The 136,216-nt window shown below is 36.0% G+C and overlaps 1 protein-coding gene across 1 annotated transcript; it reads right to left on the bottom strand.

The window, feature by feature from the left end:
• Nucleotides 1-41,892: 41,892 nt before the first annotated feature.
• Nucleotides 41,893-119,274, bottom strand: SLCO4C1 (solute carrier organic anion transporter family member 4C1). Its single transcript, XM_055312864.1, has 13 exons — nt 118,921-119,274; nt 115,141-115,404; nt 74,075-74,257; nt 69,265-69,361; nt 67,044-67,165; nt 65,579-65,697; nt 63,391-63,535; nt 62,793-62,988; nt 57,802-57,955; nt 55,366-55,556; nt 53,830-53,894; nt 51,826-51,963; nt 41,893-43,647 (listed from the first exon to the last, which is right to left on the bottom strand). Exons 1-13 carry the CDS (start codon nt 119,237-119,239, stop codon nt 43,487-43,489), a joined length of 2,154 nt encoding a protein of 717 aa, XP_055168839.1. The 5' UTR covers nt 119,240-119,274; the 3' UTR covers nt 41,893-43,486.
• Between the last annotated feature and the right edge of the window lie 16,942 nt (nt 119,275-136,216).

Raw genomic sequence — 136,216 nt, forward strand, 5'->3', positions numbered from 1 at the left:
TGTGCAGGATGGATAAAGTTCCTTAAAAGTCCCATGAGGACTCGGGCCTTTCACTTTTTCTATGTATAGGCTATCACACTTGACGTGAAGTCTTATGATCCATCCCTGTTTGACACTTGCAGAAGCATGCGATACAACCTACTTTTGGACTGTCTGTGACCCAGCAGGTTACCATCTATGGCTTTTAAAGGACTAGCTTTGCCAGAAAGGTTAAGGACAAGGCAGTCCTTTTCCATTATGCCACTCAATTCATGTGGCTTCCTGGTTTTTAAGCTTCATGGTAGGTCTTGAATAAATTTGTTTATTAAAGATTCTCTTATGTGAATCTGGTTATTAAAGATTCTCTTATGTTGGGTGCCTGGGTGGCTCAGTTAGTTAAGCATCTGCCTTCAGCTCAGGTCATGTTCCCAGGGCCCTGGGATGAGTGCAGCATCAGATTCCCTGCTCAGAGGGAGTCTGCTTCTCCCTTTCCCTTCCCCTGCTCGTGTTCTCCCTCTCTTTCTCTCACCTTCTCTCTCAGAAATCTTTGGAAAAAAAAAAAGATTTGCTCATGTATAATGATAAAGGATTGATACTGGCATATTCTAAAGACGCAAAAATTGGTTATTCTCAAATATACCACTGTAGTAAATAAATGCATCATGGAACAGAGTGCACCGCCTTTTCTTTGAAAGTATTTTATTAATGTTTATCTGTAAAACATCTAGAAAGATTGAAGTCTTCAGCTCTTTACAATCTAGATCTATCCTTCCAGGATACTGAAAACACTACCAATGTCAAAGAGTCTTCTTTGACATTATTAAATGTAAATACACAATCACAAATTCCCCTTACCTAAATTTACCCTCCTTGTAATTTTTATATATTTTACTTTGTAACTTACCAGCCGAGACCTTGAATGTCAGTTGTATTCAGAATAATGAATTTGAAATTGCCAGTGACAAAAGTTCCCACTGTCAACTTCTATTTACATACCAAAAAAATAGAGGGTGGTAGATTTTACAAACCTGACATGGAAGCTTTTTTATATTGCAGACTCACAGCATCGTACAAAGCAAAAATGCCAAATAATTCACACATGGGCAAATATACGCCGCAATAAGAGGAAACAAAATCTATTCATGCAACCATTTTCTACTTAAATGCTTCTTTGCACATGCTGGAGTTTGCCTGAAGTGCCAGACTCCACAACACCAGGTAAATATATAAATGCAATTTGTATACTAGATTGAATACAGTTAACAAATATTTAGCTTTGTGTTATTCTATTTGTTTGTAAAATGCTTACTTCAAAGAGAAGTTCTTAAAAAAAAAAAAAAAAGAGGATGTGGTCCAGGGCTGCTTCTAAGGCAGAAATGACAAAGGGTGGAAAAACAAAATCCCAGTATAGTAATCCTTCTCCCTACCCACACTACCCAAGTTGAAACAAACACTAAATACGTTTTGGAAAGGATAAACACACGCACACACATACAGAGAAGTGCCTGGGGTTTCCTGGCATTCTCTATACCTCTTGTATGCTCCTGCCAGTTAACTCTCCAAACTTCTGTACTAGGTCTTTTTGGTCCAGGATGAGCATCTGAATAGAGAGCATTATAAACACTGCCCCCCCATGCCTTTTGCCCTTTTGTTTGGTTGGGCTGAGAACCCAGTGGGATACTGAAGGGAAGGATAGAGCAGAGAGGTGGAAGGGTAGTCAGGATATTTATTCTTCAGATCACTCTCTGAGAAATCACCACAGATTGGCAAGATCTTCCACCCCCCACTGAAGGTCACAGCTTCACTCAAGGTGGCTCCCCTCCACAAGGTGGTCTTCTTCCAGGTTGTAGAAACCATTCCCTTTCCTTGTTTCTCTAAGTCAAGAGTGACAACATCTGTTACTCACTCCAGGATACAACCTTCAACCACTTTTAAAATATTTCTTTTACTAAGCCATTATTGAATCATCCATTTTGGATGTGTCATGGTTTCCTGCTGGAACCCTGGCTGCCAGACATGCGGGTAGTCATTATAGCTGCTTCATTCTCCATCATACACTAAGTTGTAGGAACAATGCATGACAAGGGCACATAGGAATTGTCTAAATCAAGAAAGGAAAGAAGGAAGAAAAGGAACTAGAGAGGGAAGAAAGAAGAAATCAGGATTTACATTTACATTTAAGATTAACAATGGAAAGGCTTACCTGCTTTTATGTTCCCTCTTTTAGTTATTACCTGGGAAGAGCATCCAGACTAATTTAGTGAGTCTCTGTCTTAAATCTTTCCTCCAATATCTCACCTGGACTCTTAAGATGGCTTTGACTGCTTTCTCCTTTTTGACTTTAGATCTACAATTCATTCTCTGTATAGCAATTGGGTTGGTTTCCCTAAAAATGCATTCTTTACCCCTGCAGCTTTCAAGCTACTCCCAGGCTTGTAGGTCAAGTCTAAACTCTTGAATGTGCCACATAAAATTTGCTATCTCTAGTTCCTACCATCCACCTTAGATTTATCAAATTATTGTCAACCCTCAAACCTTGTTCCAGGATACAAAAGATACTACATGAAACAGCAAATATCCACTGAAATTATATTTAGTCATTTTTCTTAAACAGGATGTCCAAACAAACAAAAGGTACATATACCAGTAAGAAAGATTAGGGACTTTAAATTGTGGGCCATAGAAATAAGCTGAGGTTGAAGAAGGACTAAAAGAATGATTTAAAAATGTCTTTTGAATCACAAAAATCCATTCCAGATACAAGTCACTATACCAAAACTGAAATTTCCTTGCATGCTTAAATTTTTAGTTTATAATATAAAATACAGTTCCAATTTAAGGGGATTATTTTTTCATTTAAATATTTTAAAATTACTTTTCTTCTTCCCCCTCTGTAGTTACCTATTTCAGTGGAGGAACCCAGCTAATCCAAGGGGAAGCCCAATGGAATGAATTTGATATACCAAAAAAAAAAAGTTATTAAAGGAACTGTTTAGAAAAGCAATTAATCAGCAGAGTAGGACACCTTATTGTGTTGTTCTTATCATGATGTTCAAGCTAAACACCGTGCTTTTTGTTGCTATTTCACATATCTTGCAGAACATAATTATAGAATTATATACTATCTACCCAGGATGGATGTCTAATCTCCAACAGATCGCATACATCTAATCTCCAACAGATCGCATACATCTTGTCCCATTTGTTTTGCTCCCCTTTCATATCCATTACAATGACTGTCAGTTTGACACAATTTTAGAACAAAGATTATAAGATTATACCTGGTTATCTATCACCCACAGAAGGAAAATGCAATGTTTCTCATTTCTATTATACTAGCCTTTTTCCATCCACCTTCAACATTTATAGCTAAGGAAAGGAGGTGCCAAATTGATAAGGTCCTGTCAGTGAATACAACAATAAGACAGCTGCACACTTCCATGTATAAGCTCCTCATCTATTGGTTGTACTTAGGATCTTCTTGACTATAAGCCAATTCACACAATCTCAAGTCAAAAGGCAATTGTTCACTGTAAGAATGTTGAGCATGACTTTGCATTTTGCCATCAAATCATTGACTAGGACCCCAAATGAAAATCAGAGGCTTTAAACATTCCCCATTTTCCTACAGTTGATCCAATTATTCGTCAATGTTAGAGGTTCAGTTCTCCCAGAAAGTAGATTCTGAGACAGAGTTTAGCACACAAGGTATTTAGAAAAGATCACTGCCAGGATCTCCAACTGTGGAAGCCAGATGAAGAATCAGAATTGAGCAGAGGAAGAGATCAGATTGCCATATAGGTTTTAGAGGCTTACCAGACCCAAGAGTCAACTAGAGCTAAAGGGATTCTTCGGAGTAACCCTGCTTTGGGAACAAAACAAGCGAGCCTTTATACCTCTGTCTCCATCACTTACTGCATGTAAATGGACCCTGAAAGGACATGCCTTTGGGTGAGACACCTCTACAGCTGAGACTCAACCTATGCTAGATTCCCCTTCACAGCTCCTACCTCTGCTGGTCTCCAGGGCTTATCTGGTGACATGACCCAAACTCTCATTCCAAAGCAGATTAGGCCCCAAATTGGCATGCTGTTTTCAAACTAGAATTGCTTTAACTGTTCATTTACAGTTAAAACAAAAACAATAAACAACAACAAAAACACCACACAAGGCAAGGCAACAGGAATATATTAATCTGTTCAGGCCTTCCTAAAAGACTGTCACAGACCAGGTTTGAACAATAGATTTCATTTCCTATAGTTCTGGAGGCTGGAAACCTAAGATCAAAGTCCAGTAGGGTTGATTGATGGTGAGGCCTTTCTTCCTGGCTTGCAGACAGCCGCCTCCTCACCAGGGCTTCACATGGCCTTTCCTCTTTACATGTACAGAGAGAATACATACTCTGGTAGCACAGCTCATCCTCTTCTAAGGATACCAGTCTTGTTGGGTCAGGGCTCTTCTTAGGGGCTTACTTAACCTTAATTACCTCTGAGTACTCTATCTCCAAGTGTAGTCATATTGAGCATTAGGGCTTCAACATAAGCCTCGGGGGAAGGAATACAATTCAATCCATAAGGAGGAAGACCCAAGAGGTACCTAAAGACTTTACATTGCCCAGCCCAATTGTGTATCAAAAGCCCTACTTCCTTCTGATGGTCAGGATTATTCCTGCCAAGATGTTATCTCCACCTCTCATCTATTAGTCTCTGGACATACAAGTCCAAAGTGCCCAGCTGCCTGATGTAGATTGCAATCCATTTGGAACCAGGCAATTACTGTTCACAAGGGGGACAAGGATATCCAGCCCTGAAGTCTAGAGTTGCACGGATAGGAAGCATCCAGCCCCACTCAGGTAATTATGAGTAACAGTCACTGAGATCACTCCTGCTTCTGCTCTTTGTTTCTGTCAAAAATAAACATAGCTAAGCAATGGTTAAAGTGGTGAAAACAGATTGTACTCAGTAACAAGTGACAGGAGGATAAAGGGTTGAGCACAATTCTGATTTGTGCAAAGGTACTTTGGGCATCCTAAGTGAGAATGAGGGAGGGAGAAGACATTATGCATATAAAACACATTTTAAAATTTTAGTCATGGGGCACCTGGGTGGCTCAGTGGTTGAGTGTCTACCTTTGGCTTAGGTCATGATCCAGAGTCCCAGAATCGAGTCCCAAATCAGGCTCCTCACAGGGATCCTGCTTCTCTCTCTGCCTAGGTCTCTGCTTCTGTGTCTTTCATGAATAAATCAATAAAATTTTTCAAAAAATAAAAAACATATACCTGCATATCTCCAACTGCATGGTCCTAAATATATTCAATATTTCTCTGTAATGAATCCCACATTCTACAATGCAGATTCAAGCACCTAAAAAATAAATTTTTCATAAAGTAAAGCTCACCATGTATTCTCTGAGAAAAACAATGAGCTTTTGATGAATCGTTAAATGACTTAGCTATAAAAGAACAAGATTTATTGCCCTACAAAAGCTAACTCCTTGATGGAATTTACTCTGTCTTCATTTCACAAAAGAAAAATAAAATCAAAGTGTCTGCTATTGTCCTTCAGTACCTGTCAATGTCATTTGAAACTTCCTCATTATTGTGTAAAGGCCAAACGCATGGGGTTGCATCAACCATTACACTAAAGTATGTCAGAGGAGAAGAGACAAAATGTGTGGTTACAGCATCCTATATTGCCCTAGCTTTCATCACTCTGGTCGGAAGTCATCCATCTCCTGAACCATGGCACAAATATTAATATGTTGAGGGATATAGTTTCTAGTTCAACTTAAGCATTTGCTTAAAGTGGATTCTGGGATCTCTAAAATCCTCTGAACTCAGTAAAACAAAGCTCAATAATTTTTTAGTTTAAATTGTTGCATTGCCATCTTGTGCCTGCAGAAGAAGAAATTGATGATCCCTGGGGGCCTCTCCCTCTGCTTGGAACTTGGGTTATAACCACCCCCCTGACTTATGGGAGGATGAAAGGGCTCTGTTGCTCTGACTGGCAGCCATCGGACCTGATAGAGGACAGAAATATAAACTGGGGATGTGACTGCTGAACAGGAAAAAAAAAAAGCATCTCCTAAATTAAGGGTAAAAGTAGAAACCAAGTGAAAATCTGAAAGGGTCTTGGTATGAAGGATCATGCAGTGCTCCATAGAAGACAGGGAAGTCACATTTGCTCAGGAGCCTCTACTGTTTTCTCTAACTTGAGCAACTTCAGAATGAATGCTTTCAATAGCGTAACAGATTGAACATCCAATTCATGCAGTTAGATATCAACTTTAAGCAGAAATCACTGTGAGCAAAGGGTCCCTGTGTGGCTGATTTGAGAGCTCCACTAAGGCCCGCATCAAGGCAACTACTACCTATTAGCTGCTCCACATATATGGTATTTCTTTCCAAAATTCTGTTCATCATGGAAAAATGCTACTGATGAAATAGTTCTTGCTACCCTTCAGCTCGTTCCAACCAAACTGTGGAAAACACCTGAATTGCTTATTAGCTTCAAAGTACAATTTTCCACTTCCTTTAAATCCCTAAATGTCTATAAATCTTAAAAATGCTACATGTTTTCTTACTACAATCTCCCACGGGCTTGAGATATGTGGATTTTTATAAACAGCCGAAATGTAGGTCTAGCTCCTCTTCAATAAAAGATATCTACCCCCCTGTATTTATTTTATTGCCTGTTAACGGGTAGGTATTCAAGATTACTATTTGGGGAAAATGCACTGTCCTTATACACATGGATGCTCACTTTAGATGCTAGCAGAGCCATCACTCCATCTCAGTGATGGTCTACATTTGAATCATCTGTAATTGCAGAGTGGTCAGCAGCTCTCTACGGACATTTGGAAATGCACTTACAAAATTGCCTTGCTCTTGAAATAGAAGGAAACAATAAAGAGAAATCATTTTCATAGAAATCAAGATTGTACTCAATTATCAATCCTCTGAATACTGATTTTAAGGAATCCTTGTAGAGACAAATGTCATTTCAGGAATTTTTAACTCAAGGAAATAGAAAATAATTTATAAAGAAGAGCTATGTGGCAAGTCAAAACCCTGGTTTCAATTTTAATTGACACCTTTACTTAGGTGCAAGGATTGATGAAAGCAACAAACTCTGGTGAGACTACTGGGTCATTGTAAAACTTGCAGTATAAAAAATCTACAAAATGCCAGCTTGGGTCAAAGTTTAAGAAGCATTTGTGCACATTTCTGTTATTGTGTTGCAGAGGACCCAGCTTGAGTCTTTTGCTAGAAATCAGAGTTAGCCAGGCCTGATAGATGTTTCCCGAAGGAGGTGTGCAAGCAGGTTAACTTTTGTGCCCTGCACTAATCTTTAAGAGACACAGATGCATGAAGTCTTAGTCTATTCTCAGACTGGAAACTGGGCCAAATGGTAGGCGGGGCTGCAGGCATGTGTAATTGAGCTATTGTCACGACATACTAGACTTGGTGCTAGTCCTAAGAAAACAGAAGCTTGAATCAGAAGATGAACATTCTCGGCCACTCTGCTAAATACTCATCAAAGCTCTACAGGCTGTAGCACCTGCCACCTGGGTCCCATTTTTGAAAGGATCAGAATCCAGGCTCTGGCATAGACACTGGCATTGTCAAGGGGGGGCATCAGCTCTAGTGATAGATACATACCCATGCTTTTCACAACAGCCACCACAGAAAGGGCCAGAGCTGCTGAGGAAGAATACAGCAGATCTTCACAAGGTAATTGGAGAGAGATGAGCCCGCTACCTTTTCTGCCCTCTCTTCCTCTTCTGAAGGGTTGGCATGAGCACCATAATGAAAAGCAAGGCTTCTAACATATAGCAGTAGCCTTTGGTTATTTGGTAAGGTAAAAATCCAGGCCAGAGAAATCCCCTTACTACTAACCCATAGTCTGTTCCCTTCTAACTGCCTTATAAAGGTAAGCAGTTGGGTGCAAGTTGTTCACCTCAAGTCTTTACCGAGAGAAGATGGAGTATCGCCAAGCCAGACTATCCCTTTGTGTTCTAATCTTTATGTATCAGCATAATTGAAAACTTATTCAGATTTCAGGATTTTTTATTGTTGGTGATATGTATTAATTTGAAAGCATGCAGCTTAATTTTGTGATAATCAGTTGATCTCAAAGTACAGGCTCCGAAAAAAAGAATATGCACTTAATGTGACAGCACAATTGATGTGAAAATTATAATTGGTTAATGAATACAGAACACTTGGATATTATTCATTTTTCTGACTACCTTCATGGGTTTCCTTCAATTATGTTTACTATCACATACTCCTTTTCATTTTTAACTTCCATTTACCACAATAGGAAAAATATGCACATTAACTGGAACAAACCTCAGAACAACAGGAGAATATACACCCACAAGTGTCCTGGACAACAATGAGCATGGGGGATATTGTTCCTCAAGGCCAACATTCTTGAAGCCTTAAGAGAACCAGATCTGAAATAAGGTCACTCTGACAGCTCTGAGAGCTCTCAGAAAATCCTAAAGCCTCATCAATTTCTAGCTCTAACTCTAGCATCTTGCTTGTACTCTCATGTTGCCTTTCCTTCAGCAGCATCCTGAATTGGCCTGGCACGTGAAACAGTAAGTACAGGAAGAATAATGAAGACAAGATTTGTCAGGAAGACAACAGAGTCAAAGAAATTTGACCTTTACTTCAGGGAACCACTAAACTAACATGCAAAGGCATGTGTGATTGAAGATTAAGAGTGATTCGCCTATCCCAGGAAAGCTACAGAAACCTATGAAACTCTCAATCTCTCCACTCTGGTCTGAAAGAACAGTCTCTTCCCCTCTATCCTCTCCACAAGGCTTAGTAGGCCACCTCATGCTTTCCAAATTCCACATGAGCTAGTCCAACACTTTTTTTTTTCTCCAAATTTCACTCAAGATATACTGTATTTCAGTAAGAACCATCCAACCAAATAGTTCAAGGAAGTAGGGGGGGGGGATCTAAGCCTGGAAATCATCTCAGACTGTCTAAACATATAGACTGAAAGAAATATAAACTGAATTACAACAAAAAAGCCGATTTGGTTTCCATGATTACAACAAAAAAAGCAGAAACACTTTCTCATTTACATCTAATATAAAGAATATACTTTTCTTTTTTCCCCAATTAGATTTTCCTCTTTTTGGTAATACATTTCCCCTGGTTATTAAGAATAACGAGTTTTGAAGACATCTGTAGCTCCTGAACATAATTAAAACTATCATTTCACAATGATTCTTATTGCATTTTGTTATCCATGCTTTATTTTATATCCATGCTTTTATTTTAATTGAATTCAGTTAACTACATCTGTCATTGTTACCCACTATTTTTTCAAAATCTCTTGATGGCAAATGCCATGTGGTTGAGCCACACTGGTTTCATATAATCAAATCTGGAACTCTTCATCATTAAGCACAAATATTTAGACTACTTTTATCTCCATGATTATATTAGAATTGATGTCAGTTTCCTATTTATTACTTTCTATTTCACATACTCAAGACAGTGTCACACTTTGTCCTGAATGATGCACTAGAACATATTTCTATTTTTATCATTATTTAAAAAGAAAATATCCTAGATTGCTTTGCTAAGATTTTAAAACATAGTTCACAAATATTTTAATAAGTGGTGCATTTTTATAGTCTAAGAAAAGTTACTTGTAATTTACTTTTATTAATGGCTACTATCAAGAATTAAACTTGTAATGAACACTGGGTGTTCTATGCAACTGATAAATTATTGAACACTACATCTGAAGCTAATAATGTACTATATGTTGGCTAATTGAATCTAAATTAAAAAGAAACTGCTCTGGCACATGTTATAATAGATCAACAGAAAAAAAAAGATCAACAGAAATAATGTGTTGAAGTCAGGCTAGCTAAATTTAAGACTGATTTGCCTTATTGTTGATCTTCATCCTTGGAAAATAATTTCATATTCATAGAAAAAGCCATTAGCATTAGTATGATACAGAACTCTACCTTCTGTCTTTCCTGGTGTTTACCATAGTTTTTTAAATATAAATTCATCTATCTAGTCATGCTATTGGAAATAGATCATTTTATCTTCATTCCCCAATTATATCCTATTTCTCTCATACAACAATGATTGCCATGTTCACTTTACTGCTCCGTTTCTATTTGATTAGGCAGCTGTTGCTAAATTATCCTAATTCCCACATTCATCCCACACAAAGGAAATCAAAAGTCTTTTGAACTTCATTTCAAATGGCTGATACCATGTATAGTCCTATGGTTTAGGAGTCTATCTTTTCCAAAAGTGCAAATAATCTTTCCAATATTAAAATTTTAAAAATGATGATCAGCCTTACAAAGTCCCTGAGCAGACAAAACCAATTTAGTCACACAAAGCTTTATTTAGCTTATTTTACAAGGTCAACTTTGACCTACATCATTGCTTGTTTATGCCTCTAGAAATTATAAGCAAAACTCAAACTGTTTCCCAAGACTGAAACGAGGTAACCACGAACCAATTTTCTATCATTTAAGAAAATTCTAATATTAGATCCAATCACTGGAGAATCACTGCTGCTTTCTCACTATATAACCTGCTTTATAACAATATACACCTGAGCCTTGTTCCATGTTTTGGTTTCAGGTCTTCTGGTTGTGAACTGTTTTCTTGTCATCTGCACAATAAATTCTTACGATTATGACTTCACCTATTTTTTTTTATTCTTGAACTTTTGATACCACCTCCTTCAAAAATTCAGGTTTTAAAAATATCACTGTAGGATATCCACATCTAAAGAAGGATAATTGGATTGTACCAAACCAACCTTCCTAATAAAAACAAGTCCAAAATATGATGAAAAAATTTTAGTCTATTTGACGACATGAAGGACCTACAAAAGCTTTAAGGTATTTGTGGTAGATGAATTTCCAACATGTCCTCAGTTCTCCACTCCTCCCTCCCTTTGGCACCTACCCTTTTTGCAATTTGAGTTAATAGATCAAAGATGGAATCTCTTCCAAAGATGGTGTCCCCGCATACAGGTGGATCTGTGACTTGCTTTTAGCCAACAGAATGTACATGATAGGTTGTTCCAGGCTTCAACTTTTTCTCTTTTCCCTCATGGATCCCTACCAATGCCATGTGAACAGGGCTAGTGAGTGAGACACCCAGACTTAGAGCCAACCAACCTTCAGGAAGAGAACCATTTAGTTACTTGTACTTGGTTTAAGATAAATGAAGAAACCCAACTGAAACAAAAGAAGTCCTCAGCAGCATCCAGACTAATGTACAAATCTACAAAATCAAAGTTACATAAACGTTTGTTATTCGATGCTGCTCATTTGCAGAGTGGCTTGCTTTACACAAGGGGCTAAAATATCCCAAGAAAGAAAAGTACCACAAACTCAGATCCAGTGACTCCATCCCTCAACAAATAAAGGAGGAGTAAAACATTCTCAAACAAAGGAAGATCAAAAGAATTTGTCGCTAGACTTACCGTTGAAGAATGGCTAGGTGCACCTGTCCTATGCTTGCACCCCAGCTGCCACCGCACGCCCACCCCGGGCCCCCTGCATCAAGAGCCTGGGTTACCTGTGCACCACGACCTCCCCTGTCAAGGTGACCAGAGTTGCCTCTCGCCTGTCCTCCCTGATGCCAGCGGGTAGCTTCTGCTCGCAGGCCCTGTCCCCCCGCAATGTGCCTCTGTGGCCCCCCTGCAGTTTGGTCCTCTGCCTGGGCCTGGCCTGCACTGCGAGCCGCCCCCGGTTTAAGATCATCTGCATCGGGGATCCCTGGGTGGCGCAGCAGTTTGGCGCCTGCCTTTGGCCCGGGGCGCGATCCTGGAGACCCGGGATCGAATCCCACATCGGGCTCCCGGTGCATGGAGCCTGCTTCTCCCTCTGCCTGTGTCTCTGCCTCTCTCTCTCTGTGTGTGTGACTATCATAAATAAATAAAAATTAAAAAAAAAAGATCATCTGCATCAACGAGGGGCAGCTGCAGGGGCTCGAGGACCTCTATGCCCCGTGGACCTCAAGAAGTTGTACCAGCTGGAGATGCAGAGCATTGCAGTTGGCCTCTAAGGAAAACTCTGAGAAAGGGGAAAGTTTTGAAGAAATATTGGAGATAGCAACATCTACTGAGGAAACAGGAATCAAACATAAATGAAAAAAAAATTTTCAAGCCAAAAAATATAGAATTCTGTTGCCAAATAATAATAATAATAATAATAATAATAATAATAATAATAATGCCTAAGAGGGAATAATATGCATTGGGCTTAGTAAACAGACTACTCCTGAACCAAAACACCTGTCACCACTGTAAAATGGCTTCAAGGCTTCAGTCCCATATTTCACACTGAATACTTCACTTTCTCTAATGAGAAAATATACCGTAGGTTGGCGCTAACTGCAGTCCTAGAGCAACCTCAGAGAAGATATCTAAGGATGTTGCTTTCTCACCTAAAGCTCAGGTCTCAGAGCCGTAGATGAATCAAGTACTGGGGAAGTACAAAGTAAGTTGCTAAATTGTGATCATGGTCATTTGCTGTGAATCGAAATTAAAACCTGATTTTTACCCATGACCCATAACCCAGCTAAAGAATCCCACTCTAGACACATCAAACATAAGATCACTGCCAAAGAGAAATCAAAGGTCCACAGGTGAAGCTAGAACTGCTTCACAAATGATAGGTGTCTATTTAATGGACACTTTCCCTCCCATTATCCTCAATTCCATTATCCTCTTCTTCCACTCAGGAAAATAAACAAGCAATTAGTGTAGTTTTCTTCCTCTTTAAACACATTTAATTTCTTCTCAAAAGAACTTGCCCCCCTTTATCTCTTTTTGCTTAATAAATATAATTAGATACATGTTGACCATTTCTATGACCACACTATTAACTTCCTCCTGCCCATTTCATATCCTTCTAATTCTGTAGGCTTAAAAAAAAAGGCAGCTATAAATTTTAAAGGTTACTTCCAACAAATAAAATCATGAAAAGAGTTTCTAGATTTTAGGCTTTCGATTTATTCAAATCCATTTAATTAGGAAAAAAACTACTTTTTTTACAATGTAACATTCATTTTTGCCTTAGCCATAGAAGCTCAAGAGTAGTTATCCCATATTATGATTTAGCTGACCTTAGGTTGAGTAGCGTAAACTAGACATGAGTATTTGTATGAATGGAAAATGGCGTAACTTAGAATCCAATCAAAAATATCAAATATCTATAAATTAAACAATGAAAGATCTATAAGGCCTCTATGCATAAAGTCACAAACCATCACTGAGTAGAATTAAGACATAAATAAGTGGAGAGATAAAACACTTGTGAATCAGAAGACTCAATGCTGTGAATATATTATGTCTCTGTTCGTTGATTTGTAGATTCAATGTCATACCAATCAGAATCCAGGCAGGTCTTTTTATGGAAATCGTACAGAAGTATTTCATTGTCAATATGTCAATAAAGCCAAATGACACACATATTCTCAGTCTCCCTTCTATGAGACAACTCATTTTTAGTTATGGAAACTGAATTCACATTAAGCACTAAATAAGCACGTATCTACTAGCTTTTTAAGAAACCCATTGACAGAAAGAAATGAAGTCAATGAAGAGATTCCCGATCTCAACCCCTTCGGATGGCTTTGTTGATTTTATAATTGTTTTAAATTTAGAGGAATAATTAGTTTGTATGTTGTTGTGTTTCTGCGTGGCCTTAGGCAAAAGATTAGAATCTGCAGGCCATTTATCCCTCTTTTGTGTGTGTGGTTTTAAAGCCAAGAGTATAAAATATACTTGGTATTTTGCTTTTCATAATGAAGAGAGGTGCAATCTGTGCTGAAAGGGTTAAGTTCGGGGCACATTTCACTACACATTATAAAGCACTTATAGGATAATAACCATTTCAATTATATCAAGTCAGGGAATAATACTCAAAAATTATTTTGAGTAAAATCTCATTTCTATTCTTTCAAATAAGCAACTCTTTCCTTCTAAAGCCATGTTTTTCAAAGTGGAGTCAAAACTGTCCGTGAACATAGGAGCTTTTGCCAAGGCACAGAACTCTGAGGCAGGCCTGTATCCTCAATTTATCAACAATTTGTATTCTTTCTGTCTTCTCATTTTGCATTGCTCTCATAGATATCCTTGTTGCTTTGCTTTTTTTTTTTTTTTTTTTTTTTTTTTTAGTTTCTCCTTCTCTCTTCTTTTATTGGTATTGCCTTACTATCTTTTCTCTCTGCCTTCCTTCTTGGCCTTCTCTCTACTCCCTCTCTTCTTCACATATAGCCACAAGTGTTATTTCCCTCATTTCTCTTCCCCAGAGCCATTCTTCAGGATGGTTGTTCCACTGATACAGTGAGATGTTGGGAGCAAAAGGAAGCTACTCACGAACAAATAATGATAATTTTGCAGCAACAGCAGTTCTTATTATCCAGATAATTTGTGGTGAGCAGATATGGGCTAATATGCACATGGCTGACCCCATAAGAACGTCTCACTCTGCAGTTCAAACAGGGCCAAGTGTTGGACAAGGTACGTGGACCAGACTATATGGAATCTGGTGATTTTTATGTTGCTGTTAATGGAAAAGACCTTATACCTCTCTCAGGATGTTCACTAGACAAAACTCCAGAGATACTCAGGACCATGAAGTCTTGAGGCTCTTAAAGTCTTCACCTGATTGGATGAGGCTCATCTACATGATGATGAGTGTTCTGCTTTCATTAAAGCCTACTGGTTGTAAATATTAATCATATTTTAAAAATACTTTCCTGGCAACATCTGGACTAAGGTATAACCACAAAATTGGGCATCTTTGCATTGTCCAGTTGACATATAATATTAACCAATGAAAAGTATGTGAACAACTAAGTATTTACAGATGATTTTAGTTAAGACATTGATAAACTGAAATAGCTATTTGTATCATGTTTTAATGTGACTTAAAGAAGCATAACTGAAATACTAAATCCATGATATTAAACAGATTATCACAAAGAATAATTCCAAGGTTATTTAAAGTAAAAATAAATGTATTAATTAAGTAATAGTACAAGTTGCATGCATCAAAAATTTGAAGGTAGGACTAAAATGACTGAAGTTTGGAAAATCCTGGCCTAAGAAGACCTGATACCATTACAGATGAAAATATCCTTTAATGTTAATAAAACTTGGGAAGCCTGAGTGGCTCAGTGATTGAGCGTCTGCCTTTGGCTCAAGTTGTGATATCAGGGTCCTAGGATCAAGTCCCTCATCAGGCTCCCTGTGGGGAGCCTGCTTTTCCCTCTGCCTATGCCTCTGCCTCTCTCTCTCTCTCTCTCTCTCTCTCTCATGAATAACTAAATAAAATCTTTAAAAAATAATGTTAATAAAACTAGTAGATATTTTCCAAAGAGTAAATTTTGATCAATGAAAGCCATATGCTAAAGATAACATAGGAGATACATTCTTTGCAGTTAGAAATGACCATGAGGTAAAAGCAGAGATTGGGTATGGTTTCTGGGAAATATTTTGCCCTTGGCCCTTCCTCTTTTCTATATCTTAGAAAAAGGCTACAACTTCAACAGCCATACTGTTCTACAAGTCAAGCATAGGATGAAAGCTACATGTTAAGGGTGGCAAAATAGAAAGACAGAAGTAGCCAGGGGCCCTGTTGTTCTTGACACCAACATACTATTCTGTGGCTGCCCACCTCTAATTTCTTATACATAAAGAAAGAAATAAACCTTCCCCTTATTGAAGCCACTTTAAATGGATTGCTGCTCTGGCTGCTGAGTGCATCCTAACTGCTACAGGAAGGTCTTTCAGGAAATTGAAGAAGGAAAAACGCTTAACCAGCTGGAAAGTTAGAATGAGATGTTAGAAACAGGACATGAAAACAACTGCTAAAATCAGTTCTAAAACTGACAATAGCTCAGGTAAGAAACTGACAATTTTTGAAGTATTTAAGACTAGTTGACAATGTTATCGTGGTATTTGGTATTTTTTTTCCATTTTAAGATTTAATCCTTCTTGAGTCTTGTTTTAGTTGAAATGTGGTATAGAAATGTGAGTATGGCCCCCTCACAAACAATAAGCTTCAATGTTGCACAGTTCTGGGTAGGAACAAGCCAAGACTGACAAACTGCAAAAGGAAACATCAGAGGGTCTAGATGAGCTAAAGATTTAAAATGCAAATTATGAGGACACAGTAAAAAAACTAAAGAAAAAGATCACTAAAGAAAAATGAACACTATTCTTCCAGTTTATGGATAATTTAATGATTGTTAACCTTTCATGGTCTTTACCGTTATGTTAAATTCAGAATAATAAAATCTGAATCCGGGCAGCCTGGGTGGCTCAGTGGTTTAGCGCCACCTTCAGCCCAGGGTCTGTTCCTGGTGACCCAGGATTGAGTCCCACATCCGGCTCCCTGAATGGAGCTTGCTTCTCCCTCTGCCTGTGTCTCTGTCTCTGTCTCTGTCTTTCTCTCTCTCTCTCCCCCCCTGTCTCTCATGAATAAATATTTAAAAAAATAAATAAAATCTGAATTCACCAAATAGGCTTATTTATATTTTCCTAATGACTTCTTCACTTTCCATAATAAATTATTATGAATACTTTAATAATGAAATTTTCTTGTGTATGGAATATCAAACAAAATAAGTAAAATGAAATAATTTTTAAATAAGTACCCACTGGACAATTGAAGAGTACAATACTTTACTACACACAGAGTGATTATAAGCAGTTTCTTAATCGGAAATAAGATATGAGGTTAAGATAACGACTCTATAAATGGTAACAGCCATGAGGACAAGCTATTTCAATACTAGAACTTCCTCCTCTTTAGTTTTTAAAGCAAAATATGTCCTCCTTTTTAAAGAGATTTTATTTATTTTTTGAGAGAGAGAGAAAGCATGAGCAGGGGGCAGGGGTAGAGGGAGAGGAAGAAGCAGACTCCCTGCTGAGCAGGGAGCCCTATGCAGGGCTCTATCCCAGAACTCTTGGATTGTGATCTGAGCTGAAGGCAGGCACTTAACCAACCAAACTACCCAGGCACCCTTCTCCTCGTTTTCTATAATGTTTGAGATACTATCTTGCTGCCCGGGATTCAGTGCTTATCCTATACTTTGTTTCTCAGTTTTCTTTCTTTCCTGTCTGGTTGCTTCTCAGGTTCTAACCTAAGGAGGTCAAGGAGAAATACGTGAGAAATGAAGGAGTTTTGAGTGAGATGTATCATTTAAAATTATAGGAATAAAGAAAGTCAAAGTTCTTAGTACAGAGCTCTCAAAGAGGACCATATGCCTGGAAGGAATTGAGAGTAGTGGAGACATCTTCAGAAGCTCTCTTTCATGGATTTCTTCACCACTGCCTGGGGCCAGATATCAGGATGATTCACCTCAATGATTCAAAACCTCATCAGAGATGGATTATCCTAACTTGTTTCTAGTGGAAAAACAGATCATTCAGGATAAATTGGAATGTGTGAAAGTACAAGAAAGTACAAGAATGTGTGAAAGTACAAGAAAATACTTATCCAAAGTAAGTAGATTGGATCAGAATCATTATTGCCATCAGACGGGAGCCTGGTGTATCAGAGCTTTTCATGAAATGTAGACACAGCATCCTGGGAGTAATTGCGTGAAGCATTAGTCCTTATAGTGGGAAAGTTATCCTAGAGAAGTAAAAATGTATAAAACATTATAATTGCTCACATTTCACATAAACTTTAAAGTGATGCCCCACCTTCACATCTTACTTGTCATATTTAAGTCCAGAAACCCTTTCTTCCTAAATGTAGCATAAACAATGTAGTATTTTTCCCCTCAACTCTATAACTTAAATCACTTGGAACACTGAAAATTATTATTGAATGGAATTTCTGTCTTAAATCCTACTAGGGTTTGTAGTAGGGTGTGTAATACCCCGAGTGTTCAATCTAAAGTTATTCAAGTCATAAAAAATAATCTTTCATCCTGAGTTCTCATATATGTAACATCAGAAGTTAATAAGTATCGTCACAAATGACCCTGTCCCCTCCATGTTTATTTTTCCACTTTGCCTTACTCATACATCTTCTCCTAGTTAGCTGAATTACTTAAAGTTCTTGTGGCACATTAACTGACTTTGGCTGAAGCTGCTACAGTACTCAGGTGAGAGGCTATGTGGCCTAGGCCAACATGGCAGCAGTGGAAGAAAAATTGGCAGTTAATCAAGTTCAGGGTATCATTTTGAAGATTGAGATGACTTCATTGCTCATGGTTTGGTTGTGAAATACAAGGTATCATTGATGGTGACTGAGGGATTCTCAGGTTTGTGGTGGGGGGAAAGGGTTAGAATAATGGAATTTAATAAAGAGATCTATTACACATTCAAGTATAAAAGTCAAGCAAGCATTTGATTACTGAAATCTGAGTTCAGGAACACAATCAGTATTTGAGATACAAAGTGGGGGGATTACAGGTATAGCTCTGAGATTAGATCAAATCACCCAGGATGTGAGTCTGAATAGAAAAAGAAAAAGAAAGTTGTGCAGAGAAGCACCAGGTGCTCCAAGATTTAGTGATTCAAAAGAGAAGAAGAAAGTGTATGCAGTATGCTACACGAGTGGCAAGTCTTTCAAATCACCATGGGTCTCTGGCCTGATGAGTAGAGTTTTACAGTAGTACTTGCTACAAGTTTAAAAAAAAAAAAGGAGAAGAAACCAGAGAAGTCTGAAAAGGAGCAATCCATGAAGTAAGAGGAAAAGTGTGCAGGGTTCTGAAGAGTTGTACTCCAGAAGTCAAGTACAGAAAGTATTTCAAAAAGGTAAGATAAATCAATTGTGTTAAACACTAGCTCTAGAAGAGCACTCTGTGGATTGTCCGTTGGGCTTTGGAGATAGATATCATAAACCTTTATACAAGAATAATTTCAGTGAAGCAGTAGAAATGAAGCTGATTAGAGTGGGTTGAAGAGAGACTAGGAAATGAGTAAACAGAGAGAATGAGTATAAAAAAAGAGACTCAGTATCTGTAGATAGTGGTTTTGATCCTCACTATAGCATAAAATTATAAATTACAGTGGAAAATAAGTACATATTGTGGCTACTGGAAAAACCTCATTCAGATCTTTCCTAAATGATCTGAGTCACAAACAGGCATGAATAAAGATATTTACTACCCTCTCAGCACTGAAGTCTGTTATAGTATTCTATATAAATCACCCGAAATGTAATTGAATGTCTACTCCCAAATTGTGTGGTACTATACAATTTAGAGTTGAGAGATAGAAATAGAGATAAAATAGATATATATCCGAAAGTGTGAAGAATGGAAAGAGAAGAGCTGAAGGAACTCCATGTGTGGCAGACTCACAGTTTGAGCATTCCACATGGTTGCCCATATCACAGTGTTAATTCTTAAAGAGTCTTTCTTGTTTTTCACTTATCTAGATCATTCAGACTCATGATGTTTTACTTAATTTATTTGAGAAAGGGAGAAAGAATATTCATGTGAATATTTTAGCATTACTAGGAAAAACAAAATGGCAATCTACTCTTTTTTCAAGAGCCTGTTTATTGGCATTTATTTATACAAGTAGGAAAATAAAAGCAGGCCATGTGTAACAAGTACCACATTTATTGAATATCTCCTGATTTCTATTCTTCTCTTCATAAGCTTTCTTCTTCTCCCAATCCCTACCTACCCCCTTAAGAAAAGAAGCAGGGCAAATATCATTACAGAAAGGAAACGCTGACTTGATTTCTCTAAGCTTAGATGATTAGAATATTGTGTAAAATGAAAAGAAAGGATCCCTGGATCCCCAAAGTTATGGGTAACTAATAGTGTATGAAAGAATAGGGACAAATAGTCAAAACAAAGAATGAATGCCATATTATTATTATTATTACGATAATTATTATTATTACAAAGAATATCATATGATTATGGTAATTAATACCATATTTAATAACATAAATCCATATTTTTTTCACAATTTCTAATTGAAGGGAAGGCAAACGGCGTGCAAGCATCCAGGTTCTCATCTGCAAATACTCTTAACAAATCCTTTAAATCTCACCATTAAATAAAGGATGATAACTACACTTAAGAGCTCCTTTTATTTATGGACATAGTTAATAAAAAATAAAAGGGTGCATTAATTGAGGGTTCCATTTCCTAACATTTATTCCTACCTAATTCCACAGAGCATAATGTGTCTAATCATGAGGGGAAAAAAGAGAAATCAGCAGAACTTTATTTTTCAGTTTGAATTTGTATTTTCAAGCCACTTTGCTCTCATACATAAGGAAACACAGGTGAGAATATTTGTGTTGTCTATAGTTTACCCTTTTCATTTTCAAGGCTTTACCCAGCTCTTCAGTATTTTCTCACTAAAAGAGTTTTGCACGGTAGGAAAACGAAATCTTCTTGAAGCCAAGTCTTTGTTCTGTCCTTTGAAGATCATTAGTCTAGTAGAAAGATTATTTTAAGTGTGATGGGGTTGGGGGGTGGGTTGGAAGAGCCAAATCTTCCAGAGGTTACAACCCTCCATACAGGGAAGTAAAACAAAGGAAAAAGGAATCAAAATAATGCAATTTTCTTCCTCCTGAGAGGACAGAAATCCTGAAGAGTATTTTAAGCATTTTTCAACATTTCCCACCTCTTCATATTTGCCAGTAGTGATAAAAGCCAAGAGAATGGATTGAGAGGGTGGTAAGAAGGTCAATTGGAGATTAGAGGAAGATAAAGAGGCATCTAGGGGGGAAAGGAGCATTTCTATTTCCATTCGAAATTCCTTGCCAGTGGCAGCCCTGGCCTGGTAATCCTTGATGTGATATAACTTCGTTTCTGATTTATTTTGTGAAGAGAAGTAAAAGTCATAAAAGGTAAATAGTGATTACAATTGATTTATTTATACAACTGTTTCTTTCATTTGATTTATCAGGGGCAAAAAAGTCAAATGTCAAACGAGCTAGATGATTTCCTATGGTCCTCCACTTACCCAGGGTTTCTGTTAGCATTCAGAAAAATTTAAGATTCATTCTATTATTTCTAAGTAGTGAAACTCATTTCCTGGACCATGTTTACTTACAGGCTGTTCAGAACAATTATTTACTGGATCCAAGGCTGCCTCATAAAGATACTTTCTGCATCTGCTTTGTGCAGGGAAGAGAGGGTGTGCTTTCATGTTACTGTCCCTAAAGTGTATCCCTCATCATTTTTTAGTGGTTAATTTGAATAACAAACAGTCACTTAATCTTCTCAAATCTCCATTTCCTCATCTATTAAACCCACCTGAAAAGGTTATGTGGCCTCAAGAATTTAACATATGTGAAGACATTTGGACTGGTTTTAGGAACATAGCGGGTTCTGAATACATCTGAAATGTATTGATTTCATTAAGTGCCAACTAGGAGATTAAGTGATTTGAATTCGTGCCTGTCCTGGACTCTAAATTTCTGAGGCACATTGAAGCTTGGGTCAGTAGCAGACCAATACAGCACAACCAATAAGCTTTTTACATATTAGGATTCTGTCCCTGACAATGACTTAGGAGAGGTCCCTTACATTCTTGTTCTTCCTGTCTGGGCCATCGGGAGCCTTTCTACCAGGAGCACGGAATTCTTTCAGCACTTTCTGGTCAGCACACCAGCACTGTTGGCAATACAGGAGGGACCGGGGGTCACTGGGCTAGAAGTCTGCGTCGGCACCATGGATCCAATCCCCCATGCTCTCTTCTCCCCAGCCATGGTGCTCTGTCATCACTTAGTCATGACCTTGCTCTGTTGCTTAGGGAAAAATTAGTAACAGGTCACACATAAGCCTCAGGGAAAATAGCGGGCTCATAATAAATACATCATGGAGCAAAATGACTGGCATATAATGCCCTGGTATGGGAACTAGGTGGATAGGGGACACATTCACTAGATTTGTGTGACAAGGAATGCAATTTTTATGATTTGTTTAAGGCAGAGATTTCCACATCTTCTTTAAAAGAATAGGCAATATGATAAAAGAAATGTAGGTTTTATGCTAGCGCTATGAGGACACGTTGACATTTCTTTCCATTTTCTGACAGCTGTTTTTGCAAGTTTCTCTATAATACTTCCATAAATCAGTAGCCAAGTATATAAAATTATGCAGTCTCCATAAAACCACAGAAAACCTTCTTTAGGCGACTAACTTCAATATTTTCAAAGTCTTTGTTTTATACATTTTAAATGTTAGTTTAAAATGTTGGTTTAAATTATGAGCAGTCAAAAAAAATTATGAGCAGTCAACTTCCTGGTACTTTCAGCCTGTTCCATATATGGACCAAACCTGCTCCCATGATCAGAGACTTCCCTCATGATGCCAGCAAGTAGGGCAAAAGTCTGTGAATCAGAAACCTAGAATATGCTGAGGGGATGTAGCTAGGCATCAGCGTAGCTTCGCACAGTAAGAAATGCTAGAGTCCAGAAGACTTAAGATGATTTGAACTTGTGTGATTTACAGGCAAGGAACAGAATAAGTATAGTCAACAAGAAGAGCAATGTGTAGGCTGTAAATCCAGTTTTGGTAGCGCTGAGTATGTGATTTTAGTAGGAGAATCAGAAATGTGTTTCTGGGACTTGAGAACTGATTCAGGCAACTTGTATGCAACAAGTTCTTCTTGTTTATAGAAGACAGGTTGGGGACAGAGAAGTGACATCCAGGAATCAAGAAGAAAAGCCAAAAAATAAAATAATAATAATAATAATAATAATAATAAATTTAAAAGTTTGAGGAAGAACCAGATGTTTAATGGAATGTTATTTTTATTGGCATTGTGCTAGCTTTGCAATATTAGAATTTTTTTATCCAAGATAATTTTCCTCTCACATTAATTTGCCAAAAGTTTATGGAATATTTGGTTTTCCAATATTAAGTTTCATCCATCAATGCTTTAGGGGTGGCTGTATGAGGAAATTTACAAACTAATATTCAGAAAAATAGATATATATTCCAAGACCTTAGTTTTCAAATATTGCTGAATAAATTCTTTGGCTTTCAGACAAAATACCCCCAGGAAAGCCTGAGAACAAATGTCAGAAAGCATCAGTCAAAACTAGGTTTTATTTTAGTTAATTCCTAGTGATTGAAAACGAGATTTCATTGAAAACTAGTTTGTAACCTTAGTTATTTGTATCCACTATCATATACCCCACTCTAGTCCTTTGGTCCAAATGACTTTCCCTTGCCTTCGTTTAATAGAAAAGCTGTTTCAATAGTCACTAATTCAGAAGTAACCCGAAATAACACTGCCACTACGAAGTTTGCCATTGTTGGGATTGCAAGTGTTGCTCTTCTAAGCAGTGTCATACTTCAGGTCCGGGAGCCTTGTATTTTGTGAGTAAAGAAAATATGATGTAGTAAAGGCATGTCAGAAATGTCCTAGCAGGAGGAAAGAAAAAAAAAAAAAGACTGTGAGGTCTTTTTTGGGAGATTCTTCAGGCTTGTCATCTCTCCTGGTTGTTCCTTAGCAACAAAATGAACCATTTTTCTTTCAGTTGAATGTTAAAGCTTTGATATCTAGATATTAAATGAATTCAGCAGGTGATTTCTCATTTTCTCCATCTTAAAGCTTAAGACTTGATAAAATGAAGGAGATTTTCAACTTTTAATGTGTGTGGGCCCTGACTATGGGGTCCCAGAGAAATCACACTTTTACATTTACCAGAGTCCACAAAACCTCACAACATGGGCTCAATTTCTGCCCAGAGCACACATTGTACATCTGCCTCAGTAACAAATAACCTAAAAAGAGACATTCTGAATAAAGATCAGAGTAAAAACTCCGTAGTTCCCCTAAGATTGGAATCAAACCGTTGGGTACCTGCTACAAGCTTAAGATAAGGTCTGTAACTTTCTGCAAGGTCTTTTGTCATGATGATTTGTAACTCTTCATGTAAAAAGGGTGTGTGACCCTGCCCTAAATGGTCCTTCCCTGAAATACTTTGCGAAGACTGTATACCCTGGGCAACTGTCCTAACTTGGGCTTGAATTAAAGTCTTTTCCTTTTTCTTTAAAGTTTTTGAAAAAGGTGCTCATTTGCATAACGCTTAAGACACACATTAACCTGAGATGTGTTCCACGTGAACAAATCATAGAGTCTTGCCTTTCTGACCTAGTCTAATTGCTTGTATGACAGCAGCTGCCAATATTAACTTTTCAACAAGAATACTTCTATTGCTGTGGTCAAAAAATTTTTCTTAAAACTCAAGATTTGATGTTTCCTAGAAAAAACAAAAGAATGCCTTTGTGTGCAACCACACAAAAACTTGGAGTTATATATAACCATTCCATAGCAAATGTATCTAAAATACTTTTCTATAAACTCTGGAAACCACTGAGTTTGTATCTACACAAGATGAGAAAAACTTGGCAATGAATCAAAAAAGACTTTTTGCATTGCCCTGACTGCCTTCTTCACTTTTTAGCTAATTATTCTGGCAATATGTGCAGACATAGAGTCAGTATATATTCCATATTTACAGACAAATTCCCAATCTCAGAGGTCAGGACTTTGAACAAAGTTCTCCAGCAGTGTGCTTCCTCTTGAGATGTATCAATTCCTGGGCATCTTTTTCATAAGCACATGGTTGGAGTTGCGTGAAACAGGATATGCTATCAAAGGTGTTTCAAAATTTAAGAAATTGTAACTGAAGGAGAATTTTAGGCATTCCACTAAAATACCCACAAAACCTTTTGTAAGTCAGTGTTTTTTTTTCCTGAAAGTAAAAAGTTTCCCTGCATAAATCAAGAAGGTTTTAACTTTAACTGAACCACACACACACACACACACACAAACACACACAGTTTGAAATGTCAAATAGTTCTGAGAGCTTAATAAACACACTAGTTTCTGCTAACACTGACCTCCTCCCCCTACTCCCCAGACCCGTATGCCAATCTACTGACCAGAGGTAACTATCTTCAAGTCTGTTTTCTGTTCTTCTTATTTATTTAACTTCTTTGTTACTAAATCATACTATTTGTTGTAAATCCGTTGTCAATTTTAGATGGTATCGATTAACTTCTTATGTAGGCAGATGGAAATATCACATGACTTTTGTTGCAGTGACATTGAAACCAGGGTTACATTGGTTTCAGGTGTACAACATAGTGATTCCACAAATCTATATGTTGTGCCGTGCTCCCCACAGTGTGGCTACCACCTGTCACCACAGTGTGACAACACCATTGCCTATGTTCTCTATGCTGTGCCTTTCACCTTCATGACTTAATTCATTCCATAACTGTGTACCTCCCACTCCCCCTCACTCATTTTGCCCACCCCCACCCCAAAGTATTATATTTCTTATAATGTGTCTTGCCCTACACTCATTACCCGCTGTAATAAATTTTGTTCAGCTTCTATTCAGTCATTTATTATTTGTATTATCACATGTTTCTAAATCAAGTTTTATAATTATGTTTCTATCTATATCAATATTTGTGATGGTGGTATTTTTCTGGCAGTTATCTCCTCTCCTTTCCTTTTCTTTTTATTTGTATGTTGCTTATTTTTCAATCTTGGGCTGTTTTATCCATCACTGTGTCCATCAGGGTCTAAAACACATTATTAGATTTTATATGCCAGGCTCATATTTTTCAGTTCCAGTCTCACAAGTTAACTACACTGAATTTTGTATGTTTGTTTCCTTATCTTCAGCTCAGCTCCTCATCTCTGCCTTCCTCTTTGACTAGTTAGGATCTTCTCTGGTTAAATTTCTCTGGAGAATATACCTCCCTTATTCTGATTATTTTTAAAATACCTAGTTGAGGCTATTAGAACCTACTGTAACAGAATTTTGAAACAAGTCAGGAAATGTAAACAATTCAGTTAATCAATTTAGAGGAGTCAATTTCTCAAAAGCCTGCTTGATATTCTGTGGGAGAGAATAGAAGGAATTTGTTGGACATGCTCAGCCGTATAAATAATAACAATGATAGTATCTTTCTCTTTAGTTCTAAAATGTACTACCAAACACCATGGTAAGCACTTTTCATGAAGTAGAATTGGGTTAAAAAGCCATCTGTTCTGAATAAACATTAGGGTCCTCATTTAAATTAACAGGTCTAGGAATAAATCTCAGACACAGCATTTTATATATCATCAGGAAAATCTAATGTACGAACCAGGTATGGAATTTGAGACCACAAGAACCTGGATGTGGATATCAGTTCCAAGACTTAATTGCTGTATGACGTGCTTAAATTGTTTTAGTTCTTTCATCCATTAGAAAATTATATTAATTACATCTTTGAGTAATTTAAGAATCATATCTGAAATACAAAATAATGATTACTATTTATTGAGGATAAACATGTGCCAGGCACTGAACTAAGTAGTTTTACATTTAGCTTTTAATATACATCCCAACAGTAAATGGCAGATATCTATCTGATTTAAATTTAAAAAAATAGAAGTTTAGAGATGTTGAAGGTGTGACCCAAGATCACACAAATAGTATTTTGAGAAATAGTCTCCAAACACTGCTCTTATCACTGTAGAACTTAAATTCTTAGATACTACATTGGCGGTAATAGGCACTAAATAAGTACTGGCTATTTTTATTTTATTTAAAGAAGTTAATTGGATTATTGGGATCTTTGGCTAATTTGTCACTCTCCTAGAAAGAGAACTCCCTGGAAACACCCTCTATTCCAAAAAAGTAAAGGGACCTCCTGTCACACTAGCAGTGTGTCTCCCAGAGGACTCCCCTGCCAACCATTGAAGCTTCTGGCTAAGATTGGATTATCCTTACTGTTAAGCTTCAGAATGACCAGTTCCTCCCTCAGACAAGTTCTTAAATGTGAAGCACTAGAAATGATCTGAATCACTCCTAATGGAGCAAGTCATCTAAACTCTTTGAGCCTGAATTTAAAAGAAAATTTAAAAATAAGGTTTGCCTAAACAATCTTAGTTACACAAAATCTCCATCAAGTTGCATGATTTTCTATCATTTGTATATTTTCTTTTGTCTTACTTAAAAAAAAATGTATGCCTCATAGAAAGTGTAGAAGTTGTATCAGAGATCCCTTGCGCCTACGTGTTGGCGTTCAATTGATGCATTGGGGCATAACATTGACTTATCTACCCTCAGGTTGATGCACTTCGTGATAGACTGAGTCATACACTTATATTATTTCACTGTTCTTCAGTGCAATTTAAAAATATCTTTAACTTTTATACTGCACGAAATAATTTGTCATAGAAAAGTGATTGAAAGAAGAAAGTTATAAATGAAAAACAATTTCATAACTAATTTTTTTCATAGCTAAAAATTTAAATCACACCTGCAAAATAAAACCACCTATAATACTTCCAAGTGATGATAAACAATTTGACATTATTTTTAATTCTAGAATCAATTGGGATGTAAGACATCTGAGGTTAAAAAATACATTATTTGGGATCCGTGGGTGGCGCAGCGGTTTGGCGCCTGCCTTTGGCCCAGAGCCTGATCCTGGAGACCCGGGATCAAATCCCACGTCGGGCTCCCAGTGCATGGAGCCTGCTTCTCCCTCTGCCTATGTCTCTGCCTCTCTCTCTGTATGACTATTGTAAATAAATTTAAAAAATTAAAAAAAAAAATACATTATTTTGGAGTAGTTCAAGAGTAACCCAAAATGAAAAAACCCACAAAATTTTGTGTTCTGATTACTATGCCATACCTGCTTATAACTGAATATAACTTTATTGTATTTCAATAAAAATGGAATATGGAAATGAATTGGTTATTCTTCCTAAGGATCTATTACAATATTTATTCAATAAGAAAATTTAATAGTATCGCTTTGTTCCAGAACCTACCTTGTAAATGAATTCCTGCATATTACAGACTTTAAAAACCCAAAAGTTTTTTTTCTCACATAACTTTTAAAAGACATGAAAATCATGTGCCCTTTTTTAAAAATTTAAAATTTTCTGTGTCATATTTGGATGTAGTTTAACATTTCAAACAATTTGTTTTATTTTCAGTTTTGTAAAGATACACGATTCAAGTTATACAATTTCTTTCAAAATTATACAATTTTGAAAGTTATACAATTATACAATTATTTTATACAATTTCTTTTGAAATTATACAATTTCTTTCAAAATTTGTCTAAGAGATCTTTTCCTGTTTACTGACTACCTTAAACTCATGTGTTTCTTGGTATTCTATCTATGTTATTTTTTATTATTTATTTTTCAAGTTATTATTTAAATTCTAGTTAGTTATATATAATATAATACTGGTTTTGGGAATAGAATTTGGAGACTGATCTAATGCTCATCACGAGTACTCTTCTTAATGTTCATCACTCATTTAGCCCATCCCCCATCCACCTTCCTCCGTCAATGCTGTTTCTTCTCTATAGTTAAGAATCTGTTATAGTTTGCTTCCTCTTTTTTCCTTTCCCCTATGTTCATTTGTTTTGCTTCTTAAATTCCACAAATGAGTGAAATCATATGGTATTTGTCTTTCTCTGACTTATTTCACTTAGCATTATATATTCTAGTTTCATCCATGGCATTGCAAATGGCAAGATTTCATTTTGATGACTAATATTCCAATATATATATATATATATATATATATGAACATTTTGAACTCTTCCCATAATTTGACTCTTTCCATATAGTTGATAATGTTGCTATAAACATCAAGGTGCATGTAGCCCTTCAAATCTGTATTTTTCTATCCTTTGTATAAATACCTATCAGTGTAATTGCTGGATCATAGGGTATAGGTCTATTTTTAATGTTTTGAGGAACCTCCATACTGTTTTCCAGAGTGGCTGCACCAGTTTGCATTCCCACCAGCGATATAAGAGGGTTCCCCTTTATCCACACCCTTGCCAACATCTTTGTTTCCTGTATTGTTAATTTTAGCCATTCTGACAGGTTGTGAGGCAGTTTCTCACCATGGTTTGATCTATATTTCCTTGATGATGAGTAATGTTGAACAACTTTTCTTGTGTCTGTTAGCCATCTGAATGTCTTTTTTGGAAATTTGTCTATTTAAGTCCTCTGCCCATGTCTTAACTGTATTATATGTTTTTTAGGTGTTGAGTTTTGTAAGTTTTTTAATCTTTTATTTATTCATTCATGAGAGACACAGAGAGAGAGAGGCAGAGACACAGACAGAGGGAGAAGCAGGCTCCATGCAGGGAGCCCGATGTGGGACTCCATCCTGGGACTCCAGGATCACACCCCAAGCTGAAGGCAGACACTGAACTGCTGAGACACCCAGGTGTCCTGGGTTTTTTAAGTTCTTTATCAGATATGTCATTTGCAAGTATCTTCTTCCATTCCATAGGTTGCCTTTTAGTCTTGTTGATGGTTTCCTTTACTGTGCAGAAGATTTTATCTTGACAAGGTTCCAATAGTTCATTTTTGCTTTTGTTTCTGTTCCCTCAGGAGACATGTCTAATAAGAAGTTGCTATGCCCTATGTCAAAGAGGTTACTGCCTTTACAATTTTGATGATTTCCTGTCTCACATTTAGCTCTTTCATCCATTTTGAATTTATTTTTTTTGTGTGTGTATGGTGTAAGAAAGTGGTCCAGTTTTTCCAACACCATTTGTTGAAGAGACTGTCTTTTTTCCAGCGGATATTCTTTCCTCCTTTGTTGAAGATGAGTTGACCCTATAGCTGTGCGTCCATTTCAGGGTTTTCTGTTCTGTTCCATTGATCTATGTGTCTGTTTCTGTGCCAGTGTCATACTGTCTGGATGATCACAGCTTTGTAATACAGCTTGAAGTCTGGAATTGTGACACCTTCAGCTTTGTTTTTCTTTTTCAAAATTGCTTTGGTTATTCGGGAGCTTTTGTGGTTCCATACACATTTTAGGATAGTTTGTTCTAGTTTCGTGGAAAGTGCTGGTGGTGTTTTGATAGGGATTGCATTAAATGTGTAGATTCCTTTGGGTATTATAGACATTTTAATAATATTTTTTCTTCCAATCCATGAGCGTGGAATGTATTCCCATTTCTTTGGGTCCTCTTCAATTTCTGTCATAACCATCTTATAGCTTTCAGAGTATAGATCTTTTACCTCCTTTGTTAGATTTATCCCTAGGTATATTGTGGGTTTGGGTAAAGTCATCAATGGGATTGAGTTTTTATTTCTCTTTCTTCTACTTCATTATTGGTGTATAGAAATGCAGCAGATTTTTGTATGTTGATTTTGCATCCTGCAACTTTGCTGAATTCGTTCATCAGTTCCAGCAATTTTTTGGGGAGAGTCTTTGGGTTTTCTCCATAGAGTATCATGTTGTCTGCATTTAGTGAAAGCTTTACTTCTTTGTCAATTTGGATGCCTTTTATTTCTTTTTGTTGTCTGGTCACTGAGGCTAGGACTTCTAGTACTATATTAAGTAGCAATGGTGAGAGTAAACATCCCTGTCTTGTTCCTGACCTTAGAGGAACAACTCTCAGTTTTTCCCCACTGAAGCTGATATTGGTTCTGAGTCTTGTATATATGGTCTTTATAATGTTGAGGTATCTCCCTCTATCCCTAGTTTGTTTAGGATTTTATCAAGAACGGATGCTGGACTTCGTCAAATACTTTTTTTTTTAATCTATCGAGAGGATCATATGATTTTTATCATTTCTTGTACTAATGTGGTGTATTTTGTTGACACAGACAGGGTGAAGGCAGGGATCTGATAAACACCTGGGACACATGAGGGGAGATTGTTCGCTCTTCTACAAGGGATTTCCGGACAGGGGCCGGCATGAACTCCCCTCTCCAGGGATGAGGGAGGGGCTGGCACCATTTTCTCCACCACAGCAGCACAAACTGAGTTCAGAGAGCAGAACAGCACCAACAGTGGAGGCCTCACCTGCTTACACCAAGTCCCACCCTCTGTGCTCCACAGGTGCTTCTTCACTAGGGTAAGCATGCCAAGAGTCAGTGGGGTCTTTGGTTTTTATCTGCAATCAGGATAATCCTGGCCTCGTAGAATGAATTTGGAAGTTTTCCTTCAATTTCTATTTCTCGGAACAGTTTGAAAAGACTAGGTATTAACTCTTTAAATGTTTGGCAGGATCCCCCTGGGAAGCCATCTGGCCCTGGACTTTGTTGAGAGATTTTTGATTCCTGATTCCATTTCTTTACTGGTTATGAGTCTGTTTAAATTATCTGTTTCTTTCTGTTTCTGTTTTGGTAGTTTGCATGTTTCTAGGAATTTGCCCATTCCTTTCAGATTGCCCAATTTGTTGGTATATAAATTTTTGTAATATTCTTCTATCATTGTATTTCTGTGGTGTTGGTCATGATCTCTCTTCTTTCATTCCTAATTTTATTTTGGGGATCCCTTCTTTTTTCTTTTTTGATAAAACTGGCTAGGAGTTTATCAATTTTGTTAATTTTCTCAAAGAACCCACTCCTATTTTTATTGATCTGTTCTACTGTTGTTGTTTTTTCTGACCATATAAACACAATCTTATTCTCTTCGTGTTATGCTCAAAATGCGTTATTCCTTTGACATTTTTCTAAGACACCAATCTCAGATCTATGAAGGTGAATGACATGGTTTCAAAAATATTGAAAAAAAAACTGTTTATCTATTCTTTCAATTTCCTTCTAAAATCACTTTATGTCCTAAAGTATCAAATCTATCAGGAAGATCATGTTATATACCACCGTGTAAAATTGTTTAGTCTTCAGGTAACTGATAGACTCATCAAATTCATATCCTATATGACTAGAACTACATTCAAACCTAATTAAAGGTATTGGCCTGTCATAAGGAATGGTAAATCAATCATCATATTCATACATTGGAAATCTATGAGGATGTCTAAACGCTGGGTTAGATATACCTAGAGAGACATTGACTATGCCCATGACATAATAAATGAAAGGGGGGAAAAAGAAGTAGTATAAAATTCTTTGTAACACAATTGTGTTTCCTAGTTTTAGAAAATGAAATAAGCAGAGATTGAGAAAGGACTAAAGGGATGGTAGGATTATTTTATTTGTTTCAAAAGTCATATAACAATGTTATACTTTTAACTAATAGGAAAAAATATCAATAAACTATAATCTCCTAAAAGAAAACTTCCAGAACATTACTTGAACATAATTTTTTAAGTCTTACAACTTTTAACACTTAATTATGAGTTTTTTCTCATAATTTAACCATATTTCTTTTTTATCAATCATTTAAATTTTTTTTCTTCTTTTGTAAGGCTATGGAAAGTAGAATGAGATATTGAAATTTAGGTGCTGAATTTGACTCTCTGGGAAATCACATACTCTATGTTTGTTAAGTAATGTAAAAAAAAAAGTATCATACCTACCCTAGGTACTAACATTGGCATTTTCCTGGCATGCCACATAATCCCTGTTAGATTGTTCTTCATCTCTAAAATCAATTTTTAAAAATGAGTGTGATACCTGCAGTCTGACTTTTAGAAGGTTGTGGTAATGTTATGGAATACAAATCATTTATTCAACTATAAAAAGAGTGAAAATGTCTTTAAGTGTAAATCTATAATGATCATAATTTATAATATTTGAATAGGTCAAAATTTGGAGGAAACTTGTGTCTGGGATCATACTCTAAAACAAAGGCCAAAGCTTCCGGAAATATAATTAAAAACAGAATCTCCTCTCAATAGGAGGAGACAGAAAGAAACTACAATTACAAGTTTTCTAAAGTAACTGCTCAAAGAAAACAGAGAAAAGAAATTCTTTCCCTTGTTTTCCACAGGAAGCATTAAGCCTTTTATTTTCAACTTGTATTTGCCTTTATATATATATCCCAGTAGGCCATAACAAATTCACAAGGGTCCTGTGGAATATTTAAAATTTTTTTAAGTTTGTTTATCTTTTAATAATCTCTACAATGTGGGCCTCGAACTCGCATCCCCAAGATCAAGAGTCAAACATAGCAATACTCAGTATCGTATTCTATATAAACTGCTAACTTGACAAACTCAAAATCTTAACATTTGACTACACTATATTCCTTGAGATGATGTCATATATTTGCAATGGTAAGTTTTCAGCAATCACTACAATAAAAAGTAAATACCTATGAAAATCATTTTGAGATGAGAAAAAAAAGGATGACAGTGTCCAATCTGATTCAAAGGTTTGAGAAGTTGTGCAGTGTCCAAAAGGTGCATAATTATGTTAATAAATGTGATTAACAATGAAATAAAAATAAAAGTTTTCCTTCAATATATGTGCTGTTTCTTTCAAGTAACTATTAAACTTTTCAGGAATAAATATTTATTAAATTTTTGGGCCATTTAACTAACATTGCTGGCCACTTCTTTGAGTCTAGATGTGCCATGAAAAAATTACTGAGACACTAAGTCCATTGTGAACTAAGAAAGTTTGGGAACCCCTCCCCTGGACTAATACTTAATTTCTGCAAAACTACTGTGCAATATAGGAATGCAGTAAACTCACTTGAGCCTGTGCCTCTTATCTTCATTACCTTAATGATAGAAAGATATTTGCTCCCTCCCACCACTTAAGTGGATACTCATTAGAATGAGAATGATTCTAATACTTTTTATCTGGGACAGATCTGGGATTGCACCAGATTTAGGTTTTCTTTCCTCTACCTATCCTCAGAATCCAATGTCTTGTCATAGGAATGATAGGAATCATTATTATAATGGGAATAAGCATTTTGTTCAGTTATGAGAGCATGAGAATGAATTTGCCACCAAAATGGAAGCATCTGCTCCATAAAGGGCCAGACTTCCTGGACTTTGAATTCACAGAAAATTGGGAAAATGCTGGCAATACCTCCTTCCCTTAAACAATTATTAATGTATAAGTCCAAGCAGGTGTGTGACTGGCAAAGAAGATGACATTGGAAAAGCCTTGTCTTCAACTAGATGAGCACAGCCTATTGCATCTCCATTCTTTTAGGTTCCATAAGTATAGATTGTGTATTTGCAGTGTAGCTCATTATCTAGGCATTAAAGAGAAAAGGAGAAAAAGGCCAAAAGGAGTTAACCTGTATGCCATTGTATGCGTCTGTGTTCTCTTATAAATACTGGATTCATGAACCATTGCCAATGAAGGTCATTCACTTTAACTGGAATGAAACACAATAGCAATGTAATTTCCTTAATCTCCCGTATGACTTTCTTTCCATGCATTACATTTCCATCCCTCATTTCTTTTGCCTCATTTCATGTCTTCTATTATAGTGGCTTTAATATGCTTACTCCCCAGTCTCTTATTGGCCCACATTCAAACCATTTACTGTAGGTAATTAGCTTTAGTGTGTCTGAGCCTGTGTTATCTCTGCCTGTTCCGTTCACAGCAGCCTTTTATGAGTATTCTTCTTATATCAGAATTTAAAAGAGTCAAAATAAGATCAATGTGTATTGAGGACACTGTGGCTTACTTTTTCACAGTTTCTAACAACTAATTGTTCTGTTATACTCTTTTGAGTAGGAACACAAATCATTGACAGATGCACTGTTTAATTAAAAAATAATAATAGGATATGTCAGATCAAATTTAAGAAGGGCTACTTTATTACAAAGTCTCTAAATCCAAAATCAAATACCAAGTAACCACAAAGATATGCTATATAATAAATGTGCTCAGAGAGGCTCCAGGGCAAATTGAAATGAAATCAAAGAATTTGCATCCCCTTGACCACGACAGCCTTAACATTTTTCTCAGCTTAACTAAACATTAGGAAATCTTCCTGACTCTGGGCCCCTGCCTTTACGTTACTGAGAACATTGAGAATACTGGTCATTAAACTTTCTCCTGGCCCCTATGAAATGTAAATAATTTTAGAAGCTTGCCTATTTTACAACCTAAGAGTGTCTTTCTCAAGACTTGGGAGCCATCCCTTTGAAATATAGTTATCTAGAAAGATAGCACCCCTATCCCCATCATTTCTGTGGAAGAAGTAGGCTCCTTGATCTGAGTTGTAAAACTTCCTCCTGTCGTGAACATATGATTTCACTTATATGTGGAATCTAAAAAACAAAACAAATGAACAAACAACAAAAACCTAGAAACAGAGTCATAAATACAGAGGATAAACCCGTGGTTGCCAGAGGTGAGGGTAGGGGAGCATGGCAAAAAGGTTGAAGGGGATTAAGAGTACAAATTTTGAGTTATAAAGTAAATAAATTACAGGGATGAAAAGTAGAGCACAGGGAATATAGTGAATAATACTGTAATAACATTGTGTGGTGACAGATGATGACTACTTATCCTAGTGAATATAACTTAATATATAGAACTGTCCAATCACTATGTTGTAACTAGTCTGACACTGTCAACTATACTTCAACTTAAAAAAAGAGAGAGAAAGTTTACTTTTCCTTTGGTGAAAACCAGGTGGCAAACACAGATGGCCTATGATCTTTCTCTCCCCCGACCTTTTAAAAACCATACTGTCTTTTGTTTCTACAGAGTTGAGTTCAGACTGAGCTCTGGTCTCTCTTCCTTATTAGAACAACCTCAACAAAGTCTTCCTTTTCTGTGAAACTTTGCCCAGTGCAATTTTTGCTTTGCCACACTAATGCTTGATAGAATTATTTTTTAAAATATACAAAACCAGGCAGCCCAGGTGGCTCAGCAGTTTAGCGCCGCCTTCAGCCCAGGGCCTGATCCTGGAGACCTGGATTTGAGTTCCACGCAGGGCTTCCTGCATGGAGCCTGCTTCTCCCTCTGCCTGTGTCTCTGCCTCTCTCTCTCTCTCTCTCTCTCTCTCTCTCTCTCTCTGTGTGTGTGTGTGTCTCATAGATAAATAAATAAAAAATCTTAAAAAAAATAAAATATACAAAACCATCAATCTAATCTCACAGGTTTTCCTAGGGCTTGTTCTGGTCAATGAATTGGTATTCTAAAACTGGAAAAGAAGAATTCAAGAAAATAAGCATTTTCCTTTTCCAGTTTGTATCAGCAAGTTACTCACCTCGGATTATTAAATTACCATAGACTCATGAAAGAATGTTTGAAAATAAAAATTAAGCCAGGAAATGAAATGTAATATTTTATCACTCTTGATTTTTTTCCTCAATTCAATTGCTTCTTGACAATAAACAAAGGTAATGGAGAAATAAAAAGGTCATCTAGATCTGGACATGACGTGTTGATTCTGCTCTCATGTAATACAACCCAATACATATTTATTGAAGAAATTTAAAACTGTGCTTACATGTTACCTTTTTGTTGAAATTATAGCCATTGTATATAATATTTGTTGCTGGTTTATAGTCAATCATCAACAAGGGGATTGTTCATGGGTTTGGAGTAGGATAGCTGATGGGCTTGGAACACAAAGGCAGGGGAGGCTGGTCAGCTGGGTACAGACATTCATCAAAATGGAGAAACAAGAGTGGGAAGAAAAGAAGAGGAGGAGGGCTGGGGCAGAAGGGTACGTGGTGAGTTCAGTTACTGACAAATTGAGTTTTGATGCCTGTGATTTAGCCCAAGAAAGATGTCCACCGTGAACCTGAATATGGCGAGGCCAATCAGGGCTGGTGCTGGGCATTTGGAAGGCATGAGGGAACAGAAAGAATTTTCTACAGAAGGAAGAACCGTAAACTCTTTAGATGTGAAAGGCATGAAAGAGAGCAGAGATTAATATATTCTACAGAACAGAGGGAAATTGATTGAGCAAGATCCTGAGAAAGATCAGGGGGGTTGGGAATGGATGAAGGAACCAGGTTGGTAGTTCACCTTGAAGAATGAAGATGTCTTTCCCACTGAGTTGAGATGAAAGACAGACACGAGTTAATTTGTAAGCAGGATGTAAAGAGATGTGAATAGAAGCTGAGAATAGTCTTATTCAATAATCTCCCTCTTCTCTGTAAAGTATGAAAGCAGCATTACCTGTGGAAAATGAGGCTAGGTGCATAATCAGGGCTTCTAAACGTCTGTTCCATTACAGAGGGAGCTCTGACTAAACCAGTTTGAGCGTGAGCTGTGCAAGTCGTTTGTGATCCAGCATTGCTTTGTAACATCACGTCAATTCATCACTTTCTGAACCACTAACACAGCTGTCACCCTCCTGCAGTAAAATCCCAGATAGAGTTGTTGAGTCATTTCCATTGTGTGTTCTGGAAACAATTTGAACCCTCCATATTATATTTCTTTGTAGATTTACTAACTGTAAGCACTGGTCTGAGAAGTGGACAGGAGGGGAGGGACTATATTTCCATAATAATGATCAATGCTATGCTTGATGCCAGCTCCTCTACGAAAGAAAAATAAAATGCCTGAGGATAAAATCAAACTGTATTTTAATAAAACTGATTAAATACAGTTCTTTTATGTACTGTATGTACATGTACATGTACATGTAAATGAGACTCATTTACAAAAGTCCATGAGTCTCTGAAGAATACAGAGTACCGCACACTGTGTCCTCTGTGTCTCCCTATCTCTTTTGTCTCCTCATTGTCACCCAATTTTTGGACCTCAAACGCCTGGCATTAAGTAAAGGATCAATACATGTCTCTGAAGGCTGAATGTTTTGACATTTTGTTTAAATATTGAATTGCTTTACTCATTAACTTTTCATATACTTAGGCTCTACTTTGTCAATTAGATACTAAGTTTTTGAGGAGAGTAATTCTAGTCACAACAGGTACAACAGGGCCCCAAATGACTTAAAAAGAAAACTCTAAGAAAGGCAGTTTCATAAGAAAACTAGCAAATGGGTTTGGGAATTATACAGTTGAGGTCTCCTTTTAATAGATTTTAATTAATTCTATTTTGGTCTTAGGGAGACGGATGGGAGGAAACTGTAGTATAAGAGTGAACAAGGTTAATCGTTTTAATATGCAAAAAATTCATGCTTAACAATGGAAAGAGAAACCTGGTCAAAATTTTGAAATTTATTTTTTCACATTTCTTTTCTTTTTGAAGGATCAATACTTTTTTGAAAGGTAACTTTAACAGCTGCTTACTCTTTAAAAATAAAATATAGGTTAATATGAAAAATCCACTCTTGGTCAATATCTAGAGAGGAAACCCATGGAATCAGAAATATGCATCACCCTGTTTCTAAACGAGAAAAGACATCAAAATAGCAAAAGCTGAATCCACCAAATGATTCTCATTAGTTACCAGTTTATCTTCTAACAGGAGATCTTTCCAATGATCTGCAATGAGAAAATAATTCTGGAAAAATTACGCAAAGGATATGAAAAACGATAATGAAAAAAATGCAAATGAAATTTTTACCAAAGAGCCAGAAATCCTCCTCCAACAAAAAAAGTGAAAAGGCTCCTAAAGCAACACTTTCACTGTTGGTAGTAAAGCCAATACCGCCACCTGCTGGTAGAAATATAAATTGTAACCCTGGAAAGAATTTAATTGTAACACTTTTTCTTAACATTTTTGTGTAGTGCGCCTCGAATTTACTACCCATTAGCTATAACTCCAGAAAAGATAATTTTTAGAATTGAAAGATATAGTATAATTCCCATAAACAAAAATTGTGTTTTGGGTTTAAAAAATATACCTATATAGTTAAACTCAGCAAATTCCAGTAAGAACAAGAATAAGCGTGAGCTTTGGAGCCACGGACACCCAGATTCAAGTTCCAGTTCTGACACTACTCTCCTTCTGGCCTTGAAAACTTATTTCCCTTGGCTTTAGTCGTCTCACGTAAGAAACAACTGGTAGGATTGTAATGAGCATGAACATGTAATATCATCTAGCACATTTCCTCATACCAAGCAGATTAGCAAAAAGCAGTATTTTCACTAGAATTACCTGGTCTTTGCTTTTTTTTTTTTTTTTTTTTTTATTCTGAAGCGTTTTGCAAGCAGGATTACCCAACTGGTTTTGCTGTTTATGATTTTCAGACTTCCAAATTGCCTGTCAAAGACATATGGTACTGTCTTCACAGCATTTACTCATGTAAAAGGAAAGCCAACAATAGATTGATCTAATCTAACCAATGGAGAAGCAGGATGATTTTATAAGACAGAAAAAGAGAGAGAAGGGGAAAAAAGAGCAGACATGTTTGATACAGTAATTCATTCGTTCCTTTCCTTCCACAAGCTTCTGCTTTGCTGACAATTAGCAAAGAGACAAGCTATTCTATCATTGGGAAGCCAGATGGGTGAGCTGTTTCCACGTTCATTCAGAAGACCTCAAGAACGTGGCTGAGGAGCATGTACCAGGATGTCTTTGTTTTATGTCTGTGTCTTCAGCATCTCCACTAAGCTATGTCAATTCTGCTCTATTTTCCTTATTAGAATTTCTCACGTTACAGTAACACAAGATGCCGTGCATTCAGCGCAACTACTGTTGGCTCTCTCCATGTAATAATTACAGGCTCATTGGTATTACAGGACATCATTACTGACACAGCTGACCCATGCAGGAAAAGAATCTAGGAGTGTTCTCCGATGTTTTGTATCTGAAATTAAGAGCTGTACGAAAAATTTAAGAACAAGTAAATTTCTTACCATTGCTTTCTGCCCCCCCCACTCCCCCAACTCACTTTACTCCATCCAGAGACATACTTCTAGAAGAAGTCCCAGTAGTATCTCAACCTTCAAAATTACCCCATTATTCGTTTTCAAGCCAAAATTTCCTTCTCTAAGAGATCAAAATTGGAAATCAGGAAACATAACTAAATCACTGACAACAAAATGTGATTTCACATCCTTCACCCACCTTCTTCAATGTGTTAGTTTATATCAGCAGTTTCCAGCCCTGATTTAACTTTAGAAAAACCTAGGAAATTTTTAACAAAGCCAATTTCAATGGTCCTGGATGGGGTTGAACATTGTTGATTTTTAGAGATCCACAGGCAACTGTCATTTTAGTCATTGCCAACCACTTGGGTCCAAGCACTAGTTAACAGATTTCAAAAAGTTAAGGAATACGTTCAAGCGTTAGAGAAGAAGAAATATAGTAAAATCATGTTTATTTCCTCTAAATAAGTAAAAGGATACAAAAATAGTAAAATAATGCAAATGAGGTGAAGAAAAACCTGTTATTTATTCTTATCCCATTGCTACCTTTAAATATATTCTGTTGGAACTACTAGCTCTACCCCTTTGACAACATTCTTGGATAAATTCCATAGCTCTGTGGTCATTTTTACGTATCACAAAGGTCTCATTTCTCATGCTCCCACGTGTGCCCATGGAGTAAAGGAAGAGGAAGACAGGTAAAAACCCTTCACCACCTGGACCTACATATATTTTTCTTGACTGATACTGACCTCCATGCCATCCATTACAGCAGGACTCCAAAAGCTGGCTTAATCATGGGGTGCAATTGTGGGTTCATATTGGCTTCTTAACTGATCAATTCCCAGAAAGATTGATGCTCCCTTGAGTTGGTTTATTACTGACCTACCCACCTTGGTTGCTGACACTATACTATCTAGCAGGACCTGACAGAAGGCAGATGCATGGACAGAGTCCCACCAACACTGCTCTAGAATGTCACGTTTTGTGGCACAGAAATTCTCATCTTCAGATGTTATGATTGAAGCTATTCCTCGGAGGAGTCCTCGCTCTGTATTTTGGACCCTGGGCTTAAGCCAGAAATCTAATTCTGGTTCCTTTCCCCCCTCACCGTAATGGGGGTACATACTCCATTCTGTTGGGACGGAACTAAGAAAACATTCAATTAGGGAGGAAACACCAGCCTATTTTCTTAGCAACATCCTCAACACTAGCAAGATCCTCTTAGGGCATTCTCATTAGACTTGGAAGGACCCAGCAACAGTTGCCTTCAAATGCTGTTTCTAATACCATTTCTTTTTACAAATCAACTATCCCAGGGCCTAAGTTACATTTAGTAAAATGCACCATTTTAAAATACACAATTCAACAATTAAAACAAAGATAGGCTGACATCACAGAAAATGTGATGCCCTTTTGCAGAGGTGGTATTAACTATTTCTTTAATGCTAATTTGCCGGTTTAGATCATTTTTCTATGGATGTTTGATATGTTAACATTAGAGAAGTGAGTAAAGCTTACAGAAGTATTGTGTGTACTATTCTTACAACTTTTTATTAAGTCTAAAATCATTATAGAGTTTTAAAAAGAAAGTCAAACTAAAGCTAGAAAGAAAAAATTAATATGCCATTTCTTTGAGGATGATTTTTATAAGCTGTGAATTTCAGTAAAAAACACTGAAATGTTTTGGTCCAATTTACCCATGCAGTTTTTAAAAACAGATTGTCTTTTATTTATTTCTGGTCACTTACATATAATGTGTAAGTTAATGTTTATTGTTTTGGGTACAGAAACAGCTGAAGAAGCTTAAAATATGTTGTACTGGGGGTAAGGGGCATTGCCTCTAATGTACAAACTGATTTCCTTAAAAATATTGTCATAAGTGTTTTGATAACCCGAGGACTTAAATATAACCTTTCCAAAACACATTACTTTCACAGTATCATATTTTTGACAACCAACTATCTATAACTGTATCCTACTCATATAAATCTTGTCTATCCTTCAGTCATACATGAAAACTATTGTATGGAACAATTTTAGTATATATTTCATAGTGAAGGTGGTTTATATTGAATTAAACACATATGTTGAGATACCAGAAATCACTGAATTAAATTACATTCACCAAGTTCAAAAGTACACTGAATTTTCCCTTTCCCAACCACCAAGTGTGTGTGTATTCATAAACAGATACAAATCCTATTGAAAATCTGTGCCATTTAATAAGGTTAAACATTTAACAATCTAGTACAAATATTCTCATTTTTAAAAAGATACACATATGCATTTTATACAATTGTTTAAATTAAATACTAAAGGACAATAGAGCTAAAATTGTCCTTATATTTTTCAATTTACAGAGTTAAATCAATTGTATACAGTTCTTTCCATGTATAAGAATTTTACATTTGTATGTCCTACAATTAAGAAAATCTAAATCTTAAAAATAAGTTTTAAGACATATATCCAATTATGTATAAAAATCACTGCAAGTCAATTTATAGATTCACGCTTACTTTTAAAATCATATAAATCGTGAAAAAATATACTATGAAAAATTTTGTTCTTTATTAAAGTAGGATATCAATACATATAACCTAGTTGATCCAAAAGTATAAATAATGTTTATAAATTATAGTAGTGTCTACACTGCCCTGTCATGAAAGGAGGTATTCTTTGTAAATATGTATGAGTCTGACTTCCTTCAAGTGGTGAAATTATTTTCACTTTACCTATTTTCATTAAGTTTGTAAAAATGTATCATCTTATAAAATTGAGTACACTGACTACAATGAAACTCTTCATAACTAAAAAAATTATGAAATGAATGCCAATTATTAAGCAACTTGCTCATTAAACTATTTGTATATATAGGGTGATTTTTTTTCTTCCCTCTAAATTAAATATGAACTTAACACTTCCCTTATTCAGTAAAATTCTTGACCAAGTAGAAGCTTTTTGTTTTTTTGTTGTTGTTCACTGATCTATTTCTTCCACATTCTGGGTCAACATTGGCTTAAATCTGAGCTAAAGAAATGGGAGTGTTATGTTATTCAATATGAGAAATACTTTATCTTTCAAATAAATGATCAATTAAAGAGTTCCGTAACACTAATACATGCCTACCATGAGCAAAGCACTCTTTTAGATACTATTAATAACATACTAGACGGCAAATTTTTAAAATGAGAAAAACTAAATTACTGAGTATGTGAACACTGATCAACAGTTCATTAAGAAATCTTTCAAAGAAAACCAATAAAATGCACCTAAGCCATTAAAAAAAAATCTTTTCATATGTAATTGGCACTTTACTGAATCTGGTACTTTGTCCTGGAGGACGTATAATTGAATAATACTGTCTTGGAATCATTAAAAGAAAGTTAAAAATAAGCAAGATCAGCAAATTACCTCCTGGAATTCTTGAGTAAAGTGAAAATATGCATATACAACACTATTTCTGAATTCACTATAGATTGGGACACAAAGAAGATGATTATATTTTAATCGTTCTGTAAACCTTTGTAATAAAGGACAGACTAGGTGCATATAAATTTAAAAACAAAATGTCTAGTTTTAAAGTCATGAGTTTTCAGTAATAGTTCTCAAAAATCATCACATAAATTTAATTAGTTTACATTTTTATACCATATATTTTCTAAATAAGCTCAAACTACTGGCAATGATAAGTAAAATAAAACAAGTTGCAAGAAGAATAGAAATTATTATTTTTAAAATGTAAACTTTTAACTAATAATTGGCTTTTTTTCTAATTTAGTTTATTAATTTGTTATTTCATACTTGGACAATGGGAAACGTGTGTGTATGTGTGCACATGCATGCACATGCATGAATGTGTGTGTATTCTGAGGTTTTTGGTGGGCTCTGAAGGCACAAGTCTGTTTCTTACATTAAAACAAAACAAGTCCATAAATGTACAGAAAACACATTTAATTATAAAATGCCAACTTTTAAAATATGATTGTCCATATTGGGTAGATAATGCTGCAATGGCAATGTGCACTCTTGGAAATGATGGCCAATTTTCCAGCTGTAAAACAGTCTCCTTTTTCTATTTCATCCTTCATTTCCTGCATTGTTGAGATCACATTCTACTGAAACAGTACTCACAACTGTATTCTGATTTTGAAATGATACATCTGTGTCTAATGGTGGAGGCTTATACAAAAAGACTGCAAACCCATTGAAGAAAATGGTGATAGTTTTACAAGTAACACCTAAATATAAAAACAAAAATTAATCATGCATTTAGGCCTTTAAGTATCACAAAAAATTAATTCTGAGAAATTCTTCACAGAAACCCACTTTAAAGAGCAGTAGTAGATAGGCATTATAGATCTATGTTTTAAATTTTTAAAATTTTAGAAAGGTGGTATTCTTCAGTAAAACATTTCTATACAACCCAATGAAGCAGGCTTTAATTTTCTTTCCAAACATTAAAAATGTACAATAATTACTCTTTTCTTGGTTATGATTGTACATTCTAATAAAGTAAGTATTGCATACAATTAAATAAATCTATGTTCCACTTCTAATTTTATTAACACATCATATGTATAAAAGTTGTAAGAAATGAAGTCAATGACAAAATAAAATAGCTTATAATATCCTTGAACCTAAAAAATGAGTTGTGGAATGATCAAGTCCATGATGGAAAATAATTCTAAAAATAAAAAGGCTTTGGGGTTCTTAGGAGAAAGCCTCCACAAAATGTATCACATTGAATACTCAACCAAATTTAAATATTGACTAAAAATGTGAACCAATGAGATTCACTTCACAAGCTTTGTTTTCAAAGGACTGTGATTTTGAGCTTGGCTTTATGAAAAGAAACTATTTCTTGCCAGAGTATAAGCATTTAAGTGACAGCTGAATAAACTAAATGGCCTTGCAGTATAGTTTCTGCAGTACCTAATTTGTGTTACCATTAGTATTTTACTCAAAATGTGTATTTGAAAAAAACAGGAATTCTCATTGAACTAAGCATCTATAGACTTACAGGAAAATTAATTACATAGGTACTATCATGACAATGTTTTTAGAAAATTTAAAGACATATATGATTTAGGGGAAAAAAATCTCACATTCATCACAGAGTAGGAAAAGGAACAATTCATTATCTCCGTCTTTTGGTCAAAAAGTATACACAAAACCAATTAAATAATTTTTAAATGCAAAAACACAGTGAATAAAGAGTGTTTCATAAGTAAAAGCATTGGAAAGATTAATTTTGCCTATTCTTGTCAATTTTTTCCCTCCAATTATATTTTTGGATTTACATATTTATTTCTTCAGTGGGTATTTCATTATTCTATCATCAAAAATTCCGACATCATTCTCTGGGTTGAAACACATTAAGATTAATAAGCTATCTTGATACATATGCCAAAATACAATCATAATCACCATGAAAATCACACATTATGTAATAATACATACATGTATGTTTGTGTGTATGTTTATTTAGAACATCTGTTTTTTTCTTAAATTATAATTGGTGTATAATTTATATTAGTTTCAGATGTACAAGAGTATTTTGATATTTTTAAACATTATGAAATGATCACCATAATAGGTCTAGTGACCACCTGTCTCCATTCAAAGTCCTTACAATATTACCATTTTTCATCTAAATTTTATCTTATTTTTTTAAAGAGAGAGCATGGGGGCGGGACTGAGAGAGAGGGAGAGAGAGAAACTTCAGCAAGTTTCAGGATCAGTGCAGAGCCCAACAGGGGGTTCGATTTCATAACCTTGAGATCATGACTTGAGCCAAAATCAAGAGTTAGATGCTTAACTGACGGAGGCACCCCTACAATTTTACTGACTATACATCTTATGCTATAGGTTACATCACTGTGACCTATTTTATGACTGGAAATTTGCACCTTTTGTTCCCTTTCATCTATTTTGCCCGTCGGCTCAATCATGCCCCTCTGTCAACCACCAGGTTGTTCTCTGTATCCATCAGTCTGTTTTGTTTTGTTTCATTTCTTTGGCTTTTTTAAATTCCATTTATAAATGAAATCATTTATGACTTGTCTTTCTCTACTTGACTTATGTCACTTAGCATAATACCATCTAGGTCCACTTATGGAATCACAAATAGTAAGATTTCATTCTTTTTATTGCCGAGTAATGTTCCACTGTATATATAAACCACATTTTCTTTATTCATCCATCTACCAGTGGACACTTAAATTACTTTCAGATATTATTATAAAAAATGCAGCAGTGAACACAGGGGTACATACATATATTTTTGGATTAGTGTTACTGTTTTTATCAGATAAATTCCCAGAAACATCCAGATGTAGAATTACTAGATCATATGGTAGTTCTATTTTTAATTTTCTGAGGAACTTCCACACTGTTTTCCATTCCTATAGACAGTGCATGAGAAAGATCCTTTTTCTCCAAATCTTTGCCAATACCCATTTGTTCTTTTTGATAATAGCCATTCTGACTGGTGTGAGGTGGCACCTCATTGTGGTTTTGATTTGCATCTCCCTGATGATGAAGGGTGGGAAGCATCTTTTTGTTTTATTTATTTATTTTTTATTTTTTTTAATAAATTAATTTTTATTGGTGTTCAATTTACCAACATACAGAATAACACCCAGTGCTCATTCCGTCAAGTGTCCCCCTCAGTGCCCGTCTTTTCATGCCACTGTTGGCCTTCTGGAGGTCTTCTTTGGAAAAATGTCTATCAGATCCTCTGCCCAGCTTTTAATCAGGTTGTTCACTTTTGTTGTTGTTGTTATTGAGTTGTGTAAGTTCTTAATAGAGTGTGGATATTAACCCTTTATTGGCCATCTCATTTCCAAGTTTGCCTTTTCATTTGTTGATGATTTCCTTCACTGTACAAAAAAGCTTTTTAGTTTGATGTGGACCCTTTGTCTATTTTTGCTTTGGTTTCCCTTGCCTGAAGAGACATATCCAAAGAAATATTGTTAAGGTCACTGTCAAAGAGCTTACTGTCTATGTTTTCTTCTAGTTTTATGGTTTCAGGTCTTGCAGTTAAGTTTTTAACATATGTCAAGTTTATTGTTGTGTATGGTGTAAGAAAGTGGTCCAATTTCATTCTTTTGTATGTAGCTGCCCAGTTTTCCCAGCACCCCATTTATTGAAGAGACTGTCTTTGCTCCATTGAATGTTCTTGCCTCCTTTATTGTGGATTAACTGAGCATATAAATGTGGGTTTACTACTGGGCTCTCTTTGGTGCAATTGTAAAAGGAATTGTCTTTTTTTTTTTTAAAGGAATTGTCTTAATCTCTCTTTCTCATATTGTGCTGTTAGTGTAGAGAAATGCAAACATTTCTGCATATTAATTTTGTATCCTGCAACCTTACTGAATTAATTTATTAGTTGCAACATTTTTTTTGGTGGATTTCCAACATTATGTTGAATAAAAGTAGCGAGAGGAAACATCCCTGTCATGTTCCTAATCTTGGAAGAAAAGCTTTTAGATTTTTATTGTTGAGTATTATGTTAGCTATAGGTTTGTCATATATGGTCTTTATTATGTTGAGGTATATTCCCTCTATACCTACTTCAGTAAGAGTTTTTATTACAAATGGATGTTGACTTTTTAACAATGTTTTTCCTTCAATTTCTAAGATTGAATTCTTTAAAATGTTGAGTTTTTAAAGATGTTTTTCCTTTGAATTCTGAGAAAAAATATATGTACTTTTTATCCTTCATTTTGTTAATGTCATGTGTCACGTTGACTGGTTTGTAAGTATTGAACAAACCTTGCATCCCTGGAATGAATCCCACTTAGTCACATTGTAAGATCCTTATAATACGTTGCTGAATTAATTTTGATATTTTGTTGAGGACTTTTGCATCTGCATTCATTGGGATACTGGCCTCTATTTTCTCTTTTGTAGTATCTTTGTCTGGTTTTAATATAAGGGTAATGCTGGGCTCACCAAATAAGTTTGGAAGTGTTCCTTCCTCTTCAATTTCCTTGGAATAATTTGATAAGGATCCACATTAATTATTTAAATCCTTGGTAAAATTCACCTGTGAAGCCATCTGGAACTGGATCTTTGTTTGGCAGTTTTTTGATTATTGATTTAATTTCATCACCAGCAACTGGCCTATTTTCTATTCAGATTTTCTACTTCTTCAAGATTTAGCCTTGAAGATTATATGTTTCTAGGAATTTATCCATTACTTCTGGGTTGACTAATTTGATAGTGTATAATCATTCATAATATTCTCTTATGATCCTTTGTATTTCTGTGGTGTCCATTGTAATTTTTCTTCCATCATTTCTGATTTTCTCTGTTAGGCTCTCTCTCTTTTTTCTGATGAGTCTAGTTAAAAGCCTGTTGATTTTGTTGATTTTTTCTAAGAACCAGCTCTTAGTTTCACTGATCATTTATATTGCTTTTTTAGTCTTTATTTCATTTATTTTTGTCTTGATCTTTATTATTTTCTTCCTTCTAGGAAGAAAGCTAAACTTTGGGCTTTGTTTTTTCTTCTTTTTCTAATTCCCTTAAATGTAAAATTAGATTGTTTGAGATTTTTATTGTTTTTTAATGTAGGCCTGTATCTGTATGACTACAAACTTCCCTTTTATAACTGTGCTGCATTCCAAATATTCTGGAACATTGTATTTCCATTTTTATTTTTCTCCAGCTATTTTTTAAATTTTTCTTTTGATTTTTTTTCTTTGATCCACTGGGTTGTTCAGTAGCACGTTTTTAAATCTTCACATATTAGTGTATTTTCTAGTTTTCTTCTTGTAACTGATTTCTAGTTTTATATTTTTTGTCAGAAAATATGCCTGATATAATTTGAATCTTCTCAAATTTATTAAGACTAATTTGTGACCTTGCATATGATCTATTCTGGAGACTGTCCCATGTGCACTTGAAAAGAATGTGTATTGTGCTGTTTTGGAATGGAATATTCTCTATATATTTATTAGGTCCATCTGATCCAGATAAGGCTACAGTTATCTTATTGATTTTTTTATTTGGATGATCTATCTATTGATAAGTGAGGTATTAAAGGCCCTACTATTATTGTATTACTGCCTAGATCTCCGCTTACTACTGTTTTGCTTTATGTATTTATGTGTTACTATGTTGGGTTTACAAATGCTGTTACATTGATTCCTTTATCATTATGTAATGCCCTTTTTTTGTCTTTTCTTACCATCTTTGTTTTAAAGTCTATTTTATCTGAATAAGTATTACTATTCCAGCTTTGTTTTCATTTTCATGGAATGTCTTTTTCTATCCCTTCACTTTCAGTCTTTCACCAGCTTTAGACTGCGAGTCTCTTACAGGAAGCATATACAAGGGTCTTGTTTTTTAATCCATTTAGCCACTCTGTCTTCTGATTACAGAATTTAGTTCATTTATATTTAAAGCAATTATTGATAGGTATGTACTTACTGCCATTTTGTTAACTGTTTTCTGGCTGTTTTGTAGTTCCTCTATGATCCTTTACTTATTCTCTTTCTCTCTTCTCCTGTGGTTTATTTTCTTTATTGTTATGTTTACATTTCCTTCTTGAATTTACTATAATTATTTTATGTGTGTGGTTATCATGAAGTTCACATACAATATGTATTTAACAATCTCTTTTAAGCTGATAACTTAATTTTGAACACAAAAGTCTGATACTTTTACTTGTACCCCTCATGTTTTAGATTTTTAATGACACATTTTATATATTTTTTAAGTTCCCTTAACTAATAATTGTATTTTAAACTAACTTTACTAATTTTGTCTTTTACCCTTATAATTTGCTTTATTAGAGGCTGATCTACTACCTTTATTATTTATTTACCTTAACTGCTGAGATTTTTATTTTCATGTGTTATTAGATGCCTTTCTTTTTTAGCTTAGAGAAGTCCCTTCAGCATTTCTTATAAGGTCAGGGGTGATAAACTTCCTCCTTAGCTTTTGCTTACATGGAAGACTCTTCATCTCTCTTTCAATTCTGAATGATAACCTTGCTGGGTAGAGTATTCTTGTTAATTTTTTTTTTTTTCCTTTCAGTGTTCTGAATATGCTATTCCACTTCTTTCTGGCCTATGCAGTTTCTGCTGAAAAATCTTCCGATAACCTTATTGGGTTTCCCATATATGTAATTTTTTCTGCTTGCTGCTTTTTAGATTCTCTCTTTATCTTTATCATTTTAATTATGATTGGTTTTGGTATATTTCTCTTTGGGTTCATCTTATTTAGAACTCTCTGGGATTTCTGGACCTGGATGTCTGTTTCCTTCTCAATTAGGGAAGTTTTCAGTCATTATTTTTTCAAATAATTTTTGTAGCCTTTTTCTCCCACTTCTCCTTATGGGGCCCTTAAAATGCAAATGTTATTCCACCTGATGCTGTTCCAGAAGTTCCTTAAGGTATCTCATCTTTTAATTCTATTTTCATTTTGCTGTTGTTTTTCATTGCTGTCTTATAGCTCACTAATTCATGCCTCTAATTCATCTATTCTACCATTGAACCCCCTAGATTATTTTTTAGTTCAGTTATAACTTATGTTTTGTACTTTCTTATATTTTCTACCCTTTTTTTTAAGTTCTCACTGTGTTCATCCATTCTTTTCCCAAAATTGGTAAGCATATTTATGACCATTGTTGAACTCTTTATCAAGTAGATTGCTTATCACCCTTTCCTTAAGGGTTTTTTTTTTTTTTTTCTGAGATTTGCTTTGTTCTTTGGTTTGGAATCTGCCTTCTCATTTTGCCTGTCCTCTCTGTCTATTAGGTATAATGACTACCTCTTTCAATCTTGAGATAGTGGACTTGTGTAAGACCCAACCATTTCATGTTGCCCAAAACCACAATATCCCCTGGTTACAGAGCTAGGCTCTCTATGGATGATATCCCTCATGTAGTCTGCATGTCCTAGCTACCTATAATAGAGACACAGCTGCTGTATGGGGTAGGTGGGGCTCAGGGTGCTCAGCCAGCCCCCAGGGTGCTCAGTTTCAGCTTGGTGGGGTTGGGGTGTTCACCTGACCCAGTTGCAGCTTGTCTGCTACATTGGGAGGGTGGAGCTCAGGGAACCTACCCATCTGTTTGCATCTTGGCTGCTGAATGAGGATGGGGCTCAGGAAGCTTCCCCATACTAGTTGTGAGGTAGATGAGCTAAAGATTATTTTCCCAGTCTACTTATAGTATAGGGTGGACAGAGGATGCCCTCTGGTGCTATCAGGTAAAAGAAGTGCATGGAAAATGGCAGTCATTGATTCTGACACCATAAGTTAGGATGAGACTGTAAAAGTGGTGCCAATCAGGGCTTCTGTCTCTGGATAGAGTCCCTGTAGGCTCCTGCCTCTCTAGTAGTCACTTTAAAATTAGTAAATGGGTCTTCTGTCTCATAATCTGGATGTTTTTCATTCTATTACTTTTGTGCTGGATCTCAGGATAAGTGGGTTTGCACATGAACCCTTTAAGAGTGGGACCTCTGTTCCCTATAGTTCTGTGTTTCTCTTGGTATTAATTCCTATTGATTTTCAAACCCAGATGTTTGGAGATCTTGTATTTCTAGTGTCAGTCCTTTGGGTCAGGGTGCCTGTTGTGGGACTCAAACCTTTCATTCACTGAGGAAGTGCTCTTTATTTTTGGGATCCCTCTCAATTGTGGAGTTATGTCTGGGGCAAGATCGTACACAAAGCCATGTCTCTGCCTTTCCTACTTCAGTGTGGGGTTTTTTTGTCCTTGGTTATGGGGTGCTGTGTCCAATGTTGAGATCCTTTTCTTTAGAAATTATTCTCTATATAGTTATAAATATGTTGCCCATGAGAGGAGATGAGTTCTGGGTTCTCCTGTGCCACTGTCTTGAAACCTCTACTTCTATTTCAATTTAAATATATTAATTCTTTAGGTTGTTTTAAATTTTTAGATATTAACTCTTACAAAATAGATACATTGGTCTACTTCCTCAATCTTCATTGTCATTTATTGCTTAACCAAGACTATCCAAGACAGACCACGAAGGCAAAAAGGGTTAAACATCACAGCTAACCTGTTAAGCTATAAAATAATTTCTTACAACACACTTTAGAGCCAAAAGATACTTTTCTACCTCAGCTCTAAGTGCTTTCCAAACCCCAGGTAACTAGAAGACAATCATTCCAGAGAGTTTCTCAGAATTGTCTTTTAACTTTTTGTAGAAGTTCAAAAAAACTTTTGAAAGAGGTTGTTAAAAAAAGTGTATGTGATTTAATGAAAGCTAAAATGTTATTCTCTTCTACTTTAGACTGAGCCTTATAACTCATTAAAGCCTTTCATAACTTGTTGTGATAACTGATTTCTGCTTCATAATTATAGGATAGCATGGACTCAACATTACAAAACTTAAAAGTACTTAATTATTTCATCAATCTAAATTTATCAAGAAATCACCACTTACTTATAGCTACTAGCATATGGGCCATCTTGATGTTATTATAAATCCAGCAAGCTCCTTTAGCTCCACATTCATTAATATCCCACAGAATACATGTGCTGTCTATTGTGACACCAAATATAATTGGTCCAGGTATTGTGCCTAGAAGAATTATATGTGACATAAACAATCAGTAAATATTATAGTCTATAGTTAACAGGTTGTTATATACATAGTTATACATATATCTCATAAAAGTAAGACTAGGAATTAATCTGCCCATATACAAATCAATCAGGTTATATACAAATAAAAGAGATAAGAAGAAATACAGATAAAACACTAAATAATTATATAATTACTATATACTTCTAATCAATTCAAAGTTATTTTAATAAAAAAATGGCATATATTGGGTTAACACTTAGCTAAGTAAATATTTTAATCCAGTTTTTCTAATTTAATGAATGTGCCTTTGAAATTAGCTATTCTTTTTTTTGAGATTTATTTTAAAAAGAGAAAGAGAGTGAATGCAGGGATGGGGAGAGGGAGAGAGAAACTTTAGCAGACTCTTCATTGAGCTCAGAGCCTGACATGGTGCTTGACCTCATGACCCTGAGATTAGGACCTGAGCCAAAAACAAGAGTTGGATGCTTAGCTGACTGAGCCACTCAGGGGCACTAACTATTCTACTTTTAAAATATCAAAAGTATTGATGTATAATATAAGTGCTGAACTACAGCATATGTGTTATGTGTATGTGCATGTGAATACATGAGAGTGTACATGTGTATGCACACATGTACACACAATCGTACTAACATACCTGGGAATATATCTTAAATCACACACCCTTTCCCTCACATGAAGTCATGAGGCACTAAACTTTCACATATTTAAAGAGTTTCCAACTGTTACAAGTCAAATATATTTCTTAGACAAAGATTTTAACTACTGGAGCACTTGGGTAGCTCAGTTTATTAAGCGTCTGCCTTTGGCTCAGGTCATGATGCCAGGATCCTGGGAACTAGCCCCATATCTGGCTCCCTGCTCAGTGGAGAGCCTGTTTCTCCCTCTCCCCTTGTTATCCCCTCTGCTTGTGTACTTGCTCTCATGCTCTCTGTCAAATAAATAAAGAAAATCTTAAAAAAAAAAAAGTTTCAACTACCTCCAGCATGACCTGCAGCATGATAGTGTCAAAAGAGCACTGGCGAGAGTAAGGATATCACTTCCCAGTCTCATTTTCACCAAGAATTGTGTACCTACGGGGAAATCTCTAAATCTCTCAGAGCCTTAATTTATTCATCTGAAAATGGAGAAATTGGTCCAGATGATCTCTAATGCTCCTGCTTTTGGTTTTCGTTTTTATAAATGATCTCAATATTATGTGTATAATATTGTAGGTATAATTATATAATTTTATGTATAATACAGTATTTCTGTCCTTCTATTTCTTCCTACATCTGGAACCTTATAATTTTTTCCATAAAATCTTCCATCAATTCTCAACTAGCCATAATATCTATGCCAAATTTTCATTAAAATATTTCAACTCACTAATTTTCATTGTTAATACAATATAATTATGTCCCAAATGGAGATAAATGCTGGGAGAAAAGGAATTACCATAGTTATAAATAAGATTTCATCATAATTTATGTTGGTACTAGGTTTTACATGAATAGAAAAAATGTATGTATTTTACTATGCTCTATTAAACAAGTGTTCATGATCTTATGTTGTATTTTAAATAAATATGATATACTCTTTAAAGTTATATTTGTAACATAATTGAAAGCAACAGTTAACCAAACAGGTAGGTGAAAAGTAAAGTCATTATTTTCTTATGTGATACATAAATAATACGTCTTGAATATTAGAAAACAGCTTTCTTCAGTGACAATTATGTAGTTTTCCATGGCATTTAAATTAATTATTTTCTTGGCATACACCATAAACGAGTAAACCAATAACACTAATGGACAAAAATAACCAACAGTCACCAACGAATTAAGAAAAATGGCATACCTAATAGTCGAAGCAGCATAAACTGTATTCCCAATGCTAGGGACCGTTGCTTGTGATGAACACACCTGGAGATATCAAATACATATTAAACCAAAAGTGGCCGTATAGTATATTTGCTCTTTGAGCAAATTTATTTCTATGACTGCTTAGCATTTCTAGATTAAAGTAAATGTTATGTCCATTAAATAAACTATTTGTAACAGCTTATATACAGTTCAACCTTTCTGGAATTGTAAAAGAAGAAAAATGTTATGTGACCTAACACACTACAAATAATACCAAAAAATAGTCAGATAAAGTATAACAAATATATTGAACATGTATGAATTGTAATATGTAAAAAAGAAAATACATTTATTAATAAGACTTATTTTTTACTATCCTTTAAGTCACAAGCAAATAATTCCTATTCTAACTTACTGACTTTGAGACAGAGATCATACCTATGATATAAGGTACAAATTTGGGTCAGTGCAAAACAGTTGCTGAGGCTTAATCTGATTCAACAAGGATTCTTTTTTTTAATTTTTTTTTTATTTTTTATTTACTTAGGATAGTCAGAGAGAGAGAGAGGCAGAGACACAGGCAGAGGGAGAAGCAGGCTCCATGCACCGGGAGCCCGATGTGGGATTCGATCCCGGGTCTCCAGGATCGCGCCCTGGGCCAAAGGCAGGCGCCAAACCATTGCGCCACCCAGGGATCCCTCAACAAGGATTCTTTAAGTAATGATTATCAAAGATGAAAGCTACATGACGCTGGCACACAAGAGTTAGGAGATAAAAGAGATCAACATGCAGTTGAAAGGTGATGTAGATAATTTTTCAAAAACAAAGTTTTAAAAAAGCATTTTCTCAATTCTCTAAATAACTTGTATGTCCATGTAGGATAATATTAACAGACTATTTAATACTTTTGGACAGAATTTCTAAAATTTCTACTTGACAAAAAAGTATGTGAAAAAGTAGTATAAGGGAACGAAAACTGAAGAATAAAAAAGCTAGAGTTTGTTAGGAAAGACATAGATAGGCTGATGACCTTATGAAAAGGCAGAAAAAATATTTTTATCAAGTGACGTAGAAGGAGAAAGAGCAATTTGAAATCTTAAAACACTGCTCAGAGCCAGGTGGCAGTTAGCTTCTCATCTAGTAGAGCACTGTTTACAGGAAGGCTGAATAAAATTCTGTCATTCTGACTCTGACACATGTGGAATGCACTTTATTTTCATAATGCTTAAATACAGTCAAACAGCTTAAACTGAAGCCTCATGAAAGAGGCAGATAAACTAAAATCAGGTATATTCCATATAGGCAATATTAAGACATTTTTATATGATCATATTTAAACCTCATTCACCTATGGTTCAATGAAGTAGAACTTCATTAGGGTAGAGTCCAATGCCATAGAACTAGTGACCTTATAAGAACCAAATTACGATTGGAACCAATGGTCAGTATAAACCCCAAATGAATCCTTGAGTCCATTTTCTATTCACCCAACATGTCTTAGGAACGGCAAATTTCACAATATAATATATACCTTAGGATGGACACAGTTATAGGAGTACCAGCCATAAATGTAAAGACAATTGTAGCAAACAAAATGCCAAGGAATATAGGCAAGTTTGCACAGCGATTTTCACATTTTCCAGCTTTAGCTTCAAAATCAAAACTTGCCAAAGTAGGTGTTATTTCTACATTCCTCTCAATACAGGAACAGTTGTGATATACCTAGAAATAGTAGACAAGAAAATACTGAAAGTACTTATCTTGAAAATATATATTTTTAAAATATTTATGTTAGAGAAAAAGAGTGAGAAAGGGGGAAGGGAAAGAGTGAGAAGGAGAGAGAGAATCCTCAAGCAGACTCCCCACTGAGCACAAAGCCCAACATGGGGCTTAATCCCAGAACCCTGGGATCATGACCTGAGGTGAAATCCAGAGTCAGTAATTTAACAGATTGAGCCATCTAGGTGCCCCTCTTGAAAATATATTTTATCATTTTAAGTGATCTCTATACATGGCAAACACTTTACATAGTCTTGATCTATACATAATAAATAATGCTGGGAAGGAGTAATTAACACTTAAAAAATTAAGCAAAAATTAAGAAAATAAGGGGTCATATTTTATGGCCCATATTTGAGTTTTGTGTTCATTGTCTCAAGTTGTAACCTATTATTGACTCTTGACTTATGAAATAAATTGACAAGAATAAACAATTACCAGTTCTCACATTCTAAACTACTTTTAATGGATCATAATTGTTCAAATAGTTTTCCATTATAGAAGACAAAGAAGCAGGGAGAGTGACAATCTATCTACACTAGTTTCAAAAGACAAACACTGTAATTTTAACAAGTGCACAGTAAAATAGACTAATACATCATAATTCTCTGGGGGGGAAAAAGTCCTACTTTCAACTAAACCACTATAACTTTCTGAACTTTTTGTAACTGCTTTACTAAAAGTAAACTGTATATCTTCTAGGATGACACGACAATCAAAAACTTGAAGTTATTACTTCATTATCCAAAAGGTTATTTTATATATAAGCATAAAATATTAACTATTTAATATATACATATTTAATTAATAATATAAAGTGTTAGAAGGAAACATGTTAAAAGATCACAAGTATAACTTTCAAAGGAAAAGAACTGAGAGTTTAAGAAGTTCATTAGGCATAACTATTTTTTAAAGATTTTTTATATCTCAATTCTATCCTTACTATAAATCTTTTTACAAGTCTAACTCCTCAATAAAAGTCATATTAAAGCCAAAGAAGTCAAAGGAAATCATTCTTTTATTATTCTGAAGGGCAGAAATCTTTTTTTATTTTTTAGTGCTAAAGTCAGTCTAGTGCTAAAGTCCTGGGATCGAGTCCCGCGTCAGGCTCCCTGCGTGGAGCCTGCTTCTCCCTCTGCCTGTGTCTCGGCCCTCTTTCTCTCTCTGTGTCTCTCATGAATAAATAAATAAAATCTTTTAAAAACAATAAAAATAATAAAAATCTGTAAGTTAAATAATATGAAAAAATGTACATTGTTTCTCATATTCTCACACCTGCAGGAAGGAGTGACGAATATAGTAGGAGTACCTAACTGTATTTATTGCACATAAAATCATTAAAGATATATGTATATGTGTACACACAATACATAGATTTATGTGTGTATGTATGAACATGCAAACGTGCATAACCACACGTTATAACCAACAAATATATCCATGTTGGTTTTAGAAGAAATCTAAAGTAATTTTATGGATCATTCCAATTATCTATTTATACTTATTTACATAGAAATCTTTTCCTGCAATCTTAAACTTCTCTTTGTATGGGAAAAGGAATGCCATTTCATGATTCTACGTTTCAAATAGTCAAGATTGTGCTCTTTTGTCACGCATTTCTTATTTATCTTATTCATTGTGATCCCTTATTAATGTATAACATTATGTGCTACCAATAATTTGAATGTCATTTTTCCCCAAAATTCTTAAATTTAGCTAACATGAAATCTTTAGATTGTAGATGTAGTACAATAAAATTCTATTGGACTCTCTTAAACCATTTCATTTTTTAAAAAATCCTATGTAGGTAAACTAATATGCATTCTAATCTAGAATTAAAAGTAAATTTGTATTTGAGAATTAATTAATTTGGCTGAGAAAAAATAAAATATAAAAAGGTAAATAATATTTCACTCTTATTTCACTCCACTTTGCCTGAGCTCTACCCTTTTAACCAATTTAAAGCATTCAATACATTATTGTTGACAATAGGCACAATGTTGTACAGCAGATCTCTAGAGTTTATTCATCTAACTTGACTGAAACTTTATGTCTGGCTTCTGAATGGCCCCTCCTGGGCAGCAAGGAAGAACTAGAACCACTAAATTCCACTAGAGGGATAAAGATGGCCATCCATAAATATACAAAGACACTGCCTCATTAAAGTAAAGCAGAAGACACGAGTTACCTTTGGATGTCTTTTTGAAGTAGAATTTGCACAACCTGCAAAGCAGGGAGAAAAATACTGGATTCCATCTCCTCCGCAGATAGGATAATAATATGATCTCAAGCAGTGACAATTGCTATTACAAGGAGCGGTCAAGTTTCCCAGTTTTCCTGTCCTGTTAACAAGAAATTAAATGAGGGCAAATTATATGAATTGTAACTTTTAATGAACAGTTCAGAAGCCTTGCTATACCTTCCATTCAGTCATTTATTTACTCACTTAACACATATTTAATTACTGAATGAGTAAAACAAATAAAATGTCTGTCTTTTCACATAGAATTTAATTTCTTATGGGAGAGAGAGGAAGTACGAGCAATACTTGTATAACGCGTGCCAGTGATTAGAAAAACAGGCAGAGAAAGCAAATAAAGCAAGGTTTCTCATTTGGTACATTACTCTTTTTTTTTTTTTTTTTTTGTACATTACTCTTTCAAGGGGTGGTAAGGAGGAGAGTGCTGATTTTGTGGATTGTAGGATGCTTAGCAGCATCCCTGGTCTCTACCCACTAGATGCCAGTAACACTCCCTCAGTTATGACAACCAAAATTTCTACAGACATTGCCTAATTTCCCTGGGGTGTAGGCAAAAATTTAAGTCTAGAAGGATGAATAAAATAATGGTATTCAGCATACTCATATTATCAGTGGGAAAACTAGGGCCCAGAGAGATTAAATCACTTTTCCTGTCTTTGCCAAATATTCCTGGTTCCCAGGCTCAGTTGTGTTCCAGACTGCCTCTTAATAGGATGCAATATGTTTGTTAAGATAAAGGGTTACCCTAATCAAAGATATTTCTCGAGTCCCTATTTATTCATTCATTCAACCAATAAACTGAGCAAATGCTAGGCTGTATGCTAGGTATCAGGAATACAAAGCTGAGTAAGGTAGTTGCTGTCCTCAAAGATTTCACAGTCTAGGAGTAGAGATGGACACAGATAATTATACACTAATATGGTGAGTGGTTAAAAGTTTTTGCAAAATACACTTTAGAAGCATGGAAGAAAGAAAGGCAAAATTTGAGTGAGACTCTTTAGGAGCAAGGCACCTGGGTGGCTCACGGTTGAGCATCTGCCTTTGGCTCAGGGTGTGATCCCGGGGTCCAGGGATCGAGTCCTGCATCAGGCTCCCTGCAGGGGCTTGCTTCTCCCTCTGCCTGTGTCTCTGCTTTTCTCTGTGTCTCTCATGAATAAATAAATAAAATCTTTTAAAAAAGAAAAGAAATAAAGAGATAGAGACAAAGACACAGAGAAAGGGAGGGAGGGAAGGAGGGAAAGGGAGGAAGAAGAAAAGGTGGGGGCAGGGGGAGCAGAGCGAAAGGGATAATAAAACCCCTCCTCATAGTAACCATGAAGCTAACACTCCTGCACTGGGAGGTCAAAATCAGTAAATGAGTGATTTATCTAAAGATTAGAAGATAATAACCACTATGTTGGAAAATGATGATATTTAAGGGGTTGGTGGAGAATCAGGTGCTCATTCATGAAAGAAATAGACTGAAGGATAGAAAAAAAAATTGGAAACAAATCAGTCTAAGTTTGAAGGAAAGGTGCTCAGTGTGTAAAATCTAAGTAATTTGTCACTCTGCCTGGAGTCTCTTCTAATCTATTCCATAGGCTGCTGCTCATTTTTTTTTTTTACCAAGCACTGTTTTACTCTCAAAAGAAAGCATTCTGGACTACCTATACCTAGCTTACAATATAGATATAGGAGTACAGCAACTAGAAAAATACTACCCCTTCAATTCTAGAAACAGCTTCTACACAGTTTTTAATTTAAATTTCCCAATATATAATTCTCATTCTCTCAAGTGACTATTGAAAACATGAAAACAGTATGATACAAACTTCTCTTCAAGAAACAAAGAAATATAGCATATATCCCTTATTATCAAGCCTACATATGCCACTTAAGTCTATATATGTTATAAACCTTTACTGCAAGAGGTAAAGGAAACTATTTTTAGGAAAATAGCCAATGCTTGCAAAGTATATTAAATGGACTTAATATACATAGTATTTTTAAAATGAATAAGTATTTTAAATTTTAAAATTTTTGAATATTTAAAAAATAGATATATGCACACATCTGTCTATATGAGCAACGTGTATATGACAAATTGAATTTAAATGCTGATTTCTTATTTGAATCCAAACTACTCTACAATTATGCCTCTACCATAAGCAAAGATTTCCCTAAAAGTATTACAACATCCTAATAGGTATGCTTCTTTAAGGTGCTGTTTCAGATAAGAAAAGAAATTCTAGCTATAGACCAGATAGAGAAAAAATATTGTGTGTACTTGGTGCAGTATTTCATATTTTATGAGATTCTAAGTATAAAGTAAAACACAAATCACCATTATTAGCACTGATTAACAAAACAGACTCAAATTGCCTATATCGTCAAGGCAGTAAAAGAACCATAGGGATTTTTAATAACTAATAGACTTTTAGAAATGACAGTCTCCTTTCAATTGTTGTGCCCACATTAAACATTTAAGAATGAATTCATATAACATATTATAAATATTATTAATATCCACTAAAATAATCAGTATTGTTGATCTTAAGTTTTTTATGTATATCGTTTAACAGAGTTTTAATTAAACTTATCAATAAGCCTCACTAAATAATTCATAGTCAAAAAAGCTGTTTCTAACCACCTGTGATTACATGGCATGGGGAAAGCCTACAGCAATCTACTAAAAATGTTCCATTTTCATGACTTCTTTCACTAACAAGTTATTTCTTGAGCTTCTTTTTTTTTAAGATTTTATTTATTTATTCATGAGAGACACAGAGAGAGAGGCAGGGACACAGGGAGAGGGAGAAGCAGGATCCCCACAGGGAGCCCGATATGGGGCTTGATCCCAGAACCCTGGGATCATCATCTGAGCCGAAAGCAGATGCTCAATCACTGAGCCAGCCAGGAGCCCCATATTTCTTGAGCTTCTTAGTCTATTCTTTATTCCATATACTACTTTTTCTTATACACGTTTTTTTTTGTTTTTAAGATTTTATTTATTTATTCATGAGAGACACACAGAGAGAAGCAGAGACACAGGCAGAGGAAGAAGCAGACTCCATGCAGGGAGCCGGATGTGGGACTCGATCCCAGGACCCTGGGATCAGGCTCTGAGTCAAAGGCAGATGCTCAACCGCTGAGCCACCTAGGCATCCCAATACACATGTTTCTTGAATGAGGCTACCCATAATATGTACATTTTAATATGCAGCACACAGAGCTAAAACTGAAAATTTGGGGCCACATACCCCTCAAACTAACACCTTCTCACTTGTCTTCCTTCCTGTCCATAGACTAAGGACAATTTATCTGGTAGTAACTCTTGTTTAAGGTTAAAAAAAAAAAAAGCAAATAGATTCACATCTGCATCATTCATTTTTCACGAAGATTAACGAGTGTTAACCTATCCAGAACTTTCTGTTCTTCTAAAAGGAACATAAAAAAAAAAGTAGTTCCTCGGGATATGTTTGGGTGAAGTTTGTAGATATTAAAGTTAGGTCTGCAGAGTTTACCTCTACCTACCTTTCAGCATCTCCAGAAATTTTGATTTACAGTTACAAAACCTAAGTCTCATTCAAACTGGTTCCTGAACCTAGCCTTTACTTTCTAGCATTTATGGCTAACATATTCCCCCTCAGCCTTTCTCTCTTCCCAAAACTCTTCGTATCCTTAAAGGATATGTAAGCCCATACTCTTCCTGAATCTAATTAAAGGAAACTGAAAAGCCCTCCTTTTGAATTTCATAGCCTTTTCTATGTCTCTCATTACCTAATGCATTGTTCATTTACCATTTAGTTTCCCCCATCTCTCCTGCTACATTGTAAACTCCTTTAGAGCAGGGATTTTGTCATAAAAGTCAGCCAGAAGATGTAGTCAACAAATGTGAATAAATGTAATAAAAATGAACTTAGCATTGCTTCAGAATGCTCAGCAACTCATTAATGTAAAAGAATGGCAGAAATGAACAGCAATTGCAAATCATAATTGTTACTGGCAAACTCATGCAAACAAAGTACATTCTATTTAGGTTACCTGAATGTCATATTCTAAAAAACTGTGGAGTCCTTGACCTTATGGAGTACTAGCTCCCTCATCTGCCTCAAACACATGCAATGAAACAATGAAAGCAGCAATACAGGCTATAAATGCATCACAGTGCAATGCCAACCTGCCTGATCACCTAACTCACAGTTTGGGATTTCAAAACCAAACAAACAAGGCAAAGAAAGGTAAAAATGATCACATCAGTTACAGGTAAAAATATGTTTATGAGTCAGAACAACAAGTCATTTCTTTCTCTCCAATAAACATGAGCTTCTAAAATAGAAAAAAAAACAATAAACAAAAAATAGAGTAGAAACAATAATAATTAGTATAACCTAGGACTAGTTTCATTTAATTTCTCTCCTAGATTATTTTCAACCCACCTAATACATGAATTTCACCATAGGGAATCACCTCTATTTTTCAAGACTTTCAATAGCAACAGAAGATAAGAAATTACCCCCTAGGATGTGAATCCCTTCAGCACAAAGATTCCGTTATACTAATCTTCAGTTATTTAAACTACAAAACAAGGGACACCTGGGTGGCTCATTGGTTGAGCCTCTGTCTTCGGCTAAGGGTGTGATCCCGGGTCCTGGGATCAAGTCCTACGTCGGATTCCCTGTGGGAAGCCTGCTTCTCTCTCTGCCTATGTTTCCGCCTCTCTCTATGTGTCTCTCATAGATAAATAAAATCTTTAAAAATAAATAAACAAGCAAACAAACTAAAAAAAAAAAACCTATATATCCTTACATAGGAGAAAGCCTTCCAATTAAAAAAAAAAGCCAGTCTTTCATTAATTTACTCAAGAAAGCATGTACTCTGAAATATATACATAGTTTATTACCCTGACATTAATATCAAAAGCACTGAAATATATTTACCCATTATATGATTCAGACACACCAGCAAATGGCTCATTTTCACAGTTGGCATAAACAAATACAAAACTCAGAGCAAATGCAACTAAAGATGTAAGCAAAGCAAACTTCATTGTGTTTTTACATGTCATTTTGAGTTTTGAAACAAGGACACCACCTAAAATCTGACCAAGAGCAGCTCCAGGAATTAAAACAGCCCCTGATGAGAAAGAAGACACAGAGAGTGAGAAAACATACATGTGTACTCAGTTACTCAAATGAGAATTGAAAAACATCAAAAACAAGCACAGTATTAACATATGAATATTATTTAGCCATTTAGAAACACCTGAATGAATGATATAATGGTTATTGCAAGAGATTAATAAAATTAATGTTTTGAATATTAAGATTGACAAATATGCTCTTTAGCTCTACAGCTTCTGTACTTCTCATTCATAAAACAGACTGTCAAATGTCAGAAAATTAGAAACTTGTATCAAACTAATATAGTAAATTTTAAAAAGAGGGCTATCAAAAATGATACACTATTCTGATAAGCATTTAATGTGGTAAAGTAAAATTATTAGATTAAATTCGAACAAAGCAGAAAATGGTTTACCTGCAAGGGTGGCTGCAAAGCTGGAAGACAATCCAAACTGATTTTCTATAAATTTAGGTAAAAATGTAGCAAACCCAGTAGTAATTAAGGCTTCTGAAGAAGTTGAAAGAACTAAACACATAAAGACAGTATTCCCCATCAAATTCTAAAGAAAAAATATAGTTCACCAAATGAATAACTATGCTTATATTATAAAATGTAGCATTAGAATCAGCAGCATGATGAAATGGCAAATTTTTAATAAATACAATATAATTATAAATTTCAGCATTTTCTCCAGTACCAAAGCATAAGTACAGAATACTAATAGCTTTATATATACTACAACGAGAACATTTATACATGCAGTACCTAGAGAATTGATAGGTGATTCATCAAGAGGGTGACTGTGCCTTATCATATGCAGCGACTGGGTAAAGAAGGTAAAAGCCAGCTTGGAAAGGTTCCCTTTCCCAGTCGATTATAAATCTCCATACATTAAATCTATCCCTTGCCTGATTTGTTGTAGCATGCTCTGAATTTCCATGTCTAGTAAGCGAAGAACTCAATTACAAGTACAGATGAGAATGGTCTCTAAGTATAAAATCTGTAGTGTTCCATGAGTAAAGGACTCTATAGTTAAGAACCTTAGGTAGTAATAATTTTAAAGAGAGGTCCACATTGCTTGGTCTTTGAGAAAAGATTCTCAGAATCTTTTTTAATCTATTGGGGGAGAGAATAGAGATTAATTAGGTCAATTTAATCTAACCATAAAGTGAAAATCAAATTATAGTTCTGGAATATTAAATGCAAAAGAAATTTCATTAAATCAAACAAAATACACACATGCACAGACCCACATAGATGAGTCACAAAAGGGCAAGATAAGAGAGTTTTAAATCATATTCAGATGATCTAACATAAGAATAACAATAGTGACAAAAGGAGAAAAAGTACCCAAATGAAAACATTCAATACTTTTTAAAAAGGATAATAGCAGAAAGTATTTAAATCATCAGATTAAAAAAATAATGGATTCCTAGCAAGGATTAATGAAAAAAAATCACCTGACAAGGATTAATGAAAAAAACACATACATAGAGGCATAACCTAACAAATTGACTGAAATTGCAAATAAATGAAAAAAAGTTTATAAATTTGCCGATGGAGATGTAAAAGAATCACACTGACATGGAACTTCTTAACTACAATACAATTAACCAGAAAAGAGCAAGGTAACACCCACAGATTTCTGGGACTAAAAGAATGTGATCCGAAAGTGTCCATCCAGTCAGAAATATCATTCAGTATTCAAGGATACTTAGATGGCATCTTGTCTGAGGAAAACTAGCAATATAATACTCTACCCAGAGGGATCTGAATCGGAATCAAGACCATGAAGCATGAAACCTTAAAGCAGGAATTTTAAAAAGCAGTGGTGAGTTAACCCTTGATGGTAATACACACAAGAATTTATAAAAGAAAACAGAAGTTGGAATTAAAAATCATGAACAATCTCAGCAGAACACAAAATTTTGCCTACCAGGGAGAAAACAGAGAGTTGAAAAGTAGGATAAATGGAAATAAGAACATTTCAGGCTTTCATTTGAGGAGGAAAATGAAAATAATTGAAAGGTAAATAATTTTCAAATCTTGAAAAGGTAAAATTATGACTCCTGTATGTACAAAATTTTTATGATGCTATATGGGAAGAATATCTTTCTTAGGAGTACAACAGGATAGACCATACCATTTGTTTCTTTAACCTCAAATTCAAACCAAGTAACCACTAACTGCCACTTCTTTCACAAGGGAAAAATATCAGTTTGACATTCTCAAATAGGGTATTAACAATTCAGTGATAACCAATTGATCCACTACATTAGGGAAATGGCATAGAATAATGATTGGCTGCAGTCCTAAGGAGGAACCACTGAATATTGATATTGCCAAGAAGATAACTCATGTTCTTTCAACCATTTTACCCTGGAATAGCTCTTATTTACTCCAAGCATAATAAAATTAAATCTGAAGAGTTATTTATTTATAAAAGCTAGAACCATAGTAAATAGGCAAATGAAAATGAATTGTGAAATATTTGTCTGTGAATATGTATATATTTACTCATCTTTATGTAATACATACATATATCTACCTATTTAAATGTGGAGGGTGTGCATGTGTCTATGCATATACAGTGTTATTTTACCTTTAGAGCAGTTGGAAAATCTTTCAAACTTGTTCCAAAATTCTCCTCTGTGTCTTTTAAGGAACTACTCTTTTCCTTATGAGTCTGGCAAGTTCTTTCACTACGAAGTTTTGCTGTACCTAAAAAAAAAAAAAAAAAAAAAAAGGTAAAGGTAAAGGTAAATGTACTTGTTCTATCACTTCATTTTTCACTTTTTATTTTTTTTATTATCTTTTAAATTTTTTTCATTCTCATTTTTTAAATGCTTACTTTTTAACTGACATGTATTTCTACAAATATACAAATTCTGTAACGTAAGAAGCCAGTTTCTCTCTGTCAACAAAATTGCACAAATATCTATGTATGTAATTTGTCTGTCCTGAGAGCTAGTATTATTCCTATTGGCTAAGGAGGTTCCAGCAAGTCTAAATATTAAGATGAGACACTTTTGTTCCAATGACATATTCATTCCCTTTATTTAAAAATATCTCTTAAATTCTCTTCTTCCTCTAGAATGGATCTCTTTTTTTCATCCATTATATATGAAACAAAGTATGTTTGAGGCTCTTTCCCTTTACAGATGAAACATTTACCATGTATTACCATATCCCTTTGATTTTTAATAATGGCACCCTGAATAAATCTGAGAAAAAAGCCAATATATGGAATTATAAGTTGGATGGTCTAGTGTAGAAAAAAACAAAATCAATGAATTCACCTACATCTACTTCTACTCTGCTAACTTTTCTTTTGCCCATTCTGAAAAATTAATCATCTATCCTTCTGCATATGACAACAGAAAGAACTATTTAACCTTCTGCCTAGAGAAAAATATTTCAACAGATAATGTATTTGAACTATATGATTATATAGAAGCAAAATTTTACAAAGAAAGGAATGGATATTCTTTTCTATTAACCTTTTCTTTTTAGGAAACTAATATTGAAATATGGTGATAATGAGTATACTACAGTATTACTTTGATGACAAATGAAAAAAAAAAGGTACTGGTACTCTCATCAACAAATAATATCAATGATTTAAGGCAGATTGACTGTTGGTGAGTGAGGAACTGAACGCAAACTAATAGTTTGAAAGATCTTGTATCTTGCATATACATAAAGCAAGATTCCAGAAAACACACAGGAAACAAATTTATTAAGTATATTTATAATGATATATTATTACTCATATTACATATTATTATAGTATTATATATGTTATTACTATGTTATTAATATATATTATTAAGTATATAAACATAGTAAGAAAGTGAATACATATAGTTTTATTGCTTTTATTAATTGGAAATAAAGGAAAACCATGAGTATTTTGATAGCTACCCAGTATTTCCTAAAGACAAAAATATCCAAAAGTTTGCATAGGCAGACAAATGAAATTCTATAAAACAATGAATTTTCTAGGCATCTTACAAATTATAAGCAACCCTTGGCCTACCAATTGGTTTTAAAGAAGATATGTTTACCTGGTAAATGTTTTGGAAAACATAAAAAAGGTATTATCAAAGACCAAGCAAAGATCCAACACAGAAGAAATCCGATCCACCATGCCCCCAGCCATCGTGGATCATCTTCAGAGATACCTATGCTATGTAATAGAAAAACAAAATATATTAAAAAAAAGAAAAACAAAATATAAAAGTTAACTCTACCTTGTTCATTAAAATGCAGTTATGATAAGTATATACTTTGCAATTCAGCACATATATAGGGGAATAGTATTATAATATCCAACATTTAAACTGAGTCATTGCAATGAATCAGACAACAGACATTAGGCATAAATGAGAGTTATAATGGCTTACAAAGTATTTCAAATGGCAATGTGACATAGAAATGCAAAATATTTAATAGTAAATATAAGTATGCTAAATATCTGGAAGCATACATAGAATTTCTGAACATTCTTTACCTAACTTTGGCTAAGTTTTTCTTCTCTACTATACTGAGTACATCTTATAGCAAATCACTGATCTGTGTTAAAAGTCCGTACACTGTGCTTCAATTAAGGCATTCATTTAAGCGTAAAATTCCTCTATTTAATTAATGTATTTATTAAAGTATAACTGACATACAATATTATATTAGTCTCAGATATGTAATACAATGATGTATTATTTCTATATATCACATGTTATGTATTTCTATATATTACAAAATGACCAACACATTACCTGTCACTGTATTTATAGAACTGTTTTTCTTGTTTTGAGAATTTGTAAGATTCACTCTAAACAACTTTCAAAAATGCAGTCCGATATTACTAACTATAGTTTCCATGTTGTATATTATACCCCATGACTTAATTATTTTAAAATTAGAAATTCGTACCTTTTGACTCCCTTTACTCATTTCACCCATTCCCCCACCTAGGGTAACCACAAATTTATTCTCTGTATCTATGAGCTTGTTTTTTGTCGTTGTTCGCATGCTTTTTTAGATTCCACATACACATGAAATCATATAGTATTTGTCTTTCTCTGACTATAAAGTCCTTCTTAAAATAATTTATTAACAGTGTTGTACAATGATTCTCATAGTTGTATATCAACCGGTTTCTCCCCAAACACACCAACCCTAAAACTCATGTAATTCTCCACTGAAATTAAAAACTTTTCTTAAAAACCCAGCTCTCTGTTTCAAGGACTTCCTTCATACATCTTTTATATACTATCTAAAATAGTAAACTGGAACTAACAGCTCAAAGAACAAATCACATATCTATAAATACATTTTCAGGGTGCCTGGGTGGCTCAATAGGTTAAGCATCTGACTTGGTTCAGGTCATGATCCCACAGTCTCAAGACGGAGCCCCACAGGGGGCTCCCTGCTCCATGGGGAGTCTGTTTCTCCCTTTCCCTCTGTCCCCCTCACTCCTATGCTCTCTCTCTCAAATAAATAAAATATTTTTTTAAAAATAAAGTATAACCACATTTTCTTATTCATTATACCCAATCACATAGGAGTGTACAGTTTTAATTCCTAGTGGTAAAATGAAAAAATATGGTTTCACCAAAAGTTACTAACTTCTCTATATTCAGGAAAAAGAGAAGGTAACTTAGTGGTTAAAAGGAGGATTTTGGAGTCAAAAAGACCTACTTGAATTCATGTCTTAGGCGACTTACTAACCTCTGTGTATCAATTACCTTATTGGATTATTAAAAGGATTAAGTTAAGGGGTATGTAAAATACGTAACATACAAAACCTATGAAAATAGCATGGGATAAGTAAACACTACCTATTATCATCCTCTATGGCTACAGTTAAAACCACACACCTGTGATTCCTATGACCATATCGGAACTACTACAGAACTTAATCTGAGAATCATAGACTCTTGAGACTTTTCAGACTAGCCATACCCGGTTAATCTACTAAAAGCACAACTAATTTTAATTAAATTCTTCTTTCTGAAAAATGCATGGGGTCCTAGATGTGTATTTTGAAAAATTTCACAGGTGACTTTTAATCATTCTTATTTATGAATAAATGCATTATACTAGGGGGTGGTATGGCATTAATTCATGAAGTAGTGCAGCTGAAACATTATGTAAAAATTGTGTGTGTTCAGTTTTGTTTCCTGAAAAATCCTCATTCTATCTGAAGAAATACTTTGAAAATGTTCTATGATATTAACATTATTAAAATAAAATAAATTTAAATAAAAGAAAAAGATATTGCCTTGCCTTTTTCCCATATCCACATCAATATACAAGGTTAGCAGCTGTCCACCCAACACATAGCCAATAGCAGGGCCTAATATTGACATAGAATAGCCAATTCCTAGAAGAACAAAGACATTGAAAATGGTCAACTGTACAACTTCGTTATGAATGTCCTACAGTAGTGAAGAAATATTTTACTGTAAAAAAATTGAAATGATTAGAATTACAACAAAATTACACATATTTTCAATAAAAAATACAATTTGGTACCATTTGTTAAGTAAGGAGCTTAAAAATATTTTTAAAAATAAATATAACTATAAAATATATTTTAAATGTAAATATATATGTAATTCAATGTAAAAGCTGTTAGACTATAATAATAATTGCAATAAATCCAACAATTACATATTCATGGAAAGTTACATATGTTAAATAGCAACAGAAGTAGTACATCTGCTATTACCCTTCAGGGATGATGATAATAATTACTGTTTACAATTGTTATGTAAGAAAATAATGTGAAATGAGAAGTCTTTTCTACTCTGTACACATTCCAAATGCAGTATGTATTTTGCACTACAGCAGCTAATTTTAAAACCTGGATGTGATGATTAGCCTGTTTCATAAAAGTAAGCCATTAATTTAAAGTCCCATACTTAGTGAATCTTCCATTTCCACTTGCAGCAGAATTAAATTGACCTTATTTCTCTCAGATATTTAAATTTTTGCCATGCATTGTAACATTCAAATTTTTGCAAAAAATTATGCATATGTTAGTATCTTCATATATTACCACCTTCTGAATTTTTTATTAACTACTAAGATTTTGGGATCCCTGGGTGGCGCAGCGGTTTGGCGCCTGCCTTTGGCCCAGGGCGCGATCCTGGAGACCCGGGATCGAATCCCACATCGGGCTCCCGGTACATGGAGCCTGCTTCTCTCTCTGCCTCTCTCTCTCTGTGACTATCCTAAGTAAATAAAAAATTATAAAAAAAAAAACTACTAAGATTTTCATTCACATACACAAAAGAATGAATTTATCATATCCAAAGCTAAGCATATGTCAATGGCAGAAATGATTTATGTCCTTGACCAAGTCTCCAATGTAGATCTCATGCAAAATGATCTGAAAACATAAGAACTTTTGAAGGACCACTGAGTCAAAATTCTGAGGAGAAAGATCTAAAGAACTGGGACTTGTATTTTTCCTGAGTGTATTTGCTGATTCTACAAAATACATTGGGAAGGTTAGCAATCCTTGCTAGTCTCCAGGAAAGTAGGGAAACCAAAGTTACAGCCCAGTGTCTCTAACTTGGAAGTTATACCTTATAGACTTTGCCCACCCTACATTTTATGTTGGTACCAGGAGGCCATACTCTAAAAGTAACAGTGAGTTAGAAGTTAGACTTGCCCACAGAGTACGTACAGCTTTGCTTCAAATAAACTCAATATGTGAAGTTAGATAAAGGGAATCTCAGATTCCAGGGTTTCCCAAATACATCAGAGATAGGTAATTTATGAAAAAACAAAAAGGAGGGTTTGGAGAAATACTGTCAAATAAAACACCTTTGTCAAAGTTAAAATGAAAGAGATACATAGCAGATTACTCAGGACTAAACTGAGGATTACCAAACTGGAAAATCAATTAAGTCAGTATATATTTACAGAGAAGCACAAAAAAATAAAAACAAAGGATAAAAAAAAATACAGAAAAGAGTAATATATGAAGAATACATTTTTCACAAAAAGGCTTAGCATACATGCAATGGGAGTCCTAAGAGAGGAGATAATAGGAAGAGGTTATATTTGAATAAATAATCATAGGAAATATCCTAAAGCCAATAAAAATATCAAAAAATATATTTATGAAGTCATATAAAATCCACAGAAGGTTAAATAAAAGTAATTTTGCACCTATACACATGATACAAACAAAACTGATGAAAATCAAATGCAAAGAGAAAAATCTTAAAATGGCAAACATATAAGAAACAGTGGAAGTGAAAAGACAAAGGAAGAGTATTTTTAAAGTACTGAAAAAAAAAAATCACTGGCCAGCTAGTCATATTCCTAGTGAAAATATTCATCAGGGAAAAGGCTTAAAAAGAACATTTTTAGTTAAAGGATTCTAGAACATTTGTGGTGATCAAGTATGTGGTAAAAGTACTGATTAACATTAGAATTTCATAAAATCATGTTTACATATAAGGTCATTAGTAGATGAGAAGTAAAAGAGTATATACCCAGGAAGTTAATAGAGAGAAGAAATGAAATAATATTAAATTAGCCAAAAGAAAGAAAAAAAAGAGCAAGAAATAAGGACATAGAGTAAATAGAAAGCATAGGAAGCACATGTTAAGATGAAAGATTTAAACACAAAATTACATTAAATGAATTAAAAAGTTCAATGAAAGAAAAAAGATTGTTAACCCAAGGAAAGCATCAAAGAAGTAGAGGAATAAAGAGTGACTGCCTGGAAACATTTGTGAGGATAGAGATGTTGCATTAACCACTTTTTAAAATTTATTCTAAAAGGTAGCAAATTTTGACCTTTTTCATTTTGCCCATTTTTGCATTGTTATGAATACAGTGTGTCTCATAGAAGAATGTATGCCACCAGTAATAGACACTGTTTTAAAAGAAAGAAACAATGGAGGAAACATTTTGAAAGTGAGGGAAATAAAAATATATAAAAAGGAAGGATTTTGTGCAATAAAACCTAAATATCTGGTGAAAAACGGTAGTTATCTGAAAGTGAAAAAAATAAACGTATATAAGATACTATAACTGTTTGTATCTTCCTTAACAGAAAAATAAAATTAAGATAAGTTTCCCAATTTTGTTACTTTTTTTTGCCCTTTACTCTCAAAAACTACCATTTGATGAGTTCCTACAGGAAGGGAAAGAGTTAACACAGCAGGCCTGTGACTGCTAACTTCAGAAAGACCTGTTGGCAAGGTTGGCCCTTAGCTGGCATTTGGGATTTACTGAACTGCCCAGAGGGATGCCACCATTCCGTAACTAATAAGGTTAGTGTGCCTACACTGTAAATATGCTTTTGCTGACCCCTTGTATTCCTTTTGGGAATCTAGAACTTTGATATATGCAAGGCACAGGGTCCCTATATGATCAACCTCCAGTGAAATCCTTGGTCACTGAATCTCTAATGAACTTGTAGAAAATATTCCAAACTCATTGCTGGCAGGATCAATTGCTAGCTGTAATGGCTCCACTAGGAGGAGCTAAATCTTGGAAGCTTGCACCCAGTTTTTGGCTGTACTTTGCCTAATGCACCTTATCCCCTTGCTGATTTTGCTTGGTATCATTTTGCTATAATAAATCAAAGCTATGACCAAGATAATATCTAAGTCAGTCCTCCTACAGATTTATGGAATCTGGGATGGTCCTATAGGCCTCTACCCCACCAACTGTGTTTAAATAATTTTTGAGAAACTTACTATTTTTGTGCTACTAAAACTTAAAGATTAGAATTGTCTTAGAAGTACTGATCAGAAGAGGACTTCAGAAAGAAAATCTGTTGAACTGGAAGAGTGAAAAGCATCTTCACCAGCTAATTGGGAAAAAAAGCACTCTTAAATTAGTAAATACAAGAAAAATTGTACAGATTAGCTGTAACTTACAGGGAGAGGGAATCAGACCTTGCAGAGAGACTAAGGCAAAACGAGTAGAGAAAACAAGTAGAAGTGTAGTGGTTTTCACATTACAGAAGAGCCTAGGTAGCTCTAGTGGTCTCTATTAGGGCTACATTGAACATATTTGACTTCCAGAGACTATGGCAATAATCCTTACTACAGACTGAATGCTTGTGTCCTCCCAAAATTCCATTGTTGAAAACTAATCCCTAATGTGATGGTAGGAGGTGGGACCTTTGGAACTGATGACATCATGAGAGTGGAGACTTCATTAAATGAGATTAGTGCCCTTATAAGAAGATGCCCCAGAAAGTCCTCTCTTCCCATCTGTCATATGAGGACACAGGAAAAAAGATGAATGATTATGAAGTAGTAAGTGGGCCTCACCAGACAATGATCTGTGGGTAGATACCCTGATCTTGGCCTTCTCAGTCTCCAGAGCTGTGAGAAATAAATGTCTGTTGTTTATAAGCCAAGCGGTCTACAATATTCTGTTAGAGAAGACTGGAGGAACTAAGACAGTCCTCTACATTAGAATAATAAACTATTAAAATGAAAACTGATAAAATGAAATGTGAAACACATTGATTTAACAAAAGGCCATGCATAACCTAGTGAGCTCTACCTCGCAAGAGTATTAGAGAAGGAATTTAAGAGAAACTAGAAACTTAGGTTACCAAACATTAGATTCTCTCCCCCCCCACAAGAATTGAGCCATATATAAAAAGAATTCATCTGAAATGAAAAACTCCACAGAATTTCTGGGTGATTTATTTTGTTGACTCTAGTCAGGTCCATGTAGGATGTGGTAAATCAGGTGGAGTGGCACAGCTCCATCTCCCCACCCTGTGTAAATTAGCCTAGAATTCAAGTAATCTGGACAGCCTACTGCTTGGATGGCACTGCCAAGAAGGCTAGCATGTCCAGAACAGGAAACAGAGCAGGATGTCAACCAAACTCATAACCACATTCAACTGAAGGACATGTGTCAGTAAATAATGAAACAAAATGAAGAATATTGCTAGACCGAATATTTACTGGGAATCTAACGGAAATACCTAGGAAATTACAACTAACTTTTCAATAAGCATGCATTATGCTTTTACGTATAAATTAAAAAGCAATAAAATGAAATGATCCCGAAACATTGATACGTTAGGAAAGAGAAAACTTACCTATGTAGAGCGAAGACTTGTGTGTGGGCACAGAATCATCAATAAAAGCTGTTCCCAGAGTATAGAGAGGAGTTCCCCCAGTTCCCAGCAACAGTTGGCCCAAGATGAAGACATACAAGTAGTTAGAAAGCGAAGAATTTGAAGAGGTACAACTGCTTCTACTCCTTGTTGTTATGCAAGTATCTTTGGGGGGGGAAAAAAGTAAATTGTGAATTTACAGAAATTTAGCCAACAATTGAAATATCTATTTTTATGAATTATACTTGCCTAACCGAACCTTATATTTCCTTCAATCATTTCTCTTTGATTAAACTATTCTTAAAACATAGGCATTACTAAAGAAAATTTTAGAAATATTACCATGTTAAAATTTAGACAATGGAGAACAAAATTGAGAAACATTACTTTAACAATCAAAATTAACAAGCTTTGGGGATAAACTAACACAAACACGATTTGCTAGGGAAGGAGTTTTCAGATTAAGGGGAAAAAAATCCAAAAAGTAGCCTTTATTTTTCTTTCCAAGTCATAAATATAGCATGACTACCATACCAAATTTATCAACCAATACCTTGAACACATGTGAAAAGTTTACTTAGGTTATAGGATATTTTGGTTAAAACAGTAATTTTTTAATATTCACTACAAGCCATAATACTTGAAGTTATGTCCAGTTATTTTTTGAAGTCAAATTATTTTATTACATTTATTTTTGAAGCAACCTTTGACTCTATAGAATATTCTTCCGAATATCATCAAAAGAAAAATGGTAATTTTTAAGTTTTTATTAAAATCTTTTTAAGAACCACACCCGAAGGCTAAATATTATAGTAAACCCATATTGCCTAAATTCACCTGATAATATTAATGAATAAAGATGCTTGTTAAATATATATTCACAGACCTTTCCCTTTGAAGCTAGAGTTTCCAGGAAACTGAATTTTAACAATAGCTTTAGCTGATTCAATTTTCATTTCCTTAATATCAGATCAAGATTTATTACTTCCTGAATGATGAGACGAGTAAGACCCTCAAAGCACAAATCCTGAAGACTCTTAACTGGTCCATGGCCATGCAATTTTTAGATGCAAATTTTATGCATATTTATTTTATTTAAAAACTTAAAATATGCCCTCTAATTTTGTACATATTCATATTAAAAGAGGTTGATGAATATTTTAGCAGATAATTTGTATTTATAACTGGGCTAAGTCTGTATTATTTGTCTTACACACCCAGCCATGTCAGACATTTGAATTGCGATTTTTAGCTTCAATATTCACTTTTTTGGAGGTAGTAGATAAGATTAAGAATAATTTCTTATTATTTGAACGTTGCAAAATTAAACATACATGCATTTCTTTTTTTATTTCTTCTTTTTTTAATAAAAGATAAATATCTTTTGTAGTAATCCAGGAAATATCTTGACCATGTGAGTATTCTGAGGGGTTTTGATGTTTATTGTTTCCCAAGGGAAGTAATCCATGGAGTAAATTTTAAATAGCACAGAACAAGAGAAATATAAAATTCAACTTTCCTCCTTCTTGTCTTCTCTACATGTTCTCCATGTAACTCAGATGGGGGTAATGACCACTGTTAACACTTCCTTTTATTTTTTTTCAGACATGTCACACATTTACATGTTTTATATCCATTTACTTTTTTTTACACAAGCATGGTCATACTGATGTAGGAATGAGTTAGGGGTGGGCAGGGCTAGACAGGGAAAGATATGGGAAAGGCCCCAGAGTCAGGCTCCTACCCATCCCAGGAAAACAGAGATAAGACAATAAAAACAGAAAAAAACAAAAAAAAAAACAAAAACAAAAAAAACTGGCTCCCTAGCTCCAAAATGTTAGGGAGTATCCCCCTTTAGTGGCTCCTAAGTAATCACAGAAATCCCAGATACGGGAAATATTATGGAGGAGATATTAACTCAGAGAGAAGGGAGCACTTTGTTTGGGCTCATGATATGTAGAAGGACATCTTGTATGTTACTGTGAGAGTTACCAGTCCACCACGTTTGTTCTAAATATCTACCCTGATATTGACAGAAATTTACCAAGTTCCCCGAACAGTTTCCTATAAAAGACAGACCATAAAAGCCCTCAATGGCCACCCTGTCAGGACCCCCCTCACTCCTGAGACCTTTCTCTGTACCTCTGCTTAATAAACTTCTATCACTTTGCTCACTCTCTGTTGTCCATGAGATTCATTCTTCGACTCCATGAGACAAGAACCAAGCTCTCCAGTGTCATTTTGGTTCCCAAACCCGGGACCACTCCCATCAAAGGGTGAGTAATGGGGATTCTAGCCTTTCTTTCCTGGAAGACGTCTCTCCCCCTTGGATAAACTCTTCTAGTAACAAACAGCAAAACCCGACGACACCTGTCGGTCAGCTTAAAGGTGAATAGCAGGGCTGCAGTCTTAAGACTCAGGTGAGAGGCTTCTGGAGAAAGGTTTGGTCAATCCTCCTTCCCCAAAGGAAGGGAATGTTGGCCTAACCCTAATCAGTTCCACTTTTCATTTTCTGGCTTTCTGAATCGGCTTTTCCCCACCTCAAGGACTTTGCTTACTGTGGGGCCATGCTTACCAATGGGATGTCAGGTATTGGAACAGAAATGTAGCAAAGGTGAGACAAGGAAAACTGAAATTGGCTAATGATCAGCCTGACTGATGAGGCACCCTGGGGCTAGAGATGCAAAGGAATCTACATGACCTATGGATGAGGGCTCATGCAACAGAGGTCTGAAGAGTAAAGTCACTTATAGGATTCCCTGCTAGCCTGATGTTCATCCCAAAGGCACACATAAGGACTGGCAATCCAGCAAACTGAGCCTGCCCTTCGGTTACCACTGGTGGCCTTGGGTTCTCTGAGACACGTTAAAAGGATGGAGAAGCGGCCCTGGGGGGGGTCACACCCCGAGGGAAGCCTCATTCACAAGCAACACACGCCTCCCACTGACAGACTCTCAGTGTTTTGCTTGCTTCCTCAGCCTTCTAAAAGGAATATAACCAATCATCATATGGTTTCGCTCATATGGGGAATATAAGAAATAGTGAAAGGGATTATAAGGGAAAGGAGGGAAAGTGAGTGGGAAAAATTAGAGAGGAAGACAAACCATGAGAGACTCCTAACTCTGGGAAATGAACAAAGGGTTGCAGAGGGGAGGTGGGTGGGGAGATGGGATGACTGGGTGACGGGCACTGAGGAGGGTACTTGATGGGATGAGCACTGGGTGCTGTACTATATGTTGGCAAATCAAACTTCAATAAAAACAAATTTAAAAAATAAAAATATTTTAAAATTTCTAGTGAAAATATTTCAAATCCATATGATCCTGTTTTATATATATGTATATATGTACATATATATGTATAGAGGCCAGACACACACACATATATATATATATATATACACATATATATATAGTCATCCCTGCCCCTCTCAAAAGAATAAATAAATAAAATAAAAAGAATATCATCATTTAAATGATTTACCTCGCTAAGCTCTATGATTAGGTCAGGTTTTTTCCCAGAAGATCCAGAGAAGGCAGGAGGATTAGGTGGCAGGTGGGTAAAAGTGGCCACTCCTGCTGGCCTGATCCCTCCTTATCCCAAGCCATTAGGCCACTCTATCACCTTGGGTAGGCAGCAAACAAGGGACACCACGTTGGTTTAGGTAAGAGCTGACTTGTAGGGACGCCTTCAGTGGTCACCTCTCTGTAACAGATACAGGGTAAGAGATTCCAACCAGGATTCCAAGATGGGAAACAACCCATCCTCAGCAGAGACGCCTCTGGATTGTGCTCCGAAAAATCAGGAACAATTTGACCCACTGATGCTGAAAACTACAGGTATGGGGTAAAAGACTCCTGCCAGGATCACAAGATGGGAAACAAACCATCCTCCGCAGGAACTTCTGTAGATCGGTACTGCAAAATTGATTATTTTCCCCTTGTAAAAGTGTTCTAATGTTTTCCACAGGTTAAAGTCGGCGGGTTCTTCAACGCAAGCTAAAATAAGGTGTGACCTTCACAGCAAGGCATGGTCTCTTCTTCAGTTCCCAAGGACTCTCTCCCTTGGGTCCTTGCCTTTTAACTCACTAGAAACAATTTGGATTGCAAAATTTAAGGAAGGACTGATCTCCTGTTGCACTTGCATGGCCTCAGTGGTACCCATCAGCTAGATCTTCGAGCAGGCACCAGGACCCCCACCTAAGGGCCTCTAGCAGAATGTGTTTGCCTGGGCATGTGGCTAGCAAACTCCCTCCTGACATATTGGATAATTATCTAAATAGGTCCCCGAATAAACCCAGGCCGCTGGAGGAAACACAGGCCCTCCCTCCAGAGGGGATGCTGACTCCCTCACTGCTCCTCTTAGGGGTACATGGGGAGCTTCTCCCTCATACATTTCCCATGTTAATGGTGATAACAGGAGCCACCTGTGGTTAGTCTACCTCAGAACGGGGACTTTAAGGAATATTCCCAAGCAGATGCCAAAACTCTCTTTGTTTCGGGGAAATTCCCGGTCTTCTCTGGCTTCACATGCACCACCTCATTCCACTTGGCGGAAAATCATGGCGTTGGCGCATCTATCCAAATGGATGAGCTTTAGAACTGGGAATCCTTTTCCTCAGCTCAGCCTTCTAGCTGCACTTTGCCTCTTCTGTCCCCCCTCCCTCTGCTCCTGTTTCTATGCTCCTGGCCTGCATACACCACTCACTTCAGATTTCCCCACCAGTGTCACAGGTAAAAGCTGCCCATGGGGTCGCACTGACTTTAAGTGTGGGCCTAGGTGAAACATATTCAGTTTTTAAAGCTAAAGTTCGTTGGGTTTAAAATAGGCATCTTTAAAGTTATCAGCATTAAGTATGAAACTTTTATTCTATCAAGGTTTGATAAAGTTCACATAAGCTCGGGTTATGTGTTGCAATTTGTCAGCAAAAGATAACTTAAAATGATGGTTTTCATAGGTAATTGTTAAGATAGCTTTCAAAGGTTTTGGTAACCTACTACTTTAAAGTTTTGCTTTTATGGTAAATGAGTTGGATTCATTGGACATTTAGGTCTTTTCAAAATAGGATATAGTGCTAACACATTAGTTACTAAACACAGGTTTGTGCTTTTGACTTATTGCAGAGAAACTAAGGATATTTGAATCTGTTGGTAAATGTGCTTTGTGCTTGATAAGTTCATTAGTTTGTCTTAGTTTTGGTATAACAGTTCAAGTGGTTACTACTTAGTTTTCACTGGAAACTAAGGTTTCTGCTAAATGTAATTAAGACTGATGGAAAATAAAGGAAAATCTCTGTAGAAAGGTTGGAGAAATGTAAGAAACACATAAGAGATGGGAACGCGTTTTTGAGAAAGGTAAAGGAAGGTAATTTTGTCCTAAATAAGACTTGGTTATTTGAGAAGAAATAACTTGGGACAAAATCTGCATGCACAAGAAAGTTGTAGGTTTATGAGGGGTAATCTTTGGAAAGGAATTTTAAGTGTGGATAAGATTGAAATTTTAAGTGTGGATAATATTGAAATGAATGGTTTTAAAAGGACACAGGTATAAGATAAAGTGCTTTTTCTCTGTTAAAAAGACAAGTTTTCTTAAATTGTTCAGCTCTTGATAAGAAAATGCAAGCAGTTGTTTTCTCTTTGCCAACCCAGAAACACCAGTTTCTATGTTTTGCCTCTATCAGCTCTTTAACATCCCTAATCCTATTTAGGCATGTGCTTTAAAACTTTCTAAGGTTTTAACAAATGTCCCAAGATTTAAGTTGGAAATGGAATCTTTTACTCATTAGGCCTTTTATTTGGTATGTTAAGTTACTCTGAAAGTAACTGTTAAGCCAATCATAATCCTTAGGTTACATTTGGGCAAATGCTCTAACTATTCCAGAGATGCAATTCCTACAGTTTTAATATGTTTTAATATAAGGTCATCCCTTGATATTTAGATCATTGAAGTGTTATATGTTACAATTAACTTGAGTTTCCTTGTCAAGTGCATCATGATTATTAACTATGTCCATTTCTAAGTTTTTGTCATTTATCATTGTTCTCATGCTCTTGGAAAATGAATTTCATCTTCAAGGAGGTTCATATAAAGGATCTTTAGGATGAATATACATTTTAATACCTTTAAGATCAAAGCTGAAATGGCTAAGGATTTCCAGAACTAACTAAAATTGCACTCAAATTAAACAAGAATAGTAACATGGGACTAAATAAACCAAAAGGATGATTATAGTTTTGTGACTCTTGTTTGAAACACTACTGGTTCTCTAATGTTTGCTCTCCCAGTTTAAAACTTTCCCTTAAGATATCTGACTTACATAAATATGAGAAAGTATTTATTTGTAAACATTCAAGTGTTAACTTTTCTCTCTAGGTGAACCCTCTGAAATCCAAAAGGTCTCCGTAAGTATTCTTTCTTCCATGGCAATCATAGTCATTTTAAGTTCAATAAGAATCTGTTTTTGTAACAGGACACCTTTGGAAGTATTGGTTATTTTACGAAGGCTTTGACTGGAATGTCATATTTGAGAGACAAACATAGACTCAGATATGACTAAACAGCTCTAGGGAACTGAGGTTGACTTCATGAAACCTGGAGCCATAAAACTACTTGGAAATGTTGGCCGGGTACCTTGCTTACGGAGTTACCAGCAGCCTCACCAGGTGAGTAAAGATTGTCACTCCCTGGCAGGTGTAGGAACCTCAGGATACTTTGGGGACCTCGTGAAGAGGAATCTGCCCAAATCTACAGGTATTGTAGGTAGGTCTGATGGCAAGTACTTGGCTTGGCTTCTGGCCTTGAAGGGCTACTAAAAATTCAACCTAAAGATTCCTTATAAAAAATTCCAGCAAAGCAGATTCTAAAAGATCGGTACGATCAATCATTATTCTGCTGAGCTTATGTAAATAATTAGGCAAGTCTGTTAAAACTGCTCTTGTTTTGCAGACAGGTCAGTCCTGACATGGCTACTTCTGATTAAAAATGAGGGTTATTAGAGAGAGAAATTGTCTCAATAACACATCTCTGGATGTTCAATTATAATTCTCATCATTTTAAGTGAATGATGTTTGCCAAAGCTAGACTACTTGAGGTAAACTTCAGAGAAATAGCTTTTCTATTTCTGCACAATAGCTCAGGTGTAGATAATGTTTATGGCTTTTATTCTATGGGAATACTAGGATCCCATGGGTTTATGATTAGTTAAACAAAAATGGAATCCCTGGGGCAGCCCCGGTGGCGCAGCAATTTAGTGCCACCTGCAGCCCGGGGTGTGATCCTGGAGACCCAGGATCAAGTCCCACGCGGGGCTTCCTGCATGGAGCCTGCTTCTCCCTCTGCCTGTGTCTCTGCCTCTCTCTCTCTCTCTCTGTCGCTCATGAATAAATAAATAAAATCTTTAAAAAAATTGGAATGGAATGGAATCCCTCAGCAATTGTATATAGAGCTAGCGCTTTGACCAATTCTATATGGCTGGGATGACAAAATCGTTCCTTTAAAGCCAGAACATACTGCACTGCATGGGGTTAACTATGGACTTGTGAAGATAATGGATGATCTCACTTTATGATTGGATTGGATGATGTACTTGGGGATGCCTTTATTTCTTGACAAGTGTTCTCCTACTTGCAAGTGATTCCTTGTAATTATAATACTGTTCAGGCTAGACCTCAAATCAAGAGGGCTTTTTGATGGTTTTCTCCTTTAGTCATATTTATACTAGAAGCCACCTCTACTGAGATACAACTGCAAACAAGGGATATAGCCAAGCATACAATGGCCCTCCTGGTAAAAAGAACCTCAAAGCTCACTATGGGACTTGCAGGACTTTAAATAGGAGGACTGCAATATAAAATAAGCAAAACTTATTTTGCTTGCTAAGCAGGGCTCTAAATAATACTTGCCAGGCACTGGATACACTCAACCAAAAATTAAATGAAGTCAGTGAAGGACTTCTCAAGGACCACACTACTATTGACTGTCTATCGATACACCATTTGGGGTGTGAGGAGTTTCCTCACATGTTGTTTTAAAATTACAGATAACTCTTGCAAGGTGTTCCAATTAATTGGGGACATTTGTGATACATTAAAAGGATAAAAAGTATCCACTTTTTTGTTGATCTCTTCAACAAAATTGGTAATTGAAGATCTTAAGTAAGGTAATCATAACTTGTTTTATGTTATCCTTTTGCAAGTGCTGAATTGTTGGATTTTATCTTTTCCTCTGTGTTTATTGGCGCCTATGTAACTTCATGCCTTCTAACATCTCTCAAGAGCTATTCTGTGGACCTCTTGACCAACCCCTGAGAATAACTCCCGTCTATGCCACCCCTTTTCAGCCTGAAGCGGCCAGAGCGGTCATCATCCCATTCCCTAAGGGCAGTGAGGGTTACTGTTCCAGGGGGAGGAATAACGTAGGAAGGAGTTAGGGGTAGATGGGGCTAAGCAGGGAAAGATAAGGGAAAGGTCCCACAGTCAGGCTCCTACCCATCCCAGGAAAACAGAGATAAGACAGTAAAAACAGAAAAAATAAACCTGGCTCCCTAGCTCCAAAGTGTTGGGAAGTATCCCCCTTTAGTGGCTCCTAAGTAATCACAGAAATCCCAGATGTAGAGAAATATTATGGAGATGTTACCCAGAGAGAAGGGAGCACCTTATTTGGGCTCATGATACTTAGAAGGACATCTTGTTTGTTATTTGGAGAGTTACCAGTCCACCAAGTTTGTTCTAGATATCCATCCAGATATTAACAGAAATTTACCAAGTTCCTTGGTCAGTTTCCTACAAAAGACCATAAAAGCCTTCAGGGGCCACCCTGTCAGGACCCCTCTCACTTCTGAGAGCTTTCTCTGTATCTCTGCTTAATAAACTTCTATCGCTTTGCTCACTCTCTGTTGTCTACGAGATTCATTCTTCGCCTCCGTGAGACAAGAACCAAGCTCTCCCATATCAATACTAAACATACTATTCTTAAACCCAACAACTTCCAGTTTTCACTTATGTCCTGAACATCTTTGATGTTGGAATTTCACTGTATTTCAATTTCTTTCTTGGCACCGCCATACATTTCACAGCAAAAATGTCTTATGATTCACTTATTAATACACAACTTATATTTGATCATTAATATCATAAGGTTTATCATTATCATATGTACATATATTTAGGTCATTACAAACATGTTGTGATAAGAACTTTTAAAATTTCCTTAGCATATTTATGCAAGCTTATCTATGGTACAATTTCTAAAAAGTGGAACCAATGGGTCAGAGTGTATAAATATTTATATTTTGTTCCAGCCAGACTGCCTTATTAATAAGTTAAACAACTATGCAATCACACCAGGAACACAGAACTTTGCATAATTAAATTAAATTACTTCTAATCTCTCTGGTTCAAAATATAGGCACACTCGTGTGTACATTCATATGAGCATTTTTTTTAATTCAAGTTTTTAGGGTCATGAATACAATTAAGCATTTCTTATGTGTTTATTGCCACTTACATATACTTTGTTAATTTTTCAGATTTACTTCATAGGTTCTGATTTTGATATCTGACTTATAAAAGTCTTCCCTTCTCCAAGATTACATATAAATTAACATGATTTTATAAAAACATTTTTCTTACTTTACAAATGCTCCTAGAACAATGAAATAGTTGGGGTGCCAATCCCTGCACAGTCGAAAATACATGTATAACTTTTGTCTCCCCTAAAACTGAACTACTTATAACCTGCTTTTGACAAGAATCCTTACTGATAAACAGCTGGTTAACAGCTGTTTTTTTTGTATGTTACGTGTATTATATAATATATTTTTACAATAAAGTAAGCTAGAGAAAATAAAATGTTAAAGTCACAAAGAAAATATATTTACAGTACTGTACTATATTTATCGGGGAAAAAATCTGTATATATAAGTTGACCCACACAACTCAAACTCATGTTTTTGTTTTTCAACTGTATGTTTAATTCACATGTAATATAGTTTAGTGGGAAAACACTGGGATGCAGCCTTCTGTTGAATTAACCAAAGAGCATCTTTTATTAAATTTCTTGAGCATGAGTTTATTTTTGGGTATTCAGTCATATGTCATTGACCTTTATAGTCCTTCTCTGGCTCAAATCTCTTGTAATTACTTATAACAGTTAACACCATATCATTTTTCCCAAGTAAACAAGGCCTAAGATCTACTTATGAAAACTACTGTATCCAATGTATTACTCTGTGTATTATTTCTGAATAATTTCTTTCTATTGCTTTTCTTAGAATTGATCAAAAGAAATGACATATCAAGCCACAGAAAGGCTCGGGTGAACCTTAAATATATATTACTAAGTGAAAGAATCCAGCCTGGGGAGGTGGGGTTAAGACCACATAGTAGGAGGAGGACCCTATGCTTGCCTCCTCCCTGGGACACAGCTAAATAAATATCAATTCTGAACACCCAAGAAATCAATCTGAGGACTGAGAGAATAAACTGTACAACTAAAGGGAGAGAAGAGGCCACAAGGTGGAAGGTAGCAGGTTCAGAGATGAGACCTGAGCTGGGGATGAAAAGGATCACAGGTGTTGCACAGGGGAGGGAACCCTGATCATGGAGAATGAAGGGTGGGGGGAGAGACAGTGCAAGTGCACACAGCATTCAGGGTATCACACTTCCCCAAACACAATAACTGAGAAAATGAGAGGGGCTAATCATTGTGAGTTTTTACAACCAGTGGAACTCAAAAACTGGAATTTTAGAAATCCTTGCTATGGTCAGTGTAGACTGGGGCAGGCATAGTGGTGCTCCTGTGGGAGAGGGCAGGGGCCTGGGAGCAGACAGTGAAATGGGGATCCCCTGGGACACAGTGGACACAGTCCCCCTCTCAGGGGACAAAGGAGCTGGTGGGCACCATTGTGCTGGCCATTTCCTTAGCAAGGGGCAGAGACATGCCTGCTGAAAGCAGCTAACCTGAATACTAGCCTTTTGCTGTGCCTAACTCTGAACTCCAAGCTCCTGTGAATTGGTGCGATCGCCCTTCTGGGACAAACTGACACCAGCCACAGGATGGTAAGACCCACGTTCAGAAGCCCAGCATGGTCTGTGCTGAGTCAGGTCCCTAAAGTTTGGACTTTTGAAATGCAGCTGGCATGCCTGAGATAAAATTCAAGTGCACTGTGCTGCTGGGAGGGCAGACAGTCTGGACACAGGCAGGATGAAGGCAGGGATCTGAGGGATGCCTGGGACACATGAGGGGAGATTGTTCACTCTTTTGTGAGGACTTCCTGAACGCACCGGGCACAAACCCCCCCTCTGGAGACCAGGGAGGGGGCTGGCTCCATTCCCCTACCTAAACCCCACCCCTGTCAGCTCAGACTGACCTCAGTGAGCAGAACAGATCCAACAGTGAAGGTCTCAGCCCCTTACACCAAGCCCTACCCCCCTGTGCTCTGCAGGTGCTTCTTTACTAGAGCAAGTGTGCCTGAGAACCAGAGCCACATGAACCTAGCACCTCTCCCCAAGAAGACCACCAAGAACCTCCCATAGGCACCAAGCCTACAGATCAAAGAGTGCCACAAGGCCTCAGCTCTAGTGGAAATAAGATCTGGTCTCTTTCAGCAAGTGGGCCACAGCACACGTAGCTAAAACTTGCCACACTCTAGACAAAGTCCAAATACTCCCCCCTCTAGGCAAGGAGAAACTCTGCAGAGGATTGACCTGAGAGAAAAAACAGCCGAAATACAACAGCAGAGTGCACACAGCACACACCAGAAACACTGCCTGAAGCGCCAGGCCCTGGAGGTTACAGGACCTCTTCTTCATGACTCGATCACTCTCAGGAGCAGGAAACATAGCAGAATAGAGTGGTATGATAAATTCAACATTCTGAATGGGGAAAATATGCAGCCAAGATTACTTTACTCAGTAAGGTGCTCATTCAAAATACAAGGAGAGATAAAGAGTTTCCAGACAAACAAAAACTAAAGTTCATGATCACTAAACCACCCAGCAAGAAATATTAAAGGGGACTCTTTGAGTGGGAAAGAAAGACCAAAAGCAACAATGACTAGAAAGGAACCAAGAAAATCTCCAGAAACAATGACCTGGCAGGTATCACAATGGCACTAAATTGAAAGGTATCAATAATTACCCTCAACGTAAATGGACTAAATGTGCCAATCAAAAACACTGGATACCAAAATCAATAAAAAAAAATAAGACCCAGCTTTATGTTGTCATAAGAGACTCATTTTAGACCTAAAGATACCTGCAGATTGAAAGTAAGGGGATGGAGAGACATTTATCAGGCTAATGGACATCAAAAGAAAGCTGGAATAGCCATACTTATGTCTGACGAACTAGATTTTAAACCAAAGACTGTAACAATACATGAAAAAGGGCATTATATCATACTTAAGGGGTCTATCCAAAAAGATCTAACAAGTGTAAATATTTATGCCCCCAACTTGGGAGCACCAAAATATATAAAACAATAACAAACATAAAGAAATTCGTTGATAATAACACAATAACAGTAGGAGATTTTAACACCCCACTTACAGCAATGGAGAGATTGTCTCAGCAGAAAATCAATGAGGAAATAATAGCTTTGAATACACACTGGACCTGATGAACTTACCAGATATATTTAGAACATTTGATCCTACAACAGCAAAATACATTCTTTTCAAGCACACGTGGAACATTCTCAAGAATAGATCACATATTAGGTCACCAATCAGGCTTTGATCAGTACAAAAAGACTGATATCAAACCGTGTACATTTTCCAACCACAATGATATGAAACTTGAGTTCAATCACTAGGAAAAAATTTGGAAGGCCACAAATACACAGAGGTTAAAGAACATCCTAATAAAGAATGAATGGGTCAACCAGGAAATTAAAGAAGAAATTTTAAAAATACATGGAAACAAACAAAAATGAAAATATGATGGTTCAAAACCTTTGGGATGCAGCAAAAGCAGTCCTAAGAAGGAAGTGTACAGCAATACAGGCCTACCTCAGGAAGCCAGAAAAATCTCAAATACACAACCTAACCTTACATGTAAAGGAGCTACAAAGGGAACAGCAAATGAATCCAAAGCCAGAAGAAGGGAAATAATAAAGATTATAGCAGAAATAAATAATACAGAAACAAGCAAACAAAAAAGAATAGTAGATCAATGCAACTAGGAGCTGGCTCTTTGAAGGAATTAATAAAATTGATAAACCGCTAGCCAGACTTATCAAAAAGAAAAGAGAAAGAACCCAAGTAAATACAATCACAAATGAGAGAGGAGAGATCAAAACCAACACTACAGAAATACAAACAATAATAAGAGAATATCATGAAAAATAAATGCCAACTAATGGAGCAATCTGGAATAAATGGACCAATTCCAGAAACATAAACTACCAAAATCAAAACAGGAATAAATAAAACTTTTGAATAGATCTATAACCAGCAACAAAACTGAATTACTAATCAAAAATTTTTCCAACAAACAAAAGTCCAGGGCCAGATGTCTTCCCAGGGGAGTTCTACCAAACACTTAAAGAAGAAGAGTTAATACCTATCCTTCTGAAACTGCTAAAAAAAAAAAAAAAAAAAAAAAAAAAAAAAAAAAAAACAGAAATGGAAGGAAAACTTCCAAACTCATTCTATGAGGCCAGCATTACCTTGATTCCAAAACCAGACAAAGACCCCACTTTTTAAAAAGGGAATTACAGGCCAGTATCCCTGATGAACATGGATGCAAAAATTCTGAATAAGATCCCAGAAAACTGAATCCAACTTTTAACATAAAAATAACTATTCAACCATGATCAAGTGGGATTTATTCTTGGGCTGCAAGGGTGGATCAATATTCACAAATCGATCAACATGACATACCACATTAATAAAATGAAAGGATAAGAACCATATGATCCTCTCAATGGATGCAGAAAAAGCATTCGACAAAGTACAGCATCCATTGATAAAAAACGCTCCACAAATTAGGGATAGAAGGAACATACCTCAACATAATAAAGGCCATATATAAAAGACCCATAGCAAATATCACCCTCAATGGGGAAAAACTGAAAGCTTTTCCTCTAAGGTCAGGAACAAGACAGGGATGCCCACTCTCACCACTGTTAGTTAACATAGTATTAGAAGTCCTTGCCTTAGCAATCAGACAACAAAAAGAAATCAATTGACAAGGAAGGAGTAAAAATCAATTCAAATTGACAAGGAAGGAATAAAATGTTCACTCTTTGCAGATGACATGATATTCTATGTAGAAAACCCAGAGTTTCCACCAAAAAATTGCTAGAACTGATAAACAAATTTAGCAAAGTCACAGGATAGAAAATCAACATACAGAAATCTACTGCATTTCTAGACACCTATAATGAAGCAGAAGAAAAAGTAATCAAGGAATTGATCCCATTTACAACTATACCAAAAACCATAAGATATCTAGGAATAAACCTAACCAAAGAGGTAAAAGATCTATACTCTAAAAACTTTAGAACAGTTGTGAAAGAAATGTAAGAGGACACAAAGAAATGGAAAAACATTCCATGCCAATGAATTGGAAGAACAAACATTATTAAAACATCTATACTACTCAAGGCAATCTACAAATTTAATGCAATCCGTATCAAAATGCCAGCAGCATTTTTCACAGAGCTGGAACAACCCTAACATTTATATGGAACCACAAAAGACCCTGAATAGCCAAAGCAATCTTGAAAAAGAAAAGCAAAGCTGGTAGTATCACAATTCTGGATTTCAAACTCTATTACAAAGCTGTAGTCATCAAGACAGTATGACACTGGCACAGAAACAGACATGTAGATCAATGGAACAGAACAGAAAACCTGAAATGGACCCACAACTATAGCGTCAACTCATCTTCGATAAAGCAGGAAAGAATATTAAGTGGGAAAAAAAAAGTCTCTTCAACAAATACTGTTGGGAAAACTGGAGGACAACATGCAGAAGAATGAAACTGGACCATCTTCTTACATCATACACAAAAATATATTCAAATGGGTCAAAGATCTAAATGTGAGACAGGAAACCATCAAAATTCTAGAGAACATAGGGTGGCAACCTCTTTGACCTTGGCCACAGCAACTTCTTACTAAACACATCTCCAGAGGCAAGGGACACAAAAGTATCAATGAACTATTGGGGCTTCATCAAGATAAAAGCGTCAGCACAGCAAAGGAAACAATCAACGAAACTAAAAGTCTACAAAATGGGAGAAGATATTTGCAAATGACATATCTGATAAAGGGTTAGTATCCAAAATTTACAAAGAACTTATCAAAATCAACACCCCAAAAAACAAATAATCCAGCTAAGAAATGGGCAGAAGACATGAATAGACATTTTTCCAAAGAAGACATCTAGATGCCTGACAGACACATGAAAAGATGCTCAACATCAGTCATCATCAGAGAAATACAAATCAAAACTACAATGACCTCATACTTGGTCACCAGAAAAAAACAGATGTTGGCGAGTATGCAGAAAAGGGAACCCTCTTACACTGTTGGTGGGAATGCAAACTGGTGCAGTCACTCTGGGAAACCGTATGGAGGTTTCTCAAAAAGTTAAGAACAGAACTACCCTAAAATCTCACAATTGCTCTCCTAGGTATTTACCCAAAGGATGTGGAGAAACTGATTTGAAGGCACACATGCCCTCTGATATTTATAGCAGCAGTTTCAACTACAGCCAAATTATGGAAAGAACCCAAATGTCCATTGATTGACAAATGGAGAAAGAAGATGTTGTATACATATACAATGAGATATTACTCAGCCATCAAAAAGAATGAAATTTTATCATTTGCAGTGATGTGGGTGAAGCTACATGTATTATGCTAAGCAAAAGAGAAATGCTTAGCTTATGCTATGCTAAATCAGAGAAAGAAATATTGTGTGATTTCACTCATCTGTGAAATTTAAGAAACAAAACAGATGAACGTGGAGAAAAAATAGGCAAACCATAAGAAACTTGTAACTATAGAGAACAAACTGAGGGCTGCTGGAGGGGTGGTGGGTGGAGGGATGGGGTAAATGGGTGATGGGTATTAAGGAGGGCTCTTGTGATGAGCACTGGGTGTTTTATGATAAGTGATGAATCACTGATTTCTAGTACTGAAACTAAAATTACATCATACATTAAACAGAATTTAAATAAAAACTTGAAACATTAAAAAAAATCCTGCCTGAAAAGGATGCATACTTTATGATTTCAAGTATATGCGAATCTGGAAACGCAAAACCATACGCATAGTAAAGAGACAAGGGGTTCAGACGGAGGGGATGAAGCTGAATAGAAGAAGCACAGAGGATATTTTTAGGGTGGTGAAATTATTCTAGATGATAGTTTAATTGCTGATATATGACATGAAGCATTTGTCAAAATCCAATGAACTTTGCAGCACAAAGGTTGAATATATACAATTTTTTTAATAATTCAAGAAAATCAAAACTGTCCAGAATGAAATGGAGAGCATGACAAAAAGATCTGACTACAATACAAACGTATGAAACCACCTCACTAAAGAAGGCAGAGGGAAAGACGCTGACCTATGTACTATTGAAATGAGTGGAGACTGCAAGACTGAAGGCAATAGAAACTGAACATAATCACTGTATTCTAGATGATAAGGTTTTTTTTCCCCCATTTTCTAATGAAAGAAACCAAGGACCCTTGGAGAAATGGTTGATTCTAGAACTGGAGCAGGAAATATACAGAATAAGCCAGGAGCATTTCATAACGTCAGAAAGTATTAAAGTGCTCAAAACAAACAAACAAACAAAAAAAAACCCCACAATAATGGAAGTTTGTCAAAGGGATATAGGAGCCAAATGAAAGAACTCCAGGTAACAAAAGCTGGAATAATTTGAGCACCAAAATTAAGTAGCACTGGATTATAATCTCAACTATAAAATGCATGCTTATCCATTTGCACTGAAAAAAAATTATTGAGTAAGTAAGTAAATGTGGGAGAAGAGACAAGTTTCTATTGCAGAATTCCAAGAAATTTATATAGATAGTGCACCTTCAGAGGTGGGGCATCACAACCTCTTCTGAAGTGTGGGGTGCATCATGACCTTCTCCCAAAGAGTACAGGATGGAAAGTTGGAATAAAAAGAGTGAGTACACATTGGGTTAACCCGACAAACACTACCTCAAGGTGATCAAGGTCATCATCGCAAGTGGTACGTGATGTTGATAGTGTGTACCCTTGATATGATGTGATGAAAACGGCATTTTTCCTGTGTCATCTTCCCTCCCAAACACCCATAACCCCAGCCTAATCATAGGAAAAGCATTAGTTAAATTCAGTTGAGGCATATTCTACAAAATATTTCCCCAGTACCCCTCAAAACTTCCAGTCATAAAGAGAGAGAAAGAGAGAAGTCGAGAAATTGTCATAGCCAACAGGAGCCAAGGCAGCATGACAACTAAATGTAATGGGACATCCTGGATCAGATACTGGAACAGAAAAAGGGCATCAGAAAAAAGTTAAGGCATCTAAGTGAAGCATGCATTTCAACTACTAAGTATAAGAAAAAATAGATGATACACCAATATTAGTTCATTAATCATAAAAAATGTAGCATACAAAGTAAGATCTTAATAATAGGGGGATATGGTTGTAGTATATATGGAAACTCTCTATAATACCTTCACAGTTTTTCTGTAAATATAAAATTGTTCTAAATATCAGGTTTAGTAAAAAAAAAAAAAAACTTAACTACAGAATAAAACAAACTACAACTGAAGCCTTAAACTTTCATAAAAATTAAAAATAAATTAAAAATAAAAATGTATAGCAACAATTTTAATTAAGTGATACTACTCAAGACATAAGAACAGACAGAAAGGGGCACCTGGGTGGTTCAGTCGGTTGAGCATCCAACTCTTGATTTCAGCTCAAGATCATGCATGATCTTGGGGTCCTGGGATCAAGCTTCGAGTAGGTCCAGGTTCACCAGGGAGTCTGCTCAAGATTCTCCCTCTCCCTGTGCCCCTCCTTCTCCCTGTGTCCCTCCTTCTCCCTCCTCTATTTCTCTCTCTCTCTCTCCCTCTCTCAGAATGAATAAATAAATCTTAAAAAAATAAACAGAAAAACTTAGAACAAGAGACTTCAATTTTCATCTTTCTCACTCCAAAAGAGCAAATTATTAAAAGTAAACAAGGATAAATAAGACCTACACAGTATTATTAAAGAGATTTGTGTTTAGGAAAATATGTCAAATTTTAATCTCCAATTAAACTATGCCTTCCATTTTTAAGTACCAAGGAAATTTTTTTAAAAAAACTTGACCATATATTATGCTTCTAAAATATCTACAACATAGTCCAAAGACTAAATATTAATAACATTCTATGACCAAAATTAAATAAAACTGGAACTTAATAACACAACAGAAAATGAAAATGAACACAACACAACCTAGAAAAAAATGGAATTCAAAACACTGAAACTATTAAATCATTTTGGATCAAAAATTTTGGAATTATGAAAACTTTCAGAAATGATGACACTCGAAAGAATACGCATCAAAAGTCATAAGCTATAATTAAAGCAGTACTTATAGGAAAGTATCTCATTCAAACAGAAAGGAAATAAAAATTAAAAATATATAAAAATAAATCACGCATTAGTTACCCCAACACTCACACAACTGGAGTAAGATGAACTTAGGATAGAATATCTGTGTAGGAAATAACATGTAAAAAAATATCTAGAAAAAAACACTGAAGAGAGTAAACAATGAAGAGGCCTCTTTAATTATAACAATAAAGAATTAATGAATAGAAATCTGATTAATGAAATAAAAAATAATAAAGTGAATAAAACGTAAATACCTTGAAATAATCAGTAAAATAAACCACTAACATATTGAAAAAGTAGAAATCCCATCAGCATAAATAATAAATGAAAAAAAAAGGAAATGAACTATAAAGTGATGACTATTTTTAAAATTCACAAGAGACTAATTTAGGGCAGATTTCTAGCAAATAAATTTGAAAATCAAAAATGATTCATTCTCAAAACCAGATAATTTCAGAGATGAATTTTACCAAAACTTGAAATATTAAATAATTATAATAATGACAATAGCTATAATAATAATGTAGCTAATGCTACTTAAAATATTCCAGAATATAGAAAAATGATTAGAAATTATAATATTTCTATAAATTGAGTACAAATGGATACCACCACGAAACAAGCTCATAGACCAATCTCATATCTGAATATCAACGCAAAAAAATAATATAGTGACAAAATCCAGCAACATATTTATGAAATATAGGACAACTTTTTAAAGATGCATGGTAGGAAATCTATTCAGAAAATTTAACATATTTGATCTAACTAGAAAAGTCAAACAATCACTTTCACAGATTTTAAGTAGACATATGACAAATGTCAACAACAAATCATATAATCAACATAAGATAGTAATAGATATTTCTCTAACATGATCAAATATATGGGCATATGGCCATAAATATATGGGCATGTATGTATAAAGTGTACATATGTACAAATATGCACACAAACACACTGCTAAAGTCAGAAGTAAGATAAGGATGCTCACCATCTTTGCAACTTTTCAGCATTGTTTTAGAGAGGGGGAAAGAAACTTAAGGCCCACAAATCAGAATCAAGAGGTAAAACCATCTCTATATGCAGAAATCGTAACTGTCTCTCTGGGACAATGAAAAAAATCAATGGAAACACTATTAAAACGGTAAGAAAACAAGTAATATATTTATAAATATAAAATTAATAAATAAAAGATCAGTAGGCATCACATATACAAGTTAGATGATGAGATGGAAGGAAAGAAAACAATTTACAATAGGAAAAATAAATTGAAGACACTTAGATATAAATGTGAACATCCGATGGGAAGCTTACGGTCTACCTAGTATCACAGCGAAGCAAGTGCAGTGAGGCTGAACAAAAAATACAGCTTGTCACAGAGGTGAAGTGCCAGGGAAAGAGTCTACCTACATTTGAACAGCAAGCTCTGGGTGTGGGAAGAAATTAAAAACTACATCATGATGAACATCCATCTGCGCAGAGAGAATCCCAACTTGTCCAGAACAGGGTGCCAGTCCCTATGCTGCATTAATATTATATGAGAATTCCAAGGTGGTGTCCGAGATCCCCCATCCTAATTCACTTTTGATTCTGTTACTGTGGCGAAGAGTTTCCACAAGGAAAGTAATCAGGTAATCAGGTAATCAGGTAACTTAATCAGATCAGTAATCAGGTAACTTAATGAGAAGGTAGATTATCTGGTTGTGTTCAATCCAATCCTATGAGCCCCTTAAGGCGTGGAGGTTTTCTTGCTCTCTCAGGAGCATCAGTCATTAAAGTCTGAAGCCAAGGAGGGATTCTGTGAGCTGTTGCTGGTTTTAAACATGGAGAAGACCACGTGCCAAGGAATGTGAGGAGCTTCTAGAAGCTGACAGCAAAACTCAACGATGATCATCAAGGAAACAGTGATCCCAGTTAAACAATCCCAGAAAACCATCGCTTCCAACAGTTTAATGAGCCTGGCAAAAGGATTCTTCTCTAGAGAGAGCCACAAATGGGAATGCAGCCAGTGACACCCCAAGTTGCAGACTCCGAGCAGAGAGCTCGACTGAGCTATGCCTGCCTCCTGACCCACGGACACAGTAAGATAAGATATCTGCACTGTTTCAAGTTAAGTTCGCATAATATGTTATGCAGCAATAGAAAACTAATAAAGCATCTTACAAAAAGTTAACCAAGACATCTTACAAAAAGCTGCCTCATTCGAAGGTGAATAATAACCAAAAAGGAAAAGCAAAACACATGGCAGAGCGGTCTCCAGAAAAATGACACTATGTTGTTGATTTAAAAATTACCATATTGCCATAGTTTAAAAGTGATGACAACAATCGCTTCTTAAAATCAAAGACTGAAAACAGGGGATCCCTGGGTGACTCAGGGGTTGAGCATCTGCCTTCAGCCCAGGCGGTGATCCTGGGGACCCGGGATCGAGTCCCACGTCGGGCTCCCTGCATGGGGCCTGCTTCTCCCTCTGCCTGTGTCTCTGCCTCTCTCTCTCTCTCTCTCTCTCTCTCTCTCTCTCTCTTTCTGTCTCTCATGCATAAATAAATAAAATCTTTTAAAAAAGAAAGAAATGAAGGCTGATCAATAATTTAAAAAGGCAAAGAGCATCTCAGGAAAAAATTTGATGCAGAACTTTCAAGACTATTCTCTTATAAGGTTATTGGATTTTAAAGACGAAGAAGACTTATTTGTATGGTCTAGAAAAAAGACAGTCACTTATTAGAGGAAGTAAAAAAACACTTAGGCGGCATCAGACTTCTCTAGAGCAACATTAATCTTATAAAGCAAAGGAATGATTTAAATAAAGGAATCAATCAATAAGGTGACTCATAAATCTTATACTCAAACTATCATTCAAGTATTTAGACAGACGACAAATATTTAAACATATTACAAATCTCATGGAATTAACCTTTCCTGAAGACAAAAACTACTAGAGGGTTCATTTTAGCCTATCAAGAAATACTTCCTTCTGAGATGCCACGGAGACCTGAAGGAGACCATTCATCGTAAGTAATGTTAAATTATAATTTATTAATTTGCACCTGTCATTAGGCTTACCTATTACATGCATTCTGCAGTATCATTAGTTGAGGAAAGTAAGTGAACCTAGAATTTCAACATCTAATGAGAAATCTAAAAATTCTGGACAAAATACTTCCCACAGATTTAAAAGCATGTGATTTGACAATACACCACAAGAGGGAGCGCCTACGCTGTTCGTAAACGGAGTGTTTCCAATAAAACTAATGCTCAGAACTTCACGTAAAGGACAACCAGGGTCCAGACCTACCCACTACCATGTGCAGAGACTAAAGGCAAAAGGGAAAATGAAAAATCTCTATACCTAGCTATTTATAAGTTAAAGATAAAGCTCAGCCCAACCCACCTTCCCCCTTCAGAGGCCCAGAGCTTACTCCTTCCCAGGCTTTTACCTTCAAAACCTACAAGTTAAGAGACCATGGTTTCCTCTGGGCCCATCCTCTGCCAAAGGCAGGTCAGAAGGCTGCAGTCTGCAACGAGATTTCACTCCCCCAGTCACACTTTTTTTTTTTCTTTTTGAATTTCTAGAAGGTACCCACATCTCCTGAGAAGCAGCATGATTTTCTGAGGAACCCAGTCTGCGTAAGTACCTGCGCCAGGTACTCTGAGGTAGCTAACATGAAACAAAAACAGCTTCTCTACCTCCCTTCCCAGGGAATGACTAATTTTCTTCCCCCCATGCCCCCCACCTCATCCCCTAGTGACTGCCCTGAAGGAGAAAGGGAAGCTGCTTTTCTTTAAACTTGGCCAGGCCCGAGTCTAAGCAGCATCTTTTGGCCTAGAGAGTATAGTTCATCCCCACATCCCCCTCCTACAACTTCTCTTCACTAATCTTGTTACCAATCTTTCCACAACCCCTTTTTTTTTTTAAGTTTCTTTAAAGAAAAAAATCAAGTTATGTTTGAGTTTCGGTGTCTGTGGCGGGGGCGGGGGGTTCCCTCTCTGCACGTGGCTCAGGGCAGGGGCCTTCTTGCCCAGGGCTAAGGGCAGCTGGTAACAGAAGATCAGGGAAAGCAGCAAGACAAATACTCTTCCTGAACGTGAGGAGCCACACTCTCAGGTGCACATTTACCTTGCCTGCCACAAGTGATGTAGGAACAGGATGTGAGCCAGGTGATGGAGGGACTTCTTGGGCTGCCGCTGTTCATAAAAATTGAGGGCTGAGGGGGTGGCAAGATGTTGCCCAAGGAATCCCAGACGATTCAGGACTCTATCTTTGTGGGAGATGAAAAGATCAACTTGCCAAGGATGCTAGCCTGCTCACTCACCTCCTATGGGGAACCGGAGTCAAGACAATGATTCTCTAAAAGAGCTGTAACAGCATCTACGTAAAGATGCTGGAAGCGAAAAGAGCAACCAGGCATATAGTACAGAAACGAGGAAAGTGAGAGAAGTAAGTGATAAACACAGGAAATTTTAATCACATAAGGTGGTCGAAGGAGATAATTTAAGTTTCTAATGAAAAGACTCTAACATCATGGAATAAAATACTCAAAGATCTAATTTTTAAAAATGGGGATACCTGGGTGGCTCAGCGGCTGAATGTCTGCCTTCAGCTCAGGGCGTGATCCTGGAGCCTCGGGATCGAGTCTCCCATCGGGCTCCCCGCAGGGAGCCTGCTTCTCCCTCTGCCTGTGTCTCTCATGAATAAATAAATAAAATCTTCTAAAAATAATAATAATTTAGAAAATGCCCCTAACATCTAAAAATATGTATGGAAATCTATATACTTCAATCTCCATAACTGGGTGCCAAGAAAACATGGCATCAACAGTCGTCACCAACATATAACTTGGACTGGACTTTGAAGAGACACTCCAAATTGCACAGACCTATGGACTTTTGGCAATATTCTTTGTAGAGAATGCCAACACTGTAATATACAAAGTGTTACAAGGACTTGGAAATGACTTCAGAATACACAGGTGGCCAGAGTTACCTGTGTACTATGGGATGGATATGAAATTCCAAAAATGTTAGTGAGCAACTTATGAATACACAAAAGGGAAACAACTGGAGTTACAAATATGAATAACATCTTCTGACAATATGCTAACCTTTTACTAAATATATCCTTATTTATTCAGACTGGATTGTTCAGGAGAGAAAAAAAAACTATATAAACAAACACTGTTATACTTTCTGGTGCTTCTCAACACTCAAGGCTTTCACAATCATTTCCTAACCTAATCTTTACAACAACTTTCTTTAATCATTTTTAAATGAGGAAACTGAAGTTCAAAGTCACTGCTGTGCACCGGTAGGTTTTTCTAACGTAACCCAGTAATCCGATTCCTAGTCTTCTAATCCCCCAGTGCACGCTCCATGATCTCTGAGCCACAATTCAAGGAGCTGAACTATCACCCAGGGAGCTATAAAGCAAGATTTCTCCAAGTATATTTTATGGAACCCTAGGCTTTTGAGCATCTCCGTGAACTCTGGGCTTCTATGTCAAATTAGCGAAGGCAATAAATACCTATACTCATTTATTATTTCCTCCTCTCAGAAAGTAATAAGCATACATTTATACATAATATGATAGAGTTTCACAACATATCATATATTTAAGTTACCTTTTTTTTCTCCATCAATGTGTAATATCTAGTAGAACAGACTTATAAAACACACTTTGGAAGAATACTGGTTTCAAGTATGGTAAAGGGGCCAAGGGAAACAAAAAAAAACCTTAAGTAATTAAAATGTCTTTAATTTAACCCTGGCATGGATAGACTTAAAACTTACAGAGTCAGTTTTATCAGTGATCTCTTAATGATTCCTATTGTCAAGATTTAGGATTTTGCCTTTCACCCTCTCTCATTTCTTCTCACCTTTGGAATGAACATCCACTATCACAAATGTAGAAACTGAGAAGATGAGATGCCTGGGTGGCTCAGTGGTTGAGCGTCTGCCTTTAGCTCAGGGTGTGATCCCAGGGTCCTGGCATCGAATCCCACATCGGGCTCCCCACATGGGGCCTGCTTTTCCCTCTACCTATGTCTCTGCCTCTCTCTCTATGTCTCTCATGAATAAATAAATAAAATCTTTTTTTAAAAAAAGAAGAAACTGGGAAGATGACTCCCATTATCAATTTTAAGCTTCCAGTGTCTCTCACGCTCCAGAACTGCATTTCTGATGTCAAACTTCTACCTCAAATGTCTAAAATAAAACTCATCATCATTCTCAAAACACCACCTTCTTTGATTTCCCAATATCTGTTTATACCATCTGTTTTCTAGTCATCAAGCTTATAATATAAGAATCATTCAACATTATATTCCTTGCCTAAAAGGAATATGACCACATCATGATTTTCCTAATCATACCCATTGTTCAAGTCCAGTTCAAATTCCACTTCCCCTGAGACACCCAAGGGAAAAGCTTTCTTCACTTACTACTATCCTTCTCCAGTCTGTGACTATGTACTCTGAAGTTCTAACTGCCTCAATGACTCACCAGGTTCTCACTAATCATGCCTTACTTATATTTGATCCTCATTTATGTTAATAGCAATAACAGTAATATTTACTGAGTGATCATCTTATGCAAGATCCTTCCCTATCATGTATAATCTAATCCCTAGAAACGACCTATGAAGGAAGTACCGTTACTTTTCACATATTACAAATGAGCAAAATCAGGATTAGATTAACTGCTTCCAAAATCTCTAAGACTAAAAAGCCTAATCTTTTAACAGATTCATCACATGGTTAATGGTGCCATAAAGCGAATTGATTACTTAGATACTTTGGAACGAAAATTCAAAAAATTTCTATAAGGGATTCTATTAAGATGAAATAAAAAGACAAAAACTTTTAATATCATTTCTAACAGCCAATCTACTTATCTTATCTAAGATAAGTAGATTGCATCTAAGATTGTATCTAAGATACAAACCCCTAACCTAAGTGGCCATAACTCACAAGATAAGAAAAGTAGAATCCAACGTACCGCGAAAGTCATAGGAATGACCACAAGTGCATAAAACCTTTTTTAAAACATTAGAATATTCTATGTATAATCTCATACCAAGAAATTAGAAAATGTCTTAAAATAAAAATATTGATTTAAACTTATATATAATATTTGTATGAATCTATGACTGAAATAAATTGAAATGGAAATCAAAAGTCTACCTCTAAATGTCTTTTCTGGAGAATTGACATCAAAGCTCAATCAAAAATAATCAACCCTGTGTGTTAAACGGTTTCAATATAGAGAAGAAAATATAAAGCTTCCCCAGTTGTTATAAAGTACTAGCACTACTTCATTTCAAAACAGCAGTCATTTGGGGGCACCTGGGTGACTCGGTTGGGGTCAAACTCTTGGTTTCAGCTTGTGTTTTGGTCTCAAAGTGGTGAGACTGAGTGCTTGGCCATGAAGGTCCGCTTGAGATTCTCTCCCTGTGCCCCTTCCCCTGTTCTCTCTCTCTCTCTCTCTCTCTCTCTCTCTCTGTCTCTCTCAAATAAATAATAAAACCTTTAAAAAATAGCAGTCATTTATAAGGAAAAAATTTAAGTCAAAATATTTTTTAAAGACAAATGCTAGAAAATATATATGGACTATTTTTTATGTATCAGATAAGATTGCAGTAGAAGACAGACAAAAGGGATAACTGACAGAAATTTAACTTTTCTTTTTCTAAAGGAGAGTTAAAGGAACAAACAGTAGGTGCCAGTATCCCTAGGCAATTACCAAAACAGTGCAAAAACTGTAGTGTAGGTAAAGGCATAGCGACTTCTGCACCAACTCTAGTGGGGAACAGAGCAGGGAAATAAGCTTTACAACCTCTTTCTTTCTAATAGGCAAACTCTCATTGGCTAAACCCAACTAGAAGCCAGGTGGCAAAAGTGCCAAGGCAATATAGTCCATGGGGTTTATTCTATTAGACAGGTTGATAAAACAAGATGCTAAAATGATTGACAGACCTGAAAGGACAAACAGATCATATCCAGCATTGTCCTTTTTTTGTTTGTTTGTTTTTCTGGTAGCTTAGCATTCATTTTTAATCTTTGTCCAGATAGAAAACATCTCCAACACAAGAAATCCACAAGAACCTATCACCAAAACATCACCCTGGGGTAATGTCAATCCAGTTACTCTCCCACCTGAACCCAATGCTGAAATGTTGGTCATCACCAGTGGTCTTCATATAATGGGCAGAGGAAGACAAGAACAATGGGACAATTAACAAGCTCTACAGTTCTTCCTTCCGTAGCTGGTCAGAAAGCCTGAGTTGACAAACATCGCTTGTTTCCCATCATCCAGGTTGTGTACCCTTTAGTACCTGTCTGTACCTCAACAGATCTGGGACTTTACACAGCATCTGCAAGTCTTCAGCTGCTTTATCTCTCTCTGGTTGCCATAGTTATCCTTTTAACAAGTACTATTGGGTGTGAGAGTGTTAAGAAGCACCCAAATGAATTCCCTCAGTCCAAAACACATTTTTTTTTTTTTGGATACTGTATAGAAAGAAAGAACGCAATATCCCTTTAGTAATCTAATTTCAGCCAGTTCAGTGACCATCTTCTCTTCCTGTTGAGTATTTAAATAGTTCTTTAAAAATATAATTAGAGTCGTCTCAGCTTTAAGGGAATAATGACTGAGTTATCTGATGGAAACTTTCATCCTGTGGGGACTAGGACTCAACAAGATCAAGGCAGAAAGCCAAAATTCTATAAATTTCTAAAAATTTCAATGCAGAAGGAAGAGGCACTAATCCCTTGACACTTCCTAGCTCCTTACCCTATGCGTTATAGCTATAAAGGATGCAGAGTGGTTTCTGTCTTATTTAACATATATACCATGTTCTATAGGGAAGAGAATTTTATGCTGCAAATTATAATACAATGGACATCATTCCAACAAGTCAGTAGTTTCTGGGTTTAGGACACACAGTAAGACACACAGATGAATTTCATAAAAAAGGACTTTCTTACTATACTTCTTTTGCTGCATGTAAGTTTCTTGGTCAGAAGTGATGTTGTATAGGATATAATAATGATGAATAGAGCATTTTGTAAGGCAAACAGTGTTGAGTGTTGGTAGAGGCTTTGGGGGCAATGAAAAGAAATTCACATCTGGAATATACAGTTGAGTCAGGAGGATAATTTGCAACCAGGAAAGATACATTTTAACTGCCTTTGGGAATATTTGTTGCCCTGGAGAATACTGGCATATCAGAAACTCTCAGAACTGGCCCCTATGGTTAAAAAATAAATCAGTCAATCTGTAGAGGGAATAGCTAGCGTAGTCTTGAGGAGGGAAAGGCATGTTTTTGAATCCATGCTTACGTCATTATGGCCACTTTTGACATCTTGTACAATTCCACAAGACACTGAGTGACATTCACTATCCAGACCATCTTTTCTTCCTGAGAACTTCTTCCACAAAGGATACCCTCAAGTGAGCATTAACAAGTTGCAAAAACATCTTTACATTCATATACAAGGCAATCAGAACAAGGAGCATGCAAATCTGAGATGCTTGCCTACCTAATTACTTGTGCTTTCCAAACCTACTTGTGGGGGGCTTTGGTTTCTGTCCATGGGACTTAGAATTTCCCCACTTATAACATGTCAACTCGGTCTCTGAAACTTACCTGGGTAATGGAGCCAACCTTGCCTCTGAAGGGTAGCACAGCCACATAGTTTCTACCCAGTACAAATTATATCCTACAAGTCTTTTGAATTTGCAAAAAATAAGGGTTACCATAAGAATGTAAGATTCGGCACATGTGTGGCTCAGTCCGTTAAGCGTCCAATTCTTGGTTTGGGCTCAGGTCATGATCTTGGGATTATGAGATCAAGCCCTGTACCAGGCTCCATACTCCACGCAGAGTCTGCTGGCGATTCTTTCCCTCTTCCTCTCCCTTTGCCCCCTCCCCACCTCACTCTCGGTGTATTGCTTTCAAATAAATATATAAATAAACACATAAAATCTTTTTTTAAAAGAATATATGATGAATTAAATTTCATAGCAAAATATCCTGGGTGTTAATTCAATTCATAAAAAAAAAAAACCTGAAAAAGGAAAAAGTAGCTACTGAAAATGATGAACAAATTATAACCCTGCATTCCTCCAAAAAAAATCAGTCTCATGTAGTAATAGTAGTACATAATATAAAAATTAAAATTAAAACCTGACAAATATAAAATATATATGCTCTAAATATTATAGTAATAAAATTTTTTAAAGAAATTAAGAATAAGTGCCAAAAATGAATTTGAAATGCCAGAATATAACAGATTAATATGAAAAACAATGGACAGAAATCATAGACTAAAAACAGTAGTAAATGAAATTTAAATGCTACATGAGGTCTAGAGAATGTTTCAGTTTGCAGTAACCAGAACTCTGTCACAAAAACTGTATCCTGGAAAATTTCATATTTAGCAAATGTAATATACTTAGTTATTATGTCCTCTTCTTAATACCACAGAGTCTCTTAAAAACTCAAGCAGGTAAAATACTTTTTATTATAACAATTAACTGCTTTTACAACACTGAAATTGGAAACATGACCAGCTTGATAACAAAACGGAGATAATAGGAAATATAATCTACAAAAAAAAAAAGGCATGGCTACAGATAATTGTTCAAGAAATAAATGTTTTTCACATTATTCCCAGAGACTCCATGAGCAATTCTGTATTACTCAAGATCCTCAGAATTATTTCAATGAAGAAATCCTGTAAGTTTGTTTTTTTATTAACTTTCTGAAACAGTTCCTTCTTCCCATCTGCCCTCTTTCATGTGATGGGCTCTTCTGTGCCTTAGAGAGTGTCCCTCTCTATTCAACAAGTATCTACCAACTTTCTACCCAATGCCAGATAATATGCTGAACGATGGTGCATTATCTCAACGCTGAAACTCTTTTTTTAAATAATACATTTTAACATGCTAAAGAGCTTTATGGGACATTGCCTTTCTGACCTCTTCCAATTAACTCAAATAACAGACAGTAATGACATTGTGGGTGGCCAGTGGGTCTGTGCAAAGTATTCTGGATGGAATGAAGGGGATAGGATGATTAGAACTTTAGAGGTGGAAGAGACAACTGCTTCTCATCCAAATCATATAAAAGATAAAATTCAGAAGTCTTCTCTGAGCAACAAAGGTCAATTAAAACAGACTGTGGCATGGAGAAAAACAAGGCTCTGGTCATACTCATTGTTAATACCCATTAAATGAATTAAGATGGTACCAAGCAAATACTTTTAATTGGAAAATGTAGCTTAGAGAGAAGTACCTAAGGGTATGGCTCTCCCATTAGTCCAATATGCTTAATTAAGTCCAGAGAGAGTCATGAGGTTAAGAAAGATAAGACATACAACAAAACTAGGAGTGTGGTAATTGGCACATATACCTGAAACAATTAGATAACAAGTTGGTTTTTAAAACAGTTATACTACCAAATGAACCACTAGCCTCTTCTCGGGAGATTATGACTGAATGAGTATGAAAATGACCATTAGCTCCCAAATTTCTATAGGTAAGAAATAGGCTACTACAGATTCTAACCATCCAAGGAGTATATTCTCCATTTGCCCTCTTCAAATATAGCCAAATATGATAAAAAGGACCAACAGAGAACACTGAGACCCTCCCAAGAAGCTGGTTTACTCAAGGAACAAGCATAACATCTTCCTAGTGGGATCTCAGGATTTCTCTGAACTAGTGACTGCTGTGTATTTTCCCCTTTCCAATCAGTCTGATTATTGTGACAAATACATTTCTTATGTGTTTGGATTATTAAAGGAAAAAAATAGTGCTAGTGCTAACAGGAATATAAAGAGAGTCAAAATTCAAAATATATCACAGATGAAAAACTTATTAACATTTTTTTAAAATAGAAACCCATTAGGATCTAGTACTAGGTATAGAATTCTCAGACTTGACAACAAAAATGAAATCCATCAAAGGAAAAACTGATAAACTGAACTTCAAAATTAAAACTTTTGGTCTTGTGAAAAAACCCTGTTAAAAGTAAGAAAAGATAAGCTACATATTAGATGAAAATATTTGCAAATCATATATCTGACAAAGATCTAGGACTTAGAATACATAAGCAGTTTTCGAAATTCAACAGTAAAAATTAAACAATCCGGTTAGGAAATGGGCAAAAAACATGAACAGACATTACATCAAGGTTAAACAGATGGCAAATGAGCATGAGCAAAGATGCTCAACATCATCAGATATCAGGAAAATGCAAGTTGAAGCCACAGTGAGATTTCATTGCTATATATCAGAATGGCTAAAATAAAAAATAATGACAGCACCAAAGGATGGCAAGGATGGGATCACTCATACTTTGCTGGTGGGCTATAAAATGGTATAGTCCCTCTGGAAAATACTATAACCGTTCTCAAAACAAAAACAAAAACTGAACTATTACATGACCTAGTTGTTTTACTCCTGAGCATCCAACCTAGAGAAATGAGAACTATGTTCACACAAAAATCTGTACAAATGTTCATAACTTTATTTGTAACAGCCAAACAACGGATCAGCTAAGATGTCCTTTCATAGGTGAATTGTTAAACAAACCATGCATAATACATCCATAAAATGAACTACTTAGTAATTAGCAATAAAAAGGAATGAACAATTGATAAATACAACTCCGATGAGTTTTTAGAGAATTATTCTGAGTGAAAAAGCCAATTACAAAATGTTATATACTGCCCAATTACCAAAATATAGTAAAATCTTTAAATGTAACAATGTTAGCATGAGGTAATTTACAATAAAAAATTTTAAATATAAATACTCAACTTTATGAGAATGATTAAAGTTTAAAATGGAATGTTATGCAAGAATAAGAATGCTCAAAGGTTACAAATTATACAAAATATTATATTAACTCTATAAGAAATAGGCACACTAAAAACATTAACATTCTCAACATTGCTTTCCTTGAGAAAAAATAATGAATTGCTTTTTTCTCTATTTCTTAGATTATCCAAATTGTCCGCAATGATCCATATGTCTTCTCTAACCAGAAAAAAAAAATGTGTTAATAAAAAACACAACAAAAGAGGGCTGATTAAATAGACTATTTATAAAATGAATATAAAAGCATAAATATTTTGCAACTGTTTTTTAACATATAACCATGTCCAATATATATTCTTTTTTTTAATTTTTTTTTATTTATTTATGATAGTCACAGAGAGAGAGAGAGAGAGAGAGAGAGGAGAGAGGCAGAGACACAGGCAGAGAGAGAAGCAGGCTCCATGCACCGGGAGCCCGACGTGGGATTCGATCCCGGATCTCCAGGATCGCGCCCTGGGCCAAAGGCAGGCGCCAAACCGCTGCGCCACCCAGGGATCCCTCCAATATATATTCTTAAACAAAAAGTAGATATCTAAAAATTCAAAATGATGTTTCCTTAAAATGTACATTTAAATACATAATGTATAAATGTGATGTAAGATGTATAAATGTTGGTAAGAGTATGTGGATGTGAGTGTGCATGAGTATGTGTTAATGACTGTGTAATTTAAGTGTGTGTATAATATGTGACTATTTATGAATATGTGTATAAACATATATATACATTAAGAAGGCTAAACAATATCAGCAGTGGGTAATCCTAACTTGTGTTATGAAAATTTACTTCCTTCCTTTCTAGTTGCATTTATGCCATTTTTCCCCTTTTATCCCATTTCTTTTTGGTTTTGTTTGGTTTTAATCTTCTGAAGGGCTTGCAAAGGATGTACCATGTTTAAAATTAGATAAAAAATTAAGGATAAAGCAGCACTTTGACTATTTAAAAAATAATCTTTTAGTATAGTATTTTGAGTAGATTCATTTAAGCTGAGCTATACCAAATTTATTTTCTTACCACCTAAGAATATAGCTAAAACACTCCCTAAATATATTATTTTGGAAGTGTTGAGCCAGACTTTAGAGATTTACCAATATCAAGTGACACTGACCAAAAAAAAAGAAAAAAAAAAAGTATCATTTTGAAAAATTTTTAGTTGTTCATATGATTTTGTAACTATCACTGCTAATAACTAAACAAACCAAGAAAGATAGTTTTTTGCTATCTTAAACAGTTCTCAAAAAAAAAATTTTTTTTTGAACCATTACATGACCCAGTTGTTTTACTCCTGGGCATCCAACCTAGAGAAATGAGAACTATGTTCACACAAAAATCTCCATTACTTAAATAGCCATTACTTAATAATCATGAGATTATTATTATTCATTGCTACCATTTAATGAGCACTTACCATGCACCAGGCACTGCTTTATCACTGTATGTGTACAGTCTCCTATGAGGTAGGGGTTATTATCATCATCATAATTTATAGTGAAGCTTGTCCAGGGCCACACAGCTCTATCACACCGCATTCAAGCAAAAATTTAAATTCAGCTTTGTCTGACCCTAATATCCCTGCTCAACTGCTGCATACTTTTACTCAATGTGATGTGCTCACAGTATTAAAATAAAGGGAAAAATACATTAAAACACACAATGGCTAATTGATGCATTTTTAAGAACAGTGACTTAGAAAATAGAATTTCCTCATTTCTTTCTTGCCACAAACCACATTCTTACCAACCTTTCTGAGGAAGCGACAAAAAGCATTGCTTAATAATTACCTCCCATACAGTATACCAGTAAGACACAACTATGACTATGGTCGACTTGAATGCCTTATCAGAGCATTTCCTTTTATTTTATACATGAAAGCAAATAAAGGTAATCACTACTAAATAGTCTATCAAATCACTCTGCCATTTTAGCATCACCTTAGAAGCATGGTAGCTACACAGCGAAATCAACAGTTTAGCAAGCAATTAAGACAAAAAACAAAAGTAGAGTATCAAAGCATTGTGTTACTATTTCTGAATATGCTTCTCGTTTTAGCTTCCTTTTTCCACACTGCAAATTTTTCAGATCCCAAATCTCACCCATAAAGACTGTCAATGTTTGCCTCTGATACCTCTGATAACACAATCCCCCCCAATTCAGTGGCCAATGAAAGAAAGAAAGAAAGAAAGAAAGAAAGAAAGAAAGAAAGAGAAAGAAAGAAAGAAAGAAAGAAAGAAAGAAAGAAAGAAAGAAAGAAAGAAAGAAAAACTCCCCATTACTCTTTAGGCCCAATTTATATTAAAATGTGAACAGAGCATCCAAACTGCCTCTATCTGACATTAACTACTCTTACTGCCTTCTGTGGAAGGGAAGTCATTAGACTCCTACTATGCTTTCGCTGGAAGGATCCATTCATTCATTATTATATTTGACAACTCAACAAACCTTTGTTGAACACCTACCATCCATCACAGGCTGTGCTAATGCTGGCCGTAATGAAGTTTCTAAATTCAACACAGCCTTTCAAAACGACATAAGATAGCATGGAACAGAATTCCCAAAGCCTGTTCTCCAAAACACTTCTCTGGGGCAGAAAACATAAAGTGAGCAGTAGAAGCAGAGTAAAGGAGGCAAGCGTTAACAGTGGGGTCTTTTGGTACATATCACATCCTCTAGCTAAAGATTCACAAACTGCATCAACTTTTACAGAGATGCATCAGAGACACTTAACTTCCATTTTCCCAAACTCATTGAACCATGGAACATATTTTTAATATATTTTTAATAGCTTCAGAAACTGTGCTCTGCAGATCATACTTGGGAAATGCTGAGACATTATATTCTTTTGCTCAAGGGCATGCACTTATAAATCTCTATCTACAAATTATAGCTCTGAGCAGAAATGAGTTTGTGCTAACATGTCACTGACACATGCCTTCCTACTTAATTTTCTTAGTTTCCTCTATTTTAGAAGCGTGGTCATTTGAAGTCCAACAAAACTGGCTACATTAAAGTATCTAGTATTCTATGACAGTTGTGAGACTTCTATTTTAAAGGAATTTATAAAGCAATAATCCTGAAATGAAAAGTAACCTCTATGTCCACAGCTGAGACTTTACAAAAATAATTAAGCACCAATTTGGACATATGTTTCCTCAAATGAACTGATAAGATAACCTGGGTAGCTTTAAAAAAATAAAATAAAATCCTGAGTCCTCCAGACTTGCTGAATCAGGATCCCCAAGGGGCATTAAATGATGGTAGCAAGCATCCAGGGTAACTCATATAATCCAGGAAATTTGGGGAAGACGAAAGTGCCTTGAATATTAAAAACTGTGCTAGTTTCATCTGGAGCACTGACTACCCCTAAAACTTAATTCTAGCTCTTTTATTGTATGTATAGAATTTATAACTCTTTTGAATCATTTATTACACCATTGTATCTCTAAGATATCTTTTTGCTTTTTATTCATTTGTTATAATAAAATAGAAATATAAGAAAAATAAAACTGATTTTTTTATAAGGAAGAAGGAATATTAAGAAAGAAGAACACTCAGAGGCTCAGTGAAATTAAAGTACACTGTATTAAGTTAGAGATTGTAAAATTAGAAGATTCTTGGCCCTATGTCTTCTCCAATCTAGGCACGTATTCCATATTAAAAAAAATCCTTATGAAAGAAGATAAAATACAAAATAGTAACTAAAATTAAATCACATATTGAATCCCAAGCTAATTATTTTCCTAGCTCAACATTTTAATAGTCACCTTGCTTAGCAAACATCCTTTGGTACAGAATTCTTCCTGAAATACCAATCTAAAACATTAGAAATTTAATGTTGAAGCAAATGGAAAGTGTCGAGAGCTATCTTTTCCTGAGGGGAAGGAATGAAAAAGAGAAACGTGAAAATAATACAACTTAGAAAAAGTTATCCAATTATTGGTCAATAGGGAAAAAGAGTTTCACTGGACTTAGTAATTACTTCTCCGTAATTTCTAAGTATTTACTAATGACCCCCACCTTCACAAAGTCTCAAAGAGACAAAAAGATTATTGTCCATAACACCATTAAATTAACACTCATTCACAAGGAATTAAAAAGTGGTTGGATGAAAACAAAATGTTATGTGGTAAAGATCTACTTTTACATGTTTACAACACCTGAAAGTTATATTAAAACATGTTAATAACAAATTGATATATCAAAAGTGAATGTCAAATATGATTTACTTGAAAATATTTTATGAGACTATTCTATTTTCAGGCTACCATATATAAAAATTAGTCCTGAGAAGCATTTCTCTCAATTTTAATTCTTCCTCTTTTTTGTAACCAATAACAACCAAAACCTCCTTTGATAAATGTTATTATCTCCAAAGTTAATCACCCCAACCCTTAGGTCATCATAAAAGTTTCCCTTAAAACAATACTTTCCTGAACCTACTTAAATTTATTTTTTACAGAATAGAAAATTCAAGCTATTTCAAACAGACTTTTCTACCTTTTGCTGACTCTTGACCTCCTTTTGTGTTTTTCTCACACATGTGGAAATTATACATGCTTATCATATTTCACATTTTGTTTTCCTCTACTTACCAACTATATTATATTACTTTGATCTCCTCTTACAGAGATGATTTCATCCAAACTGAGCCCTGACTTCTCAAGTTCAAACAACAACAAAAAAGCACATAAAGGAAAACACTAACTCTCTCAATGTCCTTTTCAAATTAAATTACATGTACGATTTCAACTAATAAAATGATTTCTTAGTGTGAGGCTCTTTGGGTTATTTATTTTATATTACCTAACAAGATTGTACATGCCCTGGTTTCTAATTTATTTACAGAAAGTTTTCAACTCCTTTGTTTCCTTTTCCCATTGATCTCCAGTCTTCTTACACACTCTTTTTAGACTTGAACAAATCACTAAGAATTTTAGTTATAGAGTCTAAAATATGCAAAGGTGGATTAACTTTTTTGAACAGACAAGTTATTATTATTTTTAAAGATTTTATTTATGTATTTGAGAAAGAGAGTTGAGGGGGAGGGAGTAGAGAAGGAGAGGGGCAGAGGAAGAAGTACACTCTCTACTGAGCAAGGAGTTGGATGTGGGGCTAGATCTCAGGATTCTGGGATCATGACCTGAGCTGACGCTTAACCGACTGAGCCAAGCAGGCATCCCACGTTATTATGTTTTTAAGAAAAGTACAGATTATTATAATGGCTATTTAAAATTGGGGGGAAATGGTTTAAATTCATAAAAATAATCATGCAATATGTAAACACTTCAAAATGAATAAATTCATAAAAATATTGAAACTGTTCAATGTAGTTAATAAACCTATGAGAAATAAAAATTTAAAAACATTAAACAAAGCATAAAAACTACAGTTAGTTTTAGCTATTATTGAACTCTCTATGAAATCAGTATGAATCACTCACTTCACAGCTTGTCCTAAGGTTCTACATTGTAAAAGCAGGTATTTATGATATTTAGCATTCCTTCTGTTTCCAAATACCTGGGTTCCTTTCCTTTAGATATGTAATGTGGGGGATCTCTGTGTGGCGCAGCGGTTTGGCGCCTGCCTTTGGCCCAGGGCATGATCCTGGAGACCTGGGATCGAATCCCACATCGGGCTCCCGGTGCATGGAGCCTGCTTCTCCCTCTGCCTGTGTCTCTGCCTCTCTCTCTCTTCTCTCTCTCTCTCTCTCTCTCTCTCTCTGACTATCATAAATAAATAAATAAATAAACAAAAATTAAAAAAAAAAGATATGTAATGTGGTTTCAGTCCTGAGTTTTGTATCTGCTATATTGTAAATACCTACATATTAATGAAAACCTTCAAGGGAAAAAAATGCAAAAATTCAAAATAGCAACGAGGCATTTTTACACATTGACTCTGAGAGAATACCATCGCTTCCTAAAAGTCAATGTGGCATTATCTACCAAAAATTAGAATGAGGAAGCCCTTCAAACCCAATTTGAGCGCTTCTAGGAATGAAAACTAAAGAGTAACTCGTACACTTACATAAACATGTTATGTTCAAAAACATATATTACAACATATATATAATACACAGTTCACACTAATTCCAAACCTGATTTCTCAACTTCCACCCCTAATGCCATTCTTCTACATTCTAGTGAATGGCCCCAGTTGGTCAAGCCAAATACCAAGGAGTCATTAATCACTCCTCTTCTGTAATCAATCTACCAAAAAGTCCTCTTTGTCCTTGAAAATATATTGAGAATCAGTCACTCCTTTAGATCCCTACTGATACCAACCCAGTCTGACTACCTTTATCTCTCACCTGGACTCTAGTAAAAAAAAAAACCTCCTAGCTGATTTTCTCCCATTTACTCTCATTCTTCAGAACAAAAGAAGCTAAAATGATCATTCTGAAACATAAGATCATGCACTTTCCTATGGAAAACTTTCTCTTTCTCTGGGCTCCTGGGCGGCTCAGTTCATTAAGTATCTGCCTTCTGCTCAGGTCATCATCTTGGGGTCCTGGGAAGAGCCCTGCATAGTAGTAGTCAGTAGTTGAGCTCCCTGTTCAGTGGGGAGTCTGCTTCTCCCTCTCCCTCGGCCCACCCTCCACACACACACACCCCCACCGCCGATCATGTGCTTCCTGCCCTCTCTCAAATAAAAAATCTTTTTAAAAAAATAAAAGGAAAACTTTCTCATGAATTCCCACTGCACTTAAAGGAAAATGTTAATCCCTCATGCTGGTGTCTACCTATCTCTCTAAATTCATCTCATGCCATGTCCTCCCCTTGCTTTGGTCATTGCTGTCCAAAGTGATGATTCCTAAAACCTACCAAGCTCTTTCCTCCTCCAAGGCCCTATATTATGTTTTTCTCCAGCCTGGAAAGCATCTTTAAAAAGTGGGTCCTCGTTATCCAGTTATTATCACAACGGCCTTCCTTTGTCTACGTATCTTCCCTTTTATACCCTATTACTCCATATAATTAGTTCCCTTAATCTTCAAATATCTTGTTTATTTGCTTATCAACTTTGTATTTCTTCCCACTACTGCATAAAATCCTAATGGCATGGAACTGTTTTATTAATTTGTTTTATTACACCATGTACAGTCTGTATCAATAAATATTCATTGTATGAGTTTTGATTTCCATTTGCCGATGATAAGCTATTATTTAAATTATGAATCTAATGTAGACTAAAAACTTCACATATTAGCCAATCCCTCTATCTAATCTACTTCAAGTAAAATAATAAAAAATATCACTAAGACATATCAAATGGAACTTAATGAAAACTTGCAGAGTACACCATAATGTACTAAAAGTTTGTGACCTGGTTTTAGCAATCTTCTTGGCTTTATCTCTAGCCCCCACCCACACACCTTAATTTGTGGTCATTTCCCATTGGGAAATAGAAATTGTTCAGATTAGCTGCAATTCAAAGTGTGTACAGCAAAGACATGAAGCTAGGAAGACTGCTGAAGGAAGATCAGGCTTTAGTACTCGAACAGGTGTTATGTTCTTGGTTAGAGAGTCAGAGATTTTATCAAAGTTCATATAGTTAAAGAACAAGTAGGGCATATGATCAACCGCAAGAGTGAGGACTTTGATTTAGTACAAAGATTACCACGTAAATGCTAAAAACACGGTATTTTCACTATCATGGAATTGGTATCATGTTTCTTATGTGACAGACTCAAGTTTAGATTTTACTTTACTGTTGAATTTCAGAGGTGTCTTACTAAAACCTAGTGTGCCTTGTTCCTAAAACTACCTCCAGTGAAATTATGTGACATTGGCCTTACAAAATCTTGTCCGATCTTAGATAATGTACTAGAATCTATAGAAGTGATCTTTCCACTGATAACATACTTTCCTTATCTCATGTACTCCAAAGTCTACCACACTTTGAAAACACCCTCTATTGGAAAATAAATAAATAAATAAATATTAAAAAAAAAACCTCTATTGGTCCTATTTGCTTGCATATTCTATTTCTATTTCCAAAATAAAGTCAGCTTACCTAATAAGCATACTCCCAAAACCACGTTGCATAATTGTTAAAAATATTATTGTTAGGTTGTTAAAAATATTTCCCCATTTGTTGTCATTCTATAATTTGGAAGTTGGTCTTAGGAATGTTAACACTTTAGGGGAACCTGGGCATCTGCCTTTGGCTCAGGTTGTGATCCCATGATCCCAGGGTCCTGGGATCAAGTCCCACATCAGGCTCCTCCCAGGGAGCCTGTTTTTCCCTCTGCCACTCTTTCTGTCTCTCTCATGAGTAAATAAATAAAATATTTAAATAAAAAGGAATGTTAACACATTAATATGTGGAGGCCGAGAAAAATTAAGGCCATCCCACCTAAAGTTTAGCATTAGCACAAGTACAGTCATCTTAGGCCCCTGTAAATAAGAGCTGAACTTTAAGGGGAAAAAAGTGCAGAATGTCCTCAATGTCCTCGGCAGGTAATCCCATATCAGAAAGACAACAGAGCCCACGCCCAGGGTAGAAAGTCCCATCTTAGAATTCTTCCATCCCTTCTGGAAATCCCCTAGACCAGCCTATAAAAAACCCAGCTGTAACCCACTTCGGGGTCCAAGTCCCTGCTCCACTGTGTTGGGTATACTTGGACCCAAGCTCGAGCTTGTAAATAAACCCTTGTGTGTTTGCATCGGTATCGGCTCCTTGGTGGTTTCTCGGATTTGCGATCTTGGGCACAAAAAATATTAATTTTCAATATTAAAACTCACAAATGTAACAACCTTAACCTTTTAAAAAGAATGCCTATATTGCGGCAGGCCTCAATTCTCCTTTCTTCTTACCCTAAGCCTTTTCTTCACTTACCTAACTCCTGAAAAGTTCATTTTATCGCTCTCTTTTTCTCAGTATTTGCTATTAATAGTCCCAGGAAAGACAATAAAAATGTTAAGGACTTCATTAGCATATCTCTCTGGCTCTATGTAATTGTTTTCCCATTAAAAATGATACTTTGGCAGGGAGGAGGAGTAGAAATACAGTCAAATTTCCTTTTGAGTCTTTGAATAATGTACTTCTCAACTAACCAGAGCAACACATTAGATAACTCATGAAGTTCTGAGTCTCTAAACTACAGTCAAAAGTACAGCTAGCTTTCAGTTTCTAGGGAAAGCTTAGTTCTCCTATAAATTTCACCTCTCTTTAACTCAGGAATCAGGAATCAGCATGTCCAGGGGCAGACCTGTAAGCTCAGCAAATAAAACCACAAAGGGGAAGTCTATAGGTCTTAGAACCCCAATGAGGTTACAAGCACAAACAAAATCGATCATTGCTTTTTGAGGAGGACTGTGCGTAATTTGGGGAATGAGTATCAAAGGTTTAATAATGCGAATAAATTCTGAATAATGCATTCTCTGTAATCTCCTATTTTACACAATTCACATCAAAACAAAGCAGTAAGCAGTGGAAGAGACGAAGTCCGTACCCTACTTACCTGTACAAAGCAGTTGGAATACAGAGTTAAAAGCCTTATTTTACAATACTTCTTAAATTAAAACAAAAACACAACAGGAACTTACCTTCAAAAAAGGACCCCAACTGGTATCTTCCACTAAAAAATTTTGGCATTGAAAATACGAGGGCTCCCAGTCCTATCATAAAGGATGCAAATGCAAGCCATCTTGGTTTGTGTCCTCTTTCACCAAAGAATGACACAAATAAAGATAACAAACAGAACGAGATATCATAGCTTGATGATATCAGGCCTGTCAGAGAACTCTTCATTTCATAGCGCTTCTCAATAGTGGAAATGCTAATATTTACGAGGCCATTTACTACAACACCTAAAAAGAGAGAAAAGAAAACATAAGTGGGTGATTTTTATTAACTTTACCATATGGGTTAAAAAAAAAAAACTTTACCATATAGGTTACAATTTTTAACACAGCATACTAACGTTTGGTTGCGACTGAAGTTTGGCTATGAATTTATTTTGATTTTTTTTTTTGTTAATGTACCAATTCTTAAAGTCTCAAAGTTTCAAGGCTAGCAATGCAAACATACTTCCTTAAAAATCAGTTTGCTTTTAAATGGTATACTTGTGAATTTTCAAGTGTCCATAAAATCGATGCTTACCACATACTAAATTGTAGCTAAGTTCATTTTTTCTCTATATGACAAATAAAAAATCATGAAGCCAGTTCACTAGAGAGACTCCAAGAGTAGCATACTCTCATAGACCTCACCCAGAAGAGTATAAAAAGTTCAAGGGACTCAAGAGGTCATTAAAGTAATGCCAAAAAAATAAAAATAAAAAATAAAAAAATAAAATAAATAAATAAATAAAGTAATGCCCAATTGTGTCCCAGGTTGTTCAGTTATTAAACATGTTTATATATAACTAGAGATGCTTCACTTAGTCTTATGAAAGGTGAAATTGAGCTCTCACACCTCTTTTCCTCTAACACTTTTATAGACATGAAAATTATAGTTTAAAAGATCTGAGAGCAAAAATAAACACACGCTATCTAAGAGTCATTTCAACCACTGGCAGTCTAAATCATACGCAAAAAAAAATTAAAAATATACACTTCATTGCTAATTACAACTCTGATGGAAAATACAAGGTACACAAGGAAAAGCTGGAAATCTAATTGTGAGTGGCTTAACAAAAAATATCTCCTCCACTAAATTTACAGGAGTTTAAACATCATTATAAATTGAAAATAAAAAGCATTGGATCAAAATACAGTTTTTAACTAGTTACCCATTTACTTAAGAAGATATCATGCATTTTCATTCATTCCTTAACAGAGTACACACAAGCCATGATTTCTACATCCTCTTTAAACTTTGCTTTATCAAGATTGTAACTGGAAATATATGTCAAGAAAATTGATATAATAAATTCTAAAAGTCCTAACATGATTTTACTTTTTTTTTCATGATTTTACTTGTATGCCAGTTTAATAAGTCAAAAGCTAATTTGCGATTCTTGAAATTTAAAAGTGTCTAATGTACCTGGGAATGGCATGCTTATGAGATAAATTTACCTAAGATTATGAAAATTTTCCCATCCAAAAATCACCTCCTCCCCACCCCCCCCCAAAAAAATCAACTCTCCAACACACTTGCTATACTGATTAAAGGTCCGTCATGAAAAACTCAGTTATGATAAAACTTGTCTAAGTAAACTTATAAACTCTTGGGGGTGGGGGGGAGGATAGCATTTTAAGCCTAAGCATACCACTCTGAATTCTATGTTACAAAAGTTCTAAGAACTCTCCCTTTTAAAAAGGAATTTCATGAAATATTGCATACTACATGTCTCTATTGTACATATATGAAAATAAGACGCACATTAGAAGGTAAGGTGCTAAGAGAAATCCTGTTTATCTTTGAGAAATTCTGAGTTAAGTAAACTACCCTGACACGTTTGGGGTTTTTGTTTTTCCCCAATCAAATGCTTCTTAATATACCATGGAAATGGACCTCCCAAGGATCATGTCTGAGAAACGTGGTAATGATCCAAACTTAAATGGTAATAATTCAACTTTAAACTGAAACAAGAACTTATTGGGTCACCTTCATCTAGGATTATGCTTCTTAAATTGGGAGCCTCTGGGTAGATGCAGCTAGTGGCTAAGGGGCACAGTTTTCTAGGAGTGCCAATAACCTTTGCTAATAATCTTATTTTATATTACATGGAAGTGCTCTGGAACAAATCATGTATTCTGGAACACAGAAATTTCAGAATATGTTTTAAGGTAAGACAAAGTTTACTTGTGTCCAACTTCTTTGAACTTTGCATTCCTTTGGCACCGAAATGTCTCACCACAGATTTTGGACAACTAAGACCAAGGCACTGAGAGAAGGCGAACTTGCGTGGGGACCAGAGAGATGGAAAGGGAAATAACTTCTTGGCTCAAAGCAATCGTTGGCAGAAGAGCTGCAGTTGACTTGCAACCAACGTTAACTTCCTTAACACCTATATGTGCAATAGCGAGGGGCCCTGAGTAAGGGGAGCAGGAATAAGAAGAGAGAGAATGTATTAAGATTTACTCTTCTGTTAATCTTTTAAAAAGAGCGTCTCCAAAAAATAATAAAATAAAATAAAATAAATAAAATTAAATAAAATAATGAAATAAAATAAAATATAAAGTAAAATAAAATAAATAAAATAAAATAAGAGCATCTCCAACTCCTCCCTCTCCCCAAAACTATTTCCCGGATGACTTTTCTTCCCATCAGCTCTGGGTAGCCTCTTTAACCAAATACTTTGAAACTAGGGTTCCACTGACCCAAGAAAATCTACAGGCCATCAGATTCTGAGTTGCAGCATTTATTTCCTTCAGGGTGCTCCATCTGGTACCCCCTCTCCTCGGGTCTGTCACCTTAGGGCAACTGCCCGTTTCTTTCTTTGACCCCGTGCATCAGGCAACTCAGCAACACCTGCACCTTCTCGAGGCTTTCTTTCCCGGGAGCCGCTCCTCCTCTACCACTCACTCCTCCAAACCAGGTGTAGACCGCAAACTCCCAAGGGTATAAACGTGGACTTTATCCGTCACTCCCAAGGGACCCTAAAGGAGCTCCCGGAACAAAACAGATCCTGGCCAGCTCCTCCGCGTTTCAGAAGCCTCGCCTTTCCGCGAGGTCTGCAGCCTCTGCTTGAACATCCCGGGGCTGCGGCTGCACCTGCACCTGCACCTGCACCTCCGCTCACGCCTCAACCTAAACACACTCGCGAAGCACGAACGCTGCCCCCGAGCCCCTTCCCCAACTACCCTACCCCCCCTGCAAATTGACCCTTCCTTTCCAGAAACAATAGATTTACACACACACCCAAAATAAGTAAATAAACGAATCCCTTTAGCGAGGAGTTTTAGCTAAATCGATAGGCGGCCGTCGCACGGAACGGTTACCCCAAGTGTAAACCGACCATTCCCAAGCCGAGGCTCCGGTAATTTCGACCTTCCTGGAAGGAATCGAATCGGGGAAACTGAGGTAGAACAGAAACGCAAAAAGGGGAAAAAAAAAAAAAAAAGTCGTACGGCCAGTGTGAAAAGTCGCTACTGAGGAAGAGCTGCCCCGGCTGGCGCCCCGCCCGCTGCACTTCGGTGGCCGGTGGCCGCAGGTCCCCAGTCGGGGCTGCCGCGCACCTGCCCCCCCCCGCCCCCGCGCACCTGCCCCCCCCCGCCCCCGCGCACCTGCCCCCGCGCACCAGCCGCGTGCCCCGCACCTGCCCCCCGCGGACCTGCCCCCCGCGCACCTGCCCCGCGCACCTGCCCCGCGCGGACCTGCGCCCCGCGCGCCCCCTCGCCCCCGCCGCGCCCCGGCCGCCCCGGCGGCGCCCGCACTACCTTGCGTGAGGGCCAGGAGGCAGTAGTAGAGCAGGAAGCCCGGAGGCGTGTTGCAGCGCTGGAGGCTCCGCGGCTGCAAGTCCCCGCACCCGCACGGGCCCTCCTCAAACTCGGCCAGCGGCTCGGGCCCGGGCGCCTCTCGGGAGGCACGGGGGCCGGCGGCCGGCGACGGGGGCCCCGGGGGCGGCGCGGTCGGCGGCCGGGCGGTGGGCGACAGGTCCGACACCTCCACGTGGGAGGGCGACGCCAGCGGGCGGCGCGGGGGCTCCGGGCTGGAGGCGACGAAAGCCGGGTTCTCGATGCCTCCGCCGCCCTGCATGGTCGCGCCGCGCTCTCCGCGGCCCCGCGCGTCGGGGCGCCCGAGACACCGGGCCGCTGGCTCCGCCCCCGCGCAGGTGGCAGCGCCCCCGTAAGGGCCCCGCCCCGCCCCGCCCGACCTAGGCCCCGCCCCTGCCCCGAGCTCGGCCCCGCCCCCGCCCCGACCTAGGCCCCGCCCCTGCCCCGAGTTATGCCCCGCCCCCGCCCCAAGCTAGGCCCCGCCCCCGTCCCAAGCTAGGCCCCGCCCACGCTCAGCTAGGCCCCGCCCCGAGCTAGGCCCCTCCCCGCCGCCCCGCCTCCGCCGCAGGGACCCTCTGCCGGGAGCTCGGCCCCCACCCCCACCCCCACCCTCGGCCTCGCCCCCGCTCCCGCCCCGCCCTCCGTCCGTCCTCCAGAGCCCCCTCCCGTGCCGCCGTCGCCCCGGGAGATCCTTGCAGAAACTGTCCCGCGGGTCCTCTTGGCAGGCCCCCGAGCCGGACAGGCGCTGCGCTGCCCGGAATCCCGCGCCCCAGATGCAGTGCTGGGGACTGGGAACTCCCCCTCATCCTCCCTGGAAACAGAAATCCCCACCCGCCGCCTCGCATTCCCGGCGTCCGGGACCTCGCGGCGTCAGCCGGTCTGATGTGATTACCCCAAAACTGAAGATCCAGAGATTCTTCATCTCCAAAAGCCTACATATATGTAGGATATGCTTTCCGATGATCCCGAAATTCTGAGTCTCCAAAAGCCTCCACGTGTAGGGTATGCTTACTGATGTAGACTGCATAGCTTAAGGTCAGCAAAGCTGATGATGTTCATGTGATCATGGCTACCTGTGGAATATATTTAAAAACACACACTGGGAACAACCTAACACCGTTAGGCAGTAGTTACAATTCATTCGTTCTTTCACTCGTTCATTCATCAAAAAATGGTAGATCAGGGAGGGGCGCCTGGGTGGCTCAGTCCTGGGGTGGGCCTTTGGACTCAGGTCATGATGTCAGGGTCCTGGAATCAAGCCTCAAGTCAGGCTCCCTCCCTGCCCGGCGGGAAGTCCGCTCCTCCCTCTCCCTCTTGTGCTCTTGGGCTCTCTCTAATAAAAATAAATAAATAATTTTTTTAGATGATGGTCAGGAAAAGCCTCATTGAGTTTGAGCAAAAACCTCAAGGGGATAAAGGGGGGAGTCCCATGTGCAGAATAGAGTGGCTGGGGTGAATGAAATGGTTGGAGAACAATAGCAGTTGAGGCAGGGGGAGGCATGCTGTTGGTGAAGAAGTGACTGGGGGTAAACCTCGGAGGCCATCATGAGGACTTTGGCTTCCATGGCCAGTGGAACAGGAAGGTTTGAAACCAAGGACTGACATGATCATGACATGATCAGGCTCTCAAAGGACCCACGCTCTTTGCTTTCTAAAGATATACCAATATATTTAAATATATTAAATACTAAAGTAATATATTTTAAACGAAGACATTTTAAAACTGCATCAATATCTCAAGATGTTGATCTTACCCTAAATGAAATGTTGATTGCAATAAGGGACATAATATAAGTCACATAAATTTCCTTTTTGCTGGGTAATCAGGGCTACACACACAAAGCTGTTATGTTTCATAAGACTGCAGAGTATTAAGGAAGCTACTTCCTCAAATCTAATTGTTGATTATAAAAGGAACTTCAAAACAATGTGTCTGGACTACGTTTAGCAAAGTTGAGAGGTCTCAGATGCTCCTAGATAATTTACATGCTGAATTATATTGTTTTCAATACATAATACTATTATTCATTTATAAGGGTCCCTTCATTAAAAGATTGCTTCACTAAATATTAATCAGTGAAGTTCTGGAGAGAGTTTCCAGGTTGTGCTGTCTTCATTTAACACCTGGCTGATTGCCTGTCCAAGAAGCTACTTCTAGATTCAGTGCTAGTACTTCCTGAATAGCCACGATTGGGTAGTACATGATGATGGTATCCATTCCCAGAGAAGAGAATACAGTGATGGAAAGGTTACCCCTCATCCTAAACCAGGATGTGCTTATTTCTTTTTACTTTAGTCCCTAACCTTGTTTAAAATAGTCTAGAAGAAGGCTTTCAAGCACCATCACTTAGTTATGAGATAAACTAGAATTCAGAAGAAAATACACAGTGCATGATACATGATATCTACTATTTTGTGAAAATTGTATTTCAATTATATCTGTTTTATTTACTGAACTTAGGGATCAAGATAAAAATTACATGTATCTTACTTTGAACAGATATACATCCTGTCCCTAGATCTCTGACAGTCTAGACTGGCCAAGAACATAGAGATGGAGTAGAAGTAGGAACTATTATTTTTTAAATTTCTTCTCTATATTCCATTATGTTTTTAAAGATTTTATTTATTTATTTATTTATTTATTTATTTATTTATTTATTTATTTATGATAGAGAGACAGAGAGAGGAAGAGACCCAGGCAGAGGGAGAAGCAGGCTCCATGCCTGGAGCCCGATGTGGGACTTGATTCCGGGACTCCAGGATCGCGCCCTGAGCCAAAGGCAGGTGCTAAACCACTGAGCCACCCAGAGATCCCCTCTATATTCCATTATTAATCCTTACTAGAGCAATACCTATTATCAACATGTTACATATTAAAGAATCTATACTTCCAGAGAGGATTGGTAACTCTCCTAAAGTTATACAGCTAGTAAATGGCCTGACACTTGTGCAGGACCTGAACTCAAAGTTCTCTCAGTCAGATATCCTCCCTCAACCTTGCATTTTCTCTCTTTGAATTGCTACAGCCTATCACTGTCCGGTAGAATTTTTTCTAACAGTTCTAAGAGATCAACAGTCATGTGATCTGATGTTGATAAGGATTGGAAGACTAAGTCTGCTCTGAACTGCAGATATTCAGATTTTACAGATATGCAAATTAGGCTTGATATGGAATCTCCATAGCCTTCTATTGTAAAAAGTTTCCACAGAAATGGACTTAGAGTGATGCCTAAATGTGTAAATATATGTATTATCACCATTTTATCTATGAAATAATTTAAACAACCAGCAAATTTTGCTTTGACGAAATATGATTAAACACAGCCATGGCTTAAGAACTCTTTTGCAGCTTTGAATTAACAAATTCAAATACACTACCAAAATCAAAGTAGCATAATCATCGTGCACTTAAATTCATCCTGAGTAAGGAGAAATCTGCACTCTTGCAGTGCTAGAGAGTAGAACTTTACTTAAAGATTAGTGAAAGTGCTGTTGCTTCATCTTAAATACTTCTTGCTCTTACTGAAAGTGTTATCAACACCACTTTCCTGTTCCCTTACATCTTTTGTGCTGCAATGATGGAAGGAGGGGGGTTCATGTTTGCAACAAAGACAAAACGAAGCAGAATAAATTTGTATTGATTTTTTTTCCTTATAATTCTGTGGATAGTTGTTTTTTAATTCTTTGGTCAATATAGGGTAAAGTCAAAATACACCATGTTAAATTTCAGAAGGTAATTAATCAATTTCTATTCTTTTACTGGATTTCATTTGCTGAATTCTTAAAGGGTAGAGAATGGAATAAAGAATAGTATCCTAATTTTATGGTAAAGCTTCAACAATGTACACAAGAGCAGATGTCCTTGCCTAGGGACCATTCTCTGGAATGTGCCATAGGTCTTTCCCTTCAGGAATTGGATAACAACAAGATAAAGTGGCTTCATAACAGAAGCTATCAAGATTATTCACTAACTCCCCTTGCCTGATTCCATGCCTAAAAGAAATCTTATCATTATATGTTGGCCTTCCAGGTAGATATACCTATAGGATGGAAAAATACTAATATGCCTATCTTGAGCACTTTACCATTTTTCTTTCTGTGTGCTTTTAATAGTCTATTAGTTCCCTTCCAATTGTAAACTGGATGTAAATCCTTTAGTAGTAAAACACTATGATGTTCACAGAATATTAAAATCATAGGACCTTGAGAGAGCCTGAATACAAAGATGGTCAAGTGCAGATTTTATTGAGGTGATTAAAAATCCCACTATTAAGGACTTATTAATACCACTGGATCTTATATTTATTAAATAAAAGAAATGGCACAATCTAAGAGATCTTCTTAGTATTATTCATTTGTCTTTTTTATTTTAAATGCCCTATAAAATGCATAATTAAAATAAATCATTTCTAAGAAAAAATTTAGTGCTGAACTAGATTATTTTTAAGACTTTTTTGATTGCAGTCACACAGAAAGATACATTTATGTTTCAAAAATATTACAATTATATTTTCTTTAGTAATAGTAATCATAAATCTATGGTAAGATGAATATCCATAAACATGTATGATTATAATTTTAAAAAGGAAAACGTGTAAACATTTTATACTATAATCCCATAAGAAAGATAACCCAGTAGGCAGTGAAAAATGCATACTAGTGTAAACTTTACTGTACAGTATTGTTAAGCTTTTTACTGATAAGTGATTATTATTATAATTTACTCAAAACACTGGGAATTTTATAGGAGGATATTTATGATACAAATATCACACTCGGTATAGTGACAATGGCATAGTTGGGTTTATATATAAATCAAGAAATGCTTTAAACTGAAGAAATTATCCTATAGCAAATGAACAATTAGGGTAATATTATAAATTATATTTCTTTGCTACCCAAGATCTGATTGTGATGCCAGGAAAACAGTCTCCAATATTATGATTTTATATAATTTGCATAATCACAATGTCATTATCATGACAAAATACCAGCTTTACCAAATAGAAAAACAGCCATGCTGCCACTCTAATCCCATCATTCCTATAATTTTACCACTACTGTTTCTTAACAAAGTAGATGATGGTGGTTATTAGAATTTAGATTTATGGAGCAACAAGGGACATCAAGATGTTATTTGTTCCAGCAGCCTGTTTCTACGCAGATTAATGTTAAATGCACCTAAAAGCTCCATGCAATCAGAAGCAGGAAAAAGGCCAGTAACAGGTGGAGAGATAGTGGTGAGTGAGGATATTCTTTCATAGTAGTCTTTTTACAATTTGTGGGTAGTTGGTAGAGGTCTAGTATGAGGTTGAGAGAGTTAGCAGGCTACTGTTAATTGATAAAATAATGTAAATACAAATAAGAGCTTTAATGAACAGAGCTCAAGTTGTAGACATGAATAAAACAAAGCAAAACCTTTAAAAACCTTTACATTTCTACTTTATAGCTTGTGAAAGCTCTCAGAGCATGTTCCTAAAGGACAAGGACAAAGATATTATACCCTACACAAGAGATAAGAAAATAGAAAATTTCTTAAGTGGGCATCAGAGAAAATTCACAGAATCAAAGTGTCTTCTTTGATTGAAGAGAAGACACAAAGATCTCCATACCTCAACTTATCAGAGGAGTGGAAATTTTGCTAGACTAGAAAGAGAAAGGAATACTAAAGAACTGCAGGAAGTAAAACTTCTGAGGCAGTGGTGAAACAAAGGCATATTTGCAAGAAAAAAAATTTAAATGGGCATTAAAAGTATAGCCAGGGGAGGGACTTCCATTTCCAGACAAGATAGAATAATAGCAGAGACCAGATTTAACCTCTATTTGAAATACTTAAAAGAAGAAAAAAGTAGATGAAGGAAAAAAGTTTCAAGACACTTAGATTTCAAGTAATAGAAAAAGTAGTCTTTAAGAGACAGGAAGTGAACTAAGTGAGCAATTTACTGCCTTGAGCAAGTTTTCAAGTGACAGCGTGGGAAGGGTGGGGCTGGATGTGAAATGTGCAGAAAACCCAGCAGATTCTGAGTTGAGGAGACAAAATTGAAGGTTCAGAGTCACCAAGATGGCTAAAATGTGTAAAACAATACTAGAGAGGAGACAGTTGCTGAGTTGCTATTCAGAGTGTTCCCTCAAATATTCAGCACAGTACAGATAGCATCTTCGTATGTAGAAACCATCCTAGACAACGGAGAGATTCATATGAAGGGGTTAGCGAGACAGTGGCCAATATTCAGAAAAGAAGGTAAAATAATGAAGTTTTCAGACATTAAAAGCGAAAAAAGAAAACTTCAATAATGTAATACCCAGACCCCCCACACACATACACACATGTTAAAAGAAGTCCTTCAGGCAGATGGAAAATGATATCCTGTGTAAATAATGATTTATAAATCATACAAAGGAATAAAGAGCACCAGAAATGAAATGTAGTTCAAGATCGATAATATATGTGATTTTTAAAATTATTTCTGTCTCTTTAAAAGATAAATTGCTTAAACAAAAATTTTAAAGCATTGTGGTATTCTTAAGTTACGTAAAGCTAAAATGTATGACAGGGGTTCAAAGGCCAGGTAAAGAGAAATGGAAATACATACATACATACATACATACATATATGGAAGGATATTATTATAAATATTTTATATCTGAAATGACATATTTATACATTTATATGTGCAGTAATATGTCAAAGGTAGAATATTAAAATGACTTGTAAGTCCTAGAGCAACTTCTAAAATAGCAACAATAAAAGAGCCGATAAGGGAGATAAAGTGGAGTGACAAAAAATATTCCATTAATCCAAAAGAAGGCTGAAAAGTGGAACAAAGGGAACAAAAATGGATAAGACAAAAAGAAAACATGGAACAAGGTGATGATTTAGGCTAAACTATATTAATAATTACATTAAATGGAAATAGGATAAATGTTCTACTTCAAAGGAAAAGATGATCAGATGTCACATAAAAAGCAAGAGCCAATTACATACTGTCTACAAGAAATACACTTCAAATGTAAATGCTAATAGGCTGAAAGTAAAAAATTGAAAATGATATGTTTACGCTAATCAAAAGAAAGCTGGAATTACTGCATTAATAGCACTCCAAGTGGACGTCAGAGCAAAGACTATTATCTGAGATAAAGAAGGTTTGCTTTGGCCAAGCAAATAAATGGACCGTGTTCTATTTTAACTGGAACATTCATGAGTTCACTGACTAAGATGTTTGTTGGTTAGATCTACTTTCCTTTCTTAGAACTCCTTGACTGAATAGACTAAAGATTTCTCAGGCTTCTGATACCTGTTTAGCTAAACTCTTGTTCTCTACAAGCATCTAAGGCATTTAAAGTACATGTTTGCAAAGAAGGAAAGATTCAGTTCTGGGATGTGGGTGGAAAGTGAGAAAACAAGAATGTAGCCAGATGAGGAGACTACCTGCTTTTGAGGTCATTCAGGGAGTGGGATGAATCATAAAACAGTAAGGCATACACAATTGTACACCAACAAATACTCTCCCAAATAATGTACCTGAACACAAAAGGTATATTGAACAAATGCCGCGCAAGACTTACCAAAGGATAATAAAACAATAAGTGTGGTATGCTAAAAACATGAAGATACTGTAAGCATAAACATTATTTGGTTACTATAATGCATGTGTCATGACATTCAAGCATCATAGTTGGTATCAAAGCTTTGGAATCATTTACGCATTCTTTTTAATGTCCATGGTTCTGAAAATTATACCTGTATTTCCTTGTCAAAAAAGAATTAAAAAGTCAAGAGTAAAGGCAAACATCCTAAGCTAAAACTCAACCAGCAAATAAAATTGCTTGTGGGACACTTGGAGTGACACAGACAATAGAAGACGATCAGGAAAATAGTTTCCCATTGGCCAATAGGTACCAATCTGTGGCTGTCCTAAACACATACACTGCAGACAATTTTAATAGTTCTCGCCCAACATTTTTTCAGTTATTATCTAAAAATTTAAAGAGAATGGGATCTAATTATTATTATTATTTCTGGTTCTTATATAATAGGATAGAAATACTGTCTCTTTTTTTTTTTGAATCCTAGAAAAGTCCAGTATACCATGTTAGATGTTTTGAATAAAATAGATTTGATCAGAAAAATACAAAGCTGGCATTGTCATATAATTTTCACCTCATGTGAAGGGTGTATGGAACTTCCTTGCACTATTCTTGCAAGGTTTCTATAATTTTGCAGTTAGACCAAAATTTGTAAAAATAAGATCTTGTTATTTCCTTTCATAAAACTCTCCAATGCTTTCCATCATACTTAGAGTAAAATGATGTTCTTCGCATGGCCTATAAGGTCCTATATATTTTAGCCCCTGCCTACCTCCAACATTAGTCCACAGCACTTTATCCCTTGCTAAATATGCTTTAGTCATGAGGTTCTCCTATTTCCTTCACATAGCAAACTCTTCTCCACCTTGTGGCTCTCGAACTTGCTTTTCTCTCTTCCTGGGATGTTACTTTACAGGATCTTGTAAAGCTGATGTTTTCTGAGCATTCAGGCTCAGCATAAATGTCATCTCAGGAAGGCTTTTTCTGTTTGACTGAAGTAGTCATCAGATATGCACACAGATACACATTCTGTGTCGCCTTGTCCTGATTGCTTTCCTTATATAATTTGTTATAATTCACAAATATATCCTTTAACCTGTTTATTATTATCCTCCAAAACCAGAGTTTTTTATTTCCAGTTCTAGCCTAGTAAGAGTTCCACGAACATTTGCTGAATGAGTCAACTTGAGAGCCACAAAACAATTATTGTAATAATTATCATAATAGCTACCTTTCATCTTGACAGAAACCCGATGCGTCATTTATGTACATTATTGCATCCTTACCTTACCCACTACATCTTTACCTTACCTACCACTGTATGCCTGCATTTCCTTTCATAGTATGATGTGCAGTTTCTGAAATTGCTCTCAATGAACCCTGTCTTCTGGTACTTAGGCCATTATGTCATCCCCTTCCCTTGTGTGTACTGGCTACAAGTAACAACTTGTCTCCAACATACAAAATATTCCAAAAATGGCAGGGGTGAAATGATAAAAAAAGGAACTTTGCTGGACTGAAACCTGGTTTATACAAACTTGACCAAATCATCAAGGTTAACAATACTGGCGATGTATAATGATATCATGTATCCATGATATGATCCAAAGCAAAGGGAAGATCAACTCTGTGTGAAATCTTTCCCATAATGTAAAACTTCAGCATAATCATGAAACGATATCAATTAACACCAAATTGAGGGACATTCTACCAAAAACCACCATTCTAAAAAAATGTCAAGTTCATGAAACACAAGGATAGAATGATCACAGATCAAGGAGACTAAGGAAGCATGACAAAACACAATGTGACATATCAAATTAGGTCCTAAAATAGAAGAATATGGGTGGGAAAACTTGTGACATCAGAATAAAGTTATAGTTTAGCTTTTTAAAAAAGTATTGAGATATAGGGTGCCTGGGTGGTTCAGTCAGTTAAGCATCTGACTCTGGGTCATGATCTCAGAGTCATGATCTCAGGGTCCTGAGATCAACCTCATGTGGTTTCCAAACTCAGCAGGGAGTCTGCTTGAGATTCTTTCCCTCTCCCTCTCTCTGCCCTTCACCTTCTGTTCACTCTCTCTCTCTCAAATAAATTTAAAATGTTTAAATTTTTAAAAATGATGTTGCCTTTCAGCCAGAAACACCATCTTCCAGTAAGTCACCAAGATGATTAACACAAAGGAAAAGAGGAGAGGTACCCATTGTATGTTCTCTAGCCCTTTTAGGAAACAGTTGTTCCTTTGGCTTCATATATATGAATCCACAAGAAAGGTGATATTGTAGACATCAAGGGAGTAGGCACTGTTCAAAAAGGAACACTCCACAATGTTACCATGGCAAACGTTACCATGTACAGTGTTACCCAGCATGCTGTTGGCATTGTTGTAAACAAGTTAAAGGCGAGATTCTTGTCAAGGGAATTAATGTATATATCAAGTGTATTAAGCACTCAAAGAGCCAAGATTGCTTCTTGAAGTGTGTGAAGGAAAGTGACCAGAAAAGGAAGGAAGCAAAAAAAGTATTTGGGTTCAACTGAAGTGCCAACCTGCTCCACCCAGAGCTGCATACTTGGTGAGAACCAATGGAACGGAGCCTGAGCTGATGGAATCCATTTCCTATGAATTAATGGCAAGATAAGTGTAAAAATCAAGACTTCAAGACTACAAAAAAAAAAAAAAAACCTGATGTGATGTCCATTCTGAGACTAGGCTATAGAAAACTATTTTGCTTGTACTTACTCTGTGGCTCTTTTAGCTTGCTGCTCTAATGAAGCAAGGTCTATGATGTGAGCCCACACAGACAGGTCCACATGACAAGAAACTGAGAGTTGCGTCTAGTCAAAAGTTAGTGAGTCACTGAGGCCCTTGATCCAACCTCCCTCAAAAAACTGAATCCTAATGACAACCATATGATAGATAGGTGATGTCACTCAACAGCTGAGCAGGAAGTCTGGATCACAGAGCTCCACAGGGCAGCAGTAGCTTGCAATGTTTTATACCTACAGAGTGTAACTATGGCAAGACATAGTTTTCCATGATATGCAAAGCAAACCAGCTCAAAATGAATAAAAATATGTTTACTTGGGCTATGCTAAAAACATTGGATGTGTAAAAATTTTAGTTTGGCACCTAGTGGTCTTTGGGTTGATAAGCTCCCGGGCTCTGTGAAGAAATATACAACCTACAGTCCACCTTCAGTTAATTTACGTAACAAATTCACACTGAAGTTCTTCTATAATTAACTGGATCAAACGGCAACAACTTGCCTTTAAAAACTTCCAGGCTAAGATAAAGTCATAACTCTTGGTTTTTAGAGAACTCTCAACTTCTAAAGAAATAGTTGTTCAGGCATATGAGAGGCTTAAAGCTCTTTAAGAAAAATGCTGGCTCATCACCAGGCATTACAATAGACCCTGGTTCAGGCACTTTCATGAAAAGATGGGATTACCTCTAAGCAAAAATAAAACACCATCTTTAATGTGAATAACTGCATCTTATTCTGCTACTGACCACAACCACCATTCATAAAGAAGGTATGGCTTTTTTTTTTTTTAAGTTTTTTCAGGAAGATACCCGGTCTTCCTTTTAGTCTGTAGCCAGAGAGCACAATTTGGAATTGGAACTCTTGTGTGCTAAAGTGTAGATAGTATGTAATAGACCATGTAGATAGGATTTAAAAGACCATCTTTTAAATACTGTAAACTCTATCTTTAAGCCAGAATTGTAGAAATCAGAGAAACTTAGTCCCTGATCTTTACTAAGCTATAACTTGGTATCTGTATTTTTTTAAAGGATAAACTATGTCCTACTGCAGTAACAAATTGCCACTCAAATTGTGGTGGCTTAACATAATAAAAAGTTTTTGTGTAGCTTCACTATATGTTCAATAAGGATTTGAGAGTACGTATACACTCTGTGGCCCCAGGGTGATCAAGAACTTACCACTTTAGTTGTACCATCTGAACCATACAAGCAGAAGAAAATAATCTGATCTGAAAGAGACCCATTGCACTTTTGCTCACATTTCATTGGCCAGAATAACATCTAACTTCGAGGTGACCGGAAAATGTCAGCAAGGGGAGGAAATACAATATTTGACGAACATTATATCTATGATAGTGTCATTCCTTTAAGTGTTTTTGAAGGCTGATATGGATAGGTGTGATTAGTTTCCTATAGCTGCTTTAACAAATTACCACAACTGGTGACCTTAAGACAATAAAAATCGATTATTTTGCAATATGAAGGTCAGAAATGCAAAGGGGGCCTTGCTGGATTATAATTAAGGTGTTGGCAATCTTTGTCTCATAGCCCCCCTCCCTCCTATCTTCAAAGCAAGAAATAGGCAGTTCGGTGTTTCTCACATCACATCATTCTGACAGTGATTCTCCTGCTTCTCTCTTTCACATTTCAGGATCCTTGTGATTACATTTATCCTAGAAAATCCAGGATAATCCCTCTATTTTAATTAGAGGGATTATCTAATTAGAACCGTAATTCCATCTTCAGCCTCCAGAGATCAGGAGATAGATGTTTTGGAGGAGCCATCATTTTGCCTACACAATAGGATATGAAAAACACTTGTGCAGCTTTAACATACCTGCTATTTAAAATAATGCTTATTATATTATGCAATGACTTTTATATAAAATTCACATTTGAAAACTTTAAGAACATACTTCCTTTTATTAGTTCATGAGAATGAAGTAATATAAGATGTTTTCTTTTTAGTCTTAGAGACAAGGAAGAAATAACTCAGTAATACTCATTTCAGTATCAGTTTCCAGAACAAGTAAATCCTGTTTTCCTAAGGAGTCCTATAAGTTTTTTCTCCTTAAAAGAGAAAATGCTACTGGCCATCTCCAATGCTTTTAGAAGCAAGAAGTGCTAAAAATCACATTAATCAAAAAACAGTAATGATGTCAGCATTGCTGAAGAAAAATTATAGAATACAGAATACAAGTGAAAGGGAAAATAATATTGAACGTTATTCTGAAGAATAAACATTTTCTTATATTTTATTTACAAACAGAGAGAGAGCAAGGCATCTATGTACTTGGAAGAAAGAAAATTTAAAGGAATAAAAGAGAACCCCTTCCCTTAAGGAGTATGACATTTACTTAGAGTGGCAAAGTCATACACATGAAGGCAAAACTAGCTACACCCAGCATGAAATAAGTTATGTCAGGAAGAAAAGGAGGGGGAAATGAGTAATTATATGGGAAAAATAGTCTTATATGTCAGGAGTAAATTCTTTATAATAGATTTTATTTTTTAGAGCTGTGTTTTAGGTTTATCACAAAAAAAATGAGAGGAAGCACAAGATTTTCCATGTAAACCCTAGGCCCTGTCCTACATTCACATGCATAGCCTCCTCCATTATCAACATCCCTCAACAGATTAGCACATTTGTTACAAGTGATGAAACTACACTGAAAAATTATTATCACTCAAAGACCATAAATTACTTTAGGTTTACTCTTGATGTATATTTCATGGATTTGGACAAATTTCTAATGATATGTATCCACCATTATAATATCATACAGTGTCATTGCCCTAAGAATTATCTATGCTCTGCCTATGCACACTTCCCTCCCCATTAGCCTCTGGCAACTATTCACACTTGTAATATTTCCACAGTTTTACCTTTCCTGGGATGTCATATAGTTGGAACCTTTTCAATTGGCTTCTTTCACTTACTAATGTTTATTTAAATATACCTATAAATATAAAATATATAAATATAAATATATTTAATAGTATATATTTAATTTCCTCCATATATCTTTTCATGGCATGATAGCTCATTTTTTTGGCACTGAATAATATTCCGTTGTCTGGATGTACCAGTTTATTTATCCACAGGCTTGTTTGCTTCCAAGATTATTAACTCTAGATAATCTGCTGTAAATTTACGTGTACAGGTTTTTGTGCAGATATAAATTTTCGACTCCTTTGAGTAAAAACCAATGAGTAGATTGCTGAATCTTCTAAGAGTATGATTACTCTTCTAAGAAACTGCCGAACTATCTTCCAACCTGGCTGTGCAATTTGGAATTCCTACCAGTAACTTTTTTTAAATATTTTATTAATGTATTCATGAGAGACACAAAGAGAGAGAGAGGCAGAGACACAGGCAGAGGGAGAAGCAGGCTCCCTGCAGGGAGCTCAATGTGGGACTAATCCCAGGACTCCAGGATCATGGCCCTAGGTTGAAGATGGCGCTAAACTGCTGAGCCACCGGGGCTGCCCCCACCAGTATTTAATGAGAATTCCTGTTGCTTTCATTCTCTCAGAATTTGGTTTGTCAGTACTATGAATTTTGACCTTCTAATAGGTATATAGTGGTTTCTCATTTTAATTTGCATTTTCCTGATGACAAATGATGAGGAACATTTTTTCATAGGCTTATTTACCATTGTATATCTTTTTTTGGTGAGATATCTGTCAAAGTTTTGGCTCATTAAACCAGGTTGTTTCCTTATTGTTGAGTTTTAAGGGTTCTTTTATATTTTGGATATCAGTACTTTATCAGTCCTTTTGCAAATATCTTCTTCCAGTCTGTGGTTCATCTTTTCTTGTCTTTTACAGAGCAGAAAGTTTTAATTTTAATTAAATCCAGTTTATCAATTATTGCCTTCACTAATTGTACCTTTGATATTTAATCTAAAAAGTCAACAATATACCCAAGATAATCTAGGTATCCTTTATGAGTTTTGTAGGTTTGCATTTTACATTTAGGTCTGTGATTCATTTAAAATTAATTTTCATAAAGGTTATTTAGTCTGTGTCTAGATTCATTTCTTTGCATGAGGATGTTCAGTTGTTCTAGCACCATTATTTGAAGAGATTATCTTTGCTCCATTATACTACATTCACTCCTTTGTCAAAAATAAATTTATGTAGTTCTACTTCTGGGCTATTATGTTCCACTAATCTTTGGTCTATTCTTTCACCGATACCACACTATCTTGATTACTTTAGTTTTATATTGTCTTGAAATCAGATAGCATCAGTCCTGCAACTTTGTTCTTCTCCTTCAATAATTCATTGGCAAGTCTGAGTCTTTTTGCTCTCCATGTAAACTTTAGATTCTGTCTGTAAGATCCATAAAATAGTTTGTTGGAATTATATTAATCTAAGGATTAACTTGGGAGGAACTGCCATATTGATAATGTTGAGTCTCCTTATCCATGTACATGGGATATCTCTCAGTTCGTTCTTTCATTAGAGTTTTGCAGTTTTCCTCATATGGACATTACACATATCTTGTTAGCTTTATACCAGAGTTTCTTTTCTTTTTCTTGGTAACATACATAGTATGGTGTTTTTAATTTCAAATACCACTTGTTCATTGTTGGTATATAGAAAACTGATAAACTTTTGCATATTAACTATATTCTGTAACCTTGCTATAATTTCTTATTATAAGCTCTTATTCTGAGAGCTTGCCAATTCTTTTGGATTTTCTACATAAATGAGTACATCATCTGTGAATAAAGACACCTTTATTTCTTCCTTCCCAATCTGTATACTTTTTACTTCCTTTTCTTGTCTTATTGTATTAGCTAGAACTTGCAGTATAATGTTGAAAAGCAGTGGTGAGCCTTTCCACTTTGTAGGAAAAATACATCCCTAATTGGCATTGTTGTTGTCATAGTCACGATTCCCTGACTCTTTCATTTCGTGATCATATACATCCTATGTTCTCTGTAGTGAAATTCCACTTATAGAAAATGGGCTCCAGGCTTTACTTCAAGCTAGACCAGATGTTTTCAGTTAGTTCACAGAAGAGCCTATATATAGTAAGTAGTTGTCCTAAATCAGGTTTCTAAATTCACTGTTCCCAAATTCTTGTTTGAGATTGATACTCCCAAGGAAATCCATACCCCTTAAGACATTACAAAAGGTTTTAAGAAACCTTAAACTGGTTAAACTGTGGTGCTGTTTCTCTTACCTATTCTTTTCCAGTTCAAACTCTTATCTAACTTTCTTGATTCAAATCCCTAGGATAAAATTAGCCATTAATTGTCTTAAATATAAAATGAGAAACCATAAAACTCCCACAAGAAAACATAGGGAGAAAGCTCTTTGACAGTGATATTAGCAATGATTTTATGGATATGACACCAAAACCTTAAGCAACAAGAGTGCAACTACATCAAACTAAAAAGCTCTGCACAGTGAAAGTAATCAACAAAATGAAAAGGCCGCCTACAAATGAACAAAAAAATTTGCAATCCATACATCTGATAAGAGATTAATATACAAGATATCTAAGAAATTCATACAACTTAATAGCAAAAAAAGCAATCTGATTTTAAAATGAGCAAGATGACCTAAATAGTCATTTTTCCAAAGAGGATATTTAAATGATGAACAGGTACATGAAAAGGTGCTCAACGTTACTAACCATCAGGAAATGCAAATCAAAACCACAATGAGTCATCTCAAACCTGTTAGAATAGTTATTATTAAAGAGACAAGAAATATGAGGATGTGGAGAACCCTTGTGCGTCGTAGATAGGAATGTATGTAAATTGACACAACTACGATGGAAAACAGTATGGAGCTTCCTCAAAAAATTAAAAATAAAACTACTTTATGAACTAGCAATCCCACTTCTGGGTATATATATATATCCAAAGGAAATGAAACCACTACAGGTCTTCCGCAATTTATGATGAGGTTACCTCCGAATAAACTCATTATAAGTTAGAAATATCCTAAGTCAAAACTCTGTTTATGACACCTAGTTTACATCATAGTTTATCTAGCCTACCTTAAACATGCTTAGAAACCTATATTTGTTACATTAGAACTACATTTGGGCAAAATTCTCTAATGCAAAGCTTATTTTATAATAGTGTGCTGAATATCTCATATAATTTATTGAATACTGTACTGAAAGTAAAAAACAATGGTTGTCACTGTATGGGTTGTTCAACTTTATGATGGCATGGCTTACTGGGAGCTACAGCTCACTGCCCCAGCCCAGCAGCATAAGAGAGTGATACTACATATCACTAGCCAGGAAAGATAAAAATTCAAAGTATGGTATTTATTTTATTTTATTTTTTTGTAGTTTCAAGTTTTTATTTGAATTCCAGTGAGTGAACATATAGTGTGATATTAGATTTAGGAGTGGAATCTAGTGATTCTCCACAGTGAAGGAAACAATCAACACAACTGAAAGTCAGCCTTCAGAATGGGAGAAGATATTTGCAAATGAAATATCTGATAAAGGGTTAGTATCTAAAATCTTTGAAGTGTAGTTTTTATTGAATGTATATTTTGCACCATAACAAAGCAGAAAAAGTCAAACTATTGCAAGTCAGAGGCTGTATATTCAAAAGATATCTGCATTTCTATGTTTATTGCATCATTACTTACCATAGCCAAGATATGGAAACAACTATTCACCAATGGAAGAAAAAATAAAGAAAATGTGATATATTTGTATTATTATTTTATATATTTATATGCATATATATTAACTCATACATATTTTTATATATAATGGAATTTTAATTTACTCACAAAAATGAAGGAAATTCTGTCAGGGAATATGCTAAGTGAAAAAAGTCAAAGACCAATACTGTATGATCTCACTTACATGTCGAATCTAAAATAATACAACTCAGG

This window comes from Nyctereutes procyonoides, unplaced genomic scaffold (assembly GCF_905146905.1).
Source record: "Nyctereutes procyonoides isolate TBG_1078 unplaced genomic scaffold, NYPRO_anot_genome, whole genome shotgun sequence".
Classification (NCBI taxonomy): domain Eukaryota; kingdom Metazoa; phylum Chordata; class Mammalia; order Carnivora; family Canidae; genus Nyctereutes; species Nyctereutes procyonoides.

Excerpts from the sequence above, each read along its gene's own strand:
- SLCO4C1 (XM_055312864.1), bottom strand. The coding sequence starts at position 119,239 with ATGCAGGGCGGCGGAGGCATCGAGAACCCGGCTTTCGTCGCCTCCAGC. Across the intron at positions 67,166-69,264 it reads GATGTGGATATGGGAAAAAG|CATAGGTATCTCTGAAGATG; the intron begins GCAAGGCAATAT and ends TCTATTACATAG. Across the intron at positions 57,956-62,792 it reads GTGTCTGAATCATATAATGG|GACAGGAAAACTGGGAAACT; the intron begins GTAAATATATTT and ends TCTTGTTAACAG.